This window comes from Aphidius gifuensis, linkage group LG1, assembly GCF_014905175.1.
Source record: "Aphidius gifuensis isolate YNYX2018 linkage group LG1, ASM1490517v1, whole genome shotgun sequence".
Lineage (NCBI taxonomy): Eukaryota > Metazoa > Arthropoda > Insecta > Hymenoptera > Braconidae > Aphidius > Aphidius gifuensis.
In genome coordinates, this window is record NC_057788.1 from 17,823,186 (window position 1) to 17,967,364 (window position 144,179).

The window sequence follows — 144,179 nt, forward strand, 5'->3', positions numbered from 1 at the left end:
CATCTATTTCCTATGTATGAAAGATAAAAAATTATTGTTCAATAGTACAGATAATAATTCCATCTCCAAAATTTGTATTTTCATTTTTATTTCTTTCATTCACTATTTGCTCTCACCTGAATTATATTTTCTATATTCATTTTGATTATATATTTATCAACTCATTGTAATAGATTATTATGATGACACTGTTTGCATAAAGTAAATAAACAATATTTATTGAAGCATTGATACAGTGATGATATAGATAAGCACCTGTATTGAGATTTTGTGCCTTTGTAGTTCTTCAAACAACCGTACGTCGCTAGCGCCATAAGTGAGCCGTAAGTGAGACGGAACTGAGCCGAGACGACCATCGAACACAGCTAATAGCTAATAGCTATCGAGATATATATTGATATTGGTTGGCATTCAACTCTCACTCACGCATGCGCACATTAAATCTTGTACAGTCAACGTCAAAACAAACTAGTACTACACGGTATAAAAGTTACATTATATTTCAGCACCCGTATTCACAGGGCAAATTTTATACAATTTAGAGCTTTTTTTTGCCACTGATGGCGCTTATAAATTTTTTTTTATATAGATTTTACATATAAAAGCTCCACGAGCGTCACCGGTGGATGAAAAAAGCCCTAAATTGTAATGCCCTGTGAATACGGGTGCAGGGGAGCGTTCGATAGCTCGCCGAGGGCCTCGGCCTGGGCCAACGGAAAGACAACTTGATAAATCAAAAACTCACTATGAGAAAATCCCATGTAAATATTTGAAATTATAATGTAGCAGTGCTGACACTACGAACATATAAAATAAACCATGATAAAAAATTGGCCGGATTTTTGGCCTCGGCCAGCTATCGAACGCTGCCCTGTAGTCTCAACCGATTATAGTTGACGTGACTGTACCGACAAGGACAGCAGGCCAACCATTGAGTTTCTCTCTCGGCGACACGAAGTTCGGCTTCCAGTTTTATTATATTTCAGTGACCAGCACCCGTATTCAGCAGTCCAATTCACAGGGCATTACAATTTAGGGCTTTTTTCCTCTACTGGCGGCGCTTGTAGAGCTTTTGTATGTGAAATCTATATAAAAAAAATTTGACAAGCGCCATCACCGGCAAATAAATTCAGTTCCCTGTGGTTGGACTTCAGTATTCAGCAGTCCAATTCACAGGGCAAATTTTTTACAATTTAGGGATATTTTTTGCCGCTGATGGCGCTTGTAAAATTTTTTTTATATAGATTTTATATACAAAAGCTTCACAAGCGCCGTCAGTGGAGGAAAAAAGCCCTAAATTGTAATGCCCTGTGAATTGGACTGCAGAGGATGTTCTCACTTCTCATTAGGGCGTTTTTTTTCCGATGGTGGCGTTTGTGAAGCTTTTCTATATGAAATCAATGGCTGCTTTCTTTCATGAACTTAATGTTCAGAACATTGATGTGATCTCCATCAGCGCACGCGTAGGCGCAGATGCGCAGAATTATTTATTTTTTTAAAACCGGCTGTGCATTGGCGCTGGTATTATATTTATATTTTTCTTGACATTTGTGTAGTGGGTGCATTCCTTTAATAAAAAATTTTTTTTCGTTTTGCAATTTCGCCCTGTAATACCGACTAAAAACTAGAAACAGGAACAATGACAAAAGTGATAAAATTCTCTATGTAAAATCCCAGGCTTTACAGTTTACGATAATGTGTAGTACGAGCTATGTGACAATAACAAACAATCACAACAAGTCAATTTTCTATTTATTTCAGTTTGATATAAACATTGAACAGTTATCCATCTAATAATTGGCAGCCAAAAAAAATAATGTCATGTGCCAGTACTGCCACTACACGAAACAGCTTTTTCCTATATAATTTTGGCCGGTATTACAGGGCGAAATTGCAAAACGAAAAAAAATTTTTTATTAAGGGAATGCACCCATACAGGCAACATCTTTTCCTTAGCTAATATTTTTCCCATAGCTTTTTATTTATTTTAATAAATAAATGGTCATAGGAAAAATCGTAGCTAAGGAAAGGAAGTTGTCACATGTTAATTTATACGAAATTAATTTTGCCAGAGAAATTAATATATGTGACAACTTTCTTTCCTTAGCTACCATTTTTCCTATAGCTTTTTATTTGTTTAAATTAATAAAAAGCTATGGGAAAAATATTAGCTAAGGAAAGGATGTTGCCTACGTATTAATTTCTTTGGCTAAATTAATATTTTATGAATTAACATGTAAACAACATTCTGTCGATAGACATTTTTCCAATAGGTTTTTACATAAATAAACAAATAAAAAACTATGGAAAAAAATAACTAAGGAGAGGATGTTGCCACATGTTGATTTATAAAGAATTAATTGAGCTAAAGGAATTGACAGATAAGCCACATCCTTTCCTTAGACATTTGTCAATAGCTTTTAATATATTCAATAAATTTATTACTACTGACAAATGTCTGAGAAAAGGATGAAGATTATTACTATTATGCTATATAATTAAAGGAATGATATTTTTAAATTCAAATTATGAGGAATTAAAAATGGTGTGTTACGTGATATACGAAAATTCCTACAGATAGCGTTACTAACGTGGTATGAAAGTATGAAACCTCCGCGGTATTATACCGAGGTTTACGACCGGTATGATACCGCGGTATTATACAAACCCAACACAGGCGTGGAGACTGGAGAGTTGGAGACACCGCTTTAAAAACTCGCAGGTGGACAGTGGAAACAGCGCTTTAAAAAGCCGAAGACGCCATAAATAAAAAAAAGGGTTATTGTCACTGACCACTGTCATAATAAAAGATTTTACATTTATGTATGCTGAGAAGTATTTAGTAAAAAAGATCAAATCAATTTGTTAACTACTTTTTAAAAATCTGAATCAACTGAATAATACTTTAGACATCATGTATCAAAAATCAACATATTTTAATAGATAAGTGGAACTTGTCGAATATTTGACAATATCAAAACATACATTTCCATGAATTGGAAAAAAAATATTTAATACATGTGCAAGAGTTGAACCCATAACTTATCATTTTTACTTATTATAAATTATCTTTACTTTAATGGTATTGAATAAACATTACAAAAAATATATATTTGAGTCTATCGTGTTGGTAAGTTGAACAATATTTTGAAAATACAATACAAATATTAAAAACATGTAATTCTTTACAGGTAATTTGACATAATAATCACAACTTAAATATGGCTTTGCATAGTGTACCTCCAAAACGCAAAGAAATATATAAATATGAGGCACCCTGGCCTTTATATAGTATGAATTGGTCAGTAAGACCTGATAAAAGGTTTCGTCTAGCTCTTGGCAGCTTTGTTGAAGAATATAACAACAAAGTGCAAATTGTTTCTCTGGATGAAGAGACTTCAGAGTTCAGTGCCAAAAGCACATTTGAGCACCCTTATCCAACCACTAAAATTATGTGGATTCCAGATAGTAAAGGTATGTTATTGTATCTCAATTTTTTAAATTCAACTATCATTAATAAGGTACAATTGTTGAATTAGTTATGTTTCTATTTTTTAGTAGGTCTTTCTTGGCCTAGAGCATTATTCAAATACATAAATACAATGTGATTTTTTTTCTCCATTATCTTGAGTAGGTCTTTTTCCTGATTTGCTAGCAACATCAGGAGATTATTTGAGAGTTTGGCGAGCTGCTGAGCCGGAAACTCGTCTAGAATGTGTCCTCAACAATAACAAGAATTCGGATTTTTGTGCTCCATTGACATCTTTTGACTGGAATGAGGTTGATCCAAATTTAATTGGAACATCAAGCATTGATACAACTTGTACAATTTGGGGACTAGAAACTGGTCAAGTATTAGGTCGTGTCAATATGGTTACAGGTCATGTGAAAACACAGTTGATTGCTCATGATAAAGAAGTTTATGACATTGCATTTAGTCGAGCTGGTGGTGGACGAGATATGTTTGCTTCAGTTGGTGCCGATGGATCAGTTAGAATGTTTGATCTTCGTCATTTGGAACATTCCACAATTATTTATGAAGATCCTCAGCATACGCCACTTTTAAGACTAGCTTGGAACAAACAGGATCCAAATTATCTGGCAACTGTAGCTATGGATGCCTGTGAAGTTATTATTCTTGATGTACGAGTTCCTTGCACACCAGTCGCTAGATTGAATAATCACAGGTAAGTTTTCATTAAGTATTTATCCATAAAATCTGTTGTAGATAGGTTTTCGAGTTTATTTTTTTTTTTTTTTCTTACAGAGCAAGTGTCAATGGAATTGCCTGGGCACCTCATTCGTCTTGTCATATTTGTACAGCTGGTGATGATCATCAAGCACTGATTTGGGACATTCAACAAATGCCGAGAGCTATTGAAGACCCAATACTTGCATACACCGCTGCTGAGGGTGAAGTTAATCAAATACAATGGGGAGCAACACAACCTGATTGGATTGCAATTTGTTACAATAAAGCGGCTGAAATTTTGCGTGTTTAAATTAATTTTAAAAAAAGGTAAGAAATGGTATTTAAACTTATAAAATTAAAACAAACAAACAATCATGTAATGAAGATGATAAATTTTTTGTTTTTATTATTTTTTAGTTTTTGTCATACTACAAAATATTTTTTTTTGTTTTTAATTCTTGGTTGTAAAATTAGATTTTTATGTTGTTAAATATGTAAACATTTTTAAGGATTATAAATCTTTTAAGAACTTATCCATACATATACTTGTGGTGATACCTACATGTGGTGAGTTCATCTATTTATTAATTTTTTTTATATCCAAGATAGTTTTTTTAATTTTACATTCATATACATGAAATATTTTCGGAATAATAAACGATGACATATTATTTGAATCAGTAAATTATTTATAATAATCATTATTTTGTCGCAAATATTAAAAGTATCGAATTGCAAATGACAAAGTGAAAAAAAAAAATTGTAAATATTGTTAATAATGATTCGATGGCTTGATTGTGAAATTTTCATTTTTTTTTAATTTCGAATTTTGCATGTAAAAATAATTGTATTTGAGATACTTCAAAAACAGGTATTCCAATGTCTTATACGTTTGTCTATTAATAATTATTATTAGTAAAATGAATATCTAAATTAAATCTTTGAATATAATGACGCAATAAATAATCATAATTTTGCATAATAATACCTTTCACATATTGAATAATTGCACACATCATTTATTTCTTTTTTTATTATGAATGATAATCATTATTTACAAAAAATGAATGTGATAATTCATGTGTGAAATACGTGAGGTGATAATTACTTTTTAATAAAAACTAGTCTATGTTTTTATGGTCAATTGGAATTTTTTTTTTTTTAATTTAATTATTATCTACAATACTGACAAAACCATATTTTGATTTCGATTTTTGATCCATTTTTAACTTAATATGAGAACAACAAAAAAAAATATTACAGCCCTGTTGAAGATCCATTATCAGTTATGTCAATTGAATGAAGTATTGATAAAAAAGAAGCTATAGTTACTGTTTTTGCAGTATAAAATTTTTGAAGTTTAAAAAAAAAAAAAACGAATATTACACATCAAACTTTTTCGATTTATTGGAACTATAATGCTGAAGTCGTCAGATCTTTGACAGTTTTAAACATTAATAATAGCTATTTTTTTTTTTTACACCATTAATCACGGAACATAATGTTACCAAACAAAAAAAAAGCTCATCAAAATAATTATAATGTACATAATTTACTAGAGATGTAGTATAAATGTGAAACTGTGCAAGCCATTGTCAAAATATTACCAATGGCAATAACCATATGGAGCTTTCGAAATGCTTGATGCATTCTCAAATAATGGGGGCAATCTTTGAGTGGTCCAGCAGAAAAACGACCAACTTCGTTGCCTATTCCAGCAGCTCGTTCTAATGCAATTTTATGACACATCAAGTGCATCATAGGAGGAACAAGATAAAGACGAACTAATAATTCAATGAGAAATGCTAAAATCATTGTTCCAATTTGTACACTTGTTTCAGTATCCCAATTTCGAATTGGATATTTGACAAAGGTTAATATTGTTATTAAACTTAAAATAGCATTTATCGTGAAGTAACGTGGAAAAAGAACTCGTTGAACTTCACCGAATGCATGTCGTGGCAATGCAAAATAGAGAGAAAGTCCTGTTAACAAATTAATCATTGAATAAATTAAAAAAAAAAAAAACAAAATATCAATACAATACAATAAATATTAAATAGTCATTACCTGATACAAACGTCATCCAGATTTGGGAACCAAAATGAATGACGAATGATGAAAGATAAATAAATGATAATAGTGAAGATTGTTTATGTTGTTTTTTTTCTGATGTGGGTAACATCATTGACATTGAAATTATTACTGCAATAGCAATTATCACGTGAATAGGCTGACTAGTTGAACTGAGAATCCTAAAAAAAAAAAAAATTTAACATATAAAATTAATCGAATTAATGGATAAAATTTTTTTCAATACTGTTTATATTATTACATGAATAAAATATATTATTATTATGTGCCAAAAATAATGTTTACTTTGGTGTCCGATCAAAAACCATTTTGATGGTCTTACGAAATTTCAATGCTATTTTTGCAATTAACCAAAGCAATAATAGTTGAATAAACATATAAATATTTTAATTTTAAACATCTTGTTTTGTATCTCTTATCAATGCATGAAACTGACGAAGAACATACGTGAGATAAAATAAGTATATTTTTTTCCGAGTAATTTTTATTGAACTTTGTTTGCTTTTGTCATGATAATAAATTGTAAAAAGATAAAAAAATGAATTTAAGTTTGTGAAAGACTTACTGACAAACATTAGACGAAATAACTAGAGCATGCATCATCTCATGTGTCTTTCCAAATAAAAAAGACAGATAGAGATATGATATGATTTTATTATTCAGTCTTGAACAAAGAGAGAGGGAGAGAGAGAGAGAGAAAACGTAACTATAAATTTGAAAACTGAAAATGACTATTTTTTATTAATGATTATTTATATACAGAATATATCTTATAATCATTTTAATTCAATTTTTTCAACAATTAATTTGCCAAAAACAAACCATGTGATAGCATTTGAACATCTGATCAAAGTACCTGACATATATTTAGATGCTAATATGTTGGTTAATTATTTCAATTTAAAAACGTCAAATAATAAAATTTAATGTGTATAATAATTAAAAGAAAAAAAATTAATCTGCAGATGTGGGCAATATGTATTCCCTACTGTGATTGGCAATTAATCCCTTGCCGGTATTGCTTGACTCGAAAAACCATGTTAAACTGCATAAACTGTAGAAAATTTTTTATTCATACTTATTGCGATATTTAAAAAACTATCATAATGTGTTACTAATAAAATATTGATTAAAAAAAAATGTATCATAAAAAGTGTACTATGTATATACTTTAATGAAAACATTTTTATATAATAAAATATCATTAAAGTATGATTTTGGTTGACGACTGAATCAGCTGCATTAGACAGACTCGTTTGACCCAACAGGTCATCTCAATTCCTCTACCAATGAGAACAGGATGCACTATGAAAATGTGTTAAACTGGTCCTCGTGGCGTACGTGACATTCTGGCTTTACCAGATTATACCTTGATGATTAAGTTATTATTATTTTTTTTTTTCTTTCATGATAAATGAATAATAAAAACGGAAAAAAAAAAAAAAAAAAAAAAAGTGGTAATAAAAAATAAAACTGGTGATTAAAAATTAAAAAAAAAAAAAACTCGTGATTGAAAATTGAAAAAGGTGTTAATACAACATTAAATAAATTAAAGTTTAAAATTTGTTACTTTTGATAAAGCCATTCAGGGATTTATATATTAAAAAAAAAAAATACTGATCGGACTATCAAATTTTCTCAATTAATTGATGATTTTTTTTCAAATATAATTGATATATTTTATTTTACTTACGTGTAAAATGTCGATTTTTTGAATGTAGCAAAATAGTTAAATACTATCTGGAGGAAAACAGTGCTTCGTGCCAGGATGTCTTGATTAACTTGTTCCTCTTTGTCCATATTTGTTTTTTTAGGCAGTTTTTCTCCATTACTGCTATCAACGTTTCCATTAACCATTTTATTATGTAATTTTATGTATTTTTCTTTTGATTTTATAAACTTATTTGGAAGTGTTTTAACTGGAGTATCAGTTTCAACTTTTTCCATCATTTCTTTTGGTATCACTGTACTGACGCACATGTTTACAGAGAAAATAAATAAAACGGTCACTGATAAAAAAAAAACCGAAGTTGAAAATATCACTCAAATAAAGTATAAATGAAAACGAAATTGATATATAACAGAAAAAAAAAGACAAATTCAAAGAGACAATCTTGAGTGTAATATTCGAATGAACGTCGGAGTACGTCGGAGTAACACCACAATCTAAAATTTACTGTATGGAGAGATTTTTAGACTCACAATGCGTTATGCGTTGGCTGCGTCTCATCTGAGGCAGTCTGAGGTCTGAGGATTTATAGCCTTTGAGCCTTTGAATGAACAGATAATAAGCATTGGAAGGGATGAAGCGCAACAAGAAAAGAGGGGAAAAACTTATGATAATATTGAATCAAGAAAAATCATTCTAACAAGAATCGTAGTCTGTTTTCATTTTTTTTTTCTTGTCAATAAGTCAATAATTATTGGTAAAAATTCAATAACTCATATTATTTGTTTTGGTTTTTTTTTTCTCCCACATTACAAAAATAATATATTGAAGGCTATCACAGTCTTATATTAAAAGTTATATACTTCTAGTAGACAGTATAAAACTTAAGTAATTACCTATTAATTATTTGATTTAAAATATGTTGAACAATATATGATACAATATATATTTATGTAACAATAATAAACTCGAATAAAAATAAATATTTTTAATAAAAAATAATGATAATTTTTGCTCAAGTTTTCATCTAATTTTTAAGTATTTATTTTTAAATTCGTTAATCAATATTTTTCAAGACATTGTGGATATAAAACGTTTTTTCGTGTTTTTTATTTTATTAGATCTGTGTTATTAAAAATATATATATTAGTTAAAATAAAAATAACGATAAATATAATACAAGCAGCTATGAGCTAGATATTTTTTGTCATGAAAAAAGAAAAATTATAACTATGTATAAATAAAATTTTTATCATTTACTTTATACTATTCATAAAATTAAAAAAAATTTATTCTTTTTGTGAAAAAGTTTTCATTTCATAATTTTTTGTTTTTTTTTTATATAATAAGGAAAAAAAAATTAAAATAGATAATATAATATAAATTATATTTTTTGATTATTATTTGGGTAAACTTCTATAAATGTATCATTCATTAAAAAGACATTGTGTTTAATTAACAGATGATAATGTGTACGTGATCATAGACACGAAGCACGATAGTTTTAAAAGTCTGTGAAGTCACCTCTATGCCTCTATGACAATCCAAATAAATGCTGAGCTTACTAATTATAAAAATGGCTTCTAATTATAATCAACTTTGGAAGCAATAAAGTTATCAAATTAATAGAGAAAATATCGGTGAATTTCATTTATGTTTGCATAGTTAATCATCATAATTACCAAAAAAAAAAAAAAAATTATAATCATAAAAAAATATTTTTTATGACGATAAAAAAAAATCTTATCACGTCGTTTAAATGCTCGATTAGGACGCACCAGAAATAGATGCTGGTTTTTCTTTAGAAATTTTTTTTTTAAGATCAAAAATTTCCCTTTACACATTTTACCCAGGCTTTACGTAGCATAGGAAAAATTTTAAACATATCTTTATAAAACCAATTTATAAATCCTCTTTATAAAAATTTACATAAATTTTTTCCTACGTACGTGTTAGGACTAGCAGCAGACAACCAATGAACCAAGAAGACTAGAGACCTCTAGCCTTCTTGATTGGAGAAATAAACCACTATACAGTTAGCAAACTGAGGGTTAACGATTTGCCAACATTACCGATTGGCTGTGGTCAATTAAGCGTGGCTATTTATCCCCACTCAAAATTGTCACAAATTAAAAAACGAAAAAACTTACATTCGTAGAATTCTAATCTGCATGAACTATTATTTGTGTCAAATTGTCATTGACAAAAGTATCATTTTCTTTTTTTATTAAGCTTCAGAAAAATAGCTGGGTTCAATTTTTAATTTACCCAAGTATTGATGCATATAATTTTATAGTGCCATTTAATTGTTACAATCGGTATATTTAAAAATAGATCGGTATATTAAAAATAGAGTGAATATTTTACACTTTAAAAATTAAACACCCACTGATCATCCTTTTTTTATTATTCCAATGGTTTCAGCTTGCATTTTTTTTTTTTTTTTTTTAAGGAAAGTTAGTGTTAGTATCGTTGAAAGCTCAATGAAGAAATTGTGAATATCAAATTATTATTAATTTTTTTTCAATCAATTTTTCAATCAAAAGAAAAGTTTATTGATTACATGTTTTTTATATTTCAAAATAAAAAGTAAGCTAACTATAAATCAAAGTGAATAGTTTCTTATTATGTGCAAGAATCATATTGAAAAAATTTTATTCAACAACAGATAATTATATTTTAAAGTTTTATTTTTTTATACAACGTTTGCTATGAACGCTACATGAAAATCACAATGAAATTTTTGTTTATTTTTGTTTTTTGTTTTTGACATAAACTATGTATGCTTTAATCATTTTTTGATGTCAACACAAAATAATGATAAATAAAAAAATTCTGTATTTAAAAATTATGGAAAGCATGGAATACAAAAAAAATTTTCGATTTCTTTTTCTGTCAAATATAAATGATGTTGACAAAACTTAAATAATTTAGAGAAAAAAAAAAAAAATTCAAATTTATAAATATCTCAATTTTTTTGATAGGTATTCGAAGGTGAGTTTTGTATTGTTGAATTTAACTCTGATCCATTACATTGGTTTCGTTGGCATTATTTCCTGAACAGTCTTTTTGGATTGCATCGTACAAGTTGCGCAATTCTGGTGTGTTTTTAATTACACCAACAAAATCTGACAAAGATGGATTTTTATCTGTAAGAAAAATATAAATTGTTTGCTTTATTGTTCTAATTTTGTTTCAAGGATTTATTTATCAATGAAGTCGTCTTATAAAGTTTCTTAAATGTAACGAAAAATTTTCGTTTGAGTAATGTATCTTAAATATATATTTTTTTTTAAATTCAACGCTAGACCAATTATTACTTGTTTAAAAAAAAAAAAAAACCATAAAAATCAACTCACCAGCATCAGGAATTGTTAAAAGCGCAGCAACAGCCCTTAATGCGGATCTTTTAAGCTCATCGTGTTTTTCATACTCTTGTTTAACTGAATTTGCTTTGACTTTTTGTGTGCAAGTCATTTTTAAAGGCTCAACAAGCCTATCTAATCTTTGTAGTACAGCTGTTGGACAAAGTTGTGCTAATCTGGCCGTCATCAAATATGTCAACATTTTAATATCATAATGATCCTTGAGTCCATTTTCAACGTGTTGTAAAAAATCGAAAACATCAAGTCTATCCAAACATGAATCTAACAATGTATACATACATTCAAATGCAGCTTTTCGTAAATCAAGACCATCATCAACAGTGTGTTTAAATGGTCCCATTTCAACTTCTCTAATTAAATCAGGTTTTATCAATGTTTCAGCGTACAATTGTGGTAAAACGGAATCCAATAAATCTCTAATTAACATTGGTTTATTGTGAGCAGCTGAATTAAATGCAACAAGTGCGACTCTTCTGACATTTAAATTTGTATCTTCAAGAGCAACTAAAAAACTTCCCATGCAATGTTTTAACATTGCATCAATTGGTTGTGGTTGATCTGATATTGTAAATTTTACAGCAGTAACTGTTGTTGTTCTCATCAAGGCTGATGGTGATGTTAATGATTCTTGAAGTTTTGGTAATAGTGTTGCTGGATCAATAAGTGTTAATTTACCGAGACATTCAGCAACGACGTTCCTTGTTCCTTCTTCATTACATTCACAGTGTCTGTAAAGAAGATTCCAAATTGAAGGTACAAAATTTTGTAAATGTGACACACCATCAGTACTACTTGATTGACATGCTATTATTTCTTTGAGTGAATGAAGAACAAGATATTGTCTTTTGGGTTGTGCTTCAATTTCATTTAATATAAATGGTAAATACTCGGGTAAATTACCAACAGCAATATTACCAAGAGTATAACTAGCAGCTGATTTAACTTCTTCAGAATGTGATCCAAATGATGTTAAAATAACATGTTTGAGTGATGCAATGCCACTAAGATCAATATGCTTACCAATTTCACCAATAACAAATAAAGCAAATATTTGTTGAGCATCATTTTGTGAAAGTTGAACGTCTTTAATAAATTGTTCGACAACTTTGTGTGCTTCTTTTTGCCATATGATTGTCAAAGCAGCAGCACATTTGGCTAATGAATGATAGGCCTGTTTATGAAGTACAGATTGACTTATTGGTGCAATCAGCATACCCAATAATTCACGATAACCAAGTCCAGGCATATTTGCTTGAACCAAAGCTTGAAAAAATTCAAGCATTGCTTGTAATGCAGCACCTTGCAATAATGGTGATTTAACAAGTTTTAATATTTCTGGTAAAATATAATCATTTATTTTTGACAAAGCAAGTGGATATAGTTTTGCAATTGTTGTTAATAAAGTTAGTGTTAATTGAGCAATATGAAGATCAGCTTCATTGAGAAGTGAAGGTAGCTCTGCAATAACTTCATCAAATGAAAAATCAAGATCACCATTAGTGTGACCACGAGAATAATAACTTTTAAGAAGAGTATCAAGTAATGTCAAAGAGCAAAGTTTTAATGCTCGTTGATTTTTTCTTAAAAATGAACCAAGTATTGGAACTGCTTGTGACATAATAGGATCTAAATCAACATTTAGTGGTGAAGCAGCAATACAAGTTAGTGCTTTCACCGTAGTAAGTCTTGTAATTTCATTACGAAGTCTATCCAAAAATATTGGAAGACAATCTTGAGCCTCAATATAAAGTGTGTCACTCAAATGTGAGAAAATTTGTCCCATACATGCAATTGCACGCTCTTTAACTTCTTGATCAATATCTGCTGTTTTTAATCTGGCCAACGTGCAAGCATAAATTTCAGATGCCAATGCTTGAAAATCATAATTAACCTGTTTACCATGGGGTCTTATAACTTGAACAAGTTGTTGTAAAACAAGTAAAGCCTCGGCTGTTATTTTATAAAATGGATCACGTACAGCTGTTATAATTGGTGGTGCTAAAACTGACATATATGCATGAAATGCTTCTGGTTGATGTGTTATTAATAATGTATGAACAAATGACAATGTATCAATTTTCATATTTGATGATGAATTTTTTTCACCCAATGAATACTGAATTCCAGGAATAAGAGCTGGTATATGATTTGACAAAGCCCCAGGTAAAACTAATATAAGTTCTTTGAGAAGTGAAAAACAATCTTGACGTGTTTTTATACTTTTTTCTTTCATTTGTCGATGTACAGCTTTCACAATAAGAGGCACTTGTTGTTGAAGAAGTGATATTGGACACTCTTCATCCTCCATTGAATCTGGATCCATAGTTGCAACAGATGAGGTTGGACGTGTTTGTCGTAAAAGTGCAATATATGCATGAAAAATATCAGATTTAACATTTTCTTCACGTTCTTTAAATCTTGCGATTAAAGCTGGTGATACAACTTTGTACAATTCAGGAAGTAATTCACGTCTACTTGATACAACAGCTTCAAGACATTTTGCTGAAGCTCGTCGTACTTTCCAACTCATGTCATCATCATCAGAATATTCATCTTCACCATCTTCTTCACCATCTTCTTCAGTTTCCATGATAGCAGCTTCTCCATCAGATAAATCATTAACATCATCATCATAATTATAATTTGGATCGTATGTTATATAAAGCAAACATGTTTCAATAATTTTGTTAATATGCGGTGTTATTTCTTTTGGACAACGGTAAACAAATGATTCAAATGCCTGGAGACAGTATTCACGAAGTTCATCGTCATCTTCATAACTGTATTTTACGATAAGTGGCATAACACGTTCAATTTGTTCACCGAAACGGTGACCTGCTTGACGACAAATTGATGCGATGCATTGAATGTATGTGCGAATAACATTTTTCACTGTTTGAGTTGTTAAACCATCCAAAAGATAATCAATAAGTTTTTTGTATAAAATATTGTTACTCGATGTAAGCAAATGACTGAGAGCGACAATTGTTCGTTTTCTTACAGCTTGACGTGGTGAAGATAGCTGAGGCAACAGCGCAGCAAGTATTGTCTGATGGAAACTGAATAGAAGTGAACCAAAACGTGACAAAAGATCAGCAACAATGTCTAATGCTTCAAGCTGTACAGACACATCACTTTGTTTTTCAATTGCAGTACTCAGTTTACCAGTTATTCGTTTACAAACATTTTCAGCAAGTTCATTTGATCCTAATGGAAGTTCTGATATGACTGTTTTAAGGCCTATACTTGAAATATCACGCAATTGTTCTTTATCCGATACCATATTAGTGCACAGTGAATCAACGATTGTCTCAACCTGATACTCTTTGACTTTGTTCACAAGTGGTCCCAAACATTTTACTGCTAAATTTTGGACTTCACCATTTTTATCTTCCAATAATTTCAAAAGCATTTTTACTACTTTGCGTTCTGAATCATCGTCTAATTTGATGCTGTCTTTTTGTAGTTCAGTCATCAAATCGTTCGTGGCCATAAATCTAAAGTCTTTGTCGTTAGACGTCATCTGTAAAATAACAAAATTTAAATATTAAGATAACCGTGCATAATGTTAACGGCAAACCAGCCCTAATGTTTGAATAAATAATGAAAGGGTCCGATTCACTTATTTGATCTAAAAAAAAAACATTGTCCATTTATTATCATAATCAGTATTATGAAAAATTGTCCAATAATAAAGTAAAAAACCAAAAACTTGATGTGAGGTTATGTTTATCAAGTTAGGAGAGGTAAGAAAATGCCGAAATAGTTAATTGTGATGATAAAAAAGAAGTTATCCGATATAAAACTAATGACACTTGACAGATATTGATAACTCATAATGTACCTTTTCTAGCAAATTTGCTATTTGATACGAAACATTAGCCATGGTGGGAGCTTTGCTTTATGTACTTTTTTCAGATTTGTTAAATGCTACTGATTACTGAATGCCGTACAATGCCGAATGCCGTATTCCCGTATTAGATATTTATTCATTATTAGTTGCTTTCTTTCACAAAAAATCTTCGACTGGAGCTCCAGATAAACGCCATCTGTTGGATTGTGTTGGATCAGAAAGCGTCATCTGTGAGCAAATAGACAAATGTAATTTTCAAAATAGAAAATGGCCGAGCATTGGCGTCAACTCTGTTATCCCGGTCATGAAGACTAGAGTCTCTAGTCTTCATGATCCCGGTTATCTGGTCGACCGACAACAATAACAAATAATAGCTGTCTCGATGGTCGTCTCGGCTCAGTTCCGTCTCACTTACGGCTCACTTATGGCGCTAGCGACGTACGGTTGTTTGAAGAACTACAAAGGCACAAGATCTCAATACAGGTGCCTATCTATATCATCACTGTAAATAAATAATATATTTATTGGGGCATTAATACAGTGATGATATAGATAAGCACCTGTATTGAGATGCTGCCCCAGCAGATAACTAAACAACAACAAAACAATAATAATAACAGCAGTCCAATTCACATTTCACAGGGCATTACAATTTAGGGCTTTTTTCCTTTACTGCAGTCTAATTCACAGGGTATTACAATTTAGGGCTTTTTTTCACCACTCACGGCGCTTGTGAAGCTTTTGTATGTAAAATCTATATAAAAAAAATTTTTACAAGCGCCATTAGCGGCCAAAAAAAGCCCTAAATTGTAAAAAATTTGCCCTGTGAATTGGACTGCTGGCGGCGCTTGTAGAGCTTTTGTATGTGAAATCTATATAAAAAACATTTGACAAGCGCCATCACCGGCAAAAAAAAGCCCTAAATTGTAAAAAATTTGCCCTGTGAATTGGACTGCTGGCGGCGCTTGTAGAGCTTTTGTATGTGAAATCTATATAAAAAACATTTGACAAGCGCCATCACCGGCAAAAAAAAGCCCTAAATTGTAAAAAATTTGCCCTGTGAATTGGACTGCAGAGTAGATATGAGAGCCTGCAGCAGTCCAATTCACAGGGCATTACAATTTAGGGCTTTTTTCCTCCACTGGCGGCGCTTGTGGAGCTTTTGTATTAGAGTGGGTATAAGCTGCAGTCCGATTCACAGGGGCAAATTTTTTACAATTTAGGGCTTTTTTTTGCCGCTGATGGCGCTTGTAAATTTTTTTTTATATAGATTTTACATACAAAAGCTTTACAAGCGCCGCCAGTGGAGAAAAAAAGCCCTAAATTGTAATGCTCTGTGAATTGGACTGCAGAGTGAAGTAGGGTTGTGAGTCCGGATTTTTTACCGATTATTAACCGGATTTTTAACCGAATTTTTTACCGGTAAAAAAAAAAATTTTTTTTTAACCGTTTTTTAACCACTAAGAGGCGGAGCCACATACTTGCGCCGATTTATACTGCGCATCTTATATCCGTTAAAATTTTTTTTTCACTTTCTACTATTTATTAATTTTACAACTAATTTATTAATTTATTATGGGAATAATTAATAAAAATTAATAAGATACGGGTTGAATAAAATATATATCTTAATTTAGTGTTGATTAAATATTATTTATTATTATTATTTTTAATTATATTTTAAGTGAGTTACGATTATCATATCATTTAATTATTTTATTCGTTTAAAACAAAAAATATCAGTTACTTAATGCCAAAAATAAGGACAAAAATAAGTAAGCTACATTTTAAAAATATTTAGAGGTAAATGTATATGTTTCAGTTGAACTGAAGTTCTGGTATTAAGCTTAAAATTTATTTAAAAAAAAAAGAAAATGTTATATATATCATGTTTGTATTAAGCAAACATGATATTAATATTTTTGACATTATATGCAATGAGTACCAAAAAAATTAATATTATTTAAGAAAACAGTCAACTACTTCAATTACCTTTTATGTATTAATATTTACATGATAATAATAGTAATAATAATATGAAAGTGTAAATTTAAAAAACTATTTGATGACTGATGATACATTATATATTTAATAAGTAAACACTATTTATGTATTCACATATATAAAAAAAATTTTCTCAAGAGGTAAATTTTTATTATTATAAATAATAAAATTCTTTTGCAATAATAATTCAATTGAATGAACTCATTAATTATTATAATACAAAGAATAACCATTTGATAATTAGTTTAATAATAATAAAATTAATATTAATTATTTATTAAACAATAAATAATAATAAATTAATTAATCAATAAATTTGATCCTAAATTAATAATTTGATTATTATTTATTAATATATTCACATTAAAGATGAAATAAACTATTTGAAATCACCCGCGCAAACGGCGATTGGCTCTGGTATGCTCCGCCTTTTTTGGTTAAAAATGATTTTTTACCAGTAAAAAATCCGGTTAAAAATGCTAAAAAAATAAAACACCGGTAAACTAACAACCCTAGAGTGAAGCCATGATGTAGATGATTTTTACCTCGAAAGTGACGGAACCCTCTTATACCCACTCCATACGATGAGTTCGGAAGTGACGAAAACCTCTTATACCCACTCCAACCGGCGAGCACAAAATGTCGGACTAATGGGACCTCGGTGGCTTCACTCTGCTTATACCCACTCTACTCTCGTATTTTTCCGAATTTTTTCAAAGCGAGCTAATTCCGGAATAATCCGGAGCAATCCGGAGCGATTCGGGATCATCCGGAGTAATCCGGAGCAATTCGGGAGAAATATTTCCACCAAGGTTTAACTGACCCTGGTGAAAATGATATGGCGGATTATGTCATAATATGACATAATCTGACATCTTCTGTCATTATTACTTTTCAGAATTTGTCGGAAAATGCCGGAATTTCTAAGGTTATTTGGACTTCCGACAAATTCCGACAAATTCTTACAAGATTTTTTTTTGGGGATTATGCCATATTATGTCCTATTATGACATATTATGACATAATGCGCCATTTTTTAACGTCAATTTATGGTATTTTATGTCATAATATGACATAATTTACTAACTTTTTATGGCATATTATGCCATAATATGACATAATCCGCCATTAACTTTTTATAGCCATTTATGGCACATTATGTCATAATATGGCATAATCCGCCGCAACTTTTTATGGCATTTTATGGCATCTGGCGATTTTCGCATATTTATTAAACATAACTATTTACGTATTATTCATTTTTACTTCTTTCAAACAATTACGGGAAACATTGATTATTTAAATTTTTGTATTATTATATCGTCATATTTTTTGGATATGAATATGATGGATCTATAGCGTATATATAAGAACTAGTTGTGAGATGACCACATGCGAGAAACTTCAAAAAGCAATGTACAAGAAGAAATGTAAAAAAAATGGTATCACTCAAAAAATTTCTTGCATAATAATTTAATAACAAAGTCACATAATTAAAACAACGACGTGACCGAGAAAAAAATATTATTTACTAAAAAAACTATTATCAAAATGATTTTGCCATTACAAACTTTTTAGATGTCAGAATATGGCATTTTCTGGCAAATGAATGCCAATGTGTTTCCCCTGGTGAAAATAATTTGGCGGATTATGTCATAATATGGCATAATATGACATAATCTGACATAATATGACAAAATATGCCATATTCCGACAAAAATTCATTTGCCAGAAAGTGGCATATTATGGCATCCAAAACTCATGTTAGAATATGTCAGAATATGTCAGAATACGGCATATTCCGACAAAATTCATTTGCCAGAAAATGGCATATTATTATGGCATCCAAAAATCATGTGAGAATATGTCAGAATATGTCAGAATACGGCATATTCTGACATATTCTAACATGAGTTTTGGATGCCAGAATATGCCATTTTCTGATAAATGAATTTTGTCGGAATATGTCAGAATATGACGTATTATGCCATATTCTGACATATTCTTACATGATTTTTGGATGCCATAATATGCCATTTTCTGGCAAATGAATTTTGTCGGAATATGTCAGAATATGGCATATTCTGACATATTCTAACATGAGTTTTGGATGCCAGAATATGCCATTTTCTGACAAATGAATTTTGTCGGAATATGTCAGAATATGCCGTATTCTGACATATTCTGACATAATATTCTTACATGATTTTTGGATGCCATAATAATATGCCATTTTCTGGCAAATGAATTTTTGTCGGAATATGGCATATTTTGTCATATTATGTCAGATTATGTCATATTATGCCATATTATGACATAATCCGCTAAATTATTTTCACCAGGGAAAACACGTTTTTTGCGTTATTGTCCAATAAATACATGGTTGATTGGTTCATGTTTTTCATAACTGTCTATTACCATTGACTTTTTACACTTTTTAATGATAGTATTGTTATTATGGATATTTGGATAGTTATTATTTATATTTATTATGGATAGTTATTTACGTTATTTATGTTTATTATGAGGAGTTATTGGTGGTCCTCTTGCTCCAGCCAAGATGATGTTGGGGGCGGACCACACAAGTCCTAAAAATTCCCAGTGGAGTAAAGATTGAGTTAAAAAAAATATTTTGTCGTTTTGCTGAAAATAAGAGTAAATATTTATTGAATCGTATAAAGTTATAGAATTAAAATTGTGTAGTTACAATATATTTATCTGTCATCAATGATATATATAGATTAGTTAAAAAAATGGTTGCCATAAGGCGGGTAAATACCCTGGTGAAAAAAATCTGGCAGATTCTGCAAGATTCGACAAAAAATGAAAAAATCTGGCAGATTCTGCCAGCCAAATATTGAGCTTTCAACAGTCTGTCAGATTCTGTCAGATTTTGCCAGATTCTGTCAGGTATTGCCAGTCAAATACTCGACTTTCAACAGTCTGCCAGATTCTGTCAGATTTTGCCAGCCAAATACTCGATCTTAACAGTCTGCTAGATTCTGCCAGATTCTGTCAGCCGAATATTCGGCTTCCAGCAGTCTGCCAGATTCTGTCAGCCACATATTCGACTTCCAACAGTCTGCCAGATTCTGCCAGTTCAATTTATAAATATTGTTTTTTTTTCAATAAATTGATTTTTTTTAATTAATACAACTGATTAGGAGACATCAAGTCGTCATCGAATTATTAGTATGTTATAATTTATTCTTTTAGAGCTCATTAATCATTATTTTACGTTAGTTGCCCTGGTAGAAATAATCTCTCCGGATATTTCCGGATTTCTCATGATTTCTCCGGATTTTTCCGGACTTGGCATATGACATTTTTCCATAGCTTTTTATATGATAATAAATAATGAAAAAGCTATGGGTAAAATGGCTAAAGAAAGGATGTTGCCACATCCCAGGAAAAAATCACGTAGATCTACGTATATAAGCAAATATAATTAGATCTATTGAGATCTCATTAGATCTAACTAGATCAGATAAAAGTAGATATAAGAAGATCTAATTATCGAAAATGCAACACGATCTAATTATATTTAAGCATATATAATGAGATCTAACTTGATCTTATTAGATCTAAGTAGATATAATCTGGTCTTAGTAGATATGATCAGATCTAAGTAGATTTAAGTGTAAGGTTATGTGTAACTTTTTTTTATCAAAAAATTGTTCACATCAAGACTAACGGAAAAATCGATTTTTTTTTCAAAAATTTGTTAATGCTTCTAAATCCGCCATTTTTAATTTTTTTCGAAAAAAATTTTTTTTTTTGTTTTTGTCTTTTTGAGCGCTACATTTTTTCAGTATCATTTTCTAATTAAAGCCATATTTTTTTAGGAAAATCCATAAACAGATAAAATCGGCCCAAAAAAAAGTGATTTTATCGAAAAATTTTTCAAATAAAAAGTGTTAGTTTTGATGTAGAAAACGTTTTGGTGCAAAAAAAAATGCAGTATCCGTTCAAAAAAACTATGTTTATACCGGAAACTCCGCCATTTTGGATTTTTCGAATTTTTTTTTTTTTTTTTTTCTTCGTCCCCCTCCAAACCCTACAACTTTTACTTGAAACATTTTACAATTTAAGCTATATTTTTCGAAAAAAATCCATTGATAAATTACAATGGGACAGTCTGTACTTATAGGTATACTGTATATGTCGGAATTTCATAGGAAGCTGCTGTTATTCTTTTACATTTTTTTTCATGTAACGAAAATTTCAAGAAAAAAAAAATTTATAATAATTATAAAAATTCATTCCGGGGTCTATAAAACTAATACAAGTAAAACTTATGTTTAATTGTTTGTATTTAGGAATATTATTTGTTGCATATATAATTTGCCGATTATCAGCCGAGTGTCGGTTGATTCTCGGATTGTCATGATAAATATTCAAGGACAACAAATTTTAGTTGTCTTTAATTATTGCTGCTATGGTTGAGTAGGTAGGACTCTGGACTGTCAACAACAAGATACCCTGTTCAAGTCCAGGTGATAGTAAAAATTTGTGGTCTAAATTTTTTTGGTCTAATAGATCAATAATTATATAAATAAAAAAATAAAATTGTTTAAACAATTTGAGACATTTTTTTTTTTTTAATTAATAAATTTTTGAAATCTCAGTAGATCTACTTAGATCTCAATATATCTAATTAGATCTCATTATATCTAATTATATCTAAAACAGTTCGATCTAATTTGATCTACGTAGATCTAATTCGATATACGTAGATCTACGAGATTTTTCCCTGGGATGTTAATTTATAAAGAATTAATTTAGCTGAAGAAATTAACAGGTAGGCAAAATCCTTTCCTTGGCTATTTTTTACATAGCTTTTTATTTATTTATTTATATAAAAAGCTATGCGAAGAATGTCTATGGAAAGGATGTGGCCACACCCTGGCGGAAATGGTGAGAGCTAAGCCAGAAGAAAACGATATCGCTTTTGTCGCCAAAGCCAGAGCAAAACCAGAGCAAAGCCAGAGATAATAAAAACAGAATATTAACAATATCAAACGTAAATTTGGGCTTTATACGGATATATTATTCAAATTAAATTATTATTGAACTTATTTTTAGCAGTAATATTGATGTAAAGAGATAAATATAAGTATAACAAGTAATGTAAAAATTGACAGATTTTGACGTTTTGAGGTCCCTGGCGGAAATGACAAGACTTGATTTCGGCGCTTTTACAAGAACGAATCAATAGCTATCCAAGAGCAAATTAAAATTAATATTACAGAACCCCTAATTATAATATGAACCATTGAATACCATAATAAAATATTGAAATATTCTATTGACAGTTTAGACACATTAATTTGACGTAAATTATCTTTCATTATTGATAATTTATACGATTCGAAAACATAGAATTAAGAGGTTAGGGAGCCAGCTGTCAAACAAATTACAGACACAAAACACAAGACCTCCACTAGCAGTAATTTATGAAAACTTACCACTGAAATCAAAAGCAAATCAATACCAAACCATGAGCAAAACAAGAACAGAAAAAAAAATCATAAAAATTAATAAATAAACCTATTGTTGATAAGTGTATGTCGTTTTATCATATTTATTATTATTATTTAGTCATTTTAACAAAAAAAAAAAAAATATATATATAAAAAAAAAAAAAAAGTACACATAGTCTGCACAGTATCCAATCCATAGCAAATCAAGAGCAAAACAAGAACAAAACCAGAACGTTTCAATAGCAAAACCAGAGCAAAACAAGAACAGAAAAAAAAATCATAAAAATTAATAAATAAACCTATTGTTGATAACTGTATGTCATTTTATCATATTTATTATTATTATTTAGTCATTTTAACCAAAAAAAAATGACATACAGTTATCAACAATAAGTTTATTTATTAATTTTTATGATTTTTTTTTTGTTCTTGTTTTGCTCTATTTTACTATAGTTGGTTTTGTTCTTGTTACTTATTACTATAATAACCTTTACTACTATATATTTTTGTTAATAACAAATAATAACAATAAATATGATAAACATAAAATTTATTTATTATTTTATGAAGTTTTCTTATTTTATGCAGCATTTCAGTAACCAGATTTTCGCCGCTAGTGAAGTGTCTTGCTGTTTTATGTCGACAGCAACATTTTCGAAATCGTATAAGTGACTAATTACGTTAAATTAATGTGTCTAAACTGTCAATGAAAATTTTAATATTTTATTATGTTGAATGTTCATGATCTGTGGTATTAATACAATTTAATTTGCTCAACTGATTCGTTCTTAAAGCGCCGAAATCATCTGTAATATTGTGAAGTAATATTGTTCGCGCCAGGTTGACTTGAATCGGCTAAACACAAAAATCCCTAGCGTGAAGGAATAGTAAATCCAGACCTTTTCCAGCACCCGTATTCTCAGGGCAAATTTTATACAATTTAGGGCTTCTTTTTGCCACTGATGGCGCTTATAAAATTTTTTTTATATAGATTTTACATATAAAAGCTCCACAAGCGCCACCAGTGGATGAAAAAAGCCCTAAATTGTAATGCCCTGTGAATACGGGTGCAGAGAAAAGCCAGACTTGTAAAAAAGACATTTATTTATAACAATAGCACTAACTATTAATAAACAATATTAAATTAATAAATTTTAATGACTTTTAGAGACTTTTTTATTGTTAAAATTAATTTTTCGCTTAAAAAAAAAAAAAAAAACATCAATCTCTGGCAATACAAAAGCCAGAGTAAAACCAGACAAAAGCCAGAGCAAAGCCAGAGGAAAACCAGACTTGTGAAAAAGACATTTATTTATAACAATCGCACTAACTATTAATGAACAATATTAAATTAATAAATTATAATGACTTTTAGAGACTTTTTTATTAATATAATTAATTTTTCGCGTGAAAAAAAAAAAAAAAACACATTAATCTCTGACAATACAAAAGCCAGAAGAAAGCCAGAGTAAAGCCAGAGTAAAACCAGACAAAAGCCAGAGTAAAGCCAGACTTGATGTGTTTTTTTTTCACGCGAAAAATTAATTATATTAATAAAAAAGTCTCTGGAAGTCATTAAAATTTATCAATTTAATATTGTCTGGCTTTTCTCTGGCTTTGCTCTGGCTTTTGTCTGGTTTAACTCTGGCTTTACTCTGGCTTTCCTCTGGCTTTTGTATTGCCAGAGATTGATGTTTTTTTTTTTTTTTCCACGCGAAACATTAATTATATTAATAAAAAAGTCTCTAAAAGTCATTATAATTTATTAATTTAATACTGTTTATTAATAGTTAGTGCGATTGTTATAAATAAATGTCTTTTTCACAAGTCTGGTTTTCCTCTGGCTTTCCTCTGGCTTTTGTATTGCCAGAGATTGATGTGTTTTTTTTTTTTTTTTAAGCGAAAAATTAATTTTAACAATAAAAAAGTCTCTAAAAGTCATTAAAATTTATTAATTTAATATTGTTTATTAATAGTTAGTGCTATTGTTATAAATAAATGTCTTTTTTACAAGTCTGGCTTTCCTCTGGCTTTGCTCTGGCTTTTGTCTGGTTTTACTCTGGCTTTACTCTGGCTTTCCTCTGGCTTTTGTATTGCCAGAGATTGATGTGTTTTTTTTTTTTTTTTTTGTGTTTTTTATTTATTTATTTATATAAAAAGCTATGGAAAAAATAGCTAAGAGAAGGATGTTGCCTACGTGTTAATTTCGATATTATTTTTTAATTTATTAATAGAGTTTATTAATTTCAATCAACAAAAAGCTATAGAAAAAATGGTAGCTAAGGAAAGGAGGTTGCCTACATGTTAATTTCTTTGGCTAAATTAATTTTGTAAAAATTAACATGTAGTAACTTCCTTTACTTAGCTACCATTTTTCCTATAGCTTTTTGTTTTTTTAAATAGAAAATGCAAAATGCTATGGGAAAAATGTCTAAGGGAAGGAAGTTGCTTACCCGTTATTTTCTTTGGCTATATTCATTTTGTAGAAATTAACAGGTAAGCATTATCGATTTCTTAGTCATTTATCAGTAGTCATTTAATTTATTATAATAAATTCCAAGCATAAAAAATTCATTTCATATAAAAAATATTCTATATCAATTCGAAAAATGCCGATAAATAGAATGTAGGTAAGATAGTTTACGAAAAAAGTCGGTCTTGTAGAAAGTATATCTCGTCCATGGACTTTAACACCTCCATGATCTCGTTGCGTTTTATCTTTCTTTCTGTCTCATTTTCTATGTCTTTCTACGACGAAAATTGGCCTTCTGCGCTGACTCCTCGGGCGTCTAGTAATAAATATAAGCCGCCTCCGCACCCGTCTTCACAGGGCATTACAATTTAGGGCTTTTTTCATCCACCGGTGACGCTCGTGGAGCTTTTATATGTAAAATCTATATAAAAAAAAATTTATAAGCGCCATCAGTGGCAAAAAAAAGCTCTAAATTGTATAAAATTTGCCCTGTGAATACGGGTGCAGATTCCTATGTAGTGCTGGGGCCCTGGATGTACGGTCCACTGGTTACAAAAAATAAGCCCCTACCGAAATACACAGAGTGCTATACCCCAGCACCCGTATTCAAAGGATGTTCTCATAAGGGCGTTTTTTTTCCGATGGTGGCGTTCGTGGAGCTTTTCTATGTGAAATCTATATGAAAAAAATTTTGTCAAGCGCCATCAGCGGAAAAAAAGCCCTAATGAGAACAATTTTGCCCCGTGAATACGGGTGCTGAGCCGTACTCTGCCGTCAAAAGTGTCGCCCAAGGTCTGTAGATTAATAAGACGGCTAGGATCAGCACCCGTATTCAGAGGATGTTCTGAATACTGTGCGCTTGTGAACTTTTTATATAGATTTTACATGGAAAAGCTTCACAAGCGCCACCATCGGAAAAAAAACGCCCTAATGAGAACATCCTCTGAATACGGGTGCTGCAGTCCAATTCACAGGGCATTACAATTTAGGGCTTTTTTCCTCTACTGGCGGCGCTTGTAGAGCTTTTGTATGTGAAATCTATATAAAAAAAATTTGACAAGCGCCATCACCGGCAAAAAAAAGCCCTAAATGCCCTAAATTGTAAAAAATTTGCCTTGTGAATTGGGCTGCATGAGATTTTACATACAAAAGCTTCACAAGCGCCGTGAGTGGTGAAAAAAAGCCTTAAATTGTAATGCCCTGTGAATTGGACTGCCGATAACCTTCCAAAGTAAACATCCAATTTCATTTAGAAAAATAAATAAACAACTTCATATGTAAAGTTCTATACTAAACAAAAAGTGTTTATAAAATAAGTATACTAACAATATACAATCATTGTAACTGTTTTACATTTCTTCAGAAACAATCATTTTTTTTTTACGTTCAACACAAAGTATAAATACAACTAATACATGAAGGAACAAATCTCAACAATAAGATCTGTTGAAAAGTATATACATAACGGCAATTCAATGTAAGGAAAAAATTAACTCAACTCGAACATTTTAAAAATAAAAAACTTGATGATCACGAAGCGTATTGAAATCAAAATGAGACATAGTAAATGACGCAAGTGATAAGAAGGCGTTCAAACTTTGAAATATTATCAATATATCCAAAGCAGTGGAAACAGACGAAAAAAAAAAGCGAGGAAGGGATACGATTTGTCAATCATGGTCAAATCAGTATACAAAAACGTCTTTTGATCAGTTTATTTTATATGCTACGTTTCAATCTATGTCAAATTTAACATAAATTATAATTGCATTTTGATAATATTTTGTACTCACTTCATCATCTCTAGATGATTATTTATTATAATTTTATCTTTTTATTAAAGTTTAAATTGAAGATAAAAAAATAAACGTGACAGTCAATTTAGTTGTAATTTCAAATTTGTGCATTCAAAAGCTATTAGAAGGTATAATCTTTTAACAATATTTTTATATTTACATTATAGGAGTTACATTATAGTAAGTTCAAAAAAAAAATTTTTATTCAACTTTGTCGAATGAAAAAAAACTGAAATTTTGACCTTTGATATCTCGTCAGCTGACGCTGATAATAAGTATTACATTATGTTTTTTAATTATTCAATTTCTAGTATTATTATTATAACTATTATTTTTATTATTATTATTTTTATTATTATTATTATTATTATTATTATTATTATTATTATTATTATTATTTTAATGTTCTTCACTTAATAGGAACGTATTATTTTAATTAATAAATGTTCTAATGATTTTCATTTTTTTAAAAATGTAATAAAGATTTCAAGCAGTTATGGAATTGGATTGATAAATAAATTGATACTGGACTATAAGTCCGTGTCTGTGATATATTTTTCTACATAAAATCATGGCATCAAATAGGCAGACAGGAGAACCATCAACGAGACAATCACATTTTCACCCACCACCTTGTGAGTCGATAAATTGTATGTGTGCCTTGACTAGAATGCATTTTTTTAAATTATCGTTTTAATCTAGTTCTTATATTTTTCCACTCTTATCATGCAGTTGACTTTATAATTTTTTAACAATAAGTAATACATTATTTAAAATTTAAAAGTATAATTTCAATTTTAATTATGCATTCATTTCGTGAGAGTAATTAATTTTTTCTTTTAAATTGAGTTACTCCATTTTATTTTTAATAGATAAATTTTCCTACGGATGTACAGTTGTAAATAATTTTACCAATCAATTTTTTCCAGCTATGCCATGGTTTGGCATGGACATTGGTGGGACATTGAGTAAGTTGGTTTATTTTGAGCCAAAAGACATCACAAGAGATGAAGCTGATGCTGAAGTTGAAGCTTTGAAAAATATTCGTAGATATTTAACCAAAAATTCAGCTTATGGCAAGACGGGCCATCGAGATGCTCATCTACAAGTATTATTATTAACTTTTTTTTTTTTTTTTTAAATAATTTTTTATTGTTGGTATTAATTAAATTGACTGAACATATATTTCTAGATGGATAATGTTTTTATCAGAGGAAGAAAAGGAACATTACATTTTATTAGATTTCCAACAAGTGAAATGGGAAATTTTTTAGCATTGGCTAAATCAAAAGGAATGGCTAATCTCGTGACAACTGTTTGTGCTACTGGTGGTGGTGCATACAAATTTGAAAATAATTTTAAAAAAGTAATAACATATATTTACTTAATGAAACTTAAAAAAATTATGAAACATTAATAATAATGACAGTATTTGTATGGTTTTCAGGAAGTTAATATGAGCCTAGCTAAATTTGATGAGTTGAATGCACTAATACGAGGGATGTTGTATATCGAGACAATAAATCCCCATGAATGTTATTACTGGTCTCATCCAACACAAGATGATCTTTGCCGAAAAGTTCCCTTTGATTTCTCGAAACCATATCCATTTCTTGTAATTATCAAATTAAACTCATATAAAATAGAGTAAAAAAAAAAAGCACAAAAAAATCACATATATAATCACATATATTTTTACATTACAGCTAGTTAATATTGGATCTGGTGTTAGCATTTTAGCCGTTTATGGTCCTGATAATTACAAAAGAATATCGGGAACGAGGTAACTTGAAAAAAAATTTCAAAAAAAATCTATATATAAATTAAAAATAAATTTATATTTTTTAGTTTAGGTGGAGGTACATTTTTAGGATTATGTTGTCTGTTAACTGGTTGCAATAGTTTTGAAGAAGCAATCGAATTAGCAACTGAAGGTGATAATACTAGAGTTGACAAATTAGTCAAAGATATTTATGGTGGTGATTACAGTCGTTTTGGGCTTCCAGGTGATCTTGTTGCCAGCAGGTAAAGTAATTATGGAAACTAAGCAAAAAATTAAAGTATTTCCTTTATTTATTTCCTTTTAATTTAGTACTTTAATCATAAATTTTTCCAGTAAATATAATCCATATTCATCTGCATCATCATTCACATACACTCTAACACAAGCTTCTTGTAGATAAATTTTATGAACACTTTTGCTCGTCTAATATTCGATCCCCTGTATGTTAAGTTTTCTCCATGTGTGCAGTTTTGGTCAGATGAATTCCGAGGATCGTAGAAATGCAGTGAGCAGAGAAGACTTGGCACGTGCAACACTTGTTACAATAACTAATAACATTGGATCGATCGCAAGAATGTGTGCTGTCAATGAAAATATAGAGAGGGTATTAATTAATGAAAACTAGTTTGTTATTTATATTTATTAAACTTTCATATTTACAGGTTGTTTTTGTCGGCAATTTTCTAAGAGTTAATCCAATATCAATGAAATTGTTAGCATATGCAATGGATTATTGGTCAAATGGTACAATGAAAGCACTGTTTTTAGAGCACGAAGTGAGTTAAATAATAAAAAAAAGTCTTTGTTCTAAATGTTTTTTTTTTTATTTTTTCTAATTTTTAGGGATATTTTGGAGCTGTTGGATGTTTATTGCTGAATGGTGGTAGCTGAAAAAATAATAAGCAACTTTATAGCATTCCAATTGTGTTTTAAGTAATTTACTTTTTTCCTTAATATTATTATTATATGGACGCTAAAAATTTTCTATGAAAATAAAAAAACTGTAAAGAACATACGATTTGAAAGATATTCTTCGTTCTTAGGCACAAATAATAAATATAGCTATAAAATAAAGGTCATAAATCATAATACAAGTTGCAAAAAAAAATAATCAATACTGGTTAATGAATTATGTTTAGTTGTGAAGCACAAAATTACATTTTGCTATCATTTGAATTAAATTCAGTAAAATTATATTTATGAAAAAAAAAAAAATAAATAGTTAATATTTGTAATATTTTCTATTTAAAAAACTGAGAATTCATATCTAAATAAATTTTTTAAATTAAAAAAAAAATTATATTGTACATAGAAAGATAATTACAAAAATATACATAACCGTGATAACTGCAAAGTAATAAAAATATAGTAATTACTGAAGCAATTTAATTTTATTACTGTTGTATCATTAATAAAAAACTAATAAATTCTTTCATAAATAAATTATTAGCTATGGGATATTTTTTTTCTTGTTTACTTAATTTATTTATTTATTTGTCATATTGTATTTTACTTTACAAAAAATGATAGTTCGTAAACATATTATAAGACAGGAATTAAAATTATGATTTTATATAAATATAGAATTTAAATTTTATATTATCAATTATTATACTTGCGTTGCTTAGCAACTGTCTTTGGCTGTCATAAGACTTTCGGCACTTGAATTCTTAGCAGAACTATTCCTCATTTTCCACTTTTCGTTGTTTATTTATATTTATAAAAATGGTTTGTATTTTATATTTAAATTCGATTCTATTCACTTTATTACAAAAGTGATGTATACTAAATATTTATATTTAGGCTCCAAAACGTTCAAAGGGAAAAACAATGGACTCAGTTGATGGTGTTGACACATCAAAAATGACTAGAGAACAACTTGAACTTTATTCACATAAAATACTTGAAGAAATGGAACGTGAAAGAGAGGAGAGAAATTATTTTCAACTAGAGAGAGACAATATCAGAAGGTATTGGGAAATAACGAGGCATCAACTTGAAGAAGCAAAATCTGAAATTCGTAACAAGGAAAGAAAAAACGAAGAACTTGCTGAAAAACATGAAAAAGAAATAAAATTGTTTAAACAAAAAGTTAAATATTTAATGTATGAACATCAGACAAATTTGTCTGAAACAAAAGCTGAACAAATGGTTGCACTGAAACTATCTCAGGATGATCATATTGAGCAAGAAAACCATTTGTTAAAAGACAAAGAAGACTTCCGAAAACTAATGAAAGAACAGGAACTTGCTCATGTCAATGAAGTTCGAGGCCTAAGAATGGTAAACTAAGTCATAATTTTTTTTATTAAAAAAACCATCAGTATTGCATTCTTAATTATTTTTATTCTTAGAATAGCACTAAAGACATGACGGAATTAATTCAAAAATTTGAATCCGAAGCAATGGAATTGGAAAAAAAATATGAAGAAAAATTTTCAAGTCAATATGAATCAATGCATTTACAGAAACAAATGGAAATCACCGAAGTTGAAGAACGAAAAAATATGCAAATATCGAGTTTAATCAAAAATCATGAAAAAGCTTTCGCTGAAATGAAAACATATTATAATGATATTACTCTGAATAATTTATCACTTATACAAAGCTTGAAAGAGCAAATAGAAGTTATGAAAATTAATGAAGAAAGAATAAAGAAACAAGTGCGAGATTTAACAGGCGAAAATAAAAAATTATTAACTGACTCGAAAAATTGTGAGGAACAGCTTAGCGAATTGAATCGACAACTGACCTACTATGGAAAAGATAAACTTTGCTTATCTGTGAGTATGTCATGTTATATATTTATTATAAAATAGATTAATTAATACAATTTAATAAAAAAATATAGACGTCGGAAACATTTAAACAAAATTTTTTTTAGAATACAAAAAAAAAAATTTCAGCAATTACTAAAGATTATGAAAACTTAAAATGGGAAAATGAAGTTTTAGAATTACGTTTTAATAAATGCCAACATGAACGTGATGAATTACACTCAAGATTTGTTTCATCAATTTTAGAAGTACAGAAAAAAAGTGGTCTTAAAAATGTTATATTGGAAAAAAAATTAGAAAAATTATCAAAGTTGTTGGAAGAACGTGATATTCATATTCAGCAGGTAGTTAATGATGGAAAACTTCGTACATAGAATTTGTGCCACAACTCGATTTTATTCTAATAAAATATTCAATAGTGGACTTAGTTTTTGCATAAAATTAACACTCGTTTAAAAACGCCCGTTACACACGTCAGTATAAGTCAAAATAAAAGTAAACAACGAAACTGAATAATTGAAAATATGAATATTTATAGTTTAATTCAACCACATGATTCACTTACACTTCTTATTAAAGGTCAATATAAACAAAATTGTTAGTAGGTATATTTTCCTTGTACCTAAAGGATTTTGGGTGCATTTGTTTATTCACAGATTACGTTTCGCCTTACATACGTATCGCTTTACTTTTTCCGCACCCGTATTCGAAGGATGGGGTGCACCAAGGTCCCTAGATGAGTTACTAGATTTAGACAGGTCATCCGCACTGAAATAAAATAAAACTGGAAGCCGAACTTCGTGTCGCCGAGAGAGAAACTCAATGGTTGGCCTGTTGTCCTTGTCGGTACAGTCACGTCAACTATAATTGGTTGAGACTACTGAAATATAATGTAACTTTTATACCGTGTAGTACTAGTTTGTTTTGACGTTGACTGTACAAGATTTAATGTGCGCATGCGTGAGTGAGAGGGAAAGCCAACCAATATATTGCTATCTCTGGCGACACTCCGTGCATTGGCTAAGCATAGGAGTTCACCTTCCAGTTTTATTATATTTCAGTGGTCATCCGAAGCTAGAATTTGAGACGCCATATTGGGGATCAGTAGTTGTGTGCATGCGTATATGTACACAAGATAGGTACGTATGTGTGCGTGGATAGTCACACACATTCACACATGTTTATCAATGTTTATATTTGACATTGTCTGACGTTCAATTGAATTGAATTTGTTAATTATAGATACTTGATATTTAATTATAAATACAATTTGTGTGATAATATTAGTACTCCTATATTCAAATAGACAAAGTTAAATTAATATACTATCATAATTATATTTTATTTCTAAGAAAAAAAAAAAAAAATTCGTTCAGGTTATTTTATTCAATAATATTTTATAAACATTAATATTCTTAGTATTATTTTATTTCATATTATTATATTGATCATTTATGATGTTCAGTTACGATATTGCTAATGATTTATTTTGTGACTGCAATTCATATAACTTGACGCCGTAGCAGTTTGAATTTGCGCGGCTCCGCCATATTGGGGATATCGACGATTTTACTTCGGATGACCTGTATATTGGGAATCATTCTAGGGACCTTGGGGTGCACACTGCAGCAGTTCAATTCACAGGGCATTACAATTTAGGGCTTTTTTCCTCCACTGGCGGCGCTTGTGAAGCTTTTGTATGGAAAATCTATATGAAAAAAATTTTACAAGCGCCATCAGCGGCAAAAAATAGCCCTAAATTGTGAAAAATTTGCCCTGTGAATTGGACTGCTGAAATATAATAAAACTGGAACCACTGGAACAGTGGAACTCTGCACCAGCAGTCCAATTCACAGGGCAAATTTTATACAATTTAGGGCTTTTTTTGGCCGCTGATGGCGCTTGTCAAATTTTTTTTATATAGATTTCACATACAAAAGCTCTACAAGCGCCGCCAGTAGAGGAAAAAAGCCCTAAATTGTAATGCCCTGTGAATTGGACTGCCGCAGTCCAATTCACAGGGCAAATTTTTTACAATTTAGGGCAGTTTTTGCCGCTGATGGCGCTTGTAAAACTTTTTTTATATAGATTTTACATACGAAAGCTTCACAAGCTCTGCCAGTGGAAGGAAAAAGCTCCAAATTGTAATGCCCAGCACCCGTATTCAGAGGATGTTCTCATTAGGGGGTTTTTTTCCGATGGTGGCGTTTGTGAAGCTTTTCTATATGAAATCTATATGAAAAAAATATTGTCAAGCGCCATCAGCGGAAAAAAAGCCCTAATGAGAACAATTTTGCCCCGTGAATACGGGTGCTGTGAATTGGACTGCAGGGGTGCGTTCCGTGGCTATCCAGTCCGTACGAACTTCAAAATAGCGACGAAAAAAATGAAAATTCTAATAATGTTAAAAGTTACTATGATACATCACTATAGCCAAAGAGAAGGCCTGCACCAGTGATGGGTAATTTGACGATTTTCGGGGTATCATACAATCATACGTATGATACGTATCATACGTATCATACTACATAAAGCGTATGATAGTTGAAAGTGCCCTCTTTTTTTATAAAATGAACTAAATGATTTATTAAACTCTCACTCACACTACTGTACAAAGCTGTCAAACTTTTTTTTTTATTACACGATAAATAATAAATAAATTCATCAACGTGTATAAAAAATTTTATTAGAATTAAAGCATTATACGAGAAAATAATTTAACAGTTAATATTATGACTTCTTTGAAAAATTGGCTCATGAGTTCGCCAGCACCCGTATTCACAGCGCAAATTTTATACAATTTAGGGCTTTTTTTTGCCACTGATGGCGCTTGTCAAATTTTTTTTATATAGATTTCACATACAGAAGCTTCACAAGCGCCGCCAGTGGAGGAAAAAAGCCCTAAATTGTAATGCCCTGTGAATACGGGTGCTGGAATATATTCAAGTATGCTATTATGATGAAAGAGGTCAACTTGGCAAATAGGTCTCCCAGATTCATATAATACGTTTCTCATGAAGAACAACAGGGAAAATATATTTGTGATATTGAGTGATGTTAAATTATCTGTGTGATTATAATCTCATAATTACTGTATTTATTATTTTTTTGTTGCAAGCTAATGAAACTATCTTTTTTCTTGGCATTTCATGATGTTCCTTAGAACTTGTCAAAACCCTCCTTGCCCACATATCATGTCTATTATCTCATTTTTTTATTGTAATTTTTGAGATTATTCAAATAAAATACACACAATCATTTTTCGTTAGTTGATTTATTAATGAATATTAATAAACTCTTGAGATTCCATATTATGTTGGATGTTGACATATTGTTTTTGGGCGCCAAATATGTGTATAATGGCGGATAGGCAAAATGGCGTCAGTAAAATAGTTTAAAAAGTGAAATGTAGAGGCGCTCTTAATGTATGATACATGACGTATGATAATGGAGATGTATCATACTGTATGATACAGTGTATGATACTGCTGTATGATACACCGGTATCATACCTACCCAACACTGGCCTGCACCCGTATTCAGAGGATGTTCTCATTAGGGCGTTTTTTTTCCGATGGTGGCGTTTGTGAAGCTTTTCTATGTGAAATCTATATAAAAAAAATTTTGTCAAGCGCCATCAGCGGAAAAAAAAAGCCCTAATGAGAACAATTTTGCCCCGTGAATACGGGTGCAGAGATTTATAAAAACTTAAAATATTAAGTATTACTATTTTTTTCAGGTTTAAGTTGACAGAGTTTCTATTTAATTATTTCAAATCTGTCGAATAAATTGGCTAACGTCAAATTTGATCAGATTATTTTCAAATGAAAAAAATCAGGTCTACCACAACAAAGGATCAAAATATTTCCAAACTCCGCCATTTTGAAGTTCGTACGGACTGGATAGCCACGGAACGCACCCCAGTATTCACTGGGGTCTGTTCGTAATGGCAATTCGACGGGGTTAGGGTTAGTAGGGATAAGTCAACACCGAACTATAACCCCGTCCGTTCGTAATGGCCGGAGTTAGTGTGTACGTAACCCTGCACCCGTATTCACGGGGCAAAATTGTTCTCATTAGGGCTTTTTTTCCGCTGATGGCGCTGGACAAAATTTTTTTTATATCGATTTCATATAGAAAGGCTTCACAAACGCCACCATCGGAAAAAAAACGCCCTAATGAGAACATCCTCTGAATACGGGTGCTGGCATATAAACGAATTCGGATCATTTTATCGTGTACAATTTTATTATGTTTACAACTTTTTGATATTATTCAAACGAATTCTATTTTTCTAGCAATTGCTTAAGATTTTACAATAATAAATCTTGTTTATATTATTGAAAAAAATAAGACACCGATTCGGATTTGTTAATATGCCAGGGTTAAGTGAACACTAACTCCATCCATTACGAACGGACAGGGTTATAGTTCGGTGTTAACTTATCCCTACTAACCCTAACCCTGCCGAATTGCCATTACGAACGGACCCCTGGGCATTACAATTTAGGGCTTTTTTCATCTACCGGTGGCGCTTGTGGAGCTTTTATATGTAAAATCTATATAAAAAAAATTTTTTAAGCGCTATCAGTGGCAAAAAAAAGCCCTAAATTGTATGAAACTTGCCCTGTGAATACAAGTGCTGGAGCACTGTCAATACGTTGAATGTTTTTTATTCATTTTATTCACATCATCAGGTGCCGTATTCACAGGGCACATTAAAATAATTTTTCAAAATAAATTAGAGCTCCTATAGATTCTCAATAAAAAGGAATAATCAATTTATAATTAATAATTAATTATTACTTTTTTTATTATATTCGAAAAAAGTTGTTTATATATTATTTATCATTGTTTATGACCTATAGAAAGAAATCATGTACATTAAGGCTTTTTCTCGGTAGTTTATTTTTGTTCACTTTGATGTGCATGATCATACACATGCGCATATTATGCAAACTTGTGAAGAAAACAATGGCGTCTAGTAAGTAGTTCTTAAAAGATGAGAATTTAAACTAATTAAAACATAACTAATCCAGCCCCTTATGTTCTAAGCTGTTGCAAACTGACTTTTTGCTGACTGCGCATTCAACTACGCATGCGCAAAAACAAATGGACAAAAGAAAGCACCTTTTCAAAAATTTTACTTGATTCCTCGGCTTCAGCGCAATTGCACGGTCAGAATGCGTGAAAAAGAACTGGTCACCGAACGCTGCCCATGGAGGTGAATATTCTCCAGAAGCCCGCAGTCCAATTCACAGGGCATTACAATTTAGGGCTTTTTTCCTCCACTGGCGGCGCTTGTGAAGCTTTTGTATGTAAAATCTATATAAAAAAAATTTTACAAGCGCCATCAGCGGCAAATAATAGCCCTAAATTGTAAAAAATTTGCCCTGTGAATTGGACTGCGGGTAGGGACATTGAATACTTGCATGCAATCATACGAGCGCACAAAAAAAACACCAATGTTTGCGCACTTGCATTCGTAGGATTGCACGTACGCACGCGAGAAAAAAAATCGGCGTGTGCATGCTTCATTTACCATATTATATTCAATATTGTTATTATTATTAATAGACAAATCAAAACAAATGGTTTATGTATGTTGTGTCATATTCAGTGATAATTCTTTATCAAAATATTTTGTTTAAATTAATAAAACGGTGACAACAAAACTATCCAAAAATGAGTGACGACGTAAGTCAATATTTCTTTAAATAATATTGTTTCAAACTATCATTTATTCATTATTTATTATACATTGGTTTATCATCTGCTTTTTTCAGTAAAGAATGATTAAAGCTATTAGTGGCCACAACAAATACAAATTGACATTAACTGTAAGAAGTTAACAGCCTTCTGAAATTGAGTGATCCTGTGAACGTAATTTGAAATGCAACTGGTCTTTTATATTGAGAAGAAGAGAGTGAAGATATAGTATATATAAAAACCATAAAACGCCACTTTGGGTGCTTCAATGTTCGCGCATGTGCATAAGGTTTCTCATGATCTTCTGCCGGTTTTACTCTAGGTATTAGGCACCGAGGTCCCTAGATGAGTTACTGGATTTAGACAGGTCATCCGAAGCTAGAATTTGGGACGCCATATTGGGGATCAGTAGTTGTGTGCATGCGTATATGTACACAAGATAGGTACGTATGTATGCGTGGATAGTCACACACATTCACACATGTTTATCAATGTTTATATTTGACATTGTCCGACGTTGAATTGAATTTAATTTGTTAATTATAGATACTTGATATTTAATTATAAATGCAATTCGTGTGATAATATTAGTACTCCTATATTCAAATAGACAAAGTTAAATTAATATACTATCATAATTATATTTTATTTAAAAGAAAAAAAAAAAAAATTTCGTTCAGGTTATTTTATTCAATAATATTTTATAAACATTAATATTCTTATTATTATTTTATTTCATATTAATATATTGATCATTAATGATGATTACAGATGCAAAAAAAAATTTTAATCATTTATTTTGTGACTGCAATTCATATAACTTGACGCCGTAGCAGTTTGAATTTACGCGGCTCCACCATATTGGGGAATCGACGATTTTACTTCGGATGACCTGTATATTGGGAATCATTCTAGGGACCTTGGGTGCGTTCCGTGGCTATCCAGTCCGTACGAACTTCAAAATGGCGGAGTTTGGGAATATTTTGATCCTTTGTTGTGGTAGACCTGATTTTTTTCATTTGAAAATAATCTGATCAAATTTGACGTTAGCCAATTTATTCGACAGATTTGAAATAATTAAATGGAAACTCTGTCAACTTAAACCTGAAAAAAATAGTAATACTTAATATTTTAAGTTTTTATAAATCTCTGGCCTTCTCTTTGGCTATAGTGATGTATCATAGTAACTTTTAACATTATTAGAATTTTCATTTTTTTCGTTGCCATTTTGAAGTTCGTACGGACTGGGTAGCCACGGAACGCACCCCTTGTTAGGCACTGAAATATAATAAAACTGGAATAAGAAGGTGAACTCCTATGCTCAGTGTTGGGTAGGTATGATACCGGTGTATCATACAGCAGTATCATACACTGTATCATACAGTATGATACATCTCCATTATAATACGCCATGTATTATTAGAGTGGGTATAAGCATTAAGAGCGCCTCTACATTTAACTTTTTAAACTATTTTACTGACGCCATTTTGCCTATCCGCGATTGTACGCATCAAAGTCTGCAGTCCAATTCACGGGACATTACAATTTAGAGCTTTTTTTCTCCACTGGCGGCGCTTGTAGAGCTTTTATATGTGAAATTTATATAAAAAAAATTTGACAAGCGCCAACACCGGCAAAGAAAGCCCTAAATTGTAAAAAATTTGCCCTGTGAATTGGACTGCTGTAGATTAATAGACGGCTGGGATCAGTTCACAGGGCATTACAATTTAGGGCTTTTTTCCTCCACTGACGGCGCTTGTGAAGCTTTTGTATATAAAATCTATATAAAAAAAATTTTACAAGCGCCATCAGCGGCAAAAAATAGCCCTAAATTGTAAAAAATTTGCCCTGTGAATTGGACTGCAGGTCGTCGCATGACTCAGTGCGCATGCGCGGTCAGCCATGTTTGGTGCTATTCCCCACTACTAATGTTCACCACAACATGTAAACAAACAGTGTATGGCATGTCAATAAAATTTCCAATTGAAAATTTAATCGTTTATTTATTGAATAAATATTGTACGTCAATGTTGTGCGATCGGTTGCTTTCCCCAGAGATTCAGATCGTCGTCGAAAATGATCTACTGGTGCTGGTGTGAGCCAAATAAAACCAAGCTCAAGGTTATGTGATGTAAGTTTATTTCTTTACATAATTTTCTTTTTTCTGATCAAAATTATTAGTTTACTAGTTAAAAAATATTGATATTCACAGATATATTTATGAAAATCCATTATGATGAATCTCAATATGAACAACATCGTTAGGATGGCTCAAAAAAAATTAAAACCAAATGCAGTACCAACTTTGTTTGGTGATGTTTTGATAGACTATTTGAGTAAAATCCACCAAAATAAAAGTAACGTGAGTAAGAAAAAACATTGAATTTTAACTTATATTAAAGTTGTCTTGATAAAAAAATATTAATAGTTATTTTTTTTTAGTACATGATGTTAGTTGGACTTCATTTGAATCACTAAAGCAGTTGTCAACAATAAACTTAGGTAATTCTTTTTCCAGACCATTTTTCAAAAAATGAATTGACGCATAGAAGGACGTCGGAGTTAACTTGATGAAACTTAGAAAAAATAAGAAGCCCTGTGGTCTATTGGTCAAGGCGTTTGCCCGGAAAGCAAAAGACCCGGGTTCGATTCCCGGCGGGGGAACTTCGTTATTTTTTCTAAGTTTCTGGTTTTTTTCAAAACCGATTTTAGGTTTTTAGGTTTCAACCTAAACCCAACTCCGCTGACCATCTATTCAGCAATTTAAAAATCGATTTTAGGTTTTTAGGTTTTTTAGGTTTTTAGGTTTACATAATGCTTGATGTAATTATAGATGAATATACCACTGACAACAAAAAGAGTTTATTCAAGTTACCAAAGTCTTACAATACCAAATCTTTACCAAGTGATGAGCAGCAGATTGAATTGCCACTAGTAAACTTAGATGAGGATCATTTAGTATCAATTTTTACTCATAATATTTATCCTGATACTTTCAACAGTTTTTTATCAATTCTTGCTGATGAATTACAAGCAGAAATAATGAAAAAATATAATAAAGGAGTTGTTAAATTTAATTTCATGCTTCAAAATTAACATCGTCTTTATCACCATAAAATTTCGAGTTTAAACTAGGAAGTAGAAAGCTTAAAGAAAATAAATATTAGTTTAGACTGTGAATTACGAGTTGAATAAGAAAAAAGGATACAGTCAGAAAGACAACGAGAAAAAATTAAAAACAAGTTTAACAAGCTTCTTAATGTATTCGAAAAATTGTCCATTTTTAAAAAACCTTTTAATTGAGTTATTTTATATTTACTTATTCATAGTATGCGACAGGCAAAAGCCTACTGAAGCCAGAAAAATATATTTTGTTGTCAGATAAAAAATTGTATTCGATTATTTTATTTTTATATTAAAAAAGAAAAAATTATATTTTTCGAGTAACTTTTGTTTCACTTTTTTACAACTATTTATATTAAACTGTCTGCTAACTTTGTCAATTTTTCAGAATATTCAATTAATTATTAATTGAAAAAAATTAAGTGTTAACTTCTTGTTATATACTGTTTCTGTTATAGACCAGATGTAAGCTATAAAGATGATTTAAATAATGCGCGCCTAAAAGTCGGCCATGTTTGGTGCTTGTGCGACGACCTGGGGTGCGTTCCGTAGGGGGACCGCGGTCCTTTTTGGCCATTGTTGGCCATAATCAGAGTGAATCCATAAAAGTTAAAAATCTCCCTAGGAATCCCTAAAAAATAACCAGTCTCATGTATACTTTTTTTTACACCTTTCTATGTATGTATTGTTAATGTTGTGGATGTGGTGCTTACTGGATTTTGTACTGAATAAAATTATTAAAACAATAAATTTGTTAATAACCGTTAACAAAATGAAAAGAAAAATTCCACTTCAAACACATTATCTATTGACTGATGTAGGCAGTAATTGTTGTTTTTGTTGAAAATGAACAGCAACATCAGCCAGTTTAAGATCTTGAAAAATAACAAAAATATAAGTGCTGCCCTAACCTTACATTTGAGTTATGATAGGTTTTGAAGCATTAACTTTGAAAAGAAATACAATTTACAGGCTAAATAATTGAGATAACAACAATATACACCTACTATTTTAATTGACAATTTTTCCTTTGATGCCAAATTATTTTTTTCTCTATAATACGTTAATCATATTTTTCGGTGTTTACGTTTGCTTATGTTTGTTTACGTTTTCTAATACATAGCAGTGCTGACACTATAACGAAATTAAATTCACCATGATAGACCACGCCTATTTTTGGTAGACCGCGGTTCTCTACGGAACGCTTCCCTGATCCCAGCCGTCTTAAGGCGTGTGGCCACTAGCATAGTTTTTCGAACAAGTTCTATGCCATAGTCCATTTATTACTAGAAACATCTAGATTATTCCCAGTTATCACTGAAAAAGTCAGTTGTTTCTGGTAATAAATGAACTATGGCATAGAACTTGTTCGAAAAACTATGCTAGTGGCCACACGCCTTTATTTATCTACAGACCTTGGTACGCATATTTGGCGCCCAAAAACAATATGTCAACATCCAACATAATATGTAATCTCAAGGATTTATTAATATTTATTAATAAATCAACTAACAAAAAATGATTGTTTGTATTTTATTTGAATAATCTCAAAAATTACAATAAAAAAATGAGATAATAGACATGATATGTGGGCAAGGAGCGTTTTGACAGGTCTAAGGAACAGTGTTGTCAAACTCGGTAGCCATCTTCCCACTAAAAATGTTATGAAAAACCACTAGATTGAGCTACTTACCCACTAAACTTTTAAAAACTTTAAAATTTACTCAAAAAAGCAAAAAAAAAAAAAAAAGGAAATGAATTGTAATTTTTTTTTTTAATTTTATTATTATTTTACAGATATACTGTCGATACATTTTATATGTATTTTTTTTTTCTTATGATATGATAATGAAATATTAATATGCGTTTTATATATCTATATATGTTTAAATATTGTTAGTAATTTTATATTAAAATATTAATATACATTTTATAAATATGTATATAATCGTAAAGAATTTAAAAAATAATATTTTTATGCTTCAAATAAAGTCTTGACCTTCTTCTTCTTCTTCTTCTTCTTCTTTGTTCTTCTTTGTATTGTTCTTTGACACCATCAGCAGTCCAATTCACAGGGCATTACAATTTAGGGCTTTTTTCCACCACTCACGGCGCTTGTGAAGCTTTTGTATGTAAAATCTATATAAAAAAAATTTTTACAAGCGCCATCAGCGGCAAAGAAAAGCCCTAAATTGTAAAGAATTTGCCCTGTGAATTGGACTGCTGAACCAATTACAAGTTTAGAATCAAACAACTTGAAAATGTAACCAGTGAAATCTACCCACTAAAAAACCAACAAAAAAAAAATTTCCCACTAAAAAAACCACTAAACAAAAACTGCCCACTAGATTACCCACTAAATCTGAAAAAAACCACTAAATTTAGTGGGAAAACCACTAATCTGGCAACACTGCTAAGGAACATCATTAAATGCCAGGAAAAGAGATAGTTTCATTAGCTTGCAAAAAAAAAATAATAAATACAGTAATTATGAGATTATAATCACACGGATAATTTAACATCGCTCAATATCACAAATATATTTTCCCTGTCGTTCTTTATGAGGAACGTATTATATTAATCCGGGAGACCTATTTGCCAAGTTGACCTCCTTCATCATATTGACATACTTTAATATATTCCAGGCAAACTCCTGAGAGAATTTTTTTAAGAAGTCATAATATTAACTGTTAAATTATTTCCTTGTATAATGTTTTAATTCTAATAAAATTTTTTATACACGTTGATAGTTTTATTTATTATTTACCGTGTAATAAAAAAAACAGTTTGACAGCTGTGTACAGTGGTGTGAGTGAGAGTTTAATAAATCATTTAGTTCATTTTATAAAAAAAAGAGGGCAGTTTCAACTATCATACACTTTATGTAGTATCATACGTATGATTGTATGATACCCCGAGATAGCAATATATTGGTTGGCTGTCCTTCTCACTGACGCATGCGCACATTAAATTTTGTAAAGTCAACGTCAAAACCTAGTATTACATGATATAAAAGCTACATTATCTTTCAGTAGTCTCATATAATTATAGTTGACATGACTGTACCGACAAGAGCAACAGGACAACCATTGAGTTTTTCTCTCGGCGACACGGAGTTCGGCTTCCAGCAGTCCAATTCACAGGGCATTACAATTTAGGGCTTTTTTCCTCCACTGGCGGTGCTTGTGGAGTTCTTGTATGTGAAATCTATAAAAAAAAAATTTTACAAGCGCCATCACCGGCAAAAAAAGCCCTAAATTGTAAAAAATTTGCCCTGTGAGTTGGACTGCAGTTTTATTATATTTCAGTGGTATTAGGTGCTTTTTTTGTGTATTTATTTTTTTTCGCTTCAATGCGCATGTCATGCGAACTTGAGAAGAGAACAGTAGCATCGAACATATAATTCTTAAGAAATATAAATTAAAATATTGCTGATCCAGCTCCTCATGTACTACACTATGATGAAAAGCGGTGTCTCCACGCTATAGAAATCTCATGCAAGTTTTTGCAGCAAGATCTTGCACGAAAAAATCGAACATGTTCTATTGCCAGTGATAGTCTTGCGAGGCTTTTTAAGGCTGATTTCCACCAAAATTCTAGTAATTATCTAGTGATGATAGATCTTGCAAGCATTTCTATAGCGTCGAGACACCGCTATAGTTTTGCAAGGCTTTTTAAGGCTGATTTTAACCAAAATTCTAGTAATTATCTAGTGATGATAGATCTTGCTGCAAGATCTTACGAGCATTTCTATAGCGTGGAGACACCGCTTTGATTTTTTTTACCATTTATTTTTGCGCATGCGCAGTTGAATGCGCAGTCAGCAAAAAGTCAGTTTACAACTGCGTAGGACATGAGGGGCAGCACGTAGCAAAAAGTTTTATAAACATTTCTATAAAACGTTTTTATAAAAATTTTTATACAAATTTTTATACAAATTCTTATATAGATTTGGCGCTTTTTTTATAGAATAAATCCTTAAATAAAAAAAGTATTGGTGTCATGGCGTCGCATTTTGCGTGCACATCCAAATTTGAACTTGGCGCTTCATTTTTCAAACTTAGCGCCTCATTTTTGAATTTACTGGAATCTGATTGGGGTATCAGAAGGTCACGTGCATGTCGTATAAATTGATTTTACCTCAAAAACAACGACAAAAATAAAATATTTGCTCTAAAATGTTCATATACAAACGCATGGGGTCTTTTTAATTGAATTCTTATCTAATTTAAAGAAAAGAGCAGAATAGCTATTTTGCACTCATAAAATCGGAATTCATACATCAATAATAATAACAAATTATTGTGAATTAAAATTTAGAGTAAGCTATTTCTTCTTACAATAAATAGCAGATGATGACAGACCATAGATGAAAAAAAATTGTTGAACGACAATTATTTATTAACAGTTGCATATTGCCTTCAATAAAAAATATTTTTAAAATTTTAAACAATTTTTTATTATTTTTGATGAGAAAGACGTGAGCTAAAAAATTTTAATTTACAATCTATGTTATTGTTATTGAGGTGTAACTTTTTATTTTATTGATACAAGTTGTAGCTTCTCCCTGGTGGAAATATTACTCCGGCATTACTCCTGCAGTCCTGCATTACTCCGACATGAGATTGATGCCGGAGTAATTTCGTCGGCATGAAATTAGTACCGGCAAAATTATTTCGGCATGAGATCAATGAAGGAGACAAAAATCCAGCATTGATCTCATGTCAGAGTAATTTCTGAAGAAATGGACCAAAACCGGAGTAATGCCGGAGAAATATTTCCACCAGAATTGCCCTTTTCTTTGAAATAGATAGGAAATAAATGGAAAAAGGATCCATCATTTAAAGCGTCTGTCTATTGTATAAACATTTTTTGGAGTAACTTTTTTTTTTTTTTGTCGTTATTCTTCAGGTGAATAATTCCGATGTTAATAGCACAAATTAATACAAAATAATTCTGATCATTTAGCAACTTTTGCATGTTCCGAGTCAATTTGAAAAAAATTAACCTGTCCTCTACCTTTCAATAACGTGTAAATAAAATAATTGTTGACATTATTAAAAATTAGTACAAATCAAAAGGCTTTTAATTTCGTATCCGCGGGCTGGGCTCAAGCATTCTATTAGTCATCGTCAAATATTATTTATAAATTAATTTTTTCTCTACCCGGGAATATAGCTAAGGAAAGGACGTAGCTAAAAAATTAATTAGTAATCTCAATTAATTCCTTCGCTTAATTTCTTCAAATTAATTAGTAATTTTTATAAAAATCCTGAGAGCCGCGGTCCAATTCACAGGGCATTACAATTTAGGGCTTTTTTCCTCCACTGGCGGCGCTTGTAGAGCTTTTGTAGGTGAAATCTATATAAAAAAAATTTTACAAGCGCCATCACCGGCAAAAAAAAGCTCTAAATTGAAAAAATTTGCCCTGTGAATTGGACTGCTGTATAAAGCGGTGTCTCCACGCTATAGAAATGCTTGCAAGATCTTGCAGCAAGATCTTTCATCACTCGATAATAATACTGCGGCGCAGTAAACGAAAAAATATTGTGATAAAATAAACTTAAGGGATTACCCCCGCATATCTAGAGACCTCTTGCGTATGAAATTTAGAAACATAATATTTCTATGAGTGCGAACGAGATAAAAAAGAAAGAGAAAATCTTGTTTCTCACTTCAACTTGAGTATTTAGACAAAGACAAAAATTTATTTTTATTTATTGTAAAATAAAAAGGTCTCAAAGCCCTATTAATTTTTATATCAAAACTTTCCTTATTGTTTCCTCTATCTATCTGTAGTTTTTGAAAAAGCTATCTGCGTTTTCCATAAAATGGCTAACCAGGTTTCTAAAAACTAAACCGGACTCTCCATAAGAACCTATGTATAACCTTCAAAAAAGTAGCCTACTTTAGTAATTAATTACTAAGTAATTAGCTACAAGAAAATTATCAAAAAATTTGAGCGTATGTATTATTATTTCATTAATCTGCTCAAAAAATTTCAAGGCTCTATCTGCGTTTTTGATTGGTGGTGGTAATCCCTCAAAAGTAACTAGAGGTTACTGTAGATATTGTAAACAACGAAAACAGCCTTATTGCATATGCCATTTACTTTTGTTATTTATTACAGTTGTGAATAGTATTTTTATAATTATTATTAATAATTAAACAATAATAATTTATTGATTTGTGCCTATAAAAATACATGAACAAAGAATCATGTCTACCACAACAAAGTATCAAAAATTTTCTATGATCACAATCTTGAACTTCCGGGTTTCCGAATGCTTTTTGGAACGTCCTCCATGCATCCAATATATTGCTATCTCTAGCGACACTCCGTGCATTGGCTAAGCATAGGAGTTCACCTTCCAGTTTTATTATATTCATGGAGGTGTTAATTTCCATGATTATGGGTGCGTTCCGTGGCTATCCAGTCCGTACGAACTTCAAAATGGCGACGAAAAAAATGAAAATTCTAATAATGTTAAAAGTTACTATGATACATCACTATAGCCAAAGAGAAGGCCAGAGATTTATAATAACTTAAAATATTAAGTATTACTATTTTTTTCAGGTTTAAGTTGACAGAGTTTCTATTTAATTATTTCAAATCTGTCGAATAAATTGGCTAACGTCAAATTTGATCAGATATTTTCAAATGAAAAAAATCAGATCTACCACAACAAAGGATCAAAATATTTCTAAACTCCGCCATTTTGAAGTTCGTACGGACTGGATAGCCACGGAACGCTCCCTATATTTCAGTGGTCGTGCTATATAACCATGAAGACTAGAAATTCAGGAGGACTTAGGGTGCGAACTCACGACACGCAAAAGTTTGCGTTTTATCATGGCTGCCGTAATTCTAAACTTGGCTGCCGGAATTTTAAACATGGCGCCTCCGTGATTCAAGCTTTGAACACTAGATACACTACACACACACATTACACACAACTACATTTTTCAGTGATATTTTGGTAACATATAGTAAGTTCTAGTGATTTAAACGCGCGTGTGAATTTACCCGCTCGACATTGTCGAGCGGGTGGATTAAATCACGGAGGCGCCATGTTTAGAATTACGCCAGCCATGATAAAACGCAAACTTTTGCGTGTCGTGAGTTCGCACCCTTACTCCCTATCTCGCTCAGAGAACCGTTCCCGCCAGATAATATATAAGTATAACGTGCGACTTTGTATCGCACTGCACAATACAAACATACTCTGACAAACATTAATAGAGCATTATACACATGATGTTTGTCAGAGTATGTTTGTATTGTGCGCATTGTAAAAAAAAGCGATACAAGTCGCGCACGTTACCGGGGTACTACTAGCGCCCCTCAATTATGCGGCGACCATATAGCGGAACGGTTTTTTGAGGCAAGTTCGTCCTCCTGTATTTCTAGTCTTCTTGTATATAACATATAACCTCGTTTCATTGACTTACATAGTTAGAGTGAATATACTGTATATTCAGATGTTTTTTCCGATGGTGGCGCTTGTGAAGCTTTTCTATGTAAAATCTATATAAAAAGTTCACAAGCGCCGCCATCGGAAAAAAAAGCCCTAATGAGAACATCCTCTGAATACGGGTGCAGAAGAAGTTCACGAGGTATGTTATGCGCATGCGCGAATATTGACGCACACAGAGACAAATTGTATGCTGTGTGTACAAGAATTGTGAGTGGGGGAATGAAGCTGTTCACACATATATGGGGCATTCCAGGTCAAATCACCGAGTCATCGGCCTGACCCCTACCGATTCACTTGGAAATTTTTTTCTAGGTGTATTTTGGACCAAAAAACGACCTTATTTTTTTTCAATTTTTTTCCACCATTTTTACACCATAAAATAATTTTTTTTTTCCCACTATCGAGTATTTCTCAAATTAGACCAGGTTTAAAATTCTGAAATTTTTCCTATATCATCTCGAGGTAAAAACAAGTCACCCATAAAAATTTGGGAATGGGCCGAGAATAATTACTAATTTTTTTATAACTGATTGAAAAAAAATTTTTTTACCAATTTTAAAATAATCTAATTTTAGAATAATCTAATAATGGTTTCTTGTAGAGAAATCAAAAATAAAAATAAATGATATCTGGGCAAATTTTGGTTCTTTCCGTATTTCAAGGGTAAAACCTTCAAAAATTGAATTTCAAGCATCGTAGTTTTCCTATCTTTCCATCCTTAGATATAGGGAAAAACAAAATTCATCAAGCTATCATTTATTTTTATTTTTGATTTCTCTACAAGAAACCATTATTAAATTTTTCTATTTTTAAAATTCGTAAAAAAAATTTTTTTTAATCAGTCATAAAAAAATTAGTAATTATTCTCGGCCCATTCCCAAATTTTTATGGGTGACTTGTTTTTACCTCGAGATGATATAGGAAAAATTTCAGAATTTTAAACCTGGTCTAATTTGAGAAATACTTGATAGCGGGAAAAAAAAAATTATTTTATGGTGTAAAAATGGTGGAAAAAAATTGAAAAAAAATAAGGTCATTTTTTGGTCCAAAATACACCTAGAAAAAAATTTCCAAGTGAATCGGTAGGGGTCAGGCCGATGACTCGGTGCTTTGACTTGGAATGCCCCATATACAATTTGCCTTTGCGTGCTTCCATATTCGCGCATGTGCATATGGTTTCTCATGGGGGACGTTCCAAAAATCACTCGGAAACCCGGACCGGCGCAGTAGATGAAAAAATATAGTGATAAAATAAACTTAAAAGTAACTAGAGGTTACTGTAGATATTGTAAGCAACAAAAACAGCCATATTGCATATGCCATTTACTTTTGTTACTTATTTGTACTTATTACAGTTGTGAAATAGTATATTTCGTTATTAGAACGAATTTGAGGGCGTTAACGAGTTCGAGTGAGCCTCTCCAAATGAGTTGTGAGCGGGCTCTCTGATTGGGCACATGAAACGAACCATGTTTTATGTTACTAGGGACAGTGGTAATAATGTGTGAATTTCTAAAAAGCGCACTACCCCTCTTGCGCTTTGGAAATTCACACATTGTTCCTACTGCAGTCCAATTCACAGGGCAAATTTTTTACAACTTAGGGCTTTTTTTTGCCGGTGATGGCGCTTGTCAAATTTTTTTTATATAGATTTCACATACAAAAGCTCTACAAGCGCCGCCAGTAGAGGAAAAAAGCCCTAAATTGTAATGCCCTGTGAATTGGACTGCTGCCCTTGTAACATAAAAATTTTTATCGCCAAGGCTCGTGCTTGCCCCTCCAAATTCGTTGAGAGCACACTCTCTGAGTGGGCACTTGTAACGAAATATACTATTATAATTATTATTAATAATTAAATAATAATAATTTATTGTTTTGCCGCACCCGTATTCACAGGGCAAATTTTATACAATTTAGAGCTTTTTTTTGCCACTGATGGCGCTTATAAATTTTTTTTTATATAGATTTTACATATAAAAGCTCCACGAGCGTCACCGGTGGATGAAAAAAGCCCTAAATTGTAATGCCCTGTGAATACGGGTGCTGCAGTCCAATTCACAGGGCATTACAATTTAGAGCTTTTTTCCTCTACTGGTGGCGCTTGTAGAGCTTTTGTATGTGAAATCTATATAAAAAAAATTTGACAAGCGCCATTACCGGCAAAAAAAAGCCCTAAATTGTAAAAAATTTGCCCCGTGAATTGGACTGCGGCTATAAAAATACATGAACAAAAAATCATGTCTACCACAACAAAATATTAAAAATTTTCTATGATCACAATCTTGACCTTCCGGGTTTCCGAATGATTTTTGGAACGTCCCCATGATCTTCTTCTGCCGGTTTCACTCTACATACATACTTGCTTACTTGTTTCTCTGTGTGCACACGTGCCGGGAGAGAGAGAGAGTTAATAGTCGTTCTTTAGGTTCTTTAATACACTTATCTGTCTTTGTTTCATACTTTTAATCAATTTCATTTTAATTTTTTGTTGATAGATTTCAAAAAATGAACGAGTTAACACTTCCACCATCGCCAAATTGGTACCAAAGTACCATTCTGGCAGCAGCTAAAGATGGAACAATTGCTTGGGGATCCAGTAGTTCAATAATTATTGGGAAAAAAAGTTCCAACAAAAAAAATCTTGACTACTTTATCATCGTGGATGCTCATACAGAAAAAGTAAATTCTTTGGCATTTTCACCTAACTATGGTGATGATGGAAAATATTTGTTGGTTTCTTGTGGTGAAGAGTACATTGTAAGAATTTGGAATCTTGATACACTTTCTGCTGTATCATCACAAAGTTTCACAGACGTATGTTAAAAAATCAACATTAAAATTTTTTATGGATAAGAAAAAAATAAATAAATTCTAACTTAAATATTTTTTTTACATTTATCAGACAAATCAAAAAGTTGCTAGTGTTGATTGGTCAAAAGCAGATCCAAATTTGATATGTGCAGTAAGTAAAGATGGTCAATTGTTGATTTGGAACACAGTTTACAATTCTCAAAAACAGATCTTTCTTGGTAAATTAACAGCAACATGCATCGCCTGTAGCCCGCATGACAAACAACTTGTTGCAATTGGAACAAAGTCGGGTTTAGTTTTTGTTGTAAATCTTCATGGCTCAGGGTTAGTTAACTGGAAACTCCGTGGACATGACACAGAAGTAACAAGTCTCTCTTGGTGTCCATCACCATTAAATTATCTCAAAGATGGTGACAAGCCATCAAAAGATCACCTCTTAGCCTCAGCAGGAAAAGATAAAAAAATATACTTGTGGAAAGCTGGAAGTGATGGTAGATACGAAACTCATATATCACTACCAATAAAACCCCAAAATTCTAAACAGCATAGAACTCGTCCAGGCACAGCAACTGGAAATTTCATTGTTGTTTCGTGGATTGAGCCAACTTACATTCTTACAAGTTCATGGTATAGTGAATTATTGTTAATTAATTTATTAGCAATGAAAAAATCAAAAGAGACAGCATCAAATTTTGTTGAGTATCTTCATGGTAGTCATACTCGTGGAATATTTTCAATTGGTACCTGGATTAATCCAATTGTTGAATCAACATCAACAGAACCTGATAATTGGAGAGTCAAAAAATATGTGGATACATTACCACGTGAAGTTTGGACATTTGCACAAGATCGACAAATCATTTGTTGTTTAATGAAAAATTCAAATTGTCAAATTATACAAAATATACCGACTCAAGGTGGTTATGTTTATTGCATGGCCTCATGTTTTCTCGATACGTCAAGAATTGCATTTGGATGTGGTGATACATCACTCAGACTCTGGAATTTATCTGAACCACATGAGACGACATTCGACATAACATCACTTTGGCAAAAAATAATGGGAAGAGTTATATCAGTCGCTTGGCATCCTGAAAAGGAAAATTTACTAGCTTTTGGTACTAGTGAGGGTAGGATTGGTGTCTTTGATACAAGTAAAATACAGAAAGAGCCTGAATTATTTCGACAACATCACAGAAGATCAATTTATTCTTTGGGTTGGGCTCCAAAATCTGAAAATGAAAGTAAAAATAAATTCAATCTTTATGCTTGTGGCGATGGTGAATTAACACGTTGGAATCTCGAAAAACGTGATGAAAAACCTATCATTATTAAACCAAAAAATTGTACAGAGTTTTCATGGAAAAGTGATTATTCATGTCTAGCTGTTGGCTATGAAGATGGTTCTATTGAATTCCTCAACAGTGAATGTGAAATTTTAGGAAAAAAATTGTATTTGTTAAAGAAACCAATTGAATGCATTGTTTGGCATCCCAATAGTACATCAACTGACGTTGAATTTTCGGAGTTTAAAAATTATCTTGCTGTATCAACAAATGCACCAGTTATCACGATTCTAGATATGTCTAATTTATTGGCATCAAAGACAAAATATAATCAGAATGATGAAAGTCAGGTAGAGTACAAAGTTGTAGCATCACTATCGGGTCATGCTGATCGGATTCGTTGTCTTGCGTGGAGCCCCCACTCCAGTGGACAACTCGTCTCGGCTTCTGACGATGGTTATGCACAAGTTTGGAATATTTCAAGCCAACAAATCATTGCTAGTTTTACTGGACACTCGTCTGGAATTTACTCAGTAATGTGGAGTCCTCTTGATCCAAATTTAATTATAACTGGATCAGCTGATTTTTCACTACGTGTTTGGAAAATAACAGACCAAAAAGTTGCTCTTCCCCCACCAAGACCAAACCTGAGAGTCCATAAATTTAGTAAAAAAAATATTTCAAATAAAAATAAAATAGAAGTAAAAGTTGATGCTGATAAGTTCACAAATGAAAATGTTTCCAATGAATCTAATGATGAGCTACTATGTAAAAATATAAATAAAACCAGTGATAAAAAAGAAAAAATTAAAAAACCAACACCATATTTTTTAATGTCTAAAAAAAAACAAAATGATCAGAATTTTGTAATGAAACAAATTCTTGATCATGCAAAAAAAGTTAAAAACATTGAAGCTGAAAATAATTTATTAGAAAATGATGAATCACTTTCACTGTTTGGTGAAAAGAAAGAAATTGAAAAAATTATTGATCTGGAGCAAGAATATCATTTTATTCAAGGACACCGAAATCTTTCAACTGAAATGAATATATGGAATGGAACTTTGAAGATCCATATTTTAAAAGCAGCTGAAACAAAAAAATTAAATGATTACATGGTCTCATTGGCACCAAGTTTGTCACAAAAGTTTTGGCAAGAGATATGCGAGGCTTATGCAAACCAACTGATCCAGGAATCAAATCCAACTAAAGCAGTGGCTTATCTTCTAAGTATTCACAAAATTCATCAAGCAATTCAGGTTTTTGTTGATGTCAAAATGTACAAAGAAGCATTCGCAATTGCAAAATGTCGATTAGACGAAAATGATCCAATGATGAAAGAACTTTTAAGTAACTGGACAAAACATGCAATAAAATCTGGTTTATTTGAAGATTGCGCACAAATTGCACTTGTTTCAGGTAAATTGTCTGAAGCAGCAGTTTTTTTAGCACGAAGAAACGATCCACTAGCTCAAGTAACAGCAGCTACACTTGCTATCATAGATAACAATGAAAACTTGGCTATATCTGTGGCTGACCAAGCTATTGTTGAAGCAATTTTAACAGAAAAATACTCACAAGCAAGAGAAATAATTTCAAAATTTAATTCACTGGAATTTAGATTAATTCAAATTATAGCACACGATGAACTCAAAACAAAAATAAAAGAAGATGCTTTGGTTGAAAGTTGGATTCAAGGAGCAACAGTTTACACATATCTCGAAAATGTCAGAAATAAATTTGAAGATTCGAGCAAATTAACTTGGAGTTATAAGATGTTATCTGAAAAAACTTATGCTATTAATCCGGCGAATAGTGATGCTACTTTGATTTTGTTGGTCAGTCATCACTTAGCACTTGCGGCAGCAGCTCCAAATGATATCACAACAGCTAAGCATATTCTTGATGCTTTAAAAATTATTTTTCAAGATGAAGCGCTGCACCCTAATAAATGTCCAAAAGACAAATTATCTATTAAATTGTTGGTACTGCTAGATTATAACCTTCCCCAATCAAACAAATCGATATATTATTTTGATAAAATTGGAGGAGTTTTTAAAAGCTTGAGGGCTTACTTGAATGTTGCTCTGTCAACCTGGATTTTTGATAGATTAAAAAAAGAACCGAAAATTGAAAAAATCTATCTTGGTCTAATTGTTGAAATCATTAAAAAAACACTAGACTCTGTTATGGAAGAAAAAAATGTTTCGTATCAATTGAAGACAATTCAGTTGAATAAACTTGAAAGTAAACTGTCAACTGATTCAGATCCATCAAGTATTGAAAATTTAAACCTTTTGCGAAAAGACATTAAAGAATTTCTCGACGAAAGAATTTCAGTGCCAAATCCAATGGTTGCTTTTACGAAAGTATCTGAGTTGGATAATATCTTGGTTGAGTATGATTTTGATGAGTGCATAAAAAAGTGCGGTAAAGTTTTAAACTTATTTAGTGCACCAAATTCAAAATCAATTGAATTAACATAAACTTCGATCAATCAGTTAAATATTCGCATGTTTTTTTTTTTGTTTATTTTCTTCGTATAACTAAATATTGATAAAATCAAAAAAAATGTTATATTCTATTTTTATTATATTAATTAAGATATAAAATACAAAAACCATTAAAAATAGCTTATCAATTTTTTTCATGAATTTTTTAACGGAAAACCATATGATAGCAAAATCATAGTTGTCAGTATTGTAAAAATTCAATATTATAGTTGAATGATATAAAAACGCAGTATTAAAAAGAGAGATTGATCAAGTCATATTAGGTGTTTATTCATTTTTAGTGTTCCGTATCCCGTGTAGGAATCGCCAAGACTCACAACACGGCCATGCTAGGTAGCCAGACACGGGCCATTCGTGGTTCATCCTTGGTAAATGACTGGCCTATTCTTGTATGTATTGCCAATTCATGGTTCTAATCCATGGCCAAGCCTTGGCTGACTCTTAGATGGCCAATGATAGGCAACAATGCGCATGGACCAAGCCTTGGCTAATCCTTAAATGACTGATGGTTAGCAACAACTGGCTGACTCTTGAATGGCCATTGCTTGGTTGCCAATCGTCGGCCAAGCCTTTGGATCTTTAAATAGCCAACGCATGGTTGCCATCACTGGCCCAGAGTTGGTCTCTGGTTGATTTCATTCAAATCGGAAACTTATTCATAAGTTTCGTTATAGACGCCGTGGCCGAGTGGTAATGCTTCAGGGGGTCATACAGAAGATCCGAGTTCAAGTTCAGGGGGCTATTCTCGAATGATGTGTCTGTGAACAGCTTCACTGACACGGATCGAGGTCCGTGGACGGGATCTACTTTAGCGACTAAGTTAGATCCGTTTACGGAGGACAGCTGTCCTAGTTTATGTGAGAGTAGCTAGTTCGTCAACGAATATAATAAATATAATATAATATAAACATCCGTCACTCACACAATTTAAGTGAAGCCTCGTGACACGGTTGCTTTTATTTTTTATTTTGTTTTATTGTTTTTTTATTTCAATTGTGAAATTGTTGATTATTTTATTTTATTATCATTTAAAAAATAATAATTTAAACTATTATTTATTGAAATGTTTCTTAATAATTTAATAAATAATAATTCGAATTGTTTTTTAATTGATAATAAAATAAAATGAATAAAAATTTACCAATTGAAATAAACAAACAAATAAAAATGAAACAATGAAACAAAATAAAAATTGAAAGCAACTTCACGAGGCTCGACTGGAATTGTGTGAGAGACGAGTGTTTATCATCGTCAACGAACTGGCTACTCTCATACGAACTGTCCTTCGTAAACGGATCTCACGGCAACGTCCGAACTCAGGCCCAAGCGCTCCAGGGATGCGGAGCGTGACTTATCGTTCATTCTGGCTTCTATGACCGTCCGTTGTCATTTTTATTTATTGACTAGTTTCGTCTAGTTTTGCCAAGTTCAAAATAATGGACTTAGAAAAAAAAATTAAATTTTACAAAAAAAAGTAAGTCCCTTAAAAAAAAAAAACTTAGATATCTACATTATTTTACCAGCAAATTTTTTTATTTATCAAATAAATCAAATTTTCTAAAGGTTATTCGATGTATTAGTGTTAGAAAAAAATTAAAATACCCCGAGACAATGCGTTTAAACACACTTACACATACAACTTAAAAAATCATTTACACATACTAATACATGGAATAACTTGATGAAAATTCGACCACAGGTTCATTACATCATGTAATTGATAAAGCAATTAAGATTGTAAAGTTATTAGACGTAATTGCTTGGAAAAAAAAAAAATTAGCAGAAAAAAAAAATTTTTTCTTTAATTTTTTTGATTTTAATTAATTATTATTATAAACAATTACATCTAATAACTTTACAATATTTATTGTTTAATCATTGTTATGTAATAATAAAACACTGGTCAAATTTTCAAAAGGTTTTTCGATGTATTAGTGTTAGAAAAAAATTAAAATACCCCGAGACAATGCGTTTAAACACACTTACACATACAACTTGGAAAATTATTTACACATACTAATATATTGAATAACTTGATGAAAATTTGACCACAGGTTCATTACATCATGTAATTAATAAAACAATTAACATCGTAAAGTTATTAGACGTAATTACTTGTAAAAAAAAAAAATAAGCAAAAAAAAAAGTTTTTTTTTTTATTTTTTTGATTTTAAATAATTATTATTATAAACAATTACGTCTAATAACTCTACAATATTAATTGTTTCATTATTGTTATATAATAATGAACCTCTGGTTAAATTTTCAAAAGGTTATTCGATGTATTAGTATGTGTAATTGATAATTAATAAAAGAACAAAGCTCGTGAGTTTACCGAGATTTTTTATTTATTTAATATTTTATAAATAGTGATGCCGCGAGACAAAACGAGTCGAGAATAGGCCTTCTCTCGTCTCGTCTCGATTTACCAAAAAAATATTGCTTCTCGTCTCGATTTTTTCTCGTAAAAATCCACACTTTCTCGTCTCGTCTTGTCTCGTCTCGAGTTTCTCGTCTCTTTCACATTATTTTTTAATTTAATTAGTGATTTATTTAAAAAAACAATGGATACATGTTTAAATACATATTTGTGACTGATAAATATGTGATACCTTAAGGCATTACCAGTGCTGGTAGAAAATGAACAACTATTGTTGAAATTTTTGCAGTAACAATACATCTTCTTGAATTTTTTGTTAATTTTATCCTAACTAATTATTTTTTAATTAATTGTTAAAGTCGACTACTTTTTTAGAGGTTAAACATAGGGTCTTATGGAGAGCCAAGTTTAGTCTTTCAATACCTGGTTAGCCATTTCAAGAAAAAAATACACAGATTTACCAAAAACTAGAGGTTTATAAAAGAAAAAAAAAGGAAATTTTTGGTATAAAAATTAATAGAGCTTCGAGACCTTTTTATTTTACAATAAATAAAAATAAATTTTTGTCTTTGTCTAAATACTTAAGTGGAAATGAGAAACAAGATTTTCTCCTTCTTTTTTATCTTTTTTGCACTCATAGAAATATTATGTTTCTAAACGCCATCCAGAAGAGGTCTCTAGGTATGCGCGGGTAATGCCTTAAGTGGAAAAAATATATTTATTGGAAATATAAAATAAATTTATTTTATATAAAATTATATATATATATATATATATATTTAGAAAAAATTAAAAAAAAATATGAATTAAATTTAAAAATCAAAATATATACAGTTTACAACATACTAAAATTAAATTTACAAAAAATTAACAAAAAATAAAGAAAAAATTTAAAAAAAGTTTGCTTATAGTATGTCCAGATTTGTACATATTCTAAATTCAATTTATATTTGTTCTAAATCTTTTCTAAATTTAATTTTAATTTTCTTTAATTATTTCTGGGAAAACGAAAAATAGGAAAATTATAAAATTTACCACAATTATTAATTAACTATCGAGGAATATGATGAGTTGTTTTATTTGTTAACTATAATATTTGTTTATAAAATATTAAATAAATGAACAACCTCGGTATAGCCAATGTTTGCTATGTCGTAATTGTTTATTTATTTAATATTTTATAAACAAACCTTTTGGTTGACAAATGAAAAAACCCATCATATTCTTTGATAATTGATTGACATTTTACATAAATTTTATAATTTTTCTATTTTTCGTTTGCTTAGAAATAATTAAAGTTAAAGAAAAACCAAGAAATATATGTGAGCGCGCGAGAGTAAGATAATAATAATAATAAAAAAAATATAAAAACCGATTCATCCTTCGTCCTTCTTCAACACACAGCACTAATGTAGTATGCCCGAATCCCGAAAACGACCGAAGCCTACCGAAACGCGCGCCATATACTATACGAGTGCGTGAGACGTGACGGTTTTCTTTCTTTCTCATTTCTCCTCTTCGCGCTGCTTACCCCACTACTTTATGACTTTCCTGAACTTTGACCTTAATTTACTCCTAAACTATTCAATTTAAAAAAAAAAACATAGATACCAAAAATTTCCTAAATTTTTTTCCCTACAACTTTTATTTGAACTTTTTTTCCCTATTACCTTTTCCCTCCAAGATATCGCGAAAAAAAAACGTTTTTATTTTTTTTAACCCTTTCCCGCGACCTAATGCAATTTTCCCACCCACCACCCCATTTCTAATCTCCCGACGGACCCGCTCATATTTTTTTTTTCAGTTTTCCCCGACCATGACGACCTTCCAGATTTTTTGAGCAGACTAGAGATATCTTAACAATTAAGATACATACTTTAACTGTTAAGATACGTATGTTTATAATGTTAAAATACGTATCTTAACTATTAATATATCTGTAATTGACACAATTTGAAGGTTAGGTTCATACAATAAGAAGATAGATATGCGCAGGCGCATCATAATATAACGAGAAAATTTCGCCGCGTAAAGATACGTATGTTAACAGTTAAGATATCTATGTTTATTGTTAATATATATATATACATATATATATACATTAAACAAATCGCGATTTTTGTATGTTTAATGTTAAGATATATATCTTAACTGTTAACTTATATTTTGTTAACTCTGTAAAGATATTGGTATGTTAACTGTTAACATATCCTTCTCTGAGTATAACAAATATTCTTTATTGGATGGCATAATTCAGCGAGAATCCTAAAAATGTCCCTTGAAGTTTAGAAAAATGGTTATAAGAGCAGTGCCGTAACAAGGGGTGGGCAAGAGGGGCAACTGCCCAGGGCGCAGTGGAAAGGGGGGCGCACTTAGAAGCGCGTCACAAGAAAAAAAAATATTCTTTTTTAAACAATTAAAAAAAAAATTATATTTTCAGGAAAAAAATTGACTACTGTCATTTATGATCATTCAGATATTACATAAACATGATTGTCTTTCTGAATTTTGAAGTTAATTGTCCTCATTATTGTCATTTGTCGTTTAGAGACAATCGTCCTAGAACAATATTAAAAATGCAAAATAAGACGTAAAATAAAAAATATACTTAATAATTTGTATTGAAATTTTTTTTTGTTTCTTCTGAGCGCTATATCACTTATTTAAAATATTTTGTCTTTTATATTATTATCCACAACAATTTTTATTTAAAAAAAAAAATAATTTCAATATATTCTGGTGGTTTTGCTTGTTATATATATTATTGTTAAATACACCTAACAAATGATTTTTTTTTTTATATACTATATCGATAAAAATAGGGCGCAAAATATAATTTTGCCCAGGGCGCAAAAATTCCTTGTTACGGCACTGTATAAGAGTACAACAAAGAGTAATAAATCTTCCGAAAATATTTTAGAACTTTTTAATAATTAATAACAATTAAACTATATAATCAGGCAAATTTTTTTATTTCCATAGCAAATTCAGACAATTCACCAGGCAAAAAAATACCAAGGTCAGATATTTCACACTCTTTCGGCTAACTGTATACCATCAAAATCTCTAGGGACCGTTTAGAAATTATCATTTACTCGGATCTTCAAAATGGCAGACGTCTGTGTCTATCTAAGTCGCTGGGCTAAATCACCGCCATCTTAAAGATCCGAATAAACGATAATTCATGAACAGACCCCAGTCGATTATTAATTATTAAAAGCTTTTAAAAGCCAGATATGGTGTTTTCTGTATCGATAATTCTTTAATTGTATTCTGGATGTAATACAATTAAAATCACTTGTTCACGTACGCGGTTTCTTCTACTCAGTTAGACCCCAGTTCGATTCCCACTCGAGACAGGTCAACATTTATGATACTAAAGTCTATCAATGTTCTACTACAAAAAATCTACTAACAAAAATTAATAAAATTTGTTAAATTTCAATAGAAACTGACAAAATTTAACGAATTTTACTTTTTAACGATAAATGATAAACAATATGTTCTAAATGGCGGACAAATTTTATCGAATAAAATTAACTTATTTCTACTAGGCATAAAGAAAGACCCTAGTGGAAATATTACTGCAGCATTACTCCAGCATTACTCCGTTTCTGGCCCATTAGCGGAAAAATTACTCCGGCATGAGATTGATGCCGGAATAAGTTCGTCGGCATGAAATTAGTACCGGCAAGATTATTTCGGCAAGAGATCAATCAAGGAGACAAAAATCCAGCATTGTTCTCATGCCAGAGTAATTTCTCTGGAAATAGGCCAACAAACGGAGTAATGCCGGAGAAAGTCGAAGTAATGGCAGAGAAATATTTCTACTAGGGGATTAGTAGTAAAAAAGATGGGATATTTCTCTGCCTTTTCTCCACTTTTGCAACTTTTTCTGAAAATGACCCATGGTTGGAGAAATGGCGAACAAATCTCTCCAACCTTTCTCCAATTTTTTTCCACCTAAAACTTATTCTGACTTTTTTCCAACCTTTCTCCACTTTTCCTTCAACCTTTTTCCACCTTTTCTACAATTTTTCCAACCTTCTTTCCCCCGAAATTTATGTTTCTAATCAGTTCTCAATTATTTCCCTGGTAAAAATATTTCTCCACTTTTTTCGACCTTTTTTCCACCTTCTTCCAAAATGACCCATGGTTGGAGAAATGGTGAAAATATTTCTCCACCTCAAATTTATCAGATTTTTTTCCGCCATTTCTCCTTTTCTTTTTTTTTGAAAGAATTGAAAATTTAAAAAATTAGAAAAAAGTCGGACAAATGGTGGAGAAAAGTTGGAGAAAGGTTGAAGAAATGGTAGAGAAAGGTTAGAGAAATGGTGGAGAAAAGTCGGAACAAATTTCAAAGGTTGAAGAAATTTGTAGCAGCATGTCAAACGACAACAAATTTAATGTAAAACTATCTTCTTCAAGAACGACTTCAAACCAAAACACAAAAATCAAAACTCGATATTGACTACGAGAGCCCTGGTAGAAATATTTTTCTGGATTTTTTCGGGATTGCTCTGAATTATCCCAGATTTTTCCGTAATTGGTCCACTCCGGAAAATTCTAGAGGAAATTCCGAAATATTCGAATTACTTTTGAAATTTGGCAAAATGAAGAAAAAATTAATAAGACAAAGATTTTTTTTTTAAATTATATTTTTTTCATTCAATGAATCTAATTAATAACATCAAAATGAAAACTCAATTTTTGTATACAAAACTGACTCATTTTTTTTTTTTTTTAATAAACGAAAGATGTAAAATAAAAAATAAATAAAAAAAAATTGTGCTGTGATATTTATGGTAATTTAGACTATAAACTTAAACAACATAATTCATAATCTTATGGCTTTTAATTGGAGCACTTGACGTTGGTCTAACAAAAATGTTTGTCACTTTGAAATGTAAGTTTTTGATGCACTCGGATAATGAATTATCAGCTAATCTTTCAAATAAAGGTCGTTTAAAAAGTCTTTTAGCTTCTCTTTGTTGCTCTACTGTAACGACACGATCGTCCAGATGTTTCAGTTTTGGAAACCACGATATGACGAATAATCTTTAAAAAATAAAAAATGACAAAAATTAAATAAATAAAGTAAAATTATCCCTTAGTGGAAAAAATCTCTCCAGATTTCGTACGAATTTCTCCGGACTTCATATAGTATTTCTACAGATTTCTCTATATTTTTTGGAGATGTTTTTTTCTTAGTATTATCGGATTATTTCTTTTCCCTAAATATGTTTTCTATGTAGACTCTTATTTCTCGTTGATTTATTCATTTAATTTTTTTGAGCCGGTTTTTTCACTCGGAAATTCCGGAAAAAAAACCGGAGTTAACTGGAGAAATTTATATTGGAATAAATTTCATCAACTGGTGAAGAAAAACAAAAATTGATAATCTTATCAAAATGAGTGATAAATTATTCTAAGTGAGTCTTAAATTTGATATTGAAACATGAAAAATTGCGTTGATAAATTGTTAGTACATCTGATTAATATAAAATATAAAGAATATAAAACTGACCTGTACTGCAGATAATCGTAAAATGTACCATCATTTAGATAACTTGGAGAAGCATGATTCCCCATAATACTCAGATATTGTAAGTTTGGCAGACTTTCATACAATAATTTTAAAAACGGATATAAACTGTCGATTTTATTGTGATTGAGCCAAAGTAATTCAAGTTGTGGTAGATAAGGAAATATAGTATATGAATCAATTCTATTGTAATCTAAATTTACCGATGTTAAATTCTCAAATTCAGCCAAAAATTGAAGACTTCTATGATATAAACAAATAATTCATATAAAAATAAACGTAAAAACTTAAATATTAAAATTGTTATTGTATATTTCAAGATAATTAAACTGACCTGCTGAATTTATTATGGCTAATATCAAGCGTTAATATGGAATCATTATATTTTTCAATGATATCATATGGCATAAAAAATAAATTTTCAAACGCCAATGATATTGACGTATCATCATAATCGCTTGTTGATAATGAATCACTATCTGCAGATGATTTGCTAGTATCTCTTGAATTAATATCAGCGAATATCAATTTACCAAGTGATGTCATGGTTAAATTGTCGTGAGTCTCAATTGTTGTATATTAATTTGATAATTTTTCCATTTTTTGTTTACATTGTATAATCTGGACGAATTCATAATTGTTGATTAATAGATTTATATATTCTTTACTTGTAACCTTTGTGGTTTTCCATACAAATATACAATACACTCATTTTTTTTTTTTTTTATTTACTTTTGTCATGCTGTCTAGATAAAGAAATTATAATTGTATTGTCATATATTACCTTATCCGTGAATTTTCACCATGGACTATGGAACCTGCATAGAGCCGTGATTGTAGGGATGTACGATATCACTATATCAGCCGAGATATCGAGAACCCGATGTTGAAGATATTTTTATTCGATATCGGTAGACGTCAAATATCGGATATTCGATATCTACGGAAGCCCGGTAGAGCTGTTAATTAGCCGGCTATTTATTTTTTTGACGGTTAATAACTGTTATTAACGGTTAATAACCGGTTTAAAACCAAACGGGGGCGGGGCATCGACACGCATGCGCAAAATTTAAAGCTTCATGATAGGTCCAAAATCAGAGACTTATTTCAATGTTTAATATAATTAATTATTAATAATAAAAACAATAAATTATGATAAATAAATAAAATGTTATAAACAAACAAAATATAATATTTGAGTTATTTATATTAAATTTGGGTTAAAAAAAAAAAATTTTAATGATACATACTGAAAATAAAAATAAATATAAAAAACAATGTTGATTGGGAATAATAATATTAACAAGACCTGTAGATTCCATATATTATATTTATTAGTAACAATGAATGGAAGAAAAATTGAGACTAATAATATTGTAACAAGTAGAATAATACAAATTTAGAAATATACCATATGTTAACGTTTTTTATATTTTTTTATACCATGAACTTGTTGAAAACTAATAAAGCTTTCTATTTTCATTGTGACATTAGCTTGTCAATATTTTGCACTTGCAATTTGTCCTTAAAAAAAATAAATTAAAAGGAAAAAACAAAAAAATAAGCAATTTTTTGATGAGAAAAAAAAAAAGGACAAACTCAACTAAAAACTAGATATGTTTTTAAATTATATATGATTAATTTTTGGTGTACTTTGAACTTTACAATTTAATACTTGTAACCCTTTTTTAAATACAATAATATGTTAATTGAAGCTCTGGCATATATTGCTCATGCACAAGAAGCATTCAATTTATCATGATTTTCTTTGGACATTTTAGTATCAATAAACCTGTCAATTGAGCCTTTGTTTTAAGTTGTTTTGTTCTTTGTAATTAGTGCTACAACTTGCTCAGATGATTGTCTGACATCAAGTTCATTTTTTTGAACAATTATTTCCATAAAATTTGTTTAAATTTCATCATCACAATTTTGACATTCTTGAGCAAGATGCTTCATCATTCTACCAGCATTTGAAACATATTTTTTTCCACAATATTTAAAACTTCCTGTCTTGTATTTGTATTCAGGATTTGCAACAACATTAAAATGTTTCCAAACCTCAGATTCAGAACGACCCATTGTTAAAATTGGTATCTATAAAATATATGGACTGTTATTAAATCTCTTTGGACTAGATTTAAGGTACAACTAGGACAAAATTCGAGACATCTGGCGGATGTTTGTTGAAAACACTATAGATTCATGAGTGCGACAAGAACGAAAGATTAGAAAAGGAATACTGTTTCTCACTCCCACTCATGTATTTAGCAAAGACAAAAATTTATTATCCTCTATTAATTAAAATTGAGTATTATAGCCGATATTAAATTTAGGTGAAGTTTTTTCGTCTTTTTTTCTAGTTTTATTCTTTAGTTTTTGGTGAATATGGCATTATTTTTTCAAGTATTTCGATGGGGTATTATGTAAAAACGAACATCGTTTTCCATAAGAGCCTATGTTTAACCTCGAAAAAAAGGACCATCTTTAACAGTTAATTAATCAAAAAAACATCTTATAACAAAAAATCTGATTAAAGAAAAAGGTGTATCGTTATTTCAATTATCTACTCTATAAAATTCGTGAAATCGTCATTATTTTTAATTTTCCCTGGTTGTACCTTAATTACTTTTTTTACTTACATATATGACATATCAACAACAAAAACGTAGGCTGTCAACTCTGGGTTTAACCTCACTTTTCCTCTTTACAATAATCAAGTCTCTCTGGATTGAATATGACATACCCATCAACTGCAAATTATAATATTAATTGTTATATAATTATTTGAAATTTATCACTGATAATACTTATTTTTTAAAAAAATGTTTAAAAAAATATTAATAACAATAAAAATAAAAGTTGTTATGATGTTTACCTTTTTCACTGTCTTTTTTTATTCATAAATTTTTCAGTTGACACTACGATTGAATTTTTGTTAACATAATTTAATTATTCATATTTTTTTGAAATCAAATAAATAATATTTAATGTTAATATTATTTATAATAAATTAATATTTTTATTGTTGAAAATTAATAAATAATACGTACGCAGTATAAAGTACGCGCAGCTTTTTGTGCGCAGGCTCCTCCCTTTTTTGGTTAAAAACCAAAAAATTTTTAACCGCCTGTTATTAACCGGTTATTAACCGACTCACAGCTCTAAAGCCCGGTCCGGCCATTATAAAATATTATACATGGTGCAGGAAGCGGGGTAAGGGGCAGTAACTTTAAGGCAGGTTTACAAAAAAGCATCTTTAATATTTTCATGTAAACACAAAATATAACGTATTGGTATTGTTTATATGTCAGTACAACTAACCTCATATTCTTGTTATTATTTAATAAAATATAGATAAAATTTATTTATTAAATTAATTAAAATAAATAAACAAAAATCTAGAGGTCAACAGAATTATGTAGGGCAATATAAAATAATATTCATTATTCAATGTTTATTATATATAAATAATGACTTGCTGATATTTTATTTACTGTTTTTTTTTTCTTCTCCAGAACAATCACGATGAAACCTTGGATATTTTTGCTGATTGATTATTAAAAGAAGAAATTGGTAAATAATAATATCTAATATAATTTATAAATTGTTCAATAATTTATAACATTAAGCTCGCATAATTATGTAGCCTGGTAAACCAGTGTAGTAAAAAAAGTAGTTCAAATCCAGATATTTATCATTGTTATTGTTTAAAAATACCATAAATAGTCTCAAATCAAAATCAGGATTATATCAGTCAGACAGAATAGTCTGGATAATTTTTTTAATTGACAATGTTTAATTGTTAAATATAAATGAAATTTAAATGTATTATTTGTTTTATTAAATTTTATCATTCAAAAGCTGAGAAGATGTCAACAACACATTCAAAAATTCCAGTTACCATTGACAGTCAGTTGAAATTGAAAGACATTGAATGTAAATTATATTTCGTATTGTCATCTGATAAAATTTGTATGGGTGTTCTTGATGTTGAGATATTGTTTTATTATAAAGAGGTAATTTATTGAAAATACATATTTGTATTTTTTTTTTATTTTATTCGTATTGTTTTTAATTGCATTCATGGTACAGTTGCAGTGTCAGGATGATAGTTATTTTTCATGTAATAGTTGTGATGTAATTGAAGGTGTTTGGATGACGATGAAGCTTGTTGATCTTGGACCTTACAAAAAGACAGATCTACAAACTTGGGGTAACAAAAGAAATAAAATAATCAAATAATTACAATAAACAGTATTTATTTGGTTTTTTTTTTTGTAGAAGATAATTTTAGAGCATCAATTCTTGATGACAGGTTGACTTACAAAATTATTGATGAACTCGAAGCATGGAAAGAACGTCACCAAGAAATTTTTTATATTGAGGTAAGAATATTTATAGATTTTATTTATGAATAATTATTTATTTTTTATTGAATTTTTTTCTAGTTGAAAAAAAAAAAAAAAGATATTTGAATAGATTAAGTGAAGAGTGGAAGGAACCAAAAGAAGAATTAGATACATTACATTCTTTATCTGTTTTTCAAGGACATACACAGTAAATAATAACTTTATTATTTATTATATAATTCAAATAAATACGTATCGTTTATTTATTTTTGTTTTTTTTTTCATTACAGAGTTGTTACTTTCATTAATAAAATAAACAAAAATTGGTTTGATGAATTATGGGGTTATTTCTATTAATGTAAAATTATTATTTAATTACCATTATTTCAACTAGAAATAATGTACTACCAGTTTCTTCTTTTAATAATTAATCAGCAAAAATAACTAAGATTTCATCGTGATTGTTCTGAAGAGAAAAAAAACAACATGAAAACAAGTAAATAAAATACCAGCAAGTTATTATTTATTTATGATAAACACTTGAATATTATTTTTATATTGCTTACTTAATTTTTATGACCTCTAGATTATGAGACCAGTTATTATCCATGAACTTATCAACAAAGTAACAACTGTAAATGCTGAAATTTTAAAATGATTCGTTGCAACGACTAAATTAACTTCTCCAATAATATCAAACTATGTATCATCAGCCAAATACCAACTCCACAACATACACTGTAATAAAATAAACATTACCCCGCTTCCTGCACCATGTATAATATTTTGGAATGGCCGGACCGTACGGAAGCTATTCTCGACATAATTATCCCCTGTACCGGGGATAACATGAAAACGCTGGAAAGCGATATAGTCGTTTGATGAAAACCATTGAAAAGATACAAATAAAGCCATAAATTAAGGTGAATTTCCACAAAATAGTTATCCCTGTCGCCGGGGATAACTGAGGGGATAACATGAAAACGCTCGAAAGCGATATAGTCGTTTGATGGAAACCATTGAAAAGATACAAATAAAGCCATAAATTAAGGTGAATTTCCACAAAATAGTTATCCCTGTCGCCGGGGATAACTGAGGGGATAATTATGTCGAGAATAGCTATCCTGCACCATGTATAATATTTTATAAAGGCCGGTCCGGGCTTCCGTACATCTTTCCCTTAAGCGGTGTCTACACGCTATAGAAATGCTTGCAAGATCTTGCAGCAAGATCAAGAAGACTAGAAATACAGGAGGACGAACTTGCCGCAAAAAAACCGTTCCGCTATATGGTCGCCGCATAATTGAGGGGCGCTAGTAGTACCCCGGTAACGTGCGCGACTTGTATCGCTTTTTTTTAACAAAGCGGACAATACAAACATACTCTACCCCGATAGCCAGCGGCGTACACTTTGCGTTCACGTTGAGGTCACGCCGTGCATGCACTATCGTGCCTTCATAGTGTATGCAGAGTGTAATCGTAAAATGTACGGCAGATGGAGCAGACACCATGCAAGCCATACGAGCTGCATTAGTGGACCACGTAGTGCCTTGACCGTGTACTTCCTTCGCGAAGTAAAAATTTAGATAAAATATTGGATAATGTTTTGGTTTGATTAATTCCTGCACCCGTATTCAGAGGATGTTCTCATTAGGGCGTTTTTTTTCCGATGGTGGCGCTTGTGAAGCTTTTCTATGTAAAATCTATATAAAAAGTTCACAAGTGCCGCCATCGGAAAAAAAAAGCCCTAATGAGAACATCCTCTGAATACGGGTGCAGACCGATTTACCAAAATTATTTTATTATTCTATTTTGGCAAATGTCTATGGAAATAATGTAAATTTGCAAAAAAATTTTTTTTCGATTTTATTATTTGCCGATAGCATTTAAATTAATTCGTAGACTAGATAATTTTTACAGCATTATTTTCTAGTTTAAAAAAAAATTATTAAGTCACATGTTTGTAAAAGTAATCTGAGCTACGAATTAATTTATTTGGAAACATTCTTTCCTAAGATACATTTGCCATAATGAATTAATAAAAAAGCTATCAGTGGTGGTTCTGAGAAAAAAATGTTGCCAAATAAATTAATTGCCACTCTAGATTATTTTTACAGCCATTTGACCAAATAATTTTCTTTTAAACTAGAAAATAATGCTGTAAAAATAATCTAGTCTACGAAGTAATTTATTTGGCAATTCTTTAGCTACATCATTTTCTTAGCTTCTGCTTTTCCTTGGGATTTTTGTTGTTGAAAAATAAATTTACATGTATTTTATTTATAAAAAAAATTAAAAAAGTCCAAGGAAAAGCAGTAGCTAAGGAAAAGATGAAACTAAGGAATTAAGGTGACCAAAGAATTTATTTTCAAGGAAATAATTCCTTAGACACATTAATTCCTTAGCTACATCTTTTCTTTAGCTACTGCTTTTCCTTGGACATTTTTATTATTAAAAAATAAATTTACATGTATATTATTTATTTAATAAATAAAAATGTCCAAGGAAAAGCAGTAGCTAAGGAAAAGATGTAGCTAAGGAATTAATGTGACTAAGGAATTATTTCCTTGAAACATAATTTTTTGGCAACATTAATTCCTTAGCCACATTAATTCCTTAGCTACATCTTTTCTTTAGCTACTGCTTTTCCTTGGACATTTTTTATTTATTTTATAAATAAAATACATGTAAATTTATTTTTTAAAAATACAAATGTCCAAGGAAAAGCAGTAGCTAAGGAATTAATGTGACCAAGGAATTATTTCCTTGAAACATAATTCTTTGGTCACCTTAATTCCTTAGCTACATCTTTTTCTTAGCAACTGCTTTTCCTTGGACATTTTTATTTATTAAATAAATAATATACATGTAAATTTATTCTTTAATAATACAAATGTCCAAGGAAAAGCAGTATAGAATAGATAAGATGAATGACTTTGATAAATAATATTATTTTTGATTTAGATCAATATGATTTTATTATTCCTAAATTAAAGAAAAAAAATATTGTTCAACTCAAAAATTATTTATTGTTTTTGTTAAATAATAATTTAATCAATTAAAGTTTTCTTTTGCCTGCATTTAATACCCTTTTTTTATTATTATTATTAATATTATTGTTTTTTAAATCTATTTCAAAAGTTATTAAAAAATTACTTGCATTGAAAGCACGGTGAATACACTATGCTCATTGATGTGTATTGTAAATGCCTGCGCTTCGTGTACACGCCGTGGACGCAGCGTCCAGTCAGATAGACAATTTATAGACGTGACACAAAGTCAGCAATGCTGACTACACGGTGTGTGTACGATGGCTACATTCATTGCATGCACTGGCGTGTACAATAGTGCCTGCACCTTTGGCTATCGGGGATAACAAACACTAATAGAGCATTATACACATGATGTTAGTCAGAGTATGTTTGTATTGTGCGCATTGTAAAAAAAAAGCGATACAAGTCGCGCACGTCACCGGGGTACTACTAGCGCCTCTCAATTATGGGGCGACCATATAGCGGAACGGTTTTCATATGCAGGCGAGATAGGGAGTAAGTCCTCCTGTATTTCTAGTCTTCTTGAGCAAGATCTATCATCACTAGATAATCACTATAGTTTTGATGGAAATCAGCCTTAAAAAGTCTTGCAAGATTATCGCAGCCGATAGGACATGTTCCATTTTTTCGTGCAAGAACTTGCATGAGATTTCTATAGCGTGGAGACACCGCTTCAGATACATTTGCCAATAGCTTTTTAATTTATTATTTAGTAATTTTTATGAAAATCCTGCAGTCCAATTCACAGGGCAAATTTTTTACAATTTAGGGCATTTTTTTGCCGGTGATGGTGCTTGTAGAATTTTTTTTATATAGATTTTACATACAAAAGCCCTGTGAATTGGACTACTGCACCCGTATTCACAGGGCATTACAATTTAGGGCTTTTTTCATCCACCGGTGGCGCTTGTGGAGCTTTCATATGTAAAATCTATATAAAAAAAATTTTATAAGCGCCATCAATAGCAAAAAAAAGCCCTAAATTGTATAAAATTTGCCCTGTGAATACGGGTGCGGAGAGCTTTATATTGCTCTATTTAGTGTTTGCCAGAGTATGTTTGTATTATGCGCATTGTAAAAAAAAGCGATACAAGTCGCGCACGTTACCCGGGTACTACTAGCGCCCCTCAATTATGCGGCGATCACATAGCGATAGGGTTTTCATATACAGGCGAGATAGAGGGTCCTCCTGCAGTCCAATTCACAGGGCAAATTTTTTACAATTTAGGGCTTTTTTTTGCCGGTAATGGCGCTTGTCAAATTTTTTTTATATAGATTTCACATACAAAAGCTCGACAAGTACGCCAAATACTTGGATATTCCAGACATTTTTAAGTTGGCACATTGAAAAATAGAGCATCCGCAATACATTTCCTTGGTGAAAAAAAACTGGCAGAATCTGTAAGAATCTGACAGAATCTGGCAGTTGTTCCAAAAACCGGTCTAAATCTGTAAGAAGTTGGCAGAATCTGCCAGAATCTGCCATAATCTGTCATAATCTGCCAGAATCTGTCATAATCTGCCATAATCTGTCATAATCTGCCATAATCTGTCATAATCTGCCTGAGTTAACAGGACCTGAGTTAACTTGTAAATGTAAAATTTCCCACAGCCGTGACTAATTGTTATTTTATTGAAACAAGCTGTCTAGTGATGTTTTGTAGGATTGTTCAAAGCCCGGTTTTTAGCGAGGTTCGATTTATTCGAAGTATATTTAAAACCAGTGATTGGTCGATTTTTGAGTTTAATACATTACGCGTAAATTACTATAATTTATATAATTTATGTAATCTTTGTACTTTACTTATGACGCCATTTTGAAAGTCTATTATTCTTTACCGACCGTCAATGAAAAGCAAACTGTCGCTTGATGTTGACATAGTATTTAAAATTGTTTAAATTTTTATTATTTCATCGAAATACTATAGACAATCGTTGCTAAGGGAAGGATGTAACCAAATAAATTAATTCGCAGTCTAGATCATTTTTACAGCTTTTTGACGAAGTAATTTTTTTTTTGATAGAAAATAATGCTGTAAAAATAATATAGACTGCGAATTAATTTATTTGGCAACATCATTTCCTTAGCAACATTTGCCAATAGCTTTTTAATTATATAATTATGGCAAATGTTTCTAAGATCAATTTCTCAGCCATTCGCCAAATTTAATAAAAGAATGCCGAATTACTGACTGTGGAATCAAGGTTTCGTGGTTGCTGTAAGATGGCGCAGTGAACTTTGTGTAAGATACGTCATGTAAAGAACCAGGCCGTATAAATTACTGTTATTTACACGGTATATTACACGTGTAATTTACACTGTAAATTACAGACCCATCACTGTTTAAAACTGACTTTCTTTAATTCATAAATCACGTAGTATTAAAAATGCCATTATTTTAACTATTTTTTAGTTGATTTATTCTTCTAGGTACATTGATTTTATACAATTTCCCTTAATATAACTTAAGATATATTTATTGTTGCACAATTAATTTCATGAATTTATTTTGATAATTTTACGATTTATTATCAACTATATTAATACAGTTTTGAGATTCAACGCATCAATTTTTGGCAGTATTTAACAAATAAAGTATCTAAAATCATATTACTATCCAATAATTGAAATCTTATGCTTTGAATAATTGGACTTTTGCTCACATATAAGATTTCAATTATTTCATAATATGTGTATCAATATAAGTTATTGAAAAGGAGATCAATTAACAATAATGTTTATCTGCATCTGTATTCTTGTCAATGAATGTGATATTAATAACCCTGGTGAAAAAAATCTGGCAGATTCTGTCAGCCGAATATTTGGCTTCCAACAGTCTGCCAGATTTTTCAGATTCTGCCAGATTCTGCCAGTTCAATTGATAAATATTGTTTTTTTTTCAATAAATTGATTTTATTGAATTAATACAACTGATTAGGAGACATCGAACTATTAGTATGTTATAAATTATTCTTTTATAGCTCATTTATCATTATTTTACGTTAGTTGTTATTCAACGATTTTCACATGTGCTCAGGTCAGAGTTAATTCACATATATAGGAACTGAGATTATGATACTTATAAAAATTTATAAAAACATATTCAAGTTTAAAAAAAAAAATGCAACGCTTCGAGATTGAAGTTTCTTGATACCTTACCGTGATGTTTATAATAACCACAATAATTCGTCCAGAATTTTTTTTTTTTTTTAGAATTTTTTCGTAAAAATAGTCTGGCAGATTCTGGCAGATTATGGCAGATTATGACAGATTCTGGCAGATTATGACAGATTATGGCAGATTCTGCCAAATTCTTACAGATTTAGACCGGTTTTTGGAACAACTGCCAGATTCTGTCAGATTCTTACAGATTCTGCCAGTTTTTTTTCACCAAGGAAATGTATTGCGGATGCTCTATTTTTCAATGTGCCAACTTAAAAATGTCTGGAATATCCAAGTATCGAACAGATGATTCTTTCAACCAATAAAATTACGAAATGATCAAATGACAACTATATAAACAAGATAGAAGTTTAGTTTTACTTCATATATTTACGTGTATTATTCATTACCCTAACGGTACGGTTCATCACTTTATGAACCGTTATCAAACGGTCGTCTCAAGGTTGAAATGTGCGCCCTAGCGGAACACTCAACAACAGTTTGATAGCGACTTGTTAATGACATGGGCGCTTATTCAATAGCAAATTAATAGCAAGTACCGACGTGAACCTAGAACCGCCGTTCGTCTAAAAAAATCGTAGGTAGGCTGATTCGACGCGTCTTGAATTGTAGTTAATTGTAGTGAAAAGTGTTTTAATTGTAGTTAAATAAGGGTTGGGAGTAAACTTTTTTAAAAATAGCCTTAGGACATTGCAAATAGGTCAAAAAGCTTCGTTTGGAATTGTAGTTAATTGTAGTGAAAAGGGTTTTAATTGTAGTTCAAAAAATACTTGTGAAAAATTAAAATTAAAATTCTGGAGCAAAACTCATATTAATTTTTCTAGTTATCTCTAACAGTCGTACATAGTCTCTTTAGATGCGTCCTGAATTGTAGTTAATTGTAGTGAAAAGGATTTTAATTGTAGTTCAAAAAATAAGGAATAAATAAAGGGTTGACTTATCAACTTTTTTGAAAATAGTCTTAAGACATTGCAAATAGGTCGGATAGTTTCGTTTGGAATTGTAGTTAATTGTAGTGAAAAGGGTTTTAATTGTAGTTCAAAAAATACTTATGAAAAATAAAAATTAAAATTTCGGAGCAAAACTCATATTAATATTTCTAGTTATCTCTAAAAAAATGTACGTAGTCTCATTAGATGCGTCTTAAATTGTAGTTAATTGTAGTAAAAAACATTTTAATTGTAGTTAAAAAAATAGTGGGCAAAGAAATTGTAGGAATTTTAATATGAATTATTCTACAAAATTTATTGCTTATTTTTTAAACTACAATTAAAACCCTTTTCACTACAATTAACTACAATGCCAAACGAAGCTTTTTTAACTATTTGCAATGTCCTAAGGTTATTTTTGAAAAAGTTTGCTTTTAACCCTTCATGTACCCTTTATTTATTCAACTACAATTAAAATCTTTTCCACTACAATTAACTACAATTCAAGACGCGTCTAATAAGACTACGTACAATTTTTTAGAGATAACTATAGAAATATTAATATGAGTTTTGCTCTGAAATTTTTATTTTTATTTTTCATAAGTATTTTTTGAACTACAATTAAAACCCTTTTCACTACAATTAACTACAATTCCAAACGAAACTATCCGACCTATTTGCAATGTCTTAAGATTATTTTCAAAAAAGTTGATAAGTCAACTCTTTATTTATTCCTTATTTTTTGAACTACAATTAAAATCCTTTTCACTACAACTAACTACAATTCAGGACGCATCTAAAGAGACTATGTACGACTGTTAGAGATAACTAGAAAAATTAATATGAGTTTTGCTCCAAAATTTTAATTTTAATTTTTCACAAGTATTTTTTGAACTACAATTAAAACCCTTTTCACTACAATTCCAAACGAAGCTTTTTGACCTATTTGCAATGTCTTAAGGCTATTTTTAAAAAAGTTTACTTTTAACCCTTTATTTAACCCTTATTTTTTTAACTACAATTAAAACACTTTTCACTACAATTAACTACAATTCAAGACGCGTCGAATCAGCCTACCTACGATTTTTATAGACGAACGGCGGTTCTAGGTTCACGTCGGTATAGCAAGTCAATAGCAAAAAGAATTATGGATTACAAAGGCTCTACTAGCGTTGCCAACTCTGAAAACAGCAATATGGTATGAAGTAGGGGAAAATATGGTAAAATGGACACCATTATGGTATAGAAGGAAATTTTAAATTTTTTATTGAAATAAATTAAATGAAACCATGCAATTAATTTTTTTTATTATTATTTATTACTTATTTTTATTAATATATTTATTTATTAATAATGTCATTTTTCATATTAATTTTTTTTAATTTTCATCATATGAATTTTAGTACTCTTTAATGTAAAATATATTTTTAATTAAAAAACAATATAGGCATATTGTTTAATTTTTTAAAATTAAAATTTTTAGTTTGTATCAAACAAAACTCCCATTAACTCATCATCATTATCATCAATATAATTTTTTTTTTCTTGAATATTTGGTTTATCATACAAAGTACTTGTAGTCATACGTGGAAGCATTTCTTTGGATAGCTTAAATTTAATGCAATTTCCATTGGAAAGAACATGTTGACTAGCTAATAATATTCCACGCATTGTTGGTACAGCTAATTTATTTCTTATTTTTGTTTTAGCCAAATTAATTTTACTGAAAGGTCTCTCACTATCAGCATTTGAGTGTGGGAGTGCTAAAATATTTAACACACACTCGGATAAATTTTTATACAAATATTCATCACCATCATTTTTTATGCTCATCACATTATACATATACCCAAAAAGCATCACACATTACAACATTTTTCATCAACTTCCTGTGTAAGTGTGTGTGCAAATATTGGGGACCAATCAAGAGATCTCTCTAGTCTTCTTGATTGGTAGCAAGGAGGAAGTATGTCTACCAATATGAAAAAAAAATGTTAATGTTTGTAATTAAAAAAAAAAATTTCTGATTTTTTGGTGAAAAAACTAAATTATGGTATATGGTAAAGTCGTTATGGTATATGGTATGGAAGATCAAAATATGGTAAACATACCATAATTATGGTATGGTTGGCAACGCTGGCTCTACATTACACTAAACATATTAAATTGATCTACATCCCTGGTGGAAATATTACTCCGGCATTACTCCGGCATTTCTCCGTTTTTGGCCCATTTCCGGAGAAATTACTCCGGCATGAGGTTGATGGCGGAAAAATTACTCCGGCATGGAATTGATGGCGGAGAAATTACTCCGGCATGAGATTCGTGCCGGAGAAATTATTCCGGCATAAAGTTGATGGCGGAAAAATTACTCCGGCATGAAATTGATGGCGGAGAAATTATTCCGGCATGAGGTTGATGGCGAAGAAATTATTCCGGCATGAAGATGATGGCGGAAAAATTATTCCGGCATGAAGATGATGGCGGAAAAATTACTCCGGCATGAAATTTATGGCGGAGAAATTATTCCGGCATGAGATTCATGCCGTAGAAATTATTCCGGAATGAAGTTGATGGCGGAAAAATTACTCCGGCATGGAATTGATGGCGGAGAAATTATTCCGGCATGATATTCATGCCGTAGAAATTGTTCCGGCATGGGATTAATGCCAGCAAAATTATTCCGGCATGGGATTGATGGCGGAGGAATTATCCCGGCATAGGATTCGTGCCGGAGAAATTATTCTGGCATTAGATCAGTGAAGGAGAAAAAACTCCGGCATAAAACTAGTGGTGGATTCATTTTTCCGACATTAACTTCATGCCGACAAAATTATTCCGGCATGAGATTGACGGCGGAAAAATTACTCCGCCATGAGATTGATGGCGGAGTAAATACTCCGGCATGAAAGTAATGTCGGAAAAATTAGTCCGCCACTAGTTTTATGCCGAAGCATTTTCTTCAGCATTCATCTTATGCCAGAATAATTACTCCGGCATAACATTAATGCCGGAGTAATTAATTCGGCATGAGATTACTAAAAAACAATGTAGAAATGTTATATGTTCATCAATTTTATCAAATATATTTATTTAAACTAACCATCACATTTAATGACTCAGAAAAACTAAAATTATATTTTCGGAATGTGGTATGTTTATAATTAACTGCTTTTCCAAGATCTATAAATTTATCATCAATCATATAATGTACACGCCATGATAAATCAGCAGCACGCATTGACGTAGTTTTGGCATAACACGTTGTTCAACATCTTCTCGTTGTAATAATGTTACAATATACTAACACATGCATCAACAGCTAATAAACGAACAGAATCTTGTTCATCTCGTGCAAGTATAACAAACATTAGAATTGAATCAGATTTTAAATACTCAATTTCAACAACTTTCGCAAATTCTCCCAATTTTGATGATGCTGAACGTCGCCCCATTAGTGTATCATCTTGACATAAATTACAAAAATGATTTCTTAATTCAGCTATTGTTGCTGTACTTACACGTGGATAAGATACACTTATTAAACCACATGTCGATGTTCTTGACGTAAACCAATCACCAGATGCCAAACGTTGTACCAATGGAACAAAATGTATCAACTCACAACGAGTATGTTCAGCACAAAGTGCCAAGGCAATCGTTGAAAGTTTTTTGATTGAATTTAATCGCAGCTATAAAATAAAAATATATTCATTAATTGTAATAAAATAAAATGTTCATCATATTTACATTTTAAACAAATTTTAAGTCAACTGATATGATGAAATTAATATAAAAAAAAACCGCTCCAGTTATAACCTCATTGTTACAAACACTTGCTGACTAAGATCGAGTTATTTTTTTTTTTTCAAACATAAAAAACTTTGGTAATATTTGAAAAATAATAATTATTGTACTTACTTGTAAATTTTTATTTTATAAGTCATCGATCAGAACTGCAATTGGATAAAGACTGTCGTCCGTTGGTGAGTCGGCTGCTGCCATTTTGCTGAACCACAAATTTATCCAAGCAGAATTCATTTATTCTGAGTGTTTTAATATTAGCCCGGGGCACAATATGGCTTTTTTTATTATTTTATTTGTTTATTGATATGATTTTCCATTGCCTTATATACTAGGGCACAACACTACAACTTTTTTCTTTTAACAAGATAATGAATAAAAACAATCTACGTTGCTTCCACTGCTATGCCTGCTATGCTACAGTGGCGCACACATGTATATGAGTAGCGATGGTGAGCAGTAGAGGTGGTATTTCTGGCAGCCGTCCGGCGACTCGGCGAGGATTAGATTATAAATGTGTGAGCGAACTTGACAATTTTTTTATAAAGCATGTGTATGCGGGGTTGGATGTGGTTCTCCATGAACCAAAAGAACACAAAAGAATAGATTGTCATATTATAAAAATGTTCAACCGATGAAAAATACTTCTAGTTTGTCTGCTCAAAAATAGTATTTATTAATAACAATTGTAATATTTTCTCCGCCATCAATCCCATGCCGGAAAAATTTATCCGCCATCAATCTCATGCCGGAGTAATTTCCCCACCATCGATCCCATGCCGGAGTAATTTTCCCACCACCAATCTCATGCCGGAGTAATTTCTCCGCCATCAACCTCATGCCGGAATAATTTCTCCGCCATCAATTTCATGCCGGAGTAGTTTCTCCGCCACCAACCTCATGCCGGAGTAGTTTCTCCGGAAATGGGCCAAAAACGGAGTAATGCCGGAGAAAGCCGGAAAAAGCCGGAGTAACGGCGGAGAAATATTTCTACCAGGGATAAATTAAGGAAAAAATTAACAATGTTCCTATCACATTATTATAGCGTGATTCGATGTCATTTCTCAATAATGATAGCGAAGAAAGATGTTAAATTTTTTTAGGTTATGTCCGAGCTGTCATTCGTTGTTGTCTGAGTTTTGGTAATTTATGGAAACTTACCGCGAGAATGGAATGACATGAAACATCCACTCAATAGCTAGTCAATAGCTAGTTGATAGCAAAAAAAAAAAGTACAAAATACGATATTTATAATTGTTATTGTTTAATTGTTTATTATATTGTTTTTTTAAAAGTTTTCAACAACAATACATAAAATTTAAAAAAACAAAAATTTTTTTTTTTCGTTTAAATTCGTCCAACATCTAGTCAATAGCAAGTCAACAGCAGATCAATAGCAAATTCGTAGCAACTCAATAGCTAGTCAATAGCAAAAAAAAAAAAGTACAAAATACGATATTTATAATTGTTATTGTTTAATTGTTTATTATATTGTTTTTTTAAAAGTTTTCAACAACAATACATAAAATTTAAAAAAACAAAAATTTTTTATTTTCGTTTAAATTCGTCCAACATCTAGTCAATAGCAAGTCAACAGCAGATCAATAGCAAATTCGTAGCAACTCAATAGCTAGTCAATAGCTAGTCAATAGCAAAAAAAAAAAAGTACAAAATACGATATTTATCATTGTTATTGTTTATTGTTGTTGTTTAATTGTTTATTATATTGTTTTTTTAAAAGTTTTTAACAACAATACATAAAATTTAAAAAAACAAAAATTTTTTTTTTTCGTTTAAATTCGTCCAACATCTAGTCAATAGCAAGTCAACAGCAGATCAATAGCAATTAGTAATATAATAATAGCTAGTCAATAGCAAAGTATAAAAATACGATATTTATATTGTTGTTTATTGTTGTTGTTTAATTGTTTATTATATTGTTTAAAGTTTTAACAATACATAAAATTTAAACAAAAATTTTTTCGTTTAAATGTCCAACATCTAGTCAATAGCAATCAACAGCAGATCAATAAGGCAGCAATTGCTGTCAATAGCGTCATAAAAAGTACAAAATGTTTATTATTATTATTGTTGGTTGTTTAATTGTTTATTATATTGTTTTAGTCAACAATACATGCAAAATTTAAAAACAAAAATTTTATTTTCGTTTAAATGTCCAATCTAGTCATTAAGCAGTCAATATCACATAGTAATTAGTCAATAGCTCGTCAATAGCAGTACAAAATACGATATTTATAATTGTTATTGTTTAATTGTTTATTATATTGTTTTTTTAAAAGTTTTCAACAACAATACATAAAATTTAAAAAAACAAAAATTTTTTTTTTTTTTAATTTTATGTATTGTTGTTGAAAACTTTTAAAAAAACAATATAATAAACAATTAAACAACAACAATAAACAATAACAATGATAAATATCGTATTTTGTACTTTTTTTTTTTTGCTATTAACTAGCTATTGACTAGCTATTGAGTTGCTACGAATTTGCTATTGATCTGCTGTTGACTTGCTATTGACTAGATGTTGGACGAATTTAAACGAAAAAAAAAAATATTTGTTTTTTTAAATTTTATGTATTGTTGTTGAAAACTTTTAAAAAAACAATATAATAAACAATTAAACAATAACAATTATAAATATCGTATTTTGTACTTTTTTTTTTTTTGCTATTGACTAGCTATTGACTAGCTATTGAGTTGCTACGAATTTGCTATTGATCTGCTGTTGACTTGCTATTGACTAGATGTTGGACGAATTTAAACGAAAAATTTTAATTTTATGTATTGTTGTTAAAAACTTTTAAAAAAACAATATAATAAACAATTAAACAATAGCAATGATAAATATCGTATTTTGTACTTTTTTTTTTTTTGCTATTAACTAGCTATTGACTAGCTATTGAGTGGATGTTTCATGTCATTCCATTCTCGCGGTAAGTTTCCATAAATTACCAAAACTCAGACAACAACGAATGACAGCTCGGACATAACCTAAAAAAATTTAACATCATTCTTCGCTATCATTATTGAGAAATGACATCGAATCACGCTATAATAATATGATAGGAACATTGTTAATTTTTTCCTTAATTTATGTAGATCAATTTAATATATGTTTAGTGTAATGTAGAGCCTTTGTATCCATAATTCTTTTTGCTATTGACTTGCTATCATTTGCTATTGAATAAGCGCCCATGTCATTAATGACTCTTCCGCTAGGGCGCGAAAAAAACCGAAAACAAACCCTTTTTAAACCTAAAAATAACCAAATTAGAACTAACTGTTAGTTGACCGTTGATGAACCTTGTTCAAACCTTTCGAAAATAATAAAACTGCAGTCCAATTCACAGGGCAAATTTTTTACAATTTAGGGATTTTTTTTGCCGCTAATGGCACTTGTTAAATTTTTTTATATAGATTTCACATCTAAAAGCTTCACAAGCGCTGCGAGTAAAGGAAAAAAGCCCTGAATTGTAATGCCCTGGGTGCATTCCTTTAATAAAAAATTTTTTTTCGTTTTGCAATTTCGCCCTGTAATACCGGCCAAAATTTTATAGGAAAAAGCTGTTTCTTGTAGTGGCAGTACTGGCACATGACATTATTTTTTTTGGCTTCCAATTATATAAATGAAATAAATAGATTGATTGTTGTGATTGGTTGTCACATAGCTCGTACCACACATTATCGTAAACTGTAAAGCCTGGAATATTGCATAGAGAAATTTATCACTTTTGTCGTTGTTTCTGTTTCTAGTTTTTAGACGGTATTACAGGGCGAAATTGCAAAACGAAAAAAAAATTTTTATTAAAGGAATGCACCCATAGATGACAAATAAATATTGTAACCACACAATTTTAATTCTATAATTTTATACGATTTAATAAATAATTATTCTTATTTTCAGCAGAAAGACAAAATATTTTTTTAACTCAATCTTTACTCCACATGGGGTGCATTCCTTTAATAAAAATTTTTTTTTCGCTCTGCAATTTCGCCCTGTAATACCGACAAGTAGCTAGAAACAGAAACAACGACAAAAGTGATCAAATTCTCCATGCAATATCCTAGACTTTACTAATGTCTAGTACGACCTATGTGACAATAACAAGCAAGTACAACAAGTCTATTTTCTATTTATTTCAGTTTGATATAACAATTGAACAGTCATTTAGGTAATTCTTCCAATCATTGGAAGCTTAAAAAAATAATGTCATGTGCCAGTACTGCCACTACAAGAAATAGCTTTTCGTGAAATAAAAATAACAATTTCTTTTTTTTTTTAATTAATATCTTATTATTATTAATTTATTATATTATATTAATAGAATTGAAATTTGATATCAAAACTACAAATTCACAGTTGATGCTGTTTAAATATTTTTATCTTTTCCTTAGCTCTGCTTGTCCTTAGTCATTTATTTATTTAACAAATAAAATACATGTCATTTATTTTTATTAATTTAGAAAAACCGGACAAGCAGTAGAAGAAAAGATGAATAATAATTTTTAATAAATTAATTTCTCCAGAGAAATTGACATTTGGTAACATCTATTCCTTAGACCTGCAATTGCCATGAGTTAATATTTTTTTTTTTAACAAACAAAGCTATCAACAAATGGGCCAAGGAATGGATGTTGTCAAATGTTAATTTCTTTGGAGAAATTAATATTCTTAAAAAATTAACATTTCACAACATTAGCCCATTTGTTGATAGCTTTTATTTGTTTAAAAAAAAAATATTAACTCATGGCATTTGCAGGGCTAAGGAATGGATGTTATACCAAATGTCAATTTCTCTGGAGAAATAAATTTATTAAAAATTATTATTCTGCCAAATAATAATTTTTTATGAATTAATTTCCACAAAATTTTTTGGGCTACATTAATTCTTTAGCTTTATCTTTTTCTTAGCTACTGCTTGTCCTTGGTTTTCTAATTTATTTAAATAAATTATAGGAATAATTTTATTTGTGAAATAAATAAATAAAAACCGAGGAAAAGCAGCAGCTAAGGAATTTATGTGAGCAAAGAAATTAGGTGGTAAGCAACATTAATTTTTTCCCGAAATAACGTCATTAATACACATTAATAATTTTTTAGACATTTATTCATTTAACGAATGTTATTTTGTTTGTTTTAAACGATTTTTAATAATCAATAAAAAAAAATTTATGTCGGTAACAACAGTATTTTCTGAAAAAAATATACCCGCACCCGTATTCACAGGGCAAATTTTATACAATTTAGGGCTTTTTTTTGCCACTGATGGCGCTTATAAAATTTTTTTTATATAGATTTTACATATAAAAGCTCTACAAGCGCCACCGGTGGATGAAAAAAGCCCTAAATTGTAATGCCCTGTGAATACGGGTGCCGATATTTGTTAGAAAAAATATCGGATATCAATATATCGGGGTCAAAAAATATCGGCGATAATATATCGATATATATCGATATAATATCGGCCATTAAATATATCGGTGACTATCGCACATCCCTAGCCGCGGCTGGTTTCACCTTAATGCTCTTTGATGCCCGTACACACGTCTCTGTGCACGTGAAGCTTTTATACTTTTTTTTTTATAAATTAATACCATTTAGATTCTTCTTTACGGCGTTCGATTAGGTAAAAACATGTCAAGTATCAAAAACTTTATTAGATCAATTTTAAATCATTAAATATCCTTTAAAAAAACTTTATTAATTTTGCTAAGACAACAATAGTCACCCATATTTAGTGTAAATTCAACACACGTTTCTTTGAGAATTCAAGTCGGTAGATTCTATGCTTGCTAAGTGCTAATGCCACTACAAATTACCAATATCTAATTCTAATATTTTTCAAATAATTCATCATCAAACATATCGAAACACTAATTTGCCATTTGCATAACAATAAATTAGAACACAATCATAATATTCTTTTGAGACTGATTTTTTATTTTTTCCAATACATAACCTACTTAGAAAATGCCGTCCGACGCAAAGAAAAAGCAACAGCAAAAAAAAAAAGATGCAGCAAAAGCAAGGCAGAGTGGTAAAAAACCAGTATCAAGCCAAAATAAGGCTGAGGATAGTAAGGATCAGTGTCCCCCACTCGCTGACGTACGGAATGGTAGTGAACCCATCAGTGAAGAAGGTAAAATACACTTATTGATATTCTTGTTTATTTCTATAAATACAATAAAAATCCTAAATATATTCTTTCAACAGAGGCTCTATGTCAAAAGCTTGAAGCAGATGCTAGATTAAATGCTGAGGCGCGTTCTTGCACTGGTACACTTTCATCTCATCCACGCAGTCGTGATATAAAAATATCTACATTCTCAATAACATTTCATGGTTGTGAATTATTTCAAGACACAACACTTGAATTGAACTGTGGTAGACGTTATGGTTTACTGGGTCCAAATGGTTGTGGTAAATCGGCTCTCCTTCAAGTACTTGGTAATCGTGAAGTACCAATACCAGAATCGATTGATATATTTCATTTGACACGCGAAATGCCTGCAAGCAGTAAAACAGCATTAGAGTGTGTGATGGAAGTTGATGAAGAACGTGTACGCTTAGAAAAACTTGCTGAAGAATTAATTGAATGTGGTGAAGATGATGCACAAGATCAATTGATGGATGTTTATGAACGTCTTGATGATATGTCTGCTGATACTGCTGAAGCACGTGCTGCTCATTTATTAAATGGTCTTGGTTTTACAACAAAAATGCAAAATACAGCAACAAGAGACTTTTCTGGTGGTTGGAGAATGAGAATTGCCCTTGCTCGTGCACTTTATGTTAAACCACATTTACTTCTACTTGACGAACCAACAAATCATCTTGATCTTGATGCTTGTGTATGGCTCGAAGAAGAATTAAAAACTTATAAAAGAATTCTTGTTATAATATCACACTCACAAGATTTTCTAAATGGTATTTGTACAAATATAATGCATGTTGATAAAAATCAATTAAAATATTATACTGGTAATTATGAAGCATTTATTAAAACACGTGCTGAATTATTAGAAAATCAAGCTAAACAATATAACTGGGAGCAAGATCAAATTGCTCATATGAAAAATTATATTGCACGTTTTGGTCATGGTTCTGCAAAATTAGCAAGACAAGCACAATCTAAAGAAAAAACATTGGCTAAAATGGTTGCTCAAGGTTTAACTGAAAAAGTATCATCAGATAAAGTCCTCAATTTTTATTTTCCATCATGTGGTACGATACCACCACCAGTTATTATGGTACAAAATGTTAGTTTTCGCTATAATGATAATTCACCATGGATTTATAAAGATTTAGAATTTGGTATTGATCTTGATACTAGATTGGCACTTGTTGGTCCAAATGGTGCTGGTAAGAGTACCTTGCTTAAATTGTTGTATGGTGATTTATTCCCAACAAGTGGCATGATACGTAAAAATAGCCATCTTCGTATTGCAAGATATCATCAGCATTTGCATGAGTTGCTTGATCTGGAATTATCACCACTTGAATACATGATGAAAAGTTTTCCAGAAATCAAGGAAAGAGAAGAAATGAGAAAAATTATTGGACGTTATGGATTAACTGGCCGTCAACAGGTTCATATTATTATTTCTCTTTTTTGTTTTACTTGTTCGATTACAATGACGAAGTTTTAAAAAATATATTTATTTCAAATATCTTTAAGGTTTGTCCGATTCGCCAACTGTCAGATGGTCAACGTTGTCGTGTTGTGTTCGCCTACTTAGCGTGGAAAGTACCACATTTACTGTTGATGGATGAACCTACTAATCATTTGGACATGGAAACAATTGATGCACTTGCTGATGCAATCAACGATTTTGATGGTGGCATGGTTCTTGTTTCTCACGATTTCCGACTTATTAATCAGGCATGTTTGTTGTTTTCTTAAAATTATATTTCGTTTCAAGTGCATTACTACATATTGTAGTCACATACTCTTGTTAAAAAAAAGGATTCGTTACGAGTTCGAAGTGCCAAATGGACGCTACGTTGGCTTATTATTTACTTGTAACAAAAAAAACAATACTTCATCGAAAAAAAAAAGTATAAATTTAAATCATTTTTGTTATAGGTTGCTGAAGCAATTTGGGTGTGTGAAAATGGTACGGTCACCAAGTGGGAAGGTAATATCTTGGACTACAAAGAACATTTAAAGAGCAAAATCCTAAAGGACAATCAAAAACGTCAAAAGGATCTTATGAACCGGGGAAAATAATAGTTGATTTATATATTCTTTTCAATTTTTTTTTTCTTTTTGTATAAGATTTATTTTTGGATTTTCGTGAAGACATTAATTAATAATAATCATAGCGATTGGTTAAATTACTATGTATTTACTTTATTATTATATAGTCTTGACTAAAATCCACTTAATCTCCTTTTAGATAATTTATTCGAAATCGATATAAAAACATTTCAAATAACATGACAACTGAGCAATGATTAAGCAATAAGCTGGTAATATCTTGAAACATAGGTCACCTGAAATTATGATATTTAAAATTACTTCCCACTGGAACTCTCATCATCGGAAGTGACGAGTGAATATTAAAAGCTACCAAATCTGGAGCAAATATTTATGTTGAATAAAAAATCTAGCGAATGGAGTTGAAAGAAGTAGATTAAAGAATGTTTAGTTTTTTATTTATCCCATTCGATAATTCCCCACACAAAGCACGCAGTATCACTGAAATCGTTTGATAACCATGATGCACTTGTGGGAAAATTAATATTGATTTGTACGTCCGTAACCTAGCTTAAATGTTGCTTAATTAAAATGTGTGGATTGATGTCTTTTTTTGTTAATTTAAATCAAGAAGACTCGAGACCATTCAACTACGCATGCTCAAAAATAAATTGGAAAAAAAATAAACCACTGAAAGAAAGCACCTAGCATTATTTTTATAATTACTCCAAAATGTTTATTTAAAATAAAAAAAGTTCTTAAACATAAATTTATTGTTTTATAATTTAATCTTTAAAAACCAGGAATGTGATAGAGAACATGAAATATAATAGAGCATGGTAGAAATACTACTTCTACCATGTAATAGACACTGAAATATAATAAAACTGGAAGGTGAACTCCTATGCTTAGCCAATGCACGGAGTGTCGCTAGAGATAGCAATATATTGGATGGTGTTCCCTCTCACTCACGCATGCGCATATTAAATCTTGTACAGTCAACGTCAAAACAAACTAGTACTACACGATATAAAAGTTACCAGTGATGGGTAATTCGACGATTTTCGGGGTATCATACAATCATACGTATGATACGTATGATACGTATCATACTACGTAAAGTGTATGATAGTTGAAAGTGCCCTCTTTTTTTATAAAATGAACTAAATGATTTATCAAACTCTCACTCACACCACTGTACACAGCTGTCAAACTTTTTATTTTATTACACGATCATGGTAGAAATATACAGGTATGTCCATGCAACGGACGAAAACAAAAATCTACTGCGCAGACCATTGGCGGCCATCTTGTTTGCATGTGTGTAAATCTGTGTGTCCGTCATATTATTATTATTGTACTATTAATTATTTATGTATGGCATGCTTAAAAGTTACATTAATCATAAATAAAAACTTTAAAAATATTATTTGATAATTCTACGTATTTATAGATGTTGCAAAACAATTAGAAATTGAACTTTTACTTTTTCACAAAAAAACAATTTGAAAAAATAAAAGAAATTTGTACATATTTAGTTAACAAACTAGAAGTTTGGATAAAAAGAACAATATAAATATTGCACTGGATGCAATACAATGTTTGGTACATACTTGTACGTACTTTTGACTCAAAGTTTTTAATGAGCAAATTATAGAAGATACAATAAAAAAAAAAGAAAAATTAGTTAAAAAAAATATGTAACAAAGCTTAATATGTATTTTATTTATTATTTTTTATATAATTAATCATGTGTTTATGTATTTTTATTATTTTAATCTTCTATTAAGATCATCTTTAATATGTATTTTAATTTATAATTTAAATAAAGTCGCGCCACTTTAGCCAATATGGCAACCGGTGGTCAGCACTTCTCATTGGCTTAAAAAAACGTATGCGCATGGACCTACCTGTATATTTCTACCATGTACACGATAAATAATAAATAAATTCATCAACGTGTATAAAAAATTTTATTAGAATTAAAATATTATACGAGAAAATGATTCAACAGTTATTATTATGACTTCTTTAATTCAAGTATGCTAATATGATGAAATAGGTCAACTTGGCAAATAGGTCTCCCAGATTAATATAATACGTTTCTCATGAAGAACGACAGGGAAAATATATTTGTGATATTGAGTGATTATTGAGTTGAATTATCTGTGTGATTATAATCTCATAATTACTGTATTTATTATTTTTTTTTTGCAAGCTAATGAACCTATCTTTTTTCTTGGCATTTCATGATGTTCCGTAGAACTTGTCAAAACCCTCCTTGCCCACATATCATGTCTATTATCTCATTTTTAGTGTTCCGTAGGACACTTATGTTTTCGCTTTTCTGTGACTTTTTGTTATTTTGAGATAAAACGAGAAGTCCTGCAGTCCAATTCACAGGGCATTACAATTTAGGGCTTTTTTCCTCCACTGGCGGCGCTTGTGAAGCTTTTGTATGTAAAATCTATATGAAAAAAATTTTACAAGCGCCATCAGCGGCAAAAAATAGCCCTAAATTGTAAAAAATTTGCCCTGTGAATCGGACTGCAGAATCGAATTGGCTTGTGAGGTGCTCATTCTCTTTATTTTTTTTGGCCAAAAGCAATGGTCATATTTATTTCCAATTTCGGGGCCTTATTGGATTTAATATGCCCATTTTTGGACATGGCCCAATTCCAAATATTGACGGATCAATTCCGATAATGTTTTAATCGACGACGCTTCATCTGTAGACTCTACGAAATTTTTTTTTAATTTTTCGGTCGTTTATTTTTTTACTCAACGATATGTAGTGTCACAAATTGTTTTTTCGCGATATTTTTTGAACCGCTGAACCGAGTTAGTCGATGTTAAAACAAATTTAGGTTTTTTTTTTCCAAAAACAGACATGATATTTTTTTTTACTTTTTGGGCCTTATTAGATTTAATATGCCCATTTTTGGACATGGCCCAATTCCAAATATTGACCGATCAATTCCGGCACCGTTTTAATCGACGACGCTTCATCTGTAGACTCTACAATATTTTTTTCAAATTTTTCGGTCGTTTATTTTTTTTTTTATTCAACGATATGTAGTGTCACAAATTGTTTTTTCGCGATATTTTTTGAACCGCTGAACCGAGTTAGTCGATGTTAAAACAAATTTAAGTTTTTTTTTTTTTTCCAAAAACAGACATGATATTTTTTTTTACTTTTTGGGCCTTATTAGATTTAATATGCCCATTTTTGGACATGGCCCAATTCCAAATATTGACCGATCAATTCCGGCAATGTTTTAATCGACGACGCTTCGTCTGTAGACTCTATGATATTTTTTTCAAATTTTTCGGTCGTTTATTTTTTTTTTTATTTAACGATATGTAGTGTCACAAACTGTTTTTTTACAATATTTTTGTAAACAGCAAGAAAAAAAATAAAAAATCCTACGGAACACTCAGGGTGCACCTTGGGGAACTTGACTATCTTTTTTTTTATTGTAATTTTTGAGATTATTCAAATAAAATACACACAATCATTTTCCGTTAGTCGATTTATTAATGAATATTAATAAATTCTTGAGATTACTTATTATGTTGGATGTTGACATATTGTTTTTGGGCGCCAAATATGTGTATAATGGCGGATAGGCAAAATGGCGTCAGTAAAATAGTTTAAAAAGTGAAATGTAGAGGCGCTTTTAATGTATGATACATGGTGTATGATAATGGAGATGTATCATACTGTATGATACAGTGTATGATACTGCTGTATGATACACCGGTATCATACCTACCCAACACTGATTTCAGTACAGTCTCAACCAACTTTAGTTGACGTGACTGTACCGACAAGGACAAAAGCCCATCCATTGAATCTCTCTCTCGGCGACACTAAGTTCGGCTTCCAGTTTTATTATATTTCAGTGGTAATAGAGTGCATCAAATATTTGGGGGGTGGATTCGGGAGTAGGGATGCGCAATGGACCGAAATGATTAATCAGCGCATAGCAACAATTGAAGTTATAATATTTTTTAATAAATTGAAAAACTCCCAATGGGATTTTTGCATATTATTTTTCTCCAAAGAAATATCTCCCATCTAAAAAAAAAAAACTTAAAAAAGTTGAAAATTCAATAAATCCAGGCTGCCTGCGCCTCCAAATATCAATTAATTATTATTAATTCAACTATTAACTCCCAAAGAAAATTAACTTCACTCCAATATTCTCCAAAAAAACACCAAAAGAATCCATATAGTTTATTCTGATTCCATCAACCCCAGGCTAATTAGATCTGAACGAACATTATTCAAATTTTTTGGTCATATATTTTTTTTTGAATTTGTGGTATAAAACCAGCTCTACTCAATAATAATTGTGTTTTTTTCATATAAGAGTACGATACTTTAACTTTTTTCTTTGGTTTATTTTTGTCCTTATCAAATTTTAGTTTTATCATATGTTACACATAATATAATATTAGTAAATAGTAATCCTGTAGTTAACTTTGAACATGTTTATATTATATGACTAGCTTTCTATTAGACTTGTTGTGTTTTGATATCTGATCAAGCTCAGGGAATACTTCATACATTAATACTGTAATAACATCCTGAAAAATTTATGATAAAATAAAAAACAGATATAAATAAAAAAATGGAAATATTATAATCTATCACTAAATTTTTAAACTCACGTAAAATAGCTGTTTATTGAGATTGACATTTTGAAGTGTGTCAAAAACTTTAGTTGCTCCTCTTTGCGCACTTTCAACTCCAACAAGGCTAGTAAGAACTTCGGGCAAATTATCTAAAAATTGTTTTCTAGCTTCACCCCGAGTTTTCAATTTACCCTCGTCTGTCTTCGACGGTGGACTCAATGCGAGTTGTCCATTTGGCCACCACGATTTAGTAAAAAGTTGAATATAATAATGAAGCATCGCTTCAGAAAAAACCCAACTAACCATGTCTCTAATTTGTCTATTAATTGTTCGTCCATATGTTATTTGAACAAATGTTATAAGTGATCTTCTAACCCAGCGAAAAACCCCACGTAAATCAAAAATTTCACCCAAGAAGGCGTAGAGTGGTTCAGCTATTGCGTCTTTACCAGTGCCTAGATATCCTTCTGGAACTGTTTTACCATTTTCATTGTCATCAACCAGTAGTGAATAATCGTCTTCATCATCTTTTTCTTTTGAATCAACACTCGTTCCAGAATTAGTTTTAAACAATGTTGAAAATGAAAATCTCGATTTTTTAGGTGATGTTGAAGTGTGTTTTAGATGTTCTGAACTTGGACTCAAAAATGCATATAAAGCCTCACTCTGATTTAATTTATCATCCTTTAAAACAAAATTTAAATATTTTTGAGTTTGTAATTTTGCTTTGTCCAATGAATTTTTATCAGTTTTGCCGAAGAATTTAAGTGGTTGAGAAGGTAATTCAAGGTTTTTAACACTTGAGCACAGTTGACGAAGTTTCCTATGAACTTCTTGGAATTCTGGCAATGTTCGAAAGACAACCCACCCCGTAGTGATGCCATCTGGGCTTGTTTCATCTTCTACCATGTGGACAACAAGAATAAATTGTGGTGGATCACCATTGTCAGGTATTTCAGCACTTTGTACATCAGCTCGCCACCGACCTAGATGCTTTGACCACATTTCTGTGTGTGTTAAATGTGCTTCAAGCTGTCTTTTTTCACCCTGAAGCCATTCAACTTCTTTTGCCAAAACACTTAGTACTCGACTTTCAGGTTTCAATGATGATTTTAAAGCTTGGAGGGCTTGCATTTTATTACTCAATTTTTCTTGCAATTGATCAAGTTTACTACGCGCATAATTCGAGTGTTCACCAACTAAAAGCGTCGCTGATTCGAGAATAGCACCATCTGAATTTCGACGATCATCTGATGTACCTAGAAATTAATAATTCAATCATCATTTATCATATAAGATATTATAATACATTAATTTAAAATATTCACCATCAACTATATTTGATAATTCCTTCAACATTCTGTTATATTGTTCACTGACTAGAAATGAAGTATAATATTTTTCCTCCAACGTTTTGACAACATCATCTTGGATTTCGTAAAAAATATCTGGACCTTTGTCACCAAGTAAAAATGCCTCAATTCGTTTTCTTACATTTTTATCAACTTTTATTTCAGCTGTTGTTGATTTGATGTAAGTATAAAAAATTTCAGCACCGAGCTGATGCCAATTTGATTTATCAGCACTTTTCAATTCTTGGACAGCAGCATAGTAACCAAGTAAATCATGGCATGCAACTTGTTCAAGAAATTGAGAAAGATATTTACGGCCAATAACATTCTCGAGAACAGCTTGTAGCGATAAAATTTTTGTATCATTAGTCGCTGTTGGATCAATAATATCACAGTCGATTGAGAACCCATCCCAACCAAGTGTTCGCATATGGTTCTCACACGTTTCTTTAGCGTATGTTAATTGGCTTATATAACGTTTTAATTTATTCGCTTGATCTACATCAGATCTTCCAAGTGTATTACTCTCAGGATCTAGACCCTGGGACCTTTTGACATTTTGAATCGTCGTTGCTTGCATTATTTCCGTAACAATATTGTATTTGATGTGTTTTAAAATTTCAATATCATTTGTATTTTTAATTGTTCTGACAAAATCTTCAAACGACTCAGCATATTCATAAGTTTTACGATGCATTGCTGCAGTCAACTTTTGCTGTTCAATATAAACTAAAATTTTTTGATTTATATAGTCAGGATCTGTTATCAAATCAATAGCGGGCTTCAAAATTTTACATGCTATAATTTCACGAAGAAGATATTTTGTTGGCGATAATGAATAGCTTCTTGGTAAAAAAAATAAAACAAAAACTTCTGATACTTTACGTAAAAAATTAAGTTCTTTTTCCTTGGAGGTCAGGTGAGAGGACAGAATGAAATTTGGATTGTCACCTTCACCGGCCGTTGACTGTGCAAGACGAATTTTTTCAAAATGAAATATTACTTTGTTGACGATGCTGCAGGCAATTAGTTTAGTTAAGTCGATTCTGGAAAAACGTTCATAGAGACTTTCAAGAGATCCCCAAATATCTTGCTTGATTTTTTCAGTTATTTCTTCAGGATATAAAGCCAAATCATTCAACCAAGTGTTGATGAAGTCACGAAATGCAAGTTCAAGTAAGTTTTGAAGAGCTGCATCAACTGGACGTGATAATATCATTGGGTATTTTAATGGTTTGTGATTTTCTTTTGATAGTTTTTTTTCAAATCCACTCTGTAACAGACAAATAATGGAAATGGGATAATGGATAATTCAATCATGGAATTTTATTTTTGTATAACTAATAAAGTGAAGAAATTATTTTTTCTATGTACCATAAGTAGTTTACTAAATGCCTCAATTTCAGCTACTGTCTTTTCTGATCCACCGCCAGTTTGGTGCAAAGTTGACAAGGCGACATGGATCAACATCACAACAGAAGGACCAACAAAAAAACAAGATATTGTTAACAGTATGAAAACAAATAGCCATAGTAGATTTTTCCATAATGAAAACAAGCCTATGGCAAAAAATCCAACTATCACACTTGTCAAAATAAAGTTACAGTTTTCTAATATAACTAATTGACTGATAACTTGACCCATATTGATATGAATACAACGAATTTAGATATTTTTCATTCAGCCTAGTAATTAAATCTCTTTAAAAGTTTAATGTCGAAATTGTCGATTAAGGCGTGTGGCCACTATCATAGTTTTTCGAACAAGTTCTATGCCATTGCCATAGTCCATTTATTACCAGAAACATCTAGATTATTCCCAGTTATCACTGAAAAAGTCAGTTGTTTCTGGTAATAAATGGACTATGGCATAGAACTTGTTCGAAAAACTATGCTAGTGGCCACACGCCTTTAGAGTAGTGGTCTTCGATATTGAGCGCAAGAAGACTAGAAGACACGAGCATCTACTCGGTATGCCGAGTACCCAACTATTCGGTATTTTTTTCCCCCGATATACCGGTACTCGGTATTTTTTTGGCCAATATCGGACACAAGTACTTTGACCGGTGGTGACCCCAAAGTGAACTAAAGCGGTGTCTCTACTCTCTACGCTATAGGGCCGGCACCCGTATTCACAGGGCAAATTTTATACAATTTAGAGCTTTTTTTTGCCACTGATGGCGCTTATAAATTTTTTTTTATATAGATTTTACATATAAAAGCTCCACGAGCGTCACCGGTGGATGAAAAAAGCCCTAAATTGTAATGCCCTGTGAATACGGGTGCGGTTTTGTAATCGACAGTTAAGCGGTGTCTCCACGCTATAGAAATCTCATGCAAGTTCTTGCAGCAAGGGGTGCATTCCTTTAATAAAAATTTTTTTTTCGTTTTGCAATTTCGCCCTGTAATACCGACTAAAAACTAGAAACAGAAACAACGACAAAAGTGATAAATTTCTCTATGCAATATTCCACGCTTTACAGTTTACGATAATGTGTGGTACGAGCTATGTGACAATAACAAACAATCACAACAAGTCAATTTTCTATTTATTTCAGTTTGATATAAACATTGAACAGTTATCCATCTAATAATTGGAAGCCAAAAAAAATAATGTCATGTGCCAGTACTGCCACTACAAGAAACAGCTTTTTCCTATAAAATTTTGGCCGGTATTACAGGGCGAAGCTGCAAAACGAAAAAAAAATTTTTATTAAAGGAATGCACCCAATGGCTCAAACTCACGACAAGCAACATTTCGCTTGTAAAAATGGCCGAAATAATTCTGAGCGATCTGAGCATGCGCAAATCCGTGAGATAGTGTCGAACTTGTGACTTAAATCACGGAGGCACTGTGTTTATATGCAGTGTAAATAGTCAGCTGTCAGTAGTGCTACAAAAATAAAAACCAAATAATTATAAAAACATTTGGGCATGACACCACATTACACAAAAAAATATATAAACAAAACCTTGAGTAAAATTATTCAATTAAAAAAGAATTTAAAAAATACTCCAAAATTTAATCAAAACATCAATATTGAGATTTTAATAAGGTTATATTTATTTATTTTTTGAACCGTGACAATAGCACAGCTCATACTGAAATCACGGATTCGCGCATGCCCAGTAGGTCCGTAGGAACAGCGGCCATGTTTACAAGCGAAATGTTGCTTGTCGTGAGTTTGAGCCCCAAGATCTTGCACGAAAAAATGGAACATGTCCCATTAGCTGCAGCATGCACCCGTATTCAGAGGATGTTCTCATTAGAGCGTTTTTTTTCCGATGGTGGCGTTTGTGAAGCTTTTCTATGTGAAATCTATATAAAGGCGTGTGGCCACTAGCATAGTTTTTCGAACAAGTTCTATGCCATAGTCCATTTATTACCAGAAACTGACTTTTTTAGTGATAACTGGGAATAATCTAGATGTTTCTGGTAATAAATGGACTATGGCATAGAACTTGTTCGAAAAACTATGCTAGTGGCCACACGCCTTAAAAAAAATTTTGTCAAGCGCCATCAGCGGAAAAAAAAGCTCTAATGAGAACAATTTTGCCCCGTGAATACGGGTGCAGCGATAGTCTTGAGGATGATTCGCATTCGCGTCGTGAGTCGCTCGGCACTGACGCAGGCACTTGCGAGTCTTGCGACTTTTCTAAAACGAAGACGCAGGTCGCAGAATGCTTGCGGATTTCATGCAGAGGATGTTTCATTAGGGTGCTTTATGGCGCTTGTGAAGCTTTTCTATGTAAAATCTATATAAAAAGTTCACAAGCGCCGCCATCGGAAAAAAAAAGCCCTAATGAGAACATCCTCTGAATACGGGTGCAGTGATGGGTGGTGATGGGTAATTCGACGATTTTCGGGGTATCATACGTATCATACGTATGATAGTTGAAACTGCCCTCTTTTTTTATAAAATGAACTAAATGATTTATTAAACTCTCACTCACACCACTGTACACAGCTGTCAAACTGTTTTTTTTTTATTACACGATAAATAATAAATAAATTCATCAACGTGTATATTTAAAAAATTTTATTAGAATTAAAACATTATACGAGAAAATAATTTAACAGTTAATATTATGACTTCTTTAAAAAATTAACTCAAGAGTTTGCCTGGAATATATCAAAGTATGCCAATATGATGAAAGAAGTCAACTTGGCAAATAGGTCTCCCGGATTAATATAATACGTTCCTCATAAAGAACGACAGGGAAAATATATTTGTGATATTGAGTGCTGTTAAATTATCCGTGTGATTATAATCTCATAATTGCTGTATTTATTATTTTTTTTTTGCAAGCTAATGAAACTATCTTTTTTCCTGGCATTTCATGATGTTCCTTAGAACCTGTCAAAACCCTCCTTGCCCACATATCATGTCTATTATCTCATTTTTTTATTGAAATTTTTGAGATTATTTAAATAAAATACACACAATCATTTTTCGTTAGTTGATTTATTAATAAATATTAATAAATTCTTCAGATTACATATTATGTTGGATGTTGACATATTGTTTTTGGGCGCCAAATATATGTGTACAATGGCGGATAGGCAAAATGGCGTCAGTAAAATAGTTTAAAAAGTGAAATGTAAAGGCGCTCTTAATGTATGATACATAGAAATGGCGTATGATAATGGAGATGTATCATACTGTATGATACTGCTGTATGATACATCGGTATCATACCTACCCAACACTGGGCTTGACGCATAGAGTGGGTATAAGCTTATACCCACTCTATTGACGCAGAGCCCGCGACACCACCTTGCGTCTTTTTCGAAATAATAATCCGCCATTGTTGTTGACATATATTTATTTGTTTACATATTGTGCAACAACCTAACCCTCAAATAATAAATATGTCAACAACAATGGCGGATTATTATTTCGAAAAAGACGCAAGGTAGTGTCGCGGGCTCTGCGTCAAGCCGCAAGCATTCTGCGTCTTCGCTTTTTGAGGCTGATTTCCACCAAAATTCTAGTAATTAAGCGGTGTCTCCACGCTATAGAAATCTCATGCAAGTTCTTGCACGAAAAAATGGAACATGTCCCATTGGCTGCGATAAGCGGTGTCTCCACACTATAGAAATCTCATGCAAATTCTTGCACGAAAAAATGGAACATGTCCCATTGGCTGCGATAAGCGGTGTCTCCACATTATAGAAATCTGATGCAAGTTCTTGCAGCAAGATCTTGCACGAAAAAATGGAACATGTCCCATTGGCTGTGATGGTCTTGAGGCATGAGGCCACTAGAATAGTTTTTCGACCAAGTTCTATGCCATAGCACTTGTGTCACTATATCTCACTAAAAATTTACTAGAAAATGGCCGCTGAGGACAAGGGGTGCATTCCTTTAATAAAAAATTTTTTTTCGTTTTGCAATTTCGCCCTGTAATACCGACTAAAAACTAGAAACAGAAACAACGACAAAAGTGATAAATTTCTCTATGCAATATTCCAGGCTTTACAGTTTACGATAATGTGTGGTACGAGCTATGTGACAATAACAAACAATCACAACAAGTCAATTTTCTATTTATTTCAGTTTGATATAAACATTGAACAGTTATCCATCTAATAATTGGAAGCCAAAAAAAATAATGTCATGTGCTAGTACTGCCACTACACGAAACAGCTTTTTCCTATAAAATTTTGGCCGGTATTACAGGGCGAAATTGCAAAACGAAAAAAAATTTTTTATTAAAGGAATGCACCCCAGTGTTGGGCTCATTTTATCCGGCCGTACTATACGCCGTATAATATGCCGTATTATACGGCTCCCTGGCAGAACTGGCGTGATCGCTTTTGTCGCCGAAGCCAGAGCAAAACCAGACTACCAGAGCAAAGCCAGAGATAATAAAAACAGAATATATTAACGATATCAAACGTAAATTTAAATTAAATTATTATTAGACTTATTTTTAGCAATAATATTGACGTAAAGAGATAAATATAAGTATAACAAGTAATATAAAAGTTGACAGATTTTGAGGTTGACTTGAATCGGCTAAACACAAAAATCCCTAGCGTGAAGCAATAGCAAATCCAGACTTTTTCCAGAGTAAAGCCAGACTTGTAAAAAAGACATTTATTTATAACAATAGCACTAACTATTAAAAAACAATATTTAATTAATCAATTTTAATGACTTTTAGAGACTTTTTTATTGTTAAAATTAATTTTTCGCTTGAAAAAAAAAAAAAACACATCAATTTCTGGCAATACAAAAGCCAGAGGAAAGCCAGAGTAAAGCCAGAGTAAAACCAGACAAAAGCTAGAGCAAAGCCAGAGTAAAGCCAGACTTGTAAAAAAGACATTTATTTATAACAAAAGCACTAACTATTAGCAAACAATATTAAATTAATCAATTTTAATGACTTTTAGAGACTTTTTTATTAATATAATTAATGTTTCACGTGAAAAAAAAAAAAAAAACACATCAATTTCTGGCAGTACAAAAGCCAGAGGAAAGCCAGAGTAAAGCCAGAGTAAAACCAGACAAAAGCCAGAGCAAAGCCAGAGTAAAGCCAGACTTGTAAAAAAGACATTTATTTTTAACAATATCACTAATTATTAATAAACAATAATAAATTAGAGAGTTTTAATGACTTTTAGAGACTTTTTTATTAATATAATTAATGTTTCGCGTGAAAAAAAAAAAAAAAAACACATCAATCTCTGGCAATACAAAAGCCAGAGGAAAGCCAGAGTAAAGCCAGAGTAAAACCAGACAAAAGCCAGAGCAAAGCCAGAGGAAAGCCAGACTTGTAAAAAAGACATTTATTTATAACAATAGCACTAACTATTAATAAACAATATTAAATTAATAAATTTTAATGACTTTTAGAGACTTTTTTATTAATATATTAATTTTTCGCGTGAAAAAAAAAAAAAAAACACATTAATCTCTGGCAATACAAAAGCCAGAAGAAAGCCAGAGTAAAGCCAGACTTGATGTGTTTTTTTTTTTTTACGCGAAAAATTAATTATATTAATAAAAAAGTCTCTAAAAGTCATTAAAATTTATTAATTTAATAATTTAATATAGTTAGTACTATCGTTTAAATAAATGTCTTTAAGTCTAACTCCTTTGTAATACCAGAAGATTGATGTGTTTTTTTTTTTTTTTTCACGCGAAAAATTAATTATATTAATAAAAGTCTCTAAAAGTCATTAAAATTTATTAATTTAATATTGTTTATTCATAGTTAGTGCTATTGTTATAAATAAATGTCTCTTTTACAAGTCTGGCTTTTCTCTGGAAAAGGTCTGGATTTACTATTGCTTCACGCTAGGGATTTTTGTGTTTAGCCGATTCAAGTCAACCTCAAAACGTCAAAATCTGTCAACTTTTACATTACTTGTTATACTTATATTTATCTCTTTACATCAATATTATCGCTAAAAATAAGTTCAATAATAATTTAATTTAAATAATATATCCATATAAAGCCCAAATTTACGTTTGATATTGTTAATATTCTGTTTTTATTATCTCTGGCTTTGCTCTGGTTTTGCTCTGGCTTTGGTGACAAAAGCGATATCGTTTTCTTCTGGCTTAGCTCTCACCATTTCCGCCAGGGCTCTCATTTTTTGCGTCGTATTATACGTTTTATCCGCAGATCGATAAAAAAGAAATTGGTAAAAATGTAAAAATAAAATATGTATAACTTTGAAATATCGTAGCCGGATCATTTACTAGACGTAGGGATTTTGTCCAATAAAATAATCCAACTAGATCTGTAATTAATTTAACCCTGTTTATCCTGCCCAGCGAAGGTACATTAGAAGGGTAGGGAGATAAAAATTGCGTAATGTAGGGAGAGGTAAAAAGGAACCTGAAAAATTCGCGAGAATAGTACACAAATTAAACACAAATAATTTATAAAAACTTGAGTCAAACACAAAACATATAATGTTAAATAAAATGGTAAATTTATTATTAAAATACCACAACTTTACCAAAGGTATTGATGTTCAGTAACAGATAGTTAAATTTGGACCGACGTGGACCTTGAGTTAATTGACGCACTTGTGTAACACTGAATTTACAATAAAAATTATAAAGAAGATCACTTTTACATTTGCTTGATTTAATAATTACATAATCGCTTTACTATACTTTACAGGTCGTAGCTAAAACCAAATTCATGACCACGAGGTCGTTGATTGTTATATTTAAAATAATTAAATATTTTTAACAAGCAAATTCTTGCTTAAATCGACCAACTATAATTTATTTTATTCAATATTTATTTGATTAAATAATTTAACACTTGAATTTAAATTTAAAAGAACAAGCCAACTTAGACCATGAGGTCGGAACTTATTACAAGTTAAATCCAAGATGATTTTAATGAATTTAATTTAATAATTCATGTAACCAAATATTATGTGAATTTAAGTGAGAATATTTAAGCAAAATAAATCAATGAAATATTGGATAAATATAACTTACAGTTTTCGGCTGGTGATTCTTAAAATTATTCTAAGACTTTTTAGAGCACTTATTAAAGGAGTGAGAGCAGTTAAAGCAATTAAAGCAGTTAGAGCTGGTAGTCACAGGATCAGGGATCCCAGTGAACTGATCGATATATTGGGTCAGTTGCACAAGCTAACCGTAGGGTATGTCGGGAATATATAATTTTAGAAAATACAATTTATATGAAATAAAAAAAAGGTTCGGCGCTTACCGCAGGACATTACAACTTATTTATTAAATAAAAAAAAATGTCCAAAGAAAAGCAGTAGCTAAGGAAAATATGTAGCTAAGGAAAAGATGTAGCTGAGGAATTAAGGTTGCCAAAAAATTATATTTTAAGCAACATTCTTTCCTTATGAAACATAATTATTTGGCAACCTCGATTCCTTAGCTACATCTTTTCCTTAGCTACTGCTTTTCCTTAGGATTTTTATTTATCTTATTTAAAAAAATCACTTCATTTCAGCTAACTTCACACTGAAAGGTTTTTATTTTGTTATTATTTTTTGTGTCTATTGTGAAATTAGCTGGAATAGAGTGTTTTTTTTATTTTGTTTTTTTTTTTTTTTTTTCTAATTTATTTTCTATTTTCTTAATTGGTCAATTTCAATTGATTTCTTGATGATCTTTCTTTAGTGTTTTATATGAAGCTTTTAAGAATTAATTCTTGACATTTTTTTAACGTGATAAGATAATATTCTATATATATTTTTTGAGATTGAGCTAATAAAAATTAACGCAATACGTATGAGGCCGAAAAAATCGAATTAATCTATACGTATGGGGCTTAAAAAAAGTAAAGCAATACGTATGGGGCTTAGAAAACTTGAAGAAATACGTATGGGGTAAAAAAAAAAATTGAAGCAATACGTATGGGGCCCGCAAAAATAGAAGCTATACGTATAAAGCTGAAGAAAACCCAAAGCAATATGTATGAAGCTGGAAAAAAATTGAAGCTATACGTATGGGGATGGAAAAAATTGAAGCAATACGTATGGGGCGGTAAAAAAATAAAGCAATACGTATGGGGTCAAACAAAAATTAAAGCAATACTTATGGGGCTGAAAAAAAATGAAAGCAATACGTATGAGGCTTAAAAAATCCAAAGCAAAACGTATGGGGCTAAAAGAATCCTAAAGCAATACGTATGGGGATGGAAAAAATTAAAACAGTACGTATGAGGCTTAGAAAACTCAGAGCAATACGTATTGGGCTCAAAAAAATCAAAGCAATATGTATGAGACTTAAAAAATACAAAGCAATACGTATGAGCCTTTAAATATCCAAAGCAATACGTATGAGGCTCGAAAAAATTAAAGCAATACGTATGAGGCTTAGAAAATCTGAAGCAATCTGTATGGGGCTAAAAAAAACCTAAAGCAATACGTATGGAGCTGAAAAAAATTAAAGCAATACGTACGAGGCTTAGAAAATCTAAAGCAATACGTAGAAGGCTGGAAAAAAATTAAAGCAATACGTGTGGGGCTAAAATAGAGCTGTGAGTCGGTTAATAACCGCGGTTATTAACCGGTTAATAACAGGCGGTTAAAAATTTTTCGGTTTTTAACCAAAAAAGGGAGGAGCCTGCGCACAAAAAGCTGCGCGTACTCCATACTGCGTATGTATTATTTATTAATTTTCAACAATAAAAATATTAATTTATTATAAATAATATTAACATTAAATATTATTTATTTGATGTCAAAAAAATATGAATAATTAAATTATGTTAACAAAAATTCAATCGTAGTGTCAACTGAAAAATTTGTGAATAAAAAAAGACAGTGAAAAAGGTAAACATCATAACAACTTTTATTTTTATATTGTTATTAATATTTTTTAAAACATTTTTCTAAAAAATAAGTATTATCAGTGGTAAATTTCAAATAATTATATAACAATTAATATTATAATTTGCAGTTGATGGGTATGTCATACTCAATCCAGAGAGACTTGATTATTGTAAAAAGGAAAAGTGAGGTTGAACCCAGAGTTGACAGTCTACATTTTTGTTGTTGATGTGTCATATATCCCGAGAAAAACGAGTTATATATAAGTATATATAGTTATATATAGTTATATATAGTTATATATAGTTATATATAGAGATATACTGCCACTTTCTGTATATACCTGTATATAGTTATATATAACATTATTTATATATATCTATATATATATATATATAACTATATATAGATATACATAACTATATATAGATTTATATAACTATATATAGATATATATACATACAGTGGTGGTTTCGGGGACTACTTCATATATACAATGGTGGTTTTGAGGACATTTGGTGGTTTTGAGGACGGTCCCCAAAACAACATCTCAGTTAATGGTGGTTTTGAGGACGGTCCTCAAAACCCCATTTGAAAAATATGCTTTGGTGGTTTTGAGGACTTTTTATTTTACCAGGTATAATTTTCATAAATTGAAATGTGAAGTAGGTATTACGACCGATTTATCTTCAATTGATTCCATCTTAAACTATAAATAGTAATGATTCGATGAAAAAATTCAATTATTTACCAAAATAAGAATTTTTTCGTGTGTCCCTGAAACCTCCATTCCAAGAACATCATTTTTCGATCTACTGGAGGTTTCAAGGACTTTTGATAAAAAAGCAACATTACTGCGCTAAATGCATTTTTACGATTCAATTCAAACTACAAACATGTTCTCAGTGAATTTTCAGTATAAAGAAAATATCACTATGCTTTATAATAACATTTAACATAATTATATCTGTTTTAATATTGCATGTCCCCGAAACCACCAATAACTACCTTTTTTTTTCACACAGAGGCAGTTTTGAGGACTTAATTTTTGGAACCTCAATTCGATGGAACAGTCGAATTTATGAATTTCGATATGAATTTTCTGGCAGTTCTCAATAAGATTCTTCCCTTTTCATGAAATTCATCGTTGAAATTGCAGTCGACTGGATAATAACTTTCGATTCTACTTTAATCTAAATGTCCCCAAAACCACCATTTTACGGATTTCGTATCTCCAGCTATTGGCAGTTTTGAAGACATTCTGTAAAAATAGAAAATGCACAGGAATACGCAGGAATAGTGTACTCGTTTTTAAGAATCTTTACGGATATCTGTAATCTATAAGACATAACAACAAGTTTTTTCGGAAAACACAAAAAAAAAAATTGTTCATCAAATAATTGTTGAAAGTCCTCGAAAGCACCGTGACATACAATTTTTATAATTGTGGAATATTTGTTTCGAGGACATATGCTAAAATTTGAATAATAAAAAGATATTATATTTGTTACGAGTTCTACTGAAGCTTTCTTTGTGTCCACAGAACGTAGAGGTTTAGAAATTTCATAGAACCTTTCTGATAATCTCAAACGATACTCAAATATAAACGGAATTAACGACGTATTTTCAAAACGTCCTCAAAACCACCATACTGCGAAAGTTTTTTATTCGTAGAACGGTGGTTTTAGGGACTTGCAGCCTATATCGGAAAGTATAAAATAAATATTTCAAACTTGAAATAAGGCCATTCTTCTACACTGCAATTTATTATAGTTTTAATAATTTATTGAACGAATCGAATCATAAGGACAATCACATAAAACCAAAATATAAGAAAAATTCTCCGACGAAAAACGCGTTGACTGGAAAGACGGTCGTTCTGTATTCTTTTAACATGGAAAGTTGAGACCATTATTTCCGGTTTTCCAGAACCTCCGAAATGATTGATCACCTCGAAACAATAGCCTGAACAACGAGATACCGCCTTGATTGAATAGCATTAAAAATTCTTAGATACCGTCGGGAAAACCGAAACTTAATTCGTTTTGATAACAATAACTGAAACTATTTGTTAGACAGTAAGATTTAGAGAAAGACCGTTGTCTATGTTACAAGTTCTACTCAAACTTTCTTGGTGTCGACGGAACGTGCGGGTTTGGAAATTTCATAGAACCTTTCTGATAATCTCAAACCATACTCAAATCAAAACGGAATCAACGACGTAATTTTGAGACGTCCTCAAAACCACCATACTACGAAAGTTTTTTATTCGTAGAACGGTGGTTTTGAGGACTTGCAGCCTATACCGAAAATTATAAAATAAATCTTTGAAACTTGAAATGAGGCCATTCTTCTGCACTATAATTTGTTATAGTTTTAATAATTTATTGGACGAATTTAATCATAAGGAATATCACATAAAACAAAAATATAAGGAAATTCTCCAACGAAAAACGCGTTGACTGGTCGTTCTGGATTCTTTTAACATGGAAAGTTGAGACAATTTTTTCCGGGTTTCGGGATCTTAGAAATGATTGATCACTTTGAACCAGTAGCCTTAGCAACGAGATACCGCCTTAATTTAGTAGCATTAGAAATTCTTAGATACCTTCGGGAAAACCGAAACTGAATTATTTTCGATAGCAAAAACTGAAACTATTTGTTAGACAGTAGGTATTCAGAGAAAGACCGTTTTCTTTTTTACAAGTTCTACTCAATTTTTCTTGGTGTCCACGGAACGAGCGGATTTGGAAATTTCATAGAAGTTTTCTGATAATCTCAAACCATACTTGAATCAAAACGGAATTAACGACGTAATTTTGAGACGTCCTCAAAACCACCATACTACGAAAGTTTTTTATCCATAGAACGGTAGTTTTGAGGACTTGCAGCCTATACCGAAAATTATAAAATAAATCTTCGAAACTTGAAATGAGGCCATTCTTCTACACTGTAATTTATTATAGTTTTAATTATTTTTTGGACGAATCGAATCATAAGGACAATCACATAAAACCAAAAGATAAGGAAATTCTCCGACGAAAAACGCGTTGACTGAAAAGACGGTCGTTCCGTATTCTTTTAACATGGAAAGTTCAGACAATTTTTCCCGGTTTTCCGGAACCTCAGAAATGATTGATCACTTTGAACCAGTAGCCTGAACAACGAGATACCGCCTTGATTTAGTACCATTAGGAATTCTCAGATACCTTCGGAAAAACCAAAACTGAATTCGTTTCGATAGCAATAACTGAATCTATTTGTTAGACAGTAGGTATTTAGAGAAAGTCCGTTTTCTTCCTTACAAGTTCTACTCAAACTTTCTTGCTGTCCACGAAACGTGCAGGTTTGGAAATTTCATAGAAGTTTTCTGATAATCTCAAACCATACTTAAATTAAAACGGAATTAACGACGTAATTTTAAGACGTCCTCAAAACCACCATACTACGAAAGTTTTTTATTCGTAGAACGGTGGTTTTGAGGACTTGCAGCCTATACCGAAAATTATAAAATAAATACTTCAAACTCGAAATAAGGCCATTCTTCTACACTGGAATTTATTATAGTCTTAATAATTTATTGGACGAATCGAATCATAAGGACTATCACCTGAAACCAAAATATAAGAAAAATTCTCCGACGAAAAACGCGTTGACTGGAAAGACAGTCGTTCTGAATTCTTTCAACATGGAAAGTTAAGACAATTTTTTCCGGTTTTCCGAAACCCCTCGAAATGTGATTGATCACCTTGGAAACAATAGCTCCGAACAACGAGATACCGCCTTGATTGAATAATAGCATTGAAAATTTAGATATCTTCAGGAAAACCGAAACTGAATTCGAAAATGATAGCAATCTATTTGTTAGACAGTAGGTATTTAGAGAAAGACCGTTGTCTTTTGTTACAAAGTTCTACGTAATTTTTTCTTTGCACCCACTGAAACGTGCGGATTTCAAAAGCCTTGGCAGAGTAGAACTTTTCTGGATAATCTTAAACCATACTTGAATCAAAACGGAATTAACGACGTAATTTTGAGACGTCCTCAAAACCACCATACTGCGAAAGTTTTTATTCGTAGAACGGTGGTTTTAGGACTTGCAGCCTATACCGGAAATTATAAAATAAATATTTCAAACTCGAAATAAGGCCATTCTTCTACACTGTAATTTATTATAGTTTTAATAATTTATTCGACGAATCAAATCATAAGGACTATCACATAAAATCAAAATATAAGGAAATTCTCCGACGAAAATCGCGTTGATTTGGAAGACGGTCGTTCTGTATTCTTTTAACATAGAAAGTTGAGACCATTTTTTCCGGTTTTCGGAACCCTTAAATGATTGATTACTTTGAACCAGTAGCCTGAACAACGAGATACCGCCTTAATTTAGTAGCATTAGAAATTCTTAGATACCTTCGGGAAAACCGAAACTGAATTATTTTCGATAGCAATAACTGAAACTATTTGTTATAGACAGTAGGTATTTAGAGAAAGTCTGTTGTCTTTGTTACAAGTTCTACTTGATTTTTCTTGGTGTCTACGGAACGTACCAAACCGTAAACTTCTTCCGTTAGTGCTTTTAGGAACATGAAGCCCATACTGAAATTCATACAATCGTTAAGTATGACTTAAAAAATGGCCGCATTGTATGTTTACTCTCAGAACTCTTTAATTGCAAGTTCAAAAATTTTTCTTCTAATATTTCTTTTATTCTATGATATTTTTCCGTTTTTCTCTGATATTTTTCCAGTTTCTCGGATTCAGTCCACTTCGTAGAAATAGATGATGTTATACACGTATTCCAAACAGTCATAACTCTGTACTCTATTTTCTATCATTAAATCGTTTAAGTTCTATGAAAAGTCTTCAGAACGACCAACATAATCCGGATAAAAAAATATAATAAAAGGGTTCGAGGACATCATGTAAGATAATAAATAGTGTTTTATCTTCAAGTCCTATCATATGGCCCTAACACATTTTATAAATTGTCATTCAATATAAGTATTAATCAACATATATAAGAAATATTGCAACCGTCAAGGCAGTCATTGGGTTGAATTAAAGTGATAATTGAATTTTTGAAAAGTCCTTGAAACCTCCATTACATAGTTTTTTTAAAAAAATCTATCGGAGGTTTTGGGGACATCAAGTTAAAATGATAATAAAGAAGTCCTATCATATGGCTCTGATACATTTTATGAATCATTATTCAATATAAGTATTAATCAATAGATATAAGGACTTTTGCCGCTGTTAAACCGTCATTGAGTTATTTTAAGGAGATAAGTAAATTTTTAAAAGGAAAGTCCTTGAAACCTCCATTACATAGTTTTTTAAAAAAATCTATCGGAGGTTTTGGGGACATAAAGTTAAAACGATAACAAAGGAGTCTTATCATATGTCCCTGATACATTTTGTGAATTGTTATTCAATATAAGTATTAATCAATAGATATAAGGACTATTGCCACCGTCAAAACAGTCATTGAGTTATTTTAAAAAGATAAGTGAATTTTTTTAAAAAAAGTCCTTGAAACCTCCATTACATAGTTTTTTTAAAAAAATCTATCGGAGGTTTTGGGGACATCAAGTTAAAATGATAATGAAGAAGTCCTATCATATGGCTCTGATACATTTTATGAATCATTATTCAATATAAGTATTAATCAATAGATATAAGGTCTTTTGCCGCCGTTAAACCGTCATTGAGTTATTTTAAGAAGATAAGTGAATTTTTAAAAGAAAAGTTTTTGAAACCTCCATTACATAGTTTTTTAAAAAAATCTATCGGAGGTTTTGGGGACATCAAGTTAAAACGATAACAAAAAAGTCTTATCATATGTCCCTGATACATTTTGTGAATTGATATTCAATATAAGTATTAATCAATAGATATAAGGACTATTGCCACCGTAAAAACAGTCATTGGGTTATATCAAAGGGATAATTAAAATTTGAAAAGAAAAGTCCTCGAAACCACCATTACATAGATAAATTCTTCATGCATCGGTTGTTTTGAGGACTTGTGTCAAATCTTAAATTTTATGTATTAAAAATGTAAAATTTACTACTTCTATTTTTTGTACCTTCTAAATTCATGCCAACACAATACTAAAATACAAAGGATTCGAATAAATAAGGTAAGTGAAGGGTTGAAACAGTGTCATAACGATAGTCCTCAAAAGTACCAATCGATGAAAATTTTTTTATTTTGGTGTATACAATAAAATCGTCTTATACATGAATGTACATTGATGTACAAAGTTCAATTACTGAATAAAATCGCAAAAAAAAAAAATGTCCCCGAAACCACCACTGGATATATATATATATGTATACTCGGGAAAACAGGTTCATATATATAATTATATATAATTATATATAGTTATATATATTTATATATAGTTGTATATAATTATATGAAGATCTGTGACACATTATATTAAATATAAAAAATTTTTTTTTTTATTTTGTTAATTAACTGAAGAGCGATGCGCAACTTTGACAATTTGGTTGTAATCGCGGCTGTTTTTTTTTTTATTTTTTTTAAACCTAACACATGAGAGGATTCGAACCCTTGACCGGCGCAAACACGAATTCTTAATCTAACGTTTTCCCACTGAGCCACGAGCGCAACTACATGATGGTATGAAAATTTCTGTCCTCATAAAGCATGACTCTTCTTATTTAATATCAGACATGACTTATGTTAGTCCAAAAACGTAAAGTGGACAATTTTTTTTTATATGAAATTAAGGTTTAATTTGGACTTTTTGTCAACATCTTTGGATAACTCTTAAAGATACTTAAATTTAGATTTATCTCAAGTCTGTGACAAGATGAATTTATAAAAATGGTTACAAACGAAGATTATGTTGTAACTTAAGTAATTAAATATAGGTACTGAACTTGCTAAAAATATCAAAATTGCTCATGGAGTTCGAATTTTAATAAATGCATTTAACATTAATCGTATAAATTATCGTATAAATTAAATAAATACAAAGCAATATGAACTCTTGACCATTATAAAAAAAGGAGACGGAAACAGAATGAAAAATCATTGCTAGTTTCACAAAATATATCGATTTTAAAAGAAAGGTCCTATGCAAGAGTACGTGTGGGTGACACATTACATACCTCGAAAACTTACAAAAAAATAATAACGAATAACGATACTGTTCAAATTATTATGAACAGAGATTATTATGAACAAGGATGAAATTTATTATGGTAAAATTCAACGCCATTTTGACCACAATGATGAGTGGTGTTTCCTTATGAAATGTTTCAGTACAAAAAATATTTTATATCGACAGCTATATACAACGATATATTATTATATTTATATTATTATACTTATATATAATGATATAGAACTAGGTATAATTATATATAATTATATGTTCTTATATATGACTATGTATAATTTTACATAATTGTATGTCTTTATATACAACTATATACAACTATATATAATTATATATAGTTATATATAACTATATATAATTATATATTCTTATATATAACTATGTATAATTTTACATAATTGTATGTCCTTATATACAACTATATACAACTATATATAATTATATATAATTATATATAATTATATATAGTTATATATAGTTATTTTTCAAAAACTACAGATAGATAGAGGAAACAATAAGGAAAGTTTTGATATAAAAATTAATAGGGCTTTGAGACCTTTTTATTTTACAATAAATAAAAATAAATTTTTGTCTTTGTCTAAATACTCAAGTTGAAGTGAGAAACAAGATTTTCTCTTTCTTTTTTATCTCGTTCGCACCAAGAAGACTAGAAATACAGGAGGACTTACTCCCTATCTCGCCTGTATATGAAAACCGTTCCGCTATATGGTCGCCGCATAATTGAGGGGCGCTAGTAGTACCATGGTAACGTGCGCGACTTGTATCGCTTTTTTACAATGCAAATACAAAACATACTCTGACAAACATCATGTGTATAATGCTCTATTAGTGTTTGTTAGAGTATGTTTGTATTGTGCGCATTGTAAAAACGATACAGTCGCGCCTTCCATCTGCTCGCTTCCTCAAACCGTCAATCGAACGCTTGGTCCTCCTGTATTTCTAGTCTTCTTGGTTCGCACTCATAGAAATATTATGTTTCTAAATTTCATACGCAAGAGGTCTCTAGATATGCGGGGGTAATCCCTTAAGGTGAATGAGTTTATAAAATTTCACAAAATATTATTCATTTATTGGCAGTAAAAATAAAATAAATCAAAATGAGTTTCTACATGATAATAATTGAAACACTGATGTGAATTAGTTTCAGTAATTGCGTGTGTATTCACCTAGTATTGAGCTGATGTAACTGGAATATTATTAAAAATCAACGTTCTCCAGTGTGACCAAAAACGAGTTTTTAAGTTATAAAAAATTTATGATTGTATAATACTAGCTAAGGGAAGGATGTGGCTTACTTATTCATTTTTAAAAAATTAATTTAGCTAAAGAAATTAAGTGGCAAGCCACAAAATTTACAAAAATAAAAGAAGGGTTGCCTACGCTATAGAAATTTTGCATCGGGCCCTCTATACTCGATAGGACGAGGTACATATTCTGCACGCCATTTTAATTTCAATAATTAGAGGTATTTAAGAGTCTATCATAGTTAGCGTAAATGATAAATTCTATATTATACCTATTTATTAAAAAAAAAAATTACAATAAAAAAAAAATTTTTAAAATTGTGAACAAGTCTCAAAAATCAGGACATTTGACAAATCAGGACCGTATCAGGACAAGCCAATCAAAATCAGGACATGTCCTGCTAAATCAGGACGCATGGTAACCCTAATTGTATTGAATGTGAAGAGTGTTATTACTTATGATCTGTCAGTTATTTTTACTACGTAAATTGACTCATTTTCAATTATTCCTTCGATTGTACTACATTTTCTTTTTCGATCCAGGAAATCAGGTATCAAAATAAGCCAGCACATATAAGGATAAAAAACAACGTGTCAATTTGTTATTTAACTTAAATTTAAAATAATCGGTTCTGTTCTGTTTTCGAAAAATGGCATGTAGTTCAGTAATTTGCTTTTTTTGCCAAAAGTATTTTAAAAATAATGAAAAGCTTTTGAAACATACAAATATTATACATGACAATAAAGAAACTTTCCTATGTCAAGAAAAAAACCTGCCACCGAGTTTATACACAATTTAGGACGTTTCAAAAACATCCCTAGCGAAAATGGCGACACCGATCCGACACCAATCCGACAGTCGGTTTGTGCACTGATCTCATACAAAAACGACACAAAACCGACACACGACTATAAGAATTTCTAAGTCACAAAAATAAATAGCAAGAAGCATTTAAAAAATAAAATATTATGTCTAAAAATTTCTAAATAATATTTTTATAGTTTAAGACACATTAGAATTTTTTTGAAATAATTTTTTTATTGAAAAAACTCAATTCTGTTTATGTATTAAAAGTGAGGTTAGCTGTCAGAATCATCTGTACACGACTGTGAGATTTTACAATTCTCACACAATTCCGACACACGACCCTGAGAATTGTAAATCCGACACAAATCCGACAGACGTACGACAGTATATTTTTATTTTGTATTTAATATAAAAAAAGAGCATTTTATTAATAAAAAATTTTGTTCAATATTAAAGTTATAATATTTTAATAATTTTAGGCATATTAGATTTTTTTATTCTGAATAAATTTTGATAAAAAAAATAATTGGAATCGTTTGTGAGAATTTGCGATTTGCAAAAATTTTTGTTTAATAATAAAATTATAATCTTTTAATAATTATAGGCATATTAGATTTTTTTTAAATTATTTTATTTGAAAATTATCATTTTTTGTTTTTTTTTCAAAACTAATACATTTAATCAGTTTCCCACGTATTTGGTATTTTTGTAACTCGAATGTAATTTGTAATGAAACCATGTATTTGGTTTCCCATGTTTCCAATTATTTTTTTTGTCAAAATTTATTCAAAAAAAAAAAAAAACTAATATGCCTAAAATTATTAAAATATTATAACTTTAATATTGAACAAAATATTTTATTAATAAAATGCTTTTTTTCATATTAAATACAAAATATAAAAATATACTGTAGTGTACGTCTGTCGGAATTGTGTCGGAATTGTGTCGGATTTACAATTCTCACAGACGATTCCAATTATTTTTTTTATCAGAATTTATTCAAAAAAAAAAATCTAATATGCCTAAAATTATTAAGGCCAGGCCCTTAACTTCTAGTGACAAAATTGTGACTAGGTTTGCACCTCGAATTTTTGTCCCACGATAACAATTTTATTTTTAATTGAATAACTAAAAAAAATATATCAAAATGTTCAAAAAAATGGCACACGTGTCGGAAATTATGTCTCCAAGTGATGTAATAAGTCTAAATAATTTTAATTATTGTTTTTTTGACAGACTAGTTTGTCGGCCATTACTAAAATAAGTGTACATCTCAGTGATGGCCGACAAGCTAATCTGTCAAAAAATAATAAATATATTGGACTATTACATCACTAACATATTCCGACATCATTTTGAACATTTATTATTTTTTTAGTTATTCAATAAAAATAAAATGATCGTGGGACAAAATTCGAGGTGCAAACCTAGTCACAGCCCTAAAAGTTAAAACCCAATATAATATTAACTTTTAATATTGAACAATTTTTTTTTAATAAAATGCTCTTTTTTTTTAAATTAAAATAAAAATATACTGTCGTACGTCTGTCGGATTTGTGTCGGAATTGTGTCGGATTTACAATTCTCACAGTCGTGTGTCGGAATTGTGTGGGAATTGTAAAATCTCACAGTCGTGTACAGATGATTCTGACAGCTAACCTCACTTTTAATACATAAACAGAATTGAGTTTTTTCAATAAAAAAATTATTTCAAAAAAATTCTAATGTGTCTTAAACTATAAAAATATTATTTAGAAATATTTAGACATAATATTTTATTTTTTGAATTCTTCTTACTATTTATTTTTGTGACTTAGAAATTCTTACGGTCGTGTGTCGGTTTTGTGTCGTTTTTGTATGAGATCAGTGCACAATCCGACTATCGGCATTTTCGCTAGGGATCGTATTAATTTTCATTTTGAGAAAAATACTAGCTTAAATGTTTTAAAAGAGACTGAAAATTTTAATATGGAAGATACGAATGATTTTTGTATGGAAATGAATAATAGTGAAGATACTGAAAAAATTATAGACGACAGAGAAAAAGGTGTTGGTGATGTCAATTATCATTAATCAAATTTGAAAGAAGAAATAACTCTTTTTGTTGCTAAATTATATGACAATGAATTATTGCCTCGAGTCAAGGTCACTGAACTTATCGATGATTCGAATTAATTGATAAAACTTGTAGTTAATGATTTACACACTCAAGTTAATTTAAGAAAGTAAACAAATTTTAATGCTTCAAATAATTATTAATCGCATGATGAGATTTTTACAAATTATGATTATTTTTTTTATTTATTTTAAATCTTAATACTTTAATTGTACCGGAATCTATCTTTCTACCTGGGTGAGAGATATAAATTTGACAAAGAGAATGATATAATCATTTACAAGAATGTACCAGTTACTGCACTAGTTATTTCAATAAGTGAAACGCTTCAAAGATTTTTTGAAATACCAGAACTTTTTGCAAAAGCATTAAAACATTTAAATTAACTGAATAACATCACTGAAAATATTATTTCTAATTTTGTACAAGGTTATTCGTGGAATTGAAATGAAATTCGATAAAGAGCAAATCCAATTTTTATTGTACATATCATACGACGATTCCCGGAATAAAAATTTTAAGTACGGAAAAAGTCTTTAGGCCTAAAAAAGTATAAAAAAAGTATTGAAAGTATGGAAAAAGGTCTGAAAACGTACGAATTTGACGACAAAAGTATTATTTTGATTGAAGCCTTTAATTTCGTTCTGGAATTCTTGATTTTTAAAACCTTTATTGTATGGAAAAAGTCTTGAAATTCCGTACCTTTTAAAAGTTACTTCCAAAAGTCTTACTTTTCCATACTTTTTCAGGACTTTCAAACAGTCCTGAAAAAAAAATGATTTTGGCAACCATCAAGATTGGTCTTATTTCAAAACTATATGAGTCTTATTTTTTAAGACTTTTTCCGTACTTAAAATTTTTATCCCGGGTTATGAAACAATTAATCCGCTATGATCGCATAGAATTATATTGAAATGTAGTGCTTAAGCAACAATTAATTCACTATTATATATAAATATATATATAATAGTGTGAGTGAGCTTCCGACCCGTATTCAGCAGTCCAATTCACAGGGCATTACAATTTAGGGCTTTTTTTCACCACTCACAGCGCTTGTGAAGCTTTTGTATGTAAAATCTATGTAAAAAATACACGCCATGCAGCGGCAAAAAAAGCCCTGCTGCAGTCAATTCACGGGGCAAATTTTTTTATTTAGGGCTATTTTGCTGATGGCGCTTGTAAAATTTATATAGATTTATATAAAAAAGCTTCACAAGCGCGAGTGGAAAAAGCCCTAAATTGTCAACCCTTCACCCGTATTCAGGGGCAATTTTATACAATTTGCGGGCACTGGAATGGGTGCTGTGGGATGGATGCGTATTCAAGGATGTTCATTAGGAATGAAGCGTTTTAATGTCTATATAAAAAAAATTTGGTCAAGCGCCATCAGCGGAAAAAAAAAGCCCTAAATTGTAAAAAATTTGCCCTGTGAATTGGACTGCGGGTTTCTTCAACTATGGATGAAAAAACTGGTCCTATCACAGCCAATATAGAACATGTTTCATTTTTTTGTGCAAGATCTTGCTGCAAGAACTTGCATGAAGCGATGTCTCCACGCTATAGAAATCTCATGATAGTTCTTGCAGCAAGATCTTGCACGAAAAAATGGAACATGTCCGTTGGCTGCGATAGTCTTGCAAGGCTTCTAAAGGCTTATTATAACCAAAATTCTAGTAATTATCTATGATGAAAGATCTTGCTGCGAGATCTATCATCACTAGATAATTTCCTAGAATTTTAGTGGAAATTAGCCTTGCAAGACTATCACAGTCAATGAACATGTTTCATTTTTTCGTGCAAGATCTTGCTGCAAGAACTTGCATGAGATTTCTATAGCGTGGAGACACCGCTTAAGCTCATACCCACTCTCAGTGTTGGGTAGGTATGAAACCCATTGTAATTTACAATGTAACTTATATGTAATTTACATGTAATTTATACCTTGTTTTGTACATGGTAAATTACACGACTTGCGCGCCTCGCCGTGGAGAGTCTGAAACTATGTATTTCGTACCCATTTTGCAAACATATGTTTTATGTTTTTATTACTCTCGATGTTTATTGTTATTTGTTGTTATTCTTATTATTATTATATTTTCTAATTAGCATAAATTTGTTCTTTTGTTATTTTAAAAAAATTGTAAACAATGTCAGGTGTTAAAATTGTAAACAATTTTAATATAAAAGTTATAAATTATTAATTTTATTCGATCTCATTATTATTTTATTTCATTCAATGTTACTTGTGACTTTTAAAAACCGAAAGACTGTACTTAAGACGTATTTTATAGTTGTTTAAATAAAAATAATACTAAACGTCGTTAAATACAAATATATAAATATTTTTAATAATTTTAAAACTTTAACTATAATTTTTTGTGCTTAACAGATAATTAATATTTTAATAATTAACTAAAGATAATATAAAGATATTATAACTTTTTCTACAGAACACCAAATAATTATATAACATGTAATTAATAAAAATCTGATACAAAAAAATTATTATTTTTTTCTTGTGTAATATTAATATAAAATTCTTGGTTCATTTCAAAAATTTTTAATAAAGACTAGCTGAAAATGTATTATAAGTCATTTCAATTAATTAAAAAAATATTTCAGTTAAATAATCGTAATTATTAAAAAAATTAATATGCAAAAATTCTGCTTTTTTAACTAACTTTTCTTTTTTTGGCTCACATGTTACTAAATTTTTTTGTTTATGCTATTGATTAGAATATTATAATGAACTATATTATATAAACTCATCTAATAATTATGATCGTTCGTTCATTTATTTATTTCCATTAAATGACAGCATTGACATGTTTTTTTTTCGTTTACAACAGGTTATTTGGCGTCAGGTAGGGCTAGGTATGGGTTATTTACATTATTTACGTTTTTTACGTAAATTACATGTAATGTAAATAACTCGAAAAATCGCCCATTTACTCAACACTGCCCACTTTAGTCTACTGCAGTCCAATTCACAGGGCATTACAATTTAGGGCTTTTTTTCACCACTCACAGCGCTTGTGAAGCTTTTGTATGTAAAATCTATATAAAAAAAATTTTTACAAGCGCCATCAGCGGCAAAAAAAAGCCCTAAATTGTAAAAAATTTGCCCCGTGAATTGGACTGCTGCGTGCTTCTGGCAGCGTTCTTTCGTCAATTTTTTTTTAGCGCATCATGACCACGCATTTGCGCAAAGGTGAAAAAGCACAGTTTTCAAGTATTTGTAAGTAGGTGCTTTCTTTTGGGTGTTTATTTTTTTCCCAGTTTATTTTCGCGCATGCGCAGTTAAATGCGCAGTCGGCAAAAAGTTAAATTGCAACAGCGTAGGACATAAGGAGCTGGATCAGCCATGTTTTAATTCTTATTTTTTAAGAATTATTTGTTTCGACGCCCCTGCTCTCTCCTCAATTTTGCATGACATACGCATGTGCATGATCATGCGCATGCTCATATTATGCAAACTTGAAGAGAGAACAGTGGCGTCGAACAAATAATTTTTTAAATATAAGAATTAAAATATGGCTAATCCAGCCCTTCATGTCCTACGCTGTTGCAAACTGACTTTCTGTTGACTGCGCATTCAACTGCACATGCGCGAAAATAAATAGGAAAAAAAATAAATACACAAAAGAAAGCACCTAGTGTGTGTAACGCACACATATATACTTTAAAAATTTTACTTGATTCCTCTACTTCTGCGCAACTGCGCGATCAGAATGCGTGAAAAAAAACTGGCCAAAGAACGCAGCCACTGCGCCGCTTTCAGCCTTCCGAGTAATTTTTTGGAACGATCCCCACACCCGGCGAGTCGGCACTCGGCATTCGGCAACCGCCAACCGGCCAACCGGCAGCCCTGGGGTGCGTTCTTAAATAGAGAGTTACAGAGTAGAGTTAGGCAGAGTTAAGTTAACACCTGCACCCGTATTCAGAGGATGTTCTCATTAGGGCTTTTTTTTCCGATGGCGGCGCTTGTGAACTTTTTATATAGATTTTACATAGAAAAGCTTCACAAGCGCCATTCGAAAAATAAAAGTATCCTCGCTGACTAAGGACTCATTAGGGCGTTTTTTTTCCGATAGTGGCGTTTGTGGAGCTTTTCTATGTGAAATCTATATAAAAAAAATTTTGTCAAGCGCCATCAGCGGAAAAAAAAGCCCTAATGAGAACAATTTTGCCCCGTGAATACGGGTGCGGAATACGGGTGCAGACTATAACCCCGGCCACTATCATAGTTTTTCGAACAAGTTCTATGCCATAGTCCATTTATTACCAGAAACATCTAGATTATTTCCAGTTATCACTGAAAAAGTCAGTTGTTTCTGGTAATAAATGGCATATTACGGTAACTTGTTGTGGCCCACACGCTGAACGCACCTCAGCAGTCCAATTCACAGGGCAAATTTTTTACAATTTAGGGCTTTTTTTTGCCGCTGATGGCACTTGTAAAAATTTTTTTTATATAGATTTTACATACAAAAGCTTCACAAGCGCCGTGAGTTGTGAAAAAAAGCCCTAAATTGTAATGCCCAAGGTCTGTAGATTAATAGACGGCTGGGATAAGGTCGTCGCACAAGCATCAAACATGGCCGACTTTTAGGCGCGCATTATTTAAACCATCTTTATAGCTTACATCTGGTCTATTACAGAAACAGTATACAACAAGAAGTTAACACTTAATTTTTTTCAATTAATAATTAATTAAATATTCTGAAAAATTGACAAAGTTATCAGACAGTTTAATATAAATAGTTGTAAAAAAGTGAAACAAAAGAAGAAGAATAATATAATTTTTTCTTTTTCAATATAAAAATAAAATAATCGAATACAATTTTTTATCTGACAACAAAATATATTTTTCTGGCTTTAGTAGGCTTTTGCCTGTCGCATACTATAAATAAATGAATAAAATAACTCAATTAAAAGGTTTTTCAAAAATGGACAATTTTCCGAATACATTAAGAAGCTTGTTAAACTTGTTTTTAATTTTTTCTCGTTGTCTGTCTGACAGTATCCTTTTTTCTTATTCAACTCGTAATTCGCAGTCTAAACTAATATTTATTTTTTTTAAGCTTTCTACTTCCTAGTTTAAACTCGAAATTTCGTGGTGATAAAGACAATGTTGATTTTGAAGCATGAAATTAAATTTAATAACTCCTTCATTATATTTTTTTATTTTTTGTGCTTGTAATTCATCATTGATACTAAATGATCCTTATCCAAGTTTACTAGTGGCAATTCAATCTGCTGCTCATCACTTGGTAAACATTTGGTATTATTAGACTTTGGTAACTTGAATAAACTCTTTTTATTGTCAGTGGTATATTTATCTATGATTACATCAAGCAATGGTCTGGAAAAGGATTCACCTAAGTTTGTTGTTGACAACTGCTTTAGTGATTCACATGAAGTCTAATTAACATCATGTTCTGAAAAAAAAATAACTATTAATATTTTTTTATTAAGACAACTTTAATATAAGTTAAAATTCAATATTCTTACTCACGTCACTTGTATTTTGGTGAATTTTACTTAAAAAATCTATCAAAACATCACCAAACAAAGTTGGTACTGCATTTGGTTTTAATTTTTTTTGAGCCATCCTGACGATGTTGTTCATATTGAGATTCATTATGTTGGATCTTTATAAATATATCTGTAAATATCAATATTTTTTAACTAGTAAACTAATAATTTTGATCAGGAAAAAGAAAATCATGTGAAGAAATAATCTTACCTCACATAACGTTGAGCTTGGTTTTATTTGGCTCACACCAGCACCAGTAGATCATTTTCGACGATGATCTGAATCTCTGGGGGAAGCAACCGATCGCACAACGTTGACGTACAATATTTATTCAATAAATAAATGATTAAATTTTGATGTTGAAATTTTTTTGACATGCCATACACTGTTTGTTTACATTGTGTGGTGAACATTAGGAGTGGGGAATAGCATCAAACATGGCTGACCGCGCATGCGCACTGAGTCATGCGACGACCTTATCCCAGCCGTCTATTAATCTACAGACCTTGGTAATGCCCTGTGAATACGTATTCTCAGGGCAAATTTTATACAATTTAGGGCTTCTTTTTGCCACTGATGGCGCTTATAAAATTTTTTTTATATAGATTTTACATATAAAAGCTCCACAAGCGCCACCGGTGGATGAAACAAGCCCTAAATTGTAATGCCCTGTGAATACGGGTGCGGGGCAAAATTGTTCTCATTAGGGCTTTTTTTTTCCGCTGATGGCGCTTGACAAAATGTTTTTTATATAGATTTCATATAGAAAGGCTTCACAAACGCCACCATCGGAAAAAAAAACGCCCTAATGAGAACATCCTCTGAATACGGGTGCTGTGATCGTGGTCGTGAGCCTATAACTTTTCTGATATTGAACCAAGAAATTGCAAGAAATAAGAATTAAAGAATACATGTAGTATCATGGTAGAAATACATGGAATAGTATAAGTAAAAATAACAATAAATTAGTAAGTGGAATAATACTACATCTGTACATACGTCTGCTTAACATCCCTTAACAAGGTCAATATGGATCGAAAACTCAAAGAGTTAGTAGACATAGAAGACTTTGAGAGTCTTAAAAAATTAATTCCTAAAGCCGACATATCCGAGGTAAATAAAAAATACGACTTTCTGTATAGTAATAAAATCAAAGACCCACATCAATTGATCTCTAATGTTTAATGTATGATGTAAAAATTCTGAAGTTGAGTTGTAATATTTTTCTCATTTGACTTGGTAATAGAAAATTCATTAATGAATTTGTCTATAAAATGCTATTGCTATTGAATTATTTGTCTCATGAATATTACCAATAACTGATTTAATTTATACACGTGCAACAAGAAAATAAAAAATACCTAACTTAATTTTCATTGTTAACTAGATATCTAGTTGCATTAATCTGCCATGTTTTTACGTAAAGCCCTTGCAAACAAACTTATAAAATTTTGAATAGTTATCCTTATTTTATCTTACACATCATAGATAATCTGTTTAAAGATGAAAATAAACTTCAAACGCAATTTTAATATTTCTATTTTTTAGCTCTGTAATTTGGTGCTCTCACGTTTAACACAAAATCATATAGTCAATTTAATAGATCACGTATTGAATGGTTTCTCAAATACAGAACAATGCCAATCGAAGAAACGAAAATTGATAGAATGTGTATTAAAAGAAATAAAAAAATTGAAAGTAACAAGTACACATGCAGGTACTTTGGTCAACAGAATTGTCAGAGATTTTCCAAAATGGACAAAATTACATTTAACAAAATTAGTGGAATATTGCCTCGTCAGTATTCAGAAAAATGACGATGAGTTTTTTTGGTGATTATTATTATTTTAAAATTTTTATTAATTTTTTACTTTTGTTGTGTTTATTTAATTATTTATTATTTAAAAGTTGGAAAGATGTCTTGCCACTTATACTACAAATTCTAGAGGAAGAAAAATACATAAGTTACAAAGGCAACGAAGTCTCGGGAGCTGATTACAAATCCCTTGTTATCAAGGCAATCTGCAGTCAGCCATGGGAACTTGGAATATTAACTTCTCTAGCTCAAATGTTTGGTGAAATTTGTATGACAAAAAATGATCTTGAATTCGCAATTCGTGCTCTTTGTGATAAAACCCTTGAAGTTGAGCCAAACGAGTTACCACCACTTGTCCATCAGCTTCTTCGTTTAACAAACAATTCAAATGGTCGACTTGTGATCGAAACTCTCCAGAAATATTTTTCAAAACAATATTCAGAGGCTGCTGAGAGTGCCAATACAGAGAGTATCGATTGCATTGGTAAAAATGAAAAAATAAATCTAATCAAAGCAAAACTTCAAAATAAAAAAAAAAAATCTGTAATTTCTCATTTATTCTGTATCAATTTGTTTTTTCTAGGCCAAGTAAGCTTGAAAGAAATTCAAGAAATAGAAAGTACGGTTCTTTATCACATTCATCAATCAGCACTACTCAACCATTCAAGCTTGAAAGAATTTATAAAAAACTTGAAAGGTATAACGCATGCACCAGAATTCATACTGAATCCGTTCTCACTGTCCGTATTATTATTGGTATCGAATATTTATGAAGATCAAATATTTGAAATAATTAAACAAGCTATATCACGGAAAATTCAGGACGATGAGAAACGAAAATCTCATGCTTGGATGAAAGAAGTACTTCCAGAGAACTGGAAAGTCATGGATATAATGGAGCAAGTTATTGACAATAGCAACAAAGATCGTCACTTAGTTTTGAAAGGTCTTGTTGACCTTTCATTTGTGTTGTTAGAATCTGGCAAAACAAAAGATAATGAAGTTAATAAAATGCACGAAATTGGAATGCAAATAATACAAAAATTGATTAAAAAACGACACGAAATTGGGTCAACCGTTTTGCAAAAGTTAACTGATAAAATAGTGTCAGGTGGTACATTTGTTTCACAGTACACTGAGTGTTTAGCTTATATGTGTCGCAAATCAACGATTATCGTGTTAGATTCTCTTGTGTGGGTATCAGCTTTGCTTGATAATTTACTATCGATACCTGGTGAGTCAGCAACCCAGGTATTATATGCAACATTACCACTAATGCGAATATCACCAAGTATCCGAGACACTCTTGTCGTTATTCTTCGAAAAGCTTTGTATAGAAAAGGTGTTTGCGTACGAAAAATGGCAGTAACTGGATTTCTTCAATTTTTAAGTAATTTGAAAATTGCTCCTTTCAGCTTGAGCCAATCTAGTAGCAGTACTAACACCACTAATTCTAGCTCGATATTTACCCAAGCAACTGTTGAGCGTAGCACCCAAAGTTTAAAAGCAAATTCAAAATGTAATGCTTCGTTTTGTCAAGAAATTTTAGGTATTTTAAAAAAATGTTTTTCTCATGAATATGAAGTGCGTCAACATTTGTACAGTGGTTTGTATGATGCTGTTTGCTGCAATTCAGAATTGGCTGAACCAATAATCGACATGTTACTTAGTCACTTAAATAACTATTATGAAAACGATGAAGACATTCAGCCACCATTGAATTTTCATAAATGCTCAAGTACAATTGGTTCCGAGGCAGTTCTACAAGAACCAATAGGTGACTTGGTATTTGTCTTGCAGAAAATTTACTGCAAAATTGCTGTCAAAGAATCATGCTCAATTGATAAACTGGCTCTTGTTCTCGCATCAATTTGTCGTAGAATAACTCAAACGGAAGTTGGCCATCTTGGTATTGATGATGGAACTGATCTCTTTGATAATGTACCAAAAGCTCAACAAAAAGTTTTATCAATAAAACTCATGTTAACTGTTACTGAAGCACTCATCGCCTATCGCATTGGTAGCTGGAGCAAAGAATTAACAGCAGTAACTGGACTCAACAATATGTTCAAGGCATACTATACACTTGTTGAATTTTGTAAACGTGTTGTAAAACCAAGAACTGGTAATAATAAAAATAAAAAAGACAAAGATCCTGATACAACAATTAAAAAAACTGGTGGTCGTACTGGTACAATTAGACTTCCTACAACAATTATTGATCTTGAAATAATTAAAAAATTATTAAGTTTGCTTTATGATTCGGATATAGCTTGGGCAACATGTGAACAAATAAACCTTGCCAGAAAACGTCCTGAATTTCATAAATATGTTTTACGAATTTGTATGCATGTTTTTCAAGTAGCAAAGCAACTTAAAAACATTGAGCGACAAAAATATCGTGAAAACCAAATAAAAAACTATTTCGATGTTGGTGAAATACTTTATAAACAATTTATTGCTGATTTGGAAGGTGTCCGAGGATTTGAAGAAGAAGTCGCCATACTGGGGCTTGAATGTTTCAAAGATTTTATCGACACAATGTACTCACTGTTCCCTACATATTTGTCAAAGTATTATGCGATTATTGTTGATGTTGAGGTAAATAAGGGACTTGTTTCTCAAGTCTCAAGATTATTAACATTTCTACAAGATTTTATAAATAGATTTTACGAATTGCAAGTCGATGAAGATGAAGAGGACGAAGAATCTATTTCTAAAAAAATACCTTTACTTCTTTTTGAAATAATTTCATTGTTGATCAAGAAAAATATAACTGCTGATGGACCATACGAGGAAACTTTTAAATGGCTCATTGAAATGTCAAAGTCGAATAAAGTTGATGACTCTGTTGCTGTTATAATTTTTGAATTAATAGCAATCATTGAAGACCGTGATGACGACTATGGAAAAATTCTTGACTCCGTCTGTATTGAGTTGTCGAAAAAATTAGGCACCATTGACAATGTAGTAATATCAATTCGAGAAAGTTACCCAACACTGAAGGAAATGACGATGCATCAAGTTCACAATATTTTAAATAATCTTATAAAAACAAAATTGGATAACTCATCATGGATTTTAGGAAGACTCAAGGCCGAAAATATTATTTCTGTTTCACCAGGTATGGGCGATGAGCTGCACCGTGAAAAAATAAAAGAAAAAGAAAGAATACTGTGTAAACAGTTGTCTTACCAAACTCATACACTTCAATTATTAGCAAACTCAGCGATTGATCCAGGCCCTAACACAGAAGCATTGTTTAAAAATCTCCATCAGCTGTACAGTATACTTAATCACTTAACAAAATATTTTAACAACAAATCCAGCCTACAGAATGCAGCATTTCAAGCAGTCAGGTTCATTCAGGTTGTTGAGTTGGCCGGTAAATTGTTGAAAGCAACTTTTTATAATTTGATAACACATACCGAAGGAAATCATATAAGTAGCCGCAAAGCTGATGCACAAACTTTAAGGAACAAAGTATTGAAAGAAACAAAATTTATTCCAAAAGTTGTTTATGAAATTGAACAGTTTCAAAAGGAAATATTGGCACTTGGAAAGAAGACTGGGGTATTTTGCTATTTTCATTTATTTGATTTAAAAAATGAATTTTTATTACGGGAGTTCGAACAAGAATTTCGGGTACTACGTAATCATATAAAATAAAAGCGGTATTTTCGTGCGGTAGCTTCTACTTTTTGTTGGGTAAACGATCCTGTGATAAAACATACTCGGTTCGTATAGAAAATTTTTTTTAAGCATTCGAAGATTCTGAAGTTTTTTAATGAATTTCGTAAGCTAAAGTTAGAGAAAATTAACAATATATCGTTCATACTCAATTTTTCGCCCTCTGCTTATATTTATAACCTTTTCTTCTGTTAGGTGTTCTAACAGAAAAACCTTCTAGGATTTCAACATAACATAACTTTATGAACCTATTCTGAGAGTTAAAAACAAATCTCTCATGACTATATTGTGTTCGAACTCTCTTAATAATAATTATTCTTCAAGGTATTACTCCTGTGACTGTCGGAACAAAAAATTTATCGTCCATGGGTAGAGTAAAGCGAATAATAAGTCCTTTAATAAAGTAAATAAGTTTTCTGGGTTACTGAACTACTTTTAATCAATCACTGTATGTTGCTTTCGGTAAAGCGATGAAGGCAACTGCGTACACCAAGTGTAGGGGCATCGACTACTCTCGGCGTTGCGCGTTTGCTTGCTAATAATGAAAATACATATTTATCAATATCTTCGGATCAGCGTTGAGTAAAAAAAAATTAAAATTTCCACCAGAATTTTCTAAATAATTTTAATAAAAAAATATCAGTTTTTCGCGAAATCTGTAATAACAGTTTTTTTTTATAATTGATTTCTTAAAGAAGAAAGATTGATTCTCCGTTTACGATGGGTTGTTTATGATGTTTATAATGGGTTGTAAGTTTCAACGTTTAGAGTTAATTATCTAAAATATTAGATGGGATAAAATTTTCTAAATTATATTGATCGATACGTAATTATTTCAAGTTTTAATAGTAAAAAATAAATTTTAAGAAAACCTTTAGAAAAAAAGCCTCTACCTAGGAGTAATACTTGAATTATATTAGTAAATAAATTATTCTTTAATTTTAATAATATTAATTATTTAAGGTGCCATTGGATGGTTACATTAAACATAGTGTGACTCGAGATTTTAGAATAAGCCATCCTCAACTGGTTGAAGGACTTGAAAAACTTGATGGAAGTCAGGTAAATATTTTCAATTATAGTTTATGTTAAGAATCTTACAAACTTTAATTTTATTTAGATGATGACGCAGGCTACAATACAACACAATCAGAGCACCCGTGATTCTAATCTTGATGATCTCTCCGATGCATCAACTTCTCATACATCGAATATGGAAATTGATAGCGAAGGACCACCAAGAAAAAAAACAAGGAAAAGTCGATGATTTGACTGATTAACAGTAGAATCTGTAAGCGTGGTCATGATACAAAAAAAATTATTTGTTTTAAAATTTTATCTACCTCAATAATAATTTATTTTTTCAATTCTTTAAATGGTTTATTATTTTGTAGTGTATTATTATTGTTTTTGTTTATTATCAATCCAAAAAGCGAAGTTCTAGAAAGAGGAATGCCTGGTCTTGAACCATAACATTTTTTTCTTCATCCAAGAAGCGTATTTCTAGAAAGAGGAACATTTGTCCATGAACCAAGATATGTTTTGTCATAATCCAAGAAATTTCTTTTTTAAACTGAACATTCGATCATGATCCAAGATAATTTTTATACTGTTTAAGAATTTTTTTTTTTTTCATCAAAAACATTTCTTTCATACTTCAAATGTTTTTTTTTGCAAGAACTAAATTCCTAACCTCAAGAAATTTTTTTTTTTGCAATAGAAATTTTTTTTTTCAGTGCATAGCTTTTAATTCGTTTAAATAAATAAAAAGCTATTAATGGCAAATAAGGAATGGATGTGGCTTACCTTTTAATTTCTTTGGCTAAATTAATTTTTTTAAAGTCAACAAGTAAGTTAGATCCATCACTTAACCATTTGTCAAAGGCTTTTAATTTTTTTGAAAAAATTAATAGCTTTTGACAAATGTCTAAGAAAAGAATGTGACTTATGATATATACCATAAAGTTAAGAAAGAAATATATTTTTTATTCATGTAATTAAGTCTAAACCGTTGACAAAATTTGATACTCGGCCCAACTTGATGTAAAATATATATCTATAATATTGAAATTTTATTTAAGAAGAACCAGGTGGGGTCAAGTATAACATTTTGTCAACAGTTCAGACTTGATTACATGCGTCGAAAATATATTTTTTTCCTGACTTTCTGGTATCATATTTTAATTAACAATTAGTGACGATTTCAAATACTTGACATTTTTTTGTAAAAAAAATAACTTCACAATATTTTATGCTTTCTTTTTCCAACTTTGCTTGGAACCGAATGTTTCCGAGTCTCCCACTCCAATTATTAAATTCTTAATCTAAATGCATCGAATGCATTTGACTATGTGAAAAAATGATTAATTGTGGATAATGTTAGGAATTAACAAAACACCCAGGGAAAAATCATCAGATTAAATCAAATCAAATCAGATTAGATTTGATCTGCCATATTTCAGATCAAGCCATATAAGGATTATTGGACATACTCAGATCTGACTAGATCTGGATAAAAATTTATTAATTTATTAAAAATAATTTCAAAATATTCGATGCTTGGTTAAACAATTCGGTTTTTTCTTCTTATAGATTTAATGAAATACAATTAAGAATTATTTATTTTTAGGATAAATAATTGATATCACTCGGACTTGAACTTCGGATTTGAAATTCCAGAGCCTTAGCTACTTAAGGCATGTCCAACGCGGAACGAAAATACAGAGAAGTTTTTGAAATTTCGACAGTAGATTATTTATGTAATAATACACAATCTCTAATTTTTTTATAATTTTTTTGTCGGTGGTTTTTCTTAAATTAATTAATAAAGTTGACATTTTCGAAGGAGGTTATACATAGGCTCTTATGGCCAGCCGAGTACACTTCACACAAACCTGGTTAGAAACTATATGAAAAAATACAGAGACTATTTCGAAAAACTGATATATTATAAAATGAAAAAAGACGAAAATTTTGAGCCGTATATGAAAAAAGTTTTGTCGGTGGGTTTTTTTTAATAAATAAAAATAGACGCGAAAATTAGGAATTTTGACATATTATTGTCGGCATAGTTTGAACATAGAGTAAAACTGACAGAAGAAGTTTGCATGTGTGGTCACACAGACACGTAATTGCCGTGATCTCTTCTGCCAGTCTCACTCTATATTCAAGTTGGCCAACATTAAATTTCAACATAATTTTTAATTTATAGTAAATGATATTTTGGATAAATAAATTTAAATAAAATAAGATAATAAACATTTTTTTATTGTGAAATAAGGTCAAATATGGTAAAAATAACGTGTTATGATTGATTTAAAAAAAAAAAAATTATTTTTTTGGGGTTGGCAGTGCATTTCTTGTAATATAAAATAGATAGGACATTCTCCCCTCCACAACACTCTAAAACCGGCGTTGGACATGCCTTAACCACAGCAGTGATTATGAGATATAAAAAAATTTGTCTTTTTAAATATTCATTCACCTTTGATCTAGTTTGATATCTGAGTGCAGATCAAGTTTTATCAAATTAGATCTAGTCAGATCAAGTTTGATTCAGTCAGATCTGGTCAGATGAATTTTGATCTGCCAATTTTTCCCTGGGCAAAATTGGCAAATAGAACCAATATTATCAATTTACTTACGACAGTGATTAATCAATGCTAACATTAGAATTTTACTCACAAGTGAAATCAGAAGCGAGATTTTTATGATTTGTCAAACGAAGCGAGGCCAGTAAAGAAGATATTCATCTTCTGTTGGTAAAATAGCAGTTTAAAGATGAAAATTTGAATATTGATTTTCGATATGTATAATTTGCTAAATTATTTTTGAATGAAAAACAACCTGTTAATTTTGAAAGAATTAATTTAGCCAAAAAAATTAACAGGTAACCCTGCACTGAAAAAAAGTTACCGCTGCAGGCACGGTCTATTGTACCGGTAATGGTAGACCGCTACAGTAGCAGGATGTCCATGTAAATCCACAGTAAGCACCCGTATTTTCTCGGTAAACTGCACCCGTATTCAGAGGATGTTCTCATTAGGGCGTTTTTTTCCGATGGTGGCGTTTGTGGAGCTTTTCTATGTGAAATCTATATAAAAAAAATTTTGTCAAGCGCCATCAGCGGAAAAAAAAAGCCCTAATGAGAACAATTTTGCCCCGTGAATACGGGTGCTGCATGGTAGAAATCAAGAAAACTAGAAACTTATAGGTCTCTAGTCTTCTTGGTAGAAATACTACAGGTATGGCAGTGCGCAGCCTGGTTTGGCCGCTGTGAATCGACCAATCAAAAGGTCGCCTTCTCGCCACAAAAATGGAAGACTTTATGCGCGCGCGATACAAATTTGTTAAGAAAATTTTCAAGTTTTTTTTAAATTTTTCAAAAGTTATCATATTTATTCAATTAGATTTGGTATATTTTATAATTAATTATTTATATTAAATAAATAAATCCAAGTATAATAAATACAACACAACCTCTATTGTTTGTGGCATAAAAAAAACAACAATAATGAAAATATTATAATTTATTTGTTAAACTGTCTTGGTTTTTTTATTTTTCTGATTTTTTGTAAACATGCTCCACATATATTTATTAGTATTTACAACAATATAAAAAATAGTTGTCAAAACAGTATGTTAGAGAGAGAGGCTCTTATAATAGAGATTGCGTGTTAGAAAGAAAAGCAAAACAGCTCGATGGCGCGTTGTTGATTGGTTGAAAAAATAAGGCTGCGCAGAACGCGACGAATAAAACATGGACTACTGCCATACCTGTAGTACTTCTACCATGGGTAAACTCGGTAAACTGTACTGCTGTGGCAACTGAATGCGCGCATCTGTATGCGCGGTCATATACGGTTCACGACTTTGACATCACTTATAGGTTAGGATTAAAATTTAGCATTTTTTTAAATGTTCAATTAAACATTTCTTTCAATGTTAAAATTTTTTTTACGTTAAAAATGAAATTTTCTACATTTTTAATTTACCATGTAATATTATTTTTATGTTATCATTATAGCTAATGGAATTTCTTCGTTTATTCAATAAAATAACTTATTATCATTACACGGTAAATTAAAAATGTAAAATTTTTTTTTTTAATTCTATATTCAAATAAAATATATTTCTTTCAAATTCTTTATATATATTTTTTTATAATATACAAGATTTTAAAATCAATTCATATTCAATAATAATAGTAATATATAATCATATTTATTAATAATTGATATTAACGAGTCTTTACGTATCATACAGCTATTCTTTGTACCGCTCATACGCCTGAACTCATCAACAGTAAAGTCTACCGCTACAGCAGCAGTGCTGTACTGCTGTGAGAGCAGTACAGAAATTCCAAGTTGGGTGTACTGCTCTCACAGCAGTACAGCGCTTTGCAGTCTACTCTACTGCTACGGCAGCAGGAACGTACCGTGCCTGCAGCGGTAACTTTTTTCAGTGTGGTGGAAAAAATATCCCGCAAATTATTTGTATTGTGTTCCCATCTAATTAGCCTAAGTTTGATGGAATTAGAATAAGCTGTTATACTTATTCTATTGAAGTTTTTTTGAAGAATATTGGAGTGAAGTTAATTTTCTTTGGGAGTTAATAGTTTAATTAATATTAATTAATTAAGATACAAGGGTGCAGGCAGCCTGAACCTTTTGAATTTTCAACTTATTTAGGTTTTTTTTTTGCAATCAATAGAAATTTTTTGGAGAATTATAATATGCGAAAAAATCCCATTGGGAGTTCTTCAATTTATTATTAAAAAATATTATAACTTTTCAATTGTTGCTATGTGCTGACTAATCATTTCAGTCCATTGCGCATCCCTAGTAGTGATGCCGCGATAGACGAGAGAACTCGAGACGAGACAGAGGTGACGAGAGACGAGACGAGACGAGACACCGATGTCGATATGCGAGAGAAAAGTCGAGAAATAAATATTTTAGTTCATGTTTTTATCTTTTTTAATTTTTATATATTTTCAATCTACTTATAATACATTTTTGACCCGTTTTATATTACTTGTTTTCAATGAATTTTTTTTTGGTTCAGTGATTATACTTTAGAGGCTTTCATAATTTTTTAAAATCTATCTAAGAGAAAAAGAAAATTATGTTAACAATCATTTTTTTGATTGTTTTTTATTACTATTCGAACTTTGTTGGTTGAATTTTTTTTTTATTTGTATCAGAAAATTTTACTTGAGAAGTGTGTAACGTGGCATTTCTGCGCGTTACCTTCTCGGACCAGTTATCAATAATATTATTTGGTTTATTTATTTATTTAACGCAAAACAACAAAACTAGCTAAATCCAAAAATCCAAATTACTAACTATTATTATTATTTATTAAAATCGTGTAGTTTTAAATTCACCCTAAAACTCGAAAAAGGTATACGTTAAAATCATGAGTTCTCAATTCGCCCTGAAACTCGAAAGGGGCTTAACACATTCATACTCGAGACACTAAATAGCAGCCAATATACTCAATGAACGAATTATATCATAGTTTAACCAAATAATTATCAACAGCTAGCCTAGAGGGAAGCTAGACTCGCTCAGTGTGCTGGTTGTGGTAGAAGGGCCGGATAAAGTTACAAGAAAAATCAATTATAATCAAACCAAAATAATTAACAATAACACATTATTATTTTATACTCAAAAACCAAAACGTATCATTTATTTATCCAAAACTTAATCTTAAATTCAAAATACAAAACGTAGTCTCAAAGTCCAAAAACGTAATATAAAACCTCAAATCGTACAACATAACTTACTCGCGACCTTGAATTTAATTTATTAATTAAATAACCAAAGGGACCGCGTTTCTAACTGAATTAATTACTAAATTATTAAATGAAAAATTGTATGCTTGACGTTGTCCATGATCTACACAGACAACGCCCCAAAAATCCTAACCTAAAAATCCACGTGTCCACTGAGTATCCAGTTAGACCCATGAGTACCCTAAATAACGTGACAACCAAGAGCTGATCTCGGAACATGTGTTTCTTACCACGTCCCACAGCCGAGAGAGCGAGTTCAGCCCAAGATATTTCGGAGCAGCTCGGATCTACCAAGCTGTCCCCACTCCAAGCTATCCCTCCTCTCTCTATCTTGGTGAAAAAGGGGGAAAAATATAATGAACGATAATAATAATAATATACAAAAAGAAATATAAAATAAAATATAAAAACGAAGTCGTTGGTTGGAGGATTTCCGTTGGATCGGTCTTGATCAGCCTATAAGGCAGCGAGAATCGCTACAAGTGACTTGAACTCATGACACCAACAACGCTACCTAAATCTACCTATTCTAATTCCTACGCTTTACCGACTTTACCACGCCGTGATTATATATACGACTACGATTTTATTCTCCTTATGATAAGAAATTTTTTTATTTAGAAATTAATGACTTGATCTAATAAAATTTATGTACTGAAATATTAATGAACACGAATATGTTCAAATTATTACAAATAAATATAATGAAAATAAAAAAAATTAGTTTATTCAATAATTGAAATATTTATATCAAAAAAAATTTAGGAGACATTTATTTCAATCTATTATTGTATGAATAATATTAATGCATATGATACACAATATTTTTTTTTTTTCAAATTTTATATACTTTTGTTTTAAATACAAATTGCGCGTATACTGTTTGTATTTATATACATACTAGCTGACCTGGCAAACGTTGTTTTGCCATGTATATTGTATTCAAAAATATATACTTTACATTTATTAAAGTAAAAAAATTGAGTAGTGACGTGGTTGTGGGGGGAAAGGGTTGGCTCCAATTACAAAACTGCTTTTTTTCAATTTTTTGTTTGATAATTTCTTTCAGTTTTATCTAAAATAGAATATTTTGATATTTTAAAACTAAAAATGATTTGAATTGTTTATAATAAATTTTGTTCATAACAATATCGATCATTCAAACAATTTTAATAAAAAATTCAGAAAAAGAATGGACGTTCAATGTGAGAATAGAAAAAAATTTTTTTTTTCAGTTCAATTATTTATTGATAAATTTCAATTCTTTATCAAATAATTTATCTAAAAATTTTTGTTTTTTTTTTACATGGAACTTTTTTATTTTCTCTGAATGTTCTAGCAAAATTGTTTAAATTAACGATATTGTTATAAACGAAGTTTTTTATAAACAATTTAAATCCCAATCACAATATTTAATTCTAATATTTTATTTGATAATATTATTTTATGTAAATTTCTCAGAATTTCCGTCGCGAATGCGCTACAAAAGTGAAATGAGAAGAGTAAGAGAATACGCGTCCCCTTTCCTTATCGGCCAGAGGTAATTTTATCGATATTTTCAATCGCGATTTCCCACTTAACCCTTTGACATACGCGAAAAACCCCCGACAACTCAATTGAAGCCAATTTTTTCCCCTATAACTATTATGAGAACTATTCTTCTCCAAACCCCTTAGTTTTCGCGATATTACCGAAAAACCCCCATTTTTAAAGCCATTTGATTTTTTTTCAACTGTCTAAAAATTTTTTTTACCATTTTCATCCCAACCATTCAGTTTTCTTATAAGTTATAAATAATAATAATAAAAACAAAACATAAATTTACAATTAATGTCGCCAAAGCTTATAGCCTCAATTTTTAAATACCTGTCTATTTATCATACCTTTAATAATCAAAAGACGTGAAATATCCAAAAAAATGTCAAAATTTTGAAGTATAAAGTTGAATAATTTGCTGGATAAAAAAAAACTAAAAAAAAAATTAGGCGCTGCAGTTTTTATTATTATATTATTATTATACCATGTATCGAAAAAGCGCCTAATTTTTGATGTGTAAACATCTTTAGGCGCGGGTTGGGTATGAGTAAAAGGAAAAAACATAGAGTTTAGACGTCAGATCCGGTAACGGATCTGGGCAGGAATCCATTTTCTGTCAGTCTACATTGCGCCTTGCAGCGCCATGGTAATCGGTCGGTAACCGTTACCATCAGGTGTTCTGTAGTATAGATGAATTTAAATGCGCGTATTTATATATTTAATTTATTTATTATATGCGCCGTTGTATATATTAGTATACAAGTATTTTATTTGTATTTATTAGTTATACTTGCATTTGGGGTGCGTTCCGTAGGGGGACCGCGGTCCTTTTTGGCCATAATCAGAGTGAATCCATAAAAATTAAAAATCTCCCTAGGAATCCCTAAAAAATAACCAGTCTCATGTATACTTTTTTTTACACTTTTCTATGTATGTATTGTTAATGTGTGGATGTGGTGCTTACTGAATTTTGTACTGAATAAAATTATTAAAACAATAAATTTGTTAATAACAGTTAACAAAATGAAAAGAAAAATTCCACTTCAAACACATTATCTATTGACTGATGTAGGTAGTAATTGTTGTTTTTGTTGAAAATGAACAGCAACATCAGCCAGTTTAAGATCTTGAAAAATAACAAAAATATAAGTGCTGTCCTAACCTTACATTTGAGTTATGATAGGTTTTGAAGCATTAACTTTGAAAAGAAATACAATTTACAGGCTAAATAATTGAGATAACAACAATATACACCTACTATTATAATTGACAATTTTTTTTTTGATGCCAAATTATTTTTTTCTCTATAATACGTTAATCATATTTTTCGGTGTTTACGTTTGCTTATGTTTGTTTACGTTTTCCAATACATAGCAGTGCTGACACTACAACGAAATTAAATTCACCATGATAAACCACGCCTATTTTTGGTAGACCGCGGTCCTCTACGGAACGCACCCTTGTTAGGCGAAGTAAAGTTCATATTATACATATATATACATGCATATGCAAGTATTTTTCATTTACGAGATTAATATACCTATTATTATTATTTATATAAAATAATATTTCCTAAATTCAAAACATAACATTGAATTATTATACAATATTAATTTATTTATAATATTGACTAATTTTATGTTTTAAAAAAAGAGAAATAGACATTAATGTGTTAGTTTGAAAGAGAAAATTATTATTGTAATTGTACAGAGGAATTTCAGGAGATATTATCATAACCGAGACAACATTTTTTTTTATTCGGTTTTTATAGAAAATTTTCTCACGATTACGGGAAATATGCGGAAAAAATTCCTACGAATGCGCAAAGTGGTTAAAAATGGAGTTGAAATATGGAAAAAACGGCTATTTATCGGTTATATATCGTATAGTTATTGAAATAACGATTAATTCTCAAATTTAATAATGGCTATCAATGAATCTCGTCAAGTAAAAAAAAACGTCAACATAAAAAAATTCGAATAATTTTCGAGTTATAATAACTTATATATTTCGATATATTAATTTTTTTTTTTTCTTTAATATTAATAAAGGCAATCGATAAAACTCGCCAAGCTAAAAAAAAAGCCCAAATAAAAATTTTTATATCTCGAATAGTTATCAAATTATCGATATTTTTTTTTATATGTATACATTTTTTTTTTTTTTCAAAAAAAAAGTGGAAGTTATTTTTTTTTTCAAAAAAAAACTGCTAATTATTGATTGTCGCGTATTGTTAAGCACGAATATAAATTTTTTTTTCGAAAATAATGAATATATCCAAGTTTTTTTTACTTGGTCGCTAGGTTTTTTACTTAGCTATATTTTTAACTTAGCAATATTTTTTACTTAGCTATATTTATAGCCAAACACACAATATCTACATAATTTTACCAGCTATATCTTTTACTTAGCTATTTTTTTACATGGCTATTTTTTTTACTTAGATATATATTTATAGCCGAACACACAATATCTATATAATTTTACCAGCTATATCTTTTACTTAGCTATATTTTTTACTTAGCTATATATTTATAGCCAAACACACAATATCTACATAATTTTACCAGCTAAATTTTAACTTAGCTATATTTTTTACTTAGCTATTCTTTTTACTTGGCTATATTTTTTACTCAGCTATATTTTTTACTTAGCTATATATTTTACTTAGCTATATTTTTTTATTTAGCTCCATTATATTATCAATTATGAAAAAAATTATCATTAACTCTAAAAAGATATCGATAATTCGAAAACTATTCGCGCGATCAAAAAATTGTATTTATTTTTTTTTCTCCTTGATGAGTTTAATCGACTTCTATTATTAAATTGATAAAAAAAAAAATCGATATATCGAAATTTTATAAAATATTATAACTCGAAAACTATTCGAGATATCGAATTTTTTTTGAAGACATTTTCTTCTTCCGACGATCTCTATTGATTACCATTATTAAATTTGAGAATTAATCGTTATTTCAATCACTTTACGACATATAACCGATAAATAGCCGTTTTTTCATATTTTTTTTCATATTTTTCATGCGCATTCGTAGGAATTTTTTGTAGAAACACGCCGAAGATGTTTACACATGATAAACCCGCGAGTCTAGATGGCTCACAAATTTTTTTTTTTTTTTAGTTTTTTTTTATCCAGCAAATTATTCAACTTTATACTTCAAAATTTTGACATTTTTTTGGATATTTCACGTCTTTTGATTATTGAAGGTATGATAAATAGACAGGTATTTTAAAATTGAGGCTTTTTGGCGACATTAATTGTAAATTTATGTTTTGTTTTTATTTCACTTATTTTGTTTAAATTAATAATAAATTATATTTGTAATTCGTCTACTTTAAATTGACCGTGAATACCATAATAAATAATAAATATATGTACGCTTTGAATGAAAGGAAAAAGAAACAAATTCTGCTATACCATCAATGATAAATAACTAATACATGCGGCTGCATACACACACATATATGCATGTAAAAAAAAATTCAGGAGTAGGGATAGGCGCGGGGTATGCGCAACGTATCCGAAGAAATTAGACATTTCAGCTTGAAAATTTATTTTTTGATAAGATTTAATACCTGGCTTTTACTGACTCTTATATCTTTTTTATTATTTGTTGGAAAAAATCGAGAGTAGGCTCATTGGAAAAAGAGGCATCGATATATATTAGGGTGGTTCTTATTTGGGTGATGGCAAAATTTTCATCGTGCCGCCCCCTAATATCGTTGGAAAAAAATTAAAAAAATTTTCGGGCTATATAAGAAATTTTTATTTTCATCCTAGCCATCCCCTGTAAGAGGGTGAAGTTTCCCGTTTAAAATATGCAATTATATGCATTTTTTAAAAAAAAAATAAACATCATTATGCTTTGCGTTATGTAACAATTAATAATTAGTCATTTTTTTTTTAAATAATTGAAAATTGAAAAAGTTGGAAAAAAATTAAACAAATGGTGGAGAAAGTTGGAGAAAGGGTGGAGAGATTCGTCCGCCATTTCTCCAACCGTGTAAAAAAATAATTTTACTGCTGAGAAATTTTTTCTAAAATCAACGAAGAGGAGAAATTTTTCTTTCGTTTCTCCGAATCAACTTGGGTAAGGGAACATTCGGAAATATTTCTCCGCAAAAAAAAACACACGCGGAGAAACATGTGAAAAAAATAATTTTACCGCGGGGAAATTCTTCCGAAATCAACGACGAGGAGAAAATTTTTCCACTCATTTCTCCGCATGGGTCAATTTGGGAGAAATTCGGAGTAACCGTGGAGAAATTCGGAGTAATCACGGAGAAATTCGGAAAAATTCGGAGAAATATTTTCACCAGGGAAGTTGACAACTTTTAACATGGGCTCTTATGGAGAATGCGATTTTTGTCAAAAAAAAGTCCATTAAAATACCAATATCTCTAATCGACAATATGACATCGTGAAAAAAAAACTATCGGGTTATAAAATGAGACAAAACAAAATGTATAGAAAAAAAATAAAAGAGGTTTGGAGCTTGATTTTTTTACAATTAATAATTAAAGTATGAAAAAATTGATTTTTATGAGGAATTATTGAAAAATCACTAGAGACCTCTTGCCGAGACCTCTTCCGACTTTGAGAAACACTGTTTTTGAGAAACACTATAGTTTTTTATTAAAAAATCTGTAGTTTAGGAGTTTTTTTTCTCAGTGTAGGAATTGCCAAGACTTACAACACGGCCAAGTCTTGTCCCAATAATGCACCCAATGCTTGGCAGCCAATCGTGCGCCATCCATGGGCCAAGGCTTGACTGACTCATGGCTAGTTATTTGCTTACCAAGGCTTGTATTCCAATGCTTGGCCGACCATTGGTTGAAGAAGAGGTGGCCAGCTCTTATCAAGCCATTTATCGGCCAAGTCTTGGTTAATTATTGGGCGGCCAAGACTGGGAATATACAATTAAGCCAAGAGTTGGCCCATTAAAGATTGGTAAACAACTTGCCATTCGTCGGCTGAGTGTCGATTGTTCTTTGGGTCACCAAGATTGATTTTTTTTGATTCTTTCGACCTATGTGAATATATTAAAAGCCGCTGTTATGTATTTAATATTGAAAATTTAAATAATTTTTTCAATAATGCTGTTGGCATCGCTAGATTATTATAAAGCTACAGTCAAATTTTCAAGTTGATTTATTCATTTTTAAGAAAGTTATCTCAAGTTATAATTATATTGAAAAAAAAAAGGATTCTTTTAAAAAAAAATAATTTCGTTTTTAATTTTAAACTCGTTAACTAATAATCATAAGAAAAAATTTATTTGAAGGAAAATATGTATTTTTTAATTCTACAAATGATGGTATTGTTTTTTTTTTATTTATGTTTCATGTTTGATTTTTCACCCAGAGCAACGTCGTGTTTTCTTGGGCTTCGAGCGTGCGGCCGCTTATTGCATCCGGACCCTCCATTCTCCAAAGGATTATCTATCGATTGCAAAAAAAAAAAACCTAAATAAGTTGAAAAATAAAAAAGTTCAGGCTGTCTGCACCCCTAAATATTACTTAATTAATATTAATTAAACTATTAACTCTGAAAGATAATTAACTTCACTCCAATAGACTCCAAAGAAACTCCAATAGAGTATACCAGCTTATTCTAATTCCATCAAACTTAGGCTAATTATATGGGATCTTGTATATCGTTACCCTCCGGTGTTGACTGTTAAGGGATTTGGACGATTTTTTTCGGAATATGAGAAAGAAATGAAATTCATACAGTAGATTTTTGAAATACTAATACATTTTATGTGATTTTTTGGTAATTGTTGGAAGCTCGTTTTTTTTTTATTAATTTTTAAAGTTGACAACTTTTAACATTGGCTCTTATGGAGAATGCGATTTTTGTCAAAAAAAAGTCCATTAAAATACCAATATCTCCAATCGACAATATGACATCATGAAAAAAAAACTATCGGGTCATAAAATGAGACAAAAGAAAACGTCTAGAAAAAAAATAACAAAGGTTTGGAGCATAGTTTTTTTACAATTAATAATTTAAGTATGAAAAAATGGATTTTTATGAGGAATTATTGAAAAATCACTAGAGACCTCTTGTGGATGACTTCTAGAAACACAATATTTCTATGAGTGCGAAAAAGACAAAAAACAGAGAAAAAATGTTGTTTCTCTCTTCGTTTTAAAAAATCGTCCAAATCCCTTAAAACGCACTTCTTGTATTTCATTTATGCATTTTTAAAGAATAATATTTTGTGATGGCATATTGGCATATTAAGCGGGTTTTTGGTGGAATACATAATCCGGCAAAATTTTCTGGCGGGATTCATAACCCGTTGATATGTTGTTGCGGGATATTGACGGGATACATAACCCGCTAATGGGTCAATCACGGGATATGGTGGGATATTTTTTCCACCAGGCAAAATATTTCTACGAATTTCAACGAATTTTCGACGAATTTCTACGAAATTTACCCATGAGGAGAAAAAATTCTAAAATATTTTGGGAAGATGATTTTGGGAATATTTCAAGAGATATCTTAAGGTTTTTTGCCAAATAATTCATAGTGGAAATATTTCTACGAATTTTAACGAGCTTGCTACGAATTTTAACGAACATTTTACAAATTTCTGAGAATAGTTCTTCTTAAGTCCGCAAACAATCGAAGGTGCTTCTTTAAAGAGCTAAATGAATTCCGAAAAATGTTCAAAGAAAATCTATAAATTATTTCTACTAATAGTCCAACTTCTCTGAAGTTAAAAAAAAACTATTTTAACACACGGTTGACTTTTAGAGAAGTTCCCGAGCAATCGGAGAAGTTTCTCCGAAGGCCAAAAAACTCGAAGAAAAATTGAGAGATAACTCCGAAATTATTTTCTCGAATGGGTCAATTTCGTAAAAATTCGTAAAAATTCGTAGGAATTCGTAATAATTCGTAAAAATTCGTAGAAATATTTCCACTAGGGTATACTCACAATTAGTAACAATTTCGAATGCTTGACATTTGTTTTGTAAAGTTTTTTGATCATATAAGATTTAATGAATCCAGCCTCAAAATTACCAACGTAACAAAAGAAATGTGAACAATTTTTTTTTTTACTAAACTAACCTATGAGGGGATTCAAACCCTCAACCGACGCAAACCACGATATCTTAAACCTAACGACTTTCCCACTGAGCCACGAGCGCATCTACGTGACGGACAAAAATTTCTATTCTTATAAAGGATCCCTGGTAGAAATATTTCTCCAACTTTTCTCCAACCTTTCTCCAACCAAAAATTGACTCCAACTTTTTTTCGCCATTTCTCCAACCTGAAATGTACTCCAACTTTTTTCCAACCTTTCTTCAACCAAAAATTTACTTTAACTTTTTTCCAACTTTTCTCCAACCATGGGTCTTTTTCGTAAAAAGGTGGAGAAAGGCGGAGAAAGTTGGAAAAAAATAGAGAATGATTTCTACCAGGGATGAGATTTACAAATAAATATTAATCATATTCGAATTAAGGTTGATTTTGTTAACAAGTCAAATAGAAAATGTTAAATAAATTTTCTGCTTATTTTTTTTTTTTACATATATCATAAGACAACTTATAAGACATAATAAAATATTCTTTTTCGATGTTTGTATTACTTTAATAATAATATGATAAAATGATAATAATATAAAAAAAAAAATATAGTCAAGTGCTCCAAGTTGCACCCTAAGTGTTCCGTAGGATTTTTCTTTTTTCAATTTTTTTCTAACGTTCGATTTTTTTTTTAAATTTTTATTCTGAAATAAATAACTTTACAATTGGGCTCTGTAAGAAAATGGAAATATTATATCTAATAAGGCCCAAAAATTAAAAGTAAATATGATGATTGTTTTTGAGAAAAAAAAAACATAAATTCGATTAAACATCAACTAATTTCGTTCAGCGGTTCAAAAAATATCTCAAAAAAACAAAACGTGACACTACGCGGAGAGAAGTTTCCATTAAAAAATTGTTGTGTTAGCACAATAAAAAGGTGGCCAAATGAGAATTTAAAAAAAACTGATTTACCAGCAAATAAATTTTGTTAAACACAGCACAACGAATTTAACTATGCTGGCACAACAAAATTTGTTGGCCGCATAATAATTTTTATTTTTATTCGATTATTATTTCAAATAAATTAATAATAATAATGATAGTTTTATAACAATAATAATTATTATTAATAATTAATAAACATAGAAATTATAATCGGGAGAGTAATAAAATGTAATTGTAGTTTTTGTGATTATATGTTGATAGACATACATTTATTTATTTAGTAATTTATTAATAACATTCACCACAAATAAGTGTCAAAAAGTCATGGAGGTTATGTTAGTTATACAAATAATTAGATTACAAGACAATATTATTTTTTTTTTCGTAATTCTATTTTTAAATATTATTCTAATTTTTTTTTTATTTAATTATTAACATTTTTTATAACTAGTTGTTATTGAGATAATTAGATTTTATTATAAACAATTTTCACCGCTGAACACTGCTGAAATGCACATTAGTTATTAACATTTATCCGGACAGCTGTTTGCGATTCGGCACTCATATTGAAAGATCCCGAATCAACAATGATAAACAATAACATTTTTCAAATAATCAACAACTTACACAGTAAAAAAAAAAAATGTAAAATGTAAAAAAAATGTAAATTTTAAAATAAAAAAGTCAAATTTTTGACATTTTTTCAAGTGTTAAATGGAAATTTAAAATTTTTTCATCTTTAATATCTGAAAAAATGTAAAAATAAGAAAATATGTAAATTTGACATTTAAAAAAATGTTAATTCATTTTACACATAAAATTAACACTTAGAAAAATGTTAAATTTTGAATTTGATCGAGATAAAACGTGAAGTCCTGAATCGAATTGGCTTGTGAGATGCTCATTTTCTTTATTTTTTTTGGCCAAAAGAAATCGTCTTATTTATTTCCAATTTTGGGGCCTTATTAGATTTAATATGCTCGTTTTTGGACATGGCCCAATTCCAAATATTGACCGGTCAATTCCGGCAATGTTTTAATCGACGACGCTTCATCTGTAGACTCTACGATATTTTTTTCAAATTTTTCGGTCGTTTATTTTTTTTTTTATTCAACGATATGTAGTGTTACAAACTGTTTTTTTACAATATTTTTGTAAACAGCAAGAAAAAAAATAAAAAATCCTACGGAACACTTAGGGTGCACCTTGAGGAACTTGACTATCTTTTTTAATTTTGTTTTATCGAGATCATATCCATTCGAAATAAATAATTATCTACTTTTTATTACCAATATGTCATACCTAACCTATGATTTTGCTCGTTTGTGTCAATTTTTTTTTTTATATTATATATATATACCTATATATCCATTTTACTACAAATAAATTTATTTTGTGAATATTAATATTATTATTAATAGTTTGTGTGATTGTTTGTAATTTTATGATTAAGAAAAGATTGAAATAAATAATTTGAAACATATATTCATATGCATATTTTCTTCAAGACATTTTTTTTAAGGTACAACCGGCCAAAATTTTTGGGGGCGTGTCCTCAATATACTGCCTATGCTTTTACATGGATAGTTTTTGCGTTGCCAACCCCAAATAACTAAAAAAATGGATCTTTCTCGGTCGTTTGTGGCTTATTAATAATACTTTTACTAGAGAATCTTATCATTTCGTCTATGTTATTGCATAATATATCGTATTATTGTAATTTCAACAATTTTAATTAGTTTTTATTTTCTCGTAATGACCCCGGCAATAGTGCTTTTTTTGTCAGTTTGCAACACTGATCTTGACGCCATCTTAATATCTATTTTATGAATGTATGTGTGTGTATTCTGTGTAAAAGCTAAACATGGATGCTAAATTTTGCTCAATTTGTTGTTTAAATTTTCCCGCTCCAATGCGCTGTTGCCAGAGCCTCAATAATTGTTCTCATAAAATTGCTAAAAATCGTGTTTTTAGCTTATATAAACGTTTTCTTAATTACGTGGATTTAGTCTTATAAGCCCTCTTTAGTTTTTGGGATAGGTCAGACCAAAACAAGTATTGTTTTGTTAAGTTCGTAGATATTTTCCAACACCTCCTCCCATAAGAGCCCATGTTTAACCTCTCTAAATTATGTCAACTTTGAATAATTATTACAAAAAAAAAAAGTATTATAACATAAAAACTGAATTGACAAAAAGATGCATTATTATTTCATTTATCTAAATTATTAATTTCATGAGCCTCAGACTATTTTTCATTTTGGCCGGTTGTACCTTAAATGTCAAATTTTAACATTTTTTCAAGTGTTAATTTTTAACATTTTTTTAAATGTTAAATTTTTACATTTTTTCAAATGTTAATTTATAAAATTTTTTTAAATGTTAACATTTAACACTTAAGAAAATGTTGAATTTAACATTTAAAAAAGTGTAGACCGATTTTGACATCCAAAAAATGTTAAATTTTACATTTTTTTTTTTTTACTGTGTAGTAAATATTTAATTACTATCTTATCAATGTATTATAATATTTAATAAAAAATAAATAAATCAAACTTCAATACTTGTTATTTTTTATCACTATACTCGCGCATACGCAAGTACTAATCAACAGTGATTAGCAGGGGGGTACAATAGTTTTTCATTAATATTTGAAAAATTAAAAATTATTGAACAATGACAAACGAAAAATAATGATGTACAAACGATTTGCTATGAAGTAAGCATCTTATTACTTCAAAAATATCAGCCATTTGAAAATTATAAATTGTCGGCTATCTGGCAACTTCAAATATTCATTAATTAATTAAAATTAATGAGAGAGTTGACAAACAAAACTTAATATATTACAATCATTTACAATCCAAGTACAATCAGCTACAATCATTGTTTTTTTGTCGGCCCATTACTTGTCGGCTAACTGTTGATAAACCTGCATGCGAGAAACATTCATCAATATATTATTTTTCATTTTCATCTGTTTGATTAATATCATCAGCTGTTATACTTATTCTATTGGAGTTTTTTTGGAGAATATTGGAGTGAAGGTAATTTTCTTTGGGAGTTAATAGTTTAATTGATATTAATTAAGTAATATTTAGGGGTGCAGGCAGCCTGAACTTTTTTATTTTTCAACTTGTTTAGGTTTTTTTTTGCAATCGATAGATAATTCTTTGGAGAATTGAGGGTCCGGATGCAATTAGAGGCCGCACGCTCGAAGCCCAAGAAAACACGACGTTGCTCTGGGTGAAAAATCAAA

General features: G+C 30.6%; 11 protein-coding genes, 1 long non-coding RNA gene and 1 pseudogene across 26 annotated transcripts; 7 read left to right on the forward strand and 6 right to left on the reverse strand.

Moving 5' to 3' along the window:
• The first annotated feature begins 2,676 nt into the window (after positions 1-2,676).
• Positions 2,677-7,739, forward strand: LOC122850209 (DDB1- and CUL4-associated factor 7). Its single transcript, XM_044149296.1, has 4 exons — positions 2,677-3,130; positions 3,192-3,474; positions 3,635-4,187; positions 4,268-7,739. Exons 2-4 carry the CDS (start codon positions 3,222-3,224, stop codon positions 4,500-4,502), a joined length of 1,041 nt encoding a protein of 346 aa, XP_044005231.1. The 5' UTR covers positions 2,677-3,130; positions 3,192-3,221; the 3' UTR covers positions 4,503-7,739.
• On the reverse strand, positions 5,461-8,757 carry LOC122850220 (transmembrane protein 205). The gene is made up of 3 exons (XM_044149305.1): positions 7,980-8,757; positions 6,263-6,447; positions 5,461-6,177 (listed from the first exon to the last, which is right to left on the reverse strand). Exons 1-3 carry the CDS (start codon positions 8,264-8,266, stop codon positions 5,729-5,731), a joined length of 921 nt encoding a protein of 306 aa, XP_044005240.1. The 5' UTR covers positions 8,267-8,757; the 3' UTR covers positions 5,461-5,728.
• A 1,983-nt stretch (positions 8,758-10,740) lies between these two features.
• Positions 10,741-15,364, reverse strand: LOC122850079 (cullin-associated NEDD8-dissociated protein 1). The gene is made up of 3 exons (XM_044149089.1): positions 15,186-15,364; positions 11,315-14,864; positions 10,741-11,104 (listed from the first exon to the last, which is right to left on the reverse strand). Exons 1-3 carry the CDS (start codon positions 15,225-15,227, stop codon positions 10,971-10,973), a joined length of 3,726 nt encoding a protein of 1,241 aa, XP_044005024.1. The 5' UTR covers positions 15,228-15,364; the 3' UTR covers positions 10,741-10,970.
• A 10,957-nt stretch (positions 15,365-26,321) lies between these two features.
• LOC122850145 (pantothenate kinase 3) lies at positions 26,322-30,189 on the forward strand. 7 transcript variants are annotated; one of them, XM_044149242.1, is made up of 10 exons: positions 26,322-27,078; positions 27,434-27,600; positions 27,880-28,058; positions 28,143-28,316; positions 28,398-28,565; positions 28,657-28,733; positions 28,799-28,975; positions 29,202-29,337; positions 29,396-29,509; positions 29,577-29,986. In XM_044149242.1, exons 2-10 carry the CDS (start codon positions 27,522-27,524, stop codon positions 29,622-29,624), a joined length of 1,152 nt encoding a protein of 383 aa, XP_044005177.1. In that variant the 5' UTR covers positions 26,322-27,078; positions 27,434-27,521; the 3' UTR covers positions 29,625-29,986. The 7 variants fall into 7 exon arrangements, with proteins under 7 accessions (XP_044005177.1, XP_044005169.1, XP_044005185.1 ...); XM_044149234.1 differs by having other exon boundaries at positions 26,350-27,078; positions 27,434-27,585; positions 29,184-29,337; positions 29,577-30,189; XM_044149250.1 differs by having other exon boundaries at positions 26,350-27,078; positions 27,434-27,585; positions 29,577-30,189.
• Positions 30,190-30,193: 4 nt separating this feature from the next.
• LOC122850139 (dynein regulatory complex subunit 4) lies at positions 30,194-32,068 on the forward strand. The gene is made up of 4 exons (XM_044149208.1): positions 30,194-30,461; positions 30,537-31,016; positions 31,088-31,516; positions 31,618-32,068. The coding sequence occupies exons 1-4, from the start codon at positions 30,459-30,461 to the stop codon at positions 31,882-31,884; spliced, it is 1,179 nt and encodes a 392-aa protein (XP_044005143.1). The 5' UTR covers positions 30,194-30,458; the 3' UTR covers positions 31,885-32,068.
• Positions 32,069-32,475: 407 nt separating this feature from the next.
• Positions 32,476-66,903, forward strand: LOC122850270. 5 transcript variants are annotated; one of them, XM_044149444.1, is made up of 5 exons: positions 32,476-32,649; positions 65,874-65,931; positions 66,220-66,374; positions 66,451-66,571; positions 66,640-66,783. In XM_044149444.1, exons 3-5 carry the CDS (start codon positions 66,228-66,230, stop codon positions 66,774-66,776), a joined length of 405 nt encoding a protein of 134 aa, XP_044005379.1. In that variant the 5' UTR covers positions 32,476-32,649; positions 65,874-65,931; positions 66,220-66,227; the 3' UTR covers positions 66,777-66,783. The 5 variants fall into 5 exon arrangements, with proteins under 5 accessions (XP_044005379.1, XP_044005369.1, XP_044005361.1 ...); XM_044149434.1 differs by lacking the exon at positions 32,476-32,649 and adding an exon at positions 37,128-37,662; XM_044149426.1 differs by lacking the exon at positions 32,476-32,649 and adding an exon at positions 65,493-65,776.
• On the forward strand, positions 50,160-54,648 carry LOC122850059 (gem-associated protein 5-like). Of its 4 annotated transcripts, none has more exons than XM_044149051.1 (3): positions 50,160-50,245; positions 50,316-50,634; positions 50,723-54,648. In XM_044149051.1, exons 2-3 carry the CDS (start codon positions 50,326-50,328, stop codon positions 54,401-54,403), a joined length of 3,990 nt encoding a protein of 1,329 aa, XP_044004986.1. In that variant the 5' UTR covers positions 50,160-50,245; positions 50,316-50,325; the 3' UTR covers positions 54,404-54,648. The 4 variants fall into 4 exon arrangements, with proteins under 4 accessions (XP_044004986.1, XP_044004994.1, XP_044005002.1 ...); XM_044149059.1 differs by having other exon boundaries at positions 50,173-50,226; XM_044149067.1 differs by having other exon boundaries at positions 50,204-50,634; positions 50,723-50,782; positions 50,840-54,648.
• On the reverse strand, positions 61,552-65,357 carry LOC122850227 (leucine-rich melanocyte differentiation-associated protein-like). Its single transcript, XM_044149319.1, has 6 exons — positions 65,234-65,357; positions 64,998-65,108; positions 63,140-64,452; positions 62,690-62,976; positions 62,338-62,598; positions 61,552-61,868 (listed from the first exon to the last, which is right to left on the reverse strand). The coding sequence occupies exons 4-6, from the start codon at positions 62,899-62,901 to the stop codon at positions 61,634-61,636; spliced, it is 708 nt and encodes a 235-aa protein (XP_044005254.1). The 5' UTR covers positions 62,902-62,976; positions 63,140-64,452; positions 64,998-65,108; positions 65,234-65,357; the 3' UTR covers positions 61,552-61,633.
• A 7,936-nt stretch (positions 66,904-74,839) lies between the features above and the next one.
• Positions 74,840-77,878, reverse strand: LOC122860030 (annotated as a pseudogene).
• A 5,312-nt stretch (positions 77,879-83,190) lies between these two features.
• Positions 83,191-87,320, forward strand: LOC122850129 (ATP-binding cassette sub-family F member 2). The gene is made up of 5 exons (XM_044149162.1): positions 83,191-83,325; positions 83,667-83,838; positions 83,913-85,288; positions 85,378-85,581; positions 85,786-87,320. The coding sequence occupies exons 2-5, from the start codon at positions 83,670-83,672 to the stop codon at positions 85,927-85,929; spliced, it is 1,893 nt and encodes a 630-aa protein (XP_044005097.1). The 5' UTR covers positions 83,191-83,325; positions 83,667-83,669; the 3' UTR covers positions 85,930-87,320.
• Positions 87,321-90,285: 2,965 nt separating this feature from the next.
• Positions 90,286-93,990, reverse strand: LOC122850088 (sorting nexin-25). 2 transcript variants are annotated; one of them, XM_044149109.1, is made up of 5 exons: positions 93,691-93,990; positions 93,267-93,592; positions 91,869-93,165; positions 90,577-91,799; positions 90,286-90,492 (listed from the first exon to the last, which is right to left on the reverse strand). In XM_044149109.1, the coding sequence occupies exons 2-5, from the start codon at positions 93,534-93,536 to the stop codon at positions 90,403-90,405; spliced, it is 2,880 nt and encodes a 959-aa protein (XP_044005044.1). In that variant the 5' UTR covers positions 93,537-93,592; positions 93,691-93,990; the 3' UTR covers positions 90,286-90,402. The 2 variants fall into 2 exon arrangements, with proteins under 2 accessions (XP_044005044.1, XP_044005036.1); XM_044149101.1 differs by having other exon boundaries at positions 93,267-93,990.
• A 24,860-nt stretch (positions 93,991-118,850) lies between these two features.
• LOC122850303 lies at positions 118,851-119,568 on the reverse strand. Its single transcript, XR_006373631.1, has 3 exons — positions 119,277-119,568; positions 119,046-119,195; positions 118,851-118,968 (listed from the first exon to the last, which is right to left on the reverse strand). It is a non-coding gene; the product is annotated as an uncharacterized LOC122850303 (long non-coding RNA).
• A 282-nt stretch (positions 119,569-119,850) lies between these two features.
• LOC122850311 (Fanconi anemia group I protein) lies at positions 119,851-126,187 on the forward strand. Its single transcript, XM_044149472.1, has 6 exons — positions 119,851-120,179; positions 120,615-120,898; positions 120,975-121,366; positions 121,466-124,455; positions 125,536-125,634; positions 125,693-126,187. The coding sequence occupies exons 1-6, from the start codon at positions 120,096-120,098 to the stop codon at positions 125,837-125,839; spliced, it is 3,996 nt and encodes a 1,331-aa protein (XP_044005407.1). The 5' UTR covers positions 119,851-120,095; the 3' UTR covers positions 125,840-126,187.
• The last annotated feature ends 17,992 nt before the right edge of the window (positions 126,188-144,179 follow it).

Coding starts and splice junctions, on each gene's coding strand:
- LOC122850088 (XM_044149109.1), bottom strand. CDS start 93,536: ATGGGTCAAGTTATCAGTCAATTAGTTATATTAGAAAACTGTAACTTT. Junction 93,166..93,266: donor CATTTAGTAAACTACTTATG/GTACATAGAAAA, acceptor TGTCTGTTACAG/AGTGGATTTGAAAAAAAACT. Junction 91,800..91,868: donor ATTATCAAATATAGTTGATG/GTGAATATTTTA, acceptor ATTAATTTCTAG/GTACATCAGATGATCGTCGA.
- LOC122850227 (XM_044149319.1), bottom strand. CDS start 62,901: ATGACATCACTTGGTAAATTGATATTCGCTGATATTAATTCAAGAGAT. Junction 62,599..62,689: donor AGCCATAATAAATTCAGCAG/GTCAGTTTAATT, acceptor TTTATATCATAG/AAGTCTTCAATTTTTGGCTG. Junction 61,869..62,337: donor TACGATTATCTGCAGTACAG/GTCAGTTTTATA, acceptor TATTTTTTAAAG/ATTATTCGTCATATCGTGGT.
- LOC122850220 (XM_044149305.1), bottom strand. CDS start 8,266: ATGTGCGTCAGTACAGTGATACCAAAAGAAATGATGGAAAAAGTTGAA. Junction 6,448..7,979: donor AAAAAATCGACATTTTACAC/GTAAGTAAAATA, acceptor TTTTTTTTTTAG/GATTCTCAGTTCAACTAGTC. Junction 6,178..6,262: donor CTGGATGACGTTTGTATCAG/GTAATGACTATT, acceptor ATTTGTTAACAG/GACTTTCTCTCTATTTTGCA.
- LOC122850139 (XM_044149208.1), top strand. Junction 31,017..31,087: donor AAGTTCGAGGCCTAAGAATG/GTAAACTAAGTC, acceptor TTTTATTCTTAG/AATAGCACTAAAGACATGAC. Junction 31,517..31,617: donor AAGATAAACTTTGCTTATCT/GTGAGTATGTCA, acceptor AATTTTTTTTAG/AATACAAAAAAAAAAATTTC.
- LOC122850079 (XM_044149089.1), bottom strand. CDS start 15,227: ATGGCTAATGTTTCGTATCAAATAGCAAATTTGCTAGAAAAG. Junction 14,865..15,185: donor TAGCAAATTTGCTAGAAAAG/GTACATTATGAG, acceptor GTTATTTTACAG/ATGACGTCTAACGACAAAGA. Junction 11,105..11,314: donor TTTAACAATTCCTGATGCTG/GTGAGTTGATTT, acceptor TTTTTCTTACAG/ATAAAAATCCATCTTTGTCA.
- LOC122850270 (XM_044149408.1), top strand. CDS start 66,171: ATGAAATTTAAATGTATTATTTGTTTTATTAAATTTTATCATTCAAAA. Junction 66,375..66,450: donor TATTGTTTTATTATAAAGAG/GTAATTTATTGA, acceptor TTCATGGTACAG/TTGCAGTGTCAGGATGATAG. Junction 66,572..66,639: donor GACAGATCTACAAACTTGGG/GTAACAAAAGAA, acceptor TTTTTTTTGTAG/AAGATAATTTTAGAGCATCA.
- LOC122850209 (XM_044149296.1), top strand. CDS start 3,222: ATGGCTTTGCATAGTGTACCTCCAAAACGCAAAGAAATATATAAATAT. Junction 3,475..3,634: donor GTGGATTCCAGATAGTAAAG/GTATGTTATTGT, acceptor TATCTTGAGTAG/GTCTTTTTCCTGATTTGCTA. Junction 4,188..4,267: donor GCTAGATTGAATAATCACAG/GTAAGTTTTCAT, acceptor TTTTTCTTACAG/AGCAAGTGTCAATGGAATTG.
- LOC122850129 (XM_044149162.1), top strand. CDS start 83,670: ATGCCGTCCGACGCAAAGAAAAAGCAACAGCAAAAAAAAAAAGATGCA. Junction 83,839..83,912: donor TGAACCCATCAGTGAAGAAG/GTAAAATACACT, acceptor TTCTTTCAACAG/AGGCTCTATGTCAAAAGCTT. Junction 85,289..85,377: donor GATTAACTGGCCGTCAACAG/GTTCATATTATT, acceptor AATATCTTTAAG/GTTTGTCCGATTCGCCAACT.
- LOC122850059 (XM_044149051.1), top strand. CDS start 50,326: ATGAACGAGTTAACACTTCCACCATCGCCAAATTGGTACCAAAGTACC. Junction 50,635..50,722: donor CATCACAAAGTTTCACAGAC/GTATGTTAAAAA, acceptor TACATTTATCAG/ACAAATCAAAAAGTTGCTAG.
- LOC122850311 (XM_044149472.1), top strand. CDS start 120,096: ATGGATCGAAAACTCAAAGAGTTAGTAGACATAGAAGACTTTGAGAGT. Junction 121,367..121,465: donor AGAGAGTATCGATTGCATTG/GTAAAAATGAAA, acceptor TGTTTTTTCTAG/GCCAAGTAAGCTTGAAAGAA. Junction 124,456..125,535: donor CACTTGGAAAGAAGACTGGG/GTATTTTGCTAT, acceptor TAATTATTTAAG/GTGCCATTGGATGGTTACAT.
- LOC122850145 (XM_044149219.1), top strand. CDS start 27,522: ATGGCATCAAATAGGCAGACAGGAGAACCATCAACGAGACAATCACAT. Junction 28,976..29,183: donor GGTGATCTTGTTGCCAGCAG/GTAAAGTAATTA, acceptor CTGTATGTTAAG/TTTTCTCCATGTGTGCAGTT. Junction 29,338..29,395: donor TCAATGAAAATATAGAGAGG/GTATTAATTAAT, acceptor TCATATTTACAG/GTTGTTTTTGTCGGCAATTT.